This window comes from Melanaphis sacchari, unplaced genomic scaffold, assembly GCF_002803265.2.
Source record: "Melanaphis sacchari strain LSU unplaced genomic scaffold, SCAv2.0 Contig45_pilon_pilon, whole genome shotgun sequence".
NCBI lineage: Eukaryota > Metazoa > Arthropoda > Insecta > Hemiptera > Aphididae > Melanaphis > Melanaphis sacchari.
In genome coordinates this window covers 1895333-2039511 of record NW_020271303.1, presented here as the reverse complement: position 1 = coordinate 2039511, position 144179 = coordinate 1895333, and the positions used below count along the sequence as shown (strand labels likewise).

General features: G+C 25.1%; 9 protein-coding genes across 20 annotated transcripts in view; 7 read left to right on the top strand and 2 right to left on the bottom strand.

Annotated features, from left to right (window-relative positions):
* LOC112598191 (protein-tyrosine sulfotransferase) overlaps positions 1-26657 on the top strand; it is a 95385-nt gene extending 68728 nt beyond the window's left edge. For all 3 annotated transcript variants that reach the window (XM_025344587.1, XM_025344586.1, XM_025344585.1), the window contains 5 exons: positions 18620-18766; positions 21334-21464; positions 22091-22394; positions 24524-24777; positions 26312-26657. In XM_025344587.1, the coding sequence (XP_025200372.1) occupies positions 18620-18766; positions 21334-21464; positions 22091-22394; positions 24524-24777; positions 26312-26573 (1098 nt within the window). In that variant the 3' untranslated portion in view covers positions 26574-26657. The remainder of the gene's footprint in view (positions 1-18619; positions 18767-21333; positions 21465-22090; positions 22395-24523; positions 24778-26311) is intronic.
* Positions 26658-70358: 43701 nt separating this feature from the next.
* On the top strand, positions 70359-105744 carry LOC112598194 (adenylate cyclase type 2). Its single transcript, XM_025344589.1, has 19 exons — positions 70359-70484; positions 72823-73167; positions 76515-76709; positions 86682-86788; positions 88023-88134; positions 94248-94375; positions 95198-95356; positions 99999-100140; positions 101782-101967; positions 102045-102103; positions 102206-102373; positions 102697-102886; positions 102972-103103; positions 103174-103337; positions 103405-103636; positions 103696-103842; positions 103998-104105; positions 105150-105392; positions 105463-105744. The coding sequence occupies exons 1-19, from the start codon at positions 70359-70361 to the stop codon at positions 105574-105576; spliced, it is 3057 nt and encodes a 1018-aa protein (XP_025200374.1). The 3' UTR covers positions 105577-105744.
* A 2867-nt stretch (positions 105745-108611) lies between these two features.
* On the top strand, positions 108612-115182 carry LOC112598184 (trifunctional nucleotide phosphoesterase protein YfkN). 6 transcript variants are annotated; one of them, XM_025344573.1, is made up of 9 exons: positions 108612-108795; positions 110218-110384; positions 111457-111688; positions 111751-111837; positions 111905-112459; positions 113549-113812; positions 113979-114229; positions 114298-114425; positions 114510-115181. In XM_025344573.1, the coding sequence occupies exons 2-9, from the start codon at positions 110253-110255 to the stop codon at positions 114874-114876; spliced, it is 2016 nt and encodes a 671-aa protein (XP_025200358.1). In that variant the 5' UTR covers positions 108612-108795; positions 110218-110252; the 3' UTR covers positions 114877-115181. The 6 variants fall into 6 exon arrangements, with proteins under 6 accessions (XP_025200358.1, XP_025200362.1, XP_025200357.1 ...); XM_025344572.1 differs by lacking the exon at positions 108612-108795 and adding an exon at positions 108854-109266 and having other exon boundaries at positions 110222-110384; positions 114510-115182; XM_025344575.1 differs by lacking the exon at positions 108612-108795 and adding an exon at positions 108856-109266.
* Positions 115183-117362: 2180 nt separating this feature from the next.
* Positions 117363-123170, top strand: LOC112598182 (probable RNA helicase armi). Its single transcript, XM_025344569.1, has 14 exons — positions 117363-118025; positions 118125-118387; positions 118460-118622; positions 118708-118868; positions 118991-119134; positions 119208-119354; positions 119729-119849; positions 120315-120477; positions 120715-121231; positions 121504-121703; positions 121863-122030; positions 122098-122381; positions 122454-122699; positions 122767-123170. Exons 1-14 carry the CDS (start codon positions 117906-117908, stop codon positions 123106-123108), a joined length of 3039 nt encoding a protein of 1012 aa, XP_025200354.1. The 5' UTR covers positions 117363-117905; the 3' UTR covers positions 123109-123170.
* Positions 123171-123334: 164 nt separating this feature from the next.
* Positions 123335-124611, bottom strand: LOC112598164 (protein SYS1 homolog). Of its 3 annotated transcripts, none has more exons than XM_025344542.1 (5): positions 124400-124611; positions 124123-124323; positions 123849-124041; positions 123723-123787; positions 123335-123659 (listed from the first exon to the last, which is right to left on the bottom strand). In XM_025344542.1, exons 2-5 carry the CDS (start codon positions 124188-124190, stop codon positions 123416-123418), a joined length of 570 nt encoding a protein of 189 aa, XP_025200327.1. In that variant the 5' UTR covers positions 124191-124323; positions 124400-124611; the 3' UTR covers positions 123335-123415. The 3 variants fall into 3 exon arrangements, with proteins under 3 accessions (XP_025200327.1, XP_025200328.1, XP_025200326.1); XM_025344543.1 differs by having other exon boundaries at positions 124123-124310; XM_025344541.1 differs by having other exon boundaries at positions 124123-124611.
* A 421-nt stretch (positions 124612-125032) lies between these two features.
* Positions 125033-126743, top strand: LOC112598215. The gene is made up of 3 exons (XM_025344612.1): positions 125033-125092; positions 125791-126029; positions 126129-126743. The coding sequence occupies exons 2-3, from the start codon at positions 125832-125834 to the stop codon at positions 126369-126371; spliced, it is 441 nt and encodes a 146-aa protein (XP_025200397.1). The 5' UTR covers positions 125033-125092; positions 125791-125831; the 3' UTR covers positions 126372-126743.
* A 2986-nt stretch (positions 126744-129729) lies between these two features.
* LOC112598104 (peroxisomal acyl-coenzyme A oxidase 3-like) lies at positions 129730-137540 on the top strand. Of its 3 annotated transcripts, none has more exons than XM_025344456.1 (15): positions 129730-130286; positions 132085-132219; positions 132284-132442; positions 132501-132647; positions 132716-132863; positions 133282-133456; positions 133959-134074; positions 134524-134687; positions 134832-134954; positions 135013-135133; positions 136046-136285; positions 136345-136499; positions 136564-136699; positions 136765-136919; positions 137381-137540. In XM_025344456.1, exons 2-15 carry the CDS (start codon positions 132091-132093, stop codon positions 137474-137476), a joined length of 2064 nt encoding a protein of 687 aa, XP_025200241.1. In that variant the 5' UTR covers positions 129730-130286; positions 132085-132090; the 3' UTR covers positions 137477-137540. The 3 variants fall into 3 exon arrangements, with proteins under 3 accessions (XP_025200241.1, XP_025200240.1, XP_025200239.1); XM_025344455.1 differs by lacking the exon at positions 129730-130286 and adding an exon at positions 130909-130975; XM_025344454.1 differs by lacking the exon at positions 129730-130286 and adding an exon at positions 130916-130990.
* Positions 136841-140002, bottom strand: LOC112598105 (beta-1,3-glucosyltransferase). The gene is made up of 11 exons (XM_025344457.1): positions 139791-140002; positions 139605-139711; positions 139378-139460; positions 139203-139311; positions 138856-138995; positions 138622-138790; positions 138413-138554; positions 138199-138352; positions 137869-138133; positions 137667-137808; positions 136841-136924 (listed from the first exon to the last, which is right to left on the bottom strand). Exons 1-10 carry the CDS (start codon positions 139849-139851, stop codon positions 137668-137670), a joined length of 1371 nt encoding a protein of 456 aa, XP_025200242.1. The 5' UTR covers positions 139852-140002; the 3' UTR covers positions 136841-136924; position 137667.
* A 1406-nt stretch (positions 140003-141408) lies between these two features.
* LOC112598135 (isocitrate dehydrogenase [NAD] subunit gamma, mitochondrial) lies at positions 141409-143140 on the top strand. Its single transcript, XM_025344495.1, has 2 exons — positions 141409-141702; positions 141890-143140. The coding sequence occupies exons 1-2, from the start codon at positions 141566-141568 to the stop codon at positions 142911-142913; spliced, it is 1161 nt and encodes a 386-aa protein (XP_025200280.1). The 5' UTR covers positions 141409-141565; the 3' UTR covers positions 142914-143140.
* Positions 143141-144179: the final 1039 nt, after the last annotated feature.

Below are 144179 nucleotides of genomic sequence, written 5' to 3'. Positions count from 1 at the left end.
AGTTCCTATTCTCAAATTATTATAACAATAAAATACCCATAAAATCGTGTGCCAGATGGTTTTTTTTTTTTTTTTAATTGAATCATTTACAAGTATAATGATATAATAATTTTATATTATGTAATATAATATTGTGTAGGCTAATGACGTTTTATATGTTTTTTACTTGTGAGCTTTTTTTCACCGACCCCAAATAAGTGAAAATATTTTGTTGTTTGTTTCTCATTCATTCCGTGGGATAAGAATACAACTTTGTTCCGACAGCATTATACCAATTCTATATTTCATCACTATAATTATTAATTTTCTATTTATTTATTCATAGTTGAGGTTTCAACGTCATTGGTCGTTAGCCCATCCTTTACATTTTCAATTTTTTTTTTTTTTTTTATTATATTATTTATGCAAGAAAACTGTATTATTAAAGGGTGTGGAATGTTTTAAACTGTGATTGTATTTTGGTAATTATTTTAGATACAGGAATTGCATTGTTTTCGTTGTTTAATTCTCATAGAGCATCATCTATATTGTTTAGTGTGATACAGTATATACATGTTATATATATTATTTTATATTTTTATCAGTCCTCTATTGTGTGTTTAATTATGAGAGCTGTAGCCTAACATATATAACACACGGGTAGTGGATCTTTTCTGATTAGGTAATAACATGTTAAAAAAAAGTTTATAATGGTAGATATTTCCATTTATTAGTACCTACATTGCTATCTACTAGATTGTATCCGCAATATTTCAATATTAATCAAAAGTATGCCGTTATAAGAATTTCTTTTATCCAAACTCATGTACAGAATACAATGTTAAGCAATTTTTTTATAATCGATTGTTGTTGTAACATAATATTGTGGTTTGTGTTTTAGCCTTCGGGAATAAAGAATATGGGTCATAATAATATATCTACAACTAAAACAAAACTATTGACTTTGACTGAATGTTATTGATTTCTAAAACTAAGTAAATTCGTATTAATTTACTTACACTATTAGATACAAAAGAAATCTAAAAGGATATTAATACATTTAATATGTTGAAAATAATGTTCAAACTTCCAGATTCCTGACATGAAAGATGATTATTATTATTATTATTATTATTATTACTACCTACGTTATTTTTATTTGAGATTCCAACCTATATATATTTTTTTTTTATTTATATTAAGTGTAATTAAAATTCATCAGCTCTTTGTATGTCGAAGAATAATAATTATTTATATTCCTAAATCCTAATACAAGGTATGATGAAAATATTCGAACGAGTTTAGTCCATATTTGCGTTTGAACTGTATCAAAATATAATAAGTACCTATAGCCTTATTTAATATCACGTATAGTATTCGTAACAGAATAAGACGGATAAATCGAAATAAAAAATCAGAATAATTTAAGTTTTATTATAATATATAAACGTACATTGTACACATCTGCAAGCAACCATTCCTTTGATGCTTGGTATAGGTATGCCTTGAGTACAATGCGTTGTACGTGTGATACAAATACCGATTCGCCGCTGGCGATGACCAATTGTGCCAAAAATAAAATCGCTATTCAAATCACTTTGCTAATATCGTGTTTGTACGTCACTATTATGTATTTACATCCGTGGCCAATATAGGACTCATACTCTGACTAGATACAATAATCGAAATGCCTATAATCAAACTGTATAGCGGTTTATAATAACAGGCTGATGTATTTAAGGCGTGTAGTTCAAAAATCTTAAGCAAAATCGCTCCGGCCGGTCGTCGTTTTTTAACATAGAGTATAGGTGTATCATATTGTTACATGTGTAATAATATTATAAACTAGTTAATGCGTACGCGTGCAGAAGTTAATTTTATATGTAATAGATATACATACATCGTAGTTAGTATATTGTACTAATTACATTTTTAATTGCACTATCTTAAAGTTCTCGTTATGTTAAAAAAAAAATTTGTTTTCTAACGACAACGGTTTGCGTATTGTGACATTTGACACGCATTTCAATGCCGTTGAACTTTTTTTTCTCTCTTTTTCGATGTTTTATCTGTTATAAATATATAGATTTGGGTGTTATTGTTCGTAATAGATTTCCTCGTATTCACATCTCATTTTTTCGAATTTATTCGAGTGCGTTATACTTACAAACTTTTGTGTAGTGCACAAATATACATAAATACTATATAAAATTATTTTTTTGTATTGTTTATACTACAAATTACGTTAAGAACGTAAAAGAAATAATTAGTTACGTCGTTTTCATTTAACCTACAATATTTGTTGAGAATCAAAGTGTACTAATTTAGTGTATCGGTGACTGAAGGCTATATATTACATAATATATACAGAATGATTATTTCAAAGAAAAAATATTATTTATTCTATTGAAAGTATTAATGTTTGTGATTTTGAAAAAAAAATACATTTCCAAAAACGTTAATACTTTTAAAAATAATTTTAAGCGTTTGCTATTACAATAATCACATGCGTGTTCTATTTTAAAAATTCATTTTGTTGTCTTAAACTATAATATTACTTACATAATTTTTTTTCTGTAAAAGCATATAACTATGCAGTATATGAATATTACACACAAAAGAAATACGTATAGTATTTAGTACAATAATTACTAATTAGTATTTGTGCTGTAATAATTATTATTGTACGTATTTATAAGTTATAATCATGTAATACTTAACTAGTTTTTCTTTAACGATTATCCACGCAGTCTTTAGTCAGTACCATAAAAACTCTTATTGACGTTTCATATTATGTATAGGTACTACGCACAGTTAGCTTCTGATAACCCGTGTCGATTTAAAACAGCAAAAAAAAAAAACCTCTGCTTTTCTTTCAGTCGAAAATAATTAGGCCAAGATGACAAATCTATTTTCATTATAATAATATATTTCATTGTACATGCAATATATGTATGGCGTGTAAAACGCTTAATAAGATTCCTGAAACAGACGGACAACTGGAAAATGCGCACCGCACAAAATGACCGCGAATTCCAATGAATAATACGCAAAACATTGAAACAGATACGTAAAAAAATCTTTCAGGTTCACTACACACACACAAACACACATATATATTACCACCGCCGCATCCGTCAGATTAATTAAACCCTACCTAGTGATATATTTTATATATATATATATACATTATACACCCATAAAGTATGTGCGTGTGCATGTTTGTTTAATTAAAATCTGCAATTGAAAATACCATTTAGAGACTCGATTTATTATTATATTATTATCTGGAACGCCGTACGAGTATATGCGGACAAACGGTGCCAAGCCACCCAAGTAAAGTTCCTACTCGTGGTGGACGCGTAAAGAATTTGGGAAATGCAAAATATTACCTACGTTATTCCGTCGTCGACATAACGCGCTACAGGGTTACATTTTGGTGAAGATACCTACAACGGATGATGCGTTTGTCAAACTTTTGAAGCGTATGGCGGTGCCTATTAATACCACAGTTGGTGTATCGTTTAATATCTCGATGTAATATTGAGTATATAGTGTACTCAACGATATCCAGTCGGAACTCGGACCTTTGAAGATTATTCTTCAAACCGCGTAACTCTACGTTCACGTGTCGCAGCCACAGAGTGTACAGTATAATGTATAGTGCCGCATTCGGGAACGCAATTTTACGAGTATTAGGCTCAAGTGTAATAACGCTCTCCTGCAGGCGTGAACACCGCGCATAACCCGGGCAATTTATTTCGTTCGGTTGGACGTCGCGGTCGTTCGACGACCGACTACCTACTGCTGTTGCGCTGCTACCTATAATAACATTATGGCTGCTGCTCCTGCTGTTGCTTTGTAGTCGGGTTTTATAATTGTGCCCGTGTAGTGTCAGATTTAATCCCGCCGTGTGTGGCGAATACAAATTACCGAAAACGCACGCGTGGCCCGAGACCTACGGTCGTTATGCATATAATATCTAATTTATATTGTGCATATACGGCGTGATTGTTGTTTTTTTTTTTTTTTTTCCACTTTATAGACCATTCGATGTCTTAAAATTTCAAGTACAGTTACGGCTAGTATTAAATCAAATAATTTAAATGGATTGCTAAAATTATTTTGAAACCCTAAAGACTCGACTACCTAAAGAAAAAATTAAAAATTCAGCCAACGAGATTTACCCCGGATAACTAAAAAAATATAATACGGTCACCAGCCAATAGACAAACGATCACTCTGTATGCGTGGATTTCTATACAGTCTAATTAATAATAACGATGCTCTGCACCTACCACCGCAGGCCGTGACTCACACGCGCCACGTGTGTCATCACGTCGTTGTCGTAACTGCATAGGTAAAACCAGCTCTCGTCCGCGGTATGAAAAAAGAGAATGATTTTTCTATAAGAATCTTTATATACATATAGAATTCTTTTGTACTAGTGTATTTAAAAAAATATACTTAGCCTGACATCCGAGCCAAAAAGAATTTTTTTTTTTAAATTTTGCTTTTGAATGATCAAAAAAATTTGCATGGGCAACATCAGACGGGGTAACTATTATGTGAAGTTGATTTCAAAAATGTTATTTATTCAAATGCTTCACGCTAAATTTTAGTATTAAGCAACCAAATTAAACGCGGATGCATTTAATATGGGCAACAAAGTGCATGAGGCAGATAGTATTATATTATAAAATATATATTATTAATATTGAAGAATACAAAGGATATATATTACTATTATGATACGACGTATGTGTGTGCTATATATTTTGTTGACTAAGGGGAGCGTAAATGGCTAAAATTTCTACAATCTGGTAGTTATTATATTGTAATAATGGCATATAATTTGATTTATCGTTCTCGCGGGATATTGTATAAGAAGGGTGGCTTAGCGCTACTCGTGTATAATAATATTATTATAATGTATATACTTCGAACATTCAAAACAATGCCTCTGCCGCGCGTCGATAGTATTTCTCGTTTTAGGTATGTTTACAGGATATGTGATCACTATTAGTTTTATTAGTATTAGTAATTTCTGGAGACCTATAGATGAAATTTGGTAGGTATCCAAAAATGTAAATTATATGAACCATCTAGATTTTTAAATGTTTACCTACGCATATTATAAATGGATGTCCGTTTTCCAAATTATTCAACCATTCAAATATTTTATAGTAAAACTGCTGTTCACAAATAATAATTATTTTTTCGCAACACTAAAATATAGTATTTTAATGTATATATATAAATATATATTTTTTTATATTAACTATCTCAAAAATATAAGAATACGCGACGTCATGTTTTTGACTGAACCTTATTTAACTTTCGTCACCATCGCATATTTGTGTGATACTGTATATAAATTATTACAGTATTCGGTTTTTATAAGATGTGTTTTATTTTTTTTAAATTCACAGCACAATATAATATAAATGCACCATACAAAATGTTTGTAATAATGTCATAATATAAACAAGAATAGATATTTGAAAAAGGCCATCTCCGTTTTTGTGATAAGTTTGTCGTTTGGTTATGTTCTATAAATATAGCAAAATAAATAGATACAATGTTTTTATTTTACTTGACCAAGTTTATAATTAATATATTTCCCTGTAATACTATTACATATGAGATATGTAGTATAATACATAATATATACATATATAAATTTTTTTTTTATTAATATTCATTTAAATCGACTTTCTTAGTTAAACCCATTAACAAATGTTATAGATTATGTATCATATATTTAATTACACGGGTAATATCGGCATCGCAACGAAAATATAGTAATTTAAGTGCAGCCCAGTTAATTACCATATTAAATTCATTAAATTTACATAGGTATTTTATGAATAAAAAGAGACAGAAATATTTTTTATTCACTATGAATTTAAATTTTAAAGAATACATTTTAGCGTTCATTACATGACACACAATTAAGTGTGATTAAATCGAAATAAAACATTTCTGTTTAAGATTTTGACATGTTAATTAAAATTACACATGGGACATAATATGATCTGATAAAAAAAATTGCTTTTATATATTTTAACAAAATATAATAGAAAGAAACAACTAGTATTTAATTACTTCTATTTTAACCGATAGTTTAAGTAAATAATTTAATACAAATCATAACAAAATGTAATATACACATTATATAATATAAGGTGGTATTAATTATATTTATTATTTTTTTTTGTTACACATCAAAATATTTTACAATATATTTTTAGTTTGTTTTTGTATATCAAAATATGTCCAACAAAATACGCTCATATTTTGGTGTTTTGAATTATAGATTTTTCTACTGGCATTTAGTCTATGATATTATTTATTTGCTTCAGTGACTTCAATTGTCGTTTTATATGTTTATTGTATATATATATATATATATATACATTTGAGTATTATGGGTCCCGAAACTGTCTACGCTTTCACCGACATGACCGTAATTAGGTGTGATGGATGACTAAATCTTTCTATGCCATTGTTCTTGAAGATGCAATATATTGTCGCTATACCACGCGATTCAAGCATGTATTATTTAAATGTATACTTACATAAACGGTTTCAGTTCAACGGTTTATATCTAAACGCTTGCGTCTGGTATGGATGTGTTATGTACATCGATCAACTCTGAATTCGCAAAAATTAGCCATCTTTAAAATTCAATTTATTTTCACCGTTGTTGTTATTTATTGTTATTAATACAAAAATTTTGAATATTTAAATATTAAATCTATACTTCTTAAAACATTTAACAAACTTTTATTCTATGCATATTGTATACCTAAACGTTTAGTAATGTATAATAATAAACTATTTTATTTCTAGGTCATAAATATTGTATTATCTACTGTATAACTTTGATACACTCTGTATGTCGTTACATGATAATTTATGTAAATGTGTAAGACTATGTTGCCAAAATACATCACCTTAATCGTCACACTTAAGCTCGCAATATATATTTATCGTTTAGTCTATTATTCGTGAATTAAAACTAAGGATTAATTTTTATATTTACGGGTGTATATATTTTTAGAAACTATGAATTATTTATGTAAACGTATAAATTAAAATCGGATAATTTATGACATAAAACTGCATTTGTATTCTAGACGTGTTTAAATTATTATTTTCAAATAATTTATAATTATTTTAATGTCTATTTACTATTATACGATACAACATTAAACAATAGGAGTGCAGATTATAGGTATACCTATATTAATAAAGGCGTATTGAAACGTGTAATGATAACGTTAAAAATACGTAAATCATTTGTCTGTTACTACTAGCTATAGTAACTACTATATATATATATAGAGGTACCTACTTTTACAATGGTGATAATCATCTTTGTTATAGCCCTAGTTTTGTAAACCTGACTATAGTTGTTATCATTATAATTTAATATTTATATTAATCAAAAATCTACAAATATTTAAGACACGACCCGTTTATTTAACAAATCATTTCTATTTCATTGTATATGTGAAGATTTTCCCATGCGTTCGATTAATACATTTCATTTTCGTTGTATAGTATACTATATGCTTGTGTGATTAAAATTACATTTTGAGTTTAATAGATATATAAATTTGAATGTTTTTTTCTAAAGTATATAAATTTAATTTAACTTAATATTTATAAAAATAAATAGTCATTAATATCGATCATCAAATAATCTTGCAAAGAACTTATCTGATACATCATCAACACAATATTACAATATATATTATGGTGCAGTTTTTTACGTGGGTCTCATTGTCATTACACACGGCATTGTGAAATAACTTCACCTGACTTCAATACTTCAGTATGTGGTTAAGTTATGCACGTATCTATTTATTTATTATACATAATATTATGTGTGTTATGCGTACAAAATATTTTGACAGTATGTTAATAAATAATTGATATGACCATCGCATATGCATGTTATATATATATATATATATATATATATAATTTCAAAACTGACTTGTGTGGTTAATATTTTTTTAATGCAATCGGAACATAAAATTACAATAAGTACACGTGCCAACTATTTTTTAAGACGTTTATCTTATTCTCGAAATTAAAATAATACGCCACGCCGCATCGTATTGTATACGTACTTACATATGCGTATAAATTCGGAAGTGTGTTATAAGTATACAGGATCGGTAGTAGAAAAGAAGCGTAGTTTCGAGAAAATGTCCGCATTCTAGAGATCGTTCGAATATCATCCTGTCGTAAATACAAGACACGTCTAGTCATTTTATCCAACACCCTGCAGTACAAATCACGAGCTAGTGTTTTAATATTATTGTTGTGCAGTGTTCCAGAATTCGTGGTTCAATAATAATGTATAGTAACATGTTATGCATTTTTTATTTTCGCGTACATATTTTATCATATCTATTTATTATTGTAGGTACACGTCGTAATAACATATGTATATGAGCGCGTCTGGAACAATGGCGCATGGCTTTTTACTCGCTCAAAACACTTATGTAACATATATAATGTGTGATACAAAAAAGAAAGATAGTACGTTTTGTCGCAGAAGTCGATAGGGTCTAGACTTTTCAGTTGTATATATAGAGTTGTTCATCGTTTTGATCGGTTACGAAACTGAAATACCAAAAAAATATAAATAACTCGACATGCAAATCATGAGCAAGTGACCCGAGCTCAATGCAATAAAATATGATACAATGTTATATTAAATAAATTACCACTCACACCGAAGATAGCTATCTGTAGGCCGTAGCTTGTGTTCAATAGTAATAATAATAGGCACCGAATGATTTAAACACTACCTACTCGTTTATACGAAAACAAACAGTAATATAGTTATTAATTGTTATATTATCCTTAAGAGAATTACAGATGCACACATACACACACACATTCGGCATATAAACCATTTATTAATACGTGTACATGATGATGTTATTATTAGTAGTAGTAGTATTATTGCTATAATATTGTGTTGCGAGACGATATACACGCCGTCTATCGTAAAACATAGGTAAAGCGTATAAATGTATATACTGCCAGCTTGTTCCTGAACGGTTTTTTTTTTTTATGAAATACCACATTTATTTAATAATTATTTCGAGTGCTCTTAAAAATTACTAATGCGGCAATCATATATGCATAGTACCGCTCGATGTGCCAGTCATCCCATGGATAAATTACAACCACGAATAGTAACGTCTATCGAACATTTATTGTTTATTTCATTTCGCTTATTATCATAACGAACCTATGGTAGAAATAATAATGTTATCATACGATCGCACGGCGATTACATATTATTCAACAGACGTAACGATGTAATAATTAGATTAAACACAAAAAAGCTTAAAACGACATTATTATTATTATTGCCTATATATTTTTCTGTTTGCTTTAAACTGACGATGTTTGTTTTTATTTTATATTTGATAAACTTGCACGTCTAATTTCGTGTATATATAACAATATGGAAATTACGTTAAAATGTAAGAAATTTATTGATTTTATACAATATTTTATTATTTAAAAATAAATAAATAAAAAACTAAATCCTATACATGTATTTAAATTTAAAAGTCAAAGATAAATCCTTGAAAAGCAAAATACGTATTGGGTGGCTAGTTGTATATTACATTCCATAAATAACTTTGACCCTTACACGTTAAATTCAAGTACAGGGCAAGTTTTATACGCCTACGGCTAGTTCAAGCCATTATAATAACGTAGGAAATGAAGTCTATTTTTAACTTGATCTAGTCGTTTTCGAGGAAAAGGCAATTTTGGTGGATAAATCCTTTTTAGCGAATTCGTGTAAAACCGGTGAAACGGAAAACAAACTATATATAATCATCTTAAAACTTTTCCCTTGACAGAAAAAAAGATTCAAACACAACAAAGTAAAATAAATTGAAAAAACGGAAAGCTCTTTTGTACATAGCCTCCCCGGTGAAGCTCCCAGTGTTCTCATATTATAAATACATATATATTTATTATATCTTAGTTTTTGAGGACATTTCCTTTCTAACTGTGAAATTACAACGGTCAAATTAACGGTCTCCTTGACGGTTTTGTGACTCATGAGTTAGATCAATACCGTTATATATTATTATTGTTCGCTTTCTAATATATTAATAAAAGTACTGGGTAAACACTGTTTTTTTTTTTTTTTATCGAATCGCAGAAACATGTTTTTGACATACTTCAAAATTTGTTTGTATATAATATGTAATTAAACTATTGCACATGAAACAATATTGACACCAACATAAATACTGAAATATTTTTATTTTGAAATATACGTACATTCACCCATATATATCATAAATATAGGAAATATCAGTTATTATAAAAAAATTAATAAAGTTTATTTTTTATACAGGTATACTTTTTTTTATATATTATATATAGCTATATTCCTGTTAGGCAAACAAACTTTGTTCTTATTGTTTATCTACTAGTACTGTTTAATGTTTTTATAAGTAATTGAAAGCTCAAATCTTGATGTATTAAAAATATATTATTTATGAAATTGTTTATGAGAACAACAAAATTACTTTTTCAGTCCAGTTATAAATTAAATTAACTTGGATTCTATATAATACATACACGTTCATAAGTTATATACAGTCTTTACATCTTATATATCTTATATGCTCTATCCTCTAACTATATAAATATGACTTGCATACTGGTCGATCATAAAATTATTATAAAAACATTTTTAAGATACAAATTACAAGGATAAACAGATAATCATTACGCATACTATTCCTACGTTTGTGTGTGTATCATAAATTATGTATCCGACTTCTGTTTCGAACACAATAATTGGTTTTAATCGTGATAATCGTGTCAATTATACTCGTCTCAAGAATAAAATACTTGTTTTATATTATATTGTTTAACGACAAATAAATGGAATTATAATGATGATATATTCCGTGGGATAAAATGCTATTTGTGAGATTGCAGATATTGTATAAAAATGTATTACGTACTCGCATTTACAAATCTGACCGAGCTCCAGATAATGATTCGACTCGTAGATAATTATAAATATAATATATGTAAAAATCGTCTGTTTGCTGGTCGCTCGGACTGATCTCTCAGCTTAATGTTAATTCTAGGACTGCGATAATATTATAACAATAATAAGACAACCTCTTGAGATCGCGGTTGCTTCGGCGTTGACATTGATATTAAACGAAGCCTACTAGTATATAAAACAGTAATGGGTAATGGCGTTTCCCAGACTGGTGATGGCAGCAGTCATAGTATAGTTGACATTGTACTGTCTAAGTAATAATATAAGTGGCGGCCAAACCAGTATAAAACGTTCTTGAACTGTTAACGTTTTTGATCCTTTCGGGCGATTATCTTTTATCTTATTTGGATACCAGAGACTTTCGTTCGCAGCGCATTCTCTTTGTCCGCAAGTAACTACGACCTTTTAAAACGTTATTTCCCAAAATGTCAACTTTTATTTTTGTTATAATCAAAATGCATATGTCAACTATATATATATATATATATATGTGTGTGTGTGTGTATTATGTATGTCTTTATTATTGTAATATATGGCGAAGGGACGTTTTCTTTTAAAGCGTATCACATATGTATACAAATATAATAATTATATGATATCTTATGTATTCTTATTCTCTGAACTCCGGTATATGCTCATGGTATCTACTATCTAACTATCTATTTAAACATTTTAAACACATTGGTTAACATCTATCTAAAATGCCAACTCTTATATTATACTATTAAACATGCAATATGCATGTTATATATTAAATAATATTGTACCTACATAATGTACATACATAGATTAACATAAACACGTGTTCGTGGTCTAATAATTTTTTTTACCTATCGAAAATACGCCAATAGTTGCGTAGGCGATTAACTGCATTCTAAACCGTTACAGCAGCGACCAATTTACGATATTCGGTGGTCATAAAATCGTTCGCGTGCGATGGTTGTGTGAGCAATATTAATTTTAACGGGACAAATCGCGCGGAAATGATATATATATATATATATATATATAAATAACTCCTCCCATTCCGTGTATAATATAAATAATAAATATATTTAAGTACTGGTGCAAAAGTATAAATTGTATAAATCACGTTATTGTTTACGACACCGATGAGAAATGGTAAATAAAACTCAGCCGATTATTATATTTTCTTGTTTATATGTATATATGTATCGAACTTAGAAATTGGCAAACACCGTAGTGAAAACGTGCAATTCTTATATATATATATTATACACCACTTTCCACGCACCACGAAATCAGTCTGATAATAATTTATTGTATAGGCGACAGCAGTGGTGGTGGTCCATTAGAGAAATGTGACATTTTATAAATTACGTCCACAACTATGTATAGTGTATACCTATAAACGATTGTCGGTTGGTCGGTTTGTCACACCATCAACTTCTTCGTATCACTTGCATCCCACCTACAACAATTTCTAAATACGTTTTTACGGGGCCAGCCGTAATGAGGATCTTATACCTAGGATTAAATATATCACGGTGATCTGTGTAACTAGATAATCACGTAGTTCATTTATATATATATATTTAGTTTTTACAAATACCAAAAATCAGTAAACGTCCGATTTTTCCACATCCAAGCTAATAAACTTAAAGTTCAGTATAATAATATATTATACAAAGTGGTAAACCTCTTGTGAGTGAGAAATTTCAGCAAGAATATTTATTATTTCATGATAATTATAGTACATTATATTAAATAATATGTATTAAAATTTATTTGTATTAGTTTTGTAGTATTTTCCGATGGCATTACGATGTATATACTTTTTTTTTTATATTTACACTTTAAGATAGTAATAAACAATTTTAAAAGCTCGTAGCAAAACCTGATATAATTTTAGATAAATTTGAACGACGCTAACAATCTAATAATATGATTTATTTTCTTATTTTTTTTTTCAATATTTACACAACTGTAGTCAATGTTTATTCCTGCAGGAACTAAAAAAATATACGCACCGATGAATTTTGTTTGGAGCTTTAGATTTCGGAAAATAACATAGTTATTATTTGTATAAACTAAACTGCTTGTTTTTCATGTATTCAATGTTTCTATTGTTTTCCACATATAAATATTAATATTAATATATTTATCAAAGTGGTAATTTTCAAAATTTCTTGTATTAAAAATTAAAATCCCAAAATAATAAACTTATAACAATATTTAGTCCAAAGTTGTGAATAATAAGCTTTCTCATAATTTTTAACGGGTTTTTAACGAGTTTTTAATGGGCTTCTATCGTTTTTTTCTATCCCATTCTTAATAACAAACTTATCACAAAAAATACAAATGTTTTTATCTTTTTTTTTTATTTTTCTTTAATTTTTGTATTTTGTAATACGCATAGTTCAGTTGAAGTAGTTACTTGAAATTCTTCTAAAAAAATTAAACTTTATTTATAATATGTTATATTGTTCAGCTTTAATATTCAAATCATTTAAATACACTATATCATATAGTTTATGAACACATCAAAATGTATTAAATTGTTGCAAATTTTAAAACATAAACTAAACTTAAAACTAAAATCAAACGATTATTTCGCATTACTTAAATATAGGGAAATACTCGTATATTATATTACCTATCACTTAATCTAACCCAACCTTACTATGTATACATTATACGTATTATACATGCGATTAATCTATAACTGAGTTTAGGTATGCTTAAAAAAAAAAACAGTACTTAGTTTTTGATTAATTAATTGATCATTTTATTCTAAAATTTTATGACGACAATATTAAAGCTTGGTGTCGATTTTTTTATTGCGTTCCGTTCATTCTTTCGTTAAAATTTCAAGTGCACCACCGCTGAATGTTTCGTGGAGGCGTATTCCGGACATATTATTTATGATGTCGGATAAAAAGTGTGTACACACATCAGTTCTAGGGTTTTGAGCGATAAAAATATAAAAAATAAATAAATAAACAGTAAGGTTTCGATCGAAAGCCCCTCGTATCTTCGTCTTACGAGAGAATTTTTTCTCTCTTTGCGTTTTCGTTTCACTAACTCTGAAGCGTACGTATATAATATATATATATATATGAAATGAGAATATTGTTAACTTGAATTTCGGGTCAAACATTTTTACCGGGCCCAGAAATGTTCTAAGCGTGTGTGTGTTTTTTTTTTAGTACATAATCAACTTTTAGCGTGTGATTTGAACCTTTCAAATTACTTGAAATCATTGATAAAACAAATATCGTTTTTTTCTTTTTTATGTTCTAGTTGACAACTATAATTTGACTTGTCTATACCTGTTCTGACAGTACGTTTTTATTCGTATATACTATATACCAATATGCAATGTTTAAATCATTTTTTTTTCAATTCTCTAGTAGTAAATGTATAATATGTTTGTATATTGATATTTTATCAATTAGACTATACTAAACTATAAATATCGAAACTTAAAAATTTAAAAATAAAACTTTTAACTCTTTCCAAATGTTTTGGGTATTTTAAATCTGAATCTAGAAATGAGTTTTTACGAATTAAAAATATTGTTATTAATACAGATATCACGTAAGAGTGTCCTAATGAGTGGGACTAGTTGAATTTGATCGCGCCAACCTTAGATTTATCTTTTTTTGGAAAAAATTATTTTTAAGAAATACGGTTTAACAATTTTATAAATCAAGTTTTAAATATTTGTAATTTTTAGGGTATAATATTTATTATAGCAACGATTCTGCAAAAAAAAAAAAATGATTAATTTTAGGACATTGAATTCACGCAGCCTATATGTGTGCATGTTATTTCTGATATTATGATATTATTATTATTTTTTTAAAACGTTTATTTATTGTGTCCATACTTTATCAATCTTTCGATCATAGAATATACCTACCTGTATAATTGTACGCACTAAAATTTAAATTGAATCGCAATCAATTAATCGGATTGGTATACGAGTGCGACGCGCGCGTACACGCACAACATAATATTATTTCTTAGTTAATAAATTATTTTTTATAGGTTTTTCACTCCACGGACAATTATGATTTTTATACGAGTTTTATTATATGGGTACCTATATAATCGCGAAGCCCGTTTTTGAAATTTATGTTTTCCCATTAAATACGTGTTATTGATTTCTTTTTTCTCTTCTTGGTGTATCCTATTTAATTTCAATAATTGAATGTTTCTCTCCTCGACAATTACCACAATACGTATATGATAATATTATATTATAGGGGTACAAAATAATATATAATTTAAAAAAAAAATTACAATAATAAATAAATAAATATGACCGACTAAAAATTAATGCAATAATATTCGTCGATAAAACGTTTCATGTTCTATTCCGTGGTTAGGTCAGCTGGTCTGTAATGTTACAGTTACATTACATTGAAGCCGGACGCCTAACTGTGGAGACGAGAAGCAACCGAAATCTCGCACAAGTATTTTTGCGCGTATGCGTATATATTGCATATATTATAATGACGTGCAATTTATCATACTTTGCTGCGTTACGATAAATCTCCGTCCAAGTCTAAGACGCGTGTGCGCTTTATTTATTTGTTGTTAAAAGGTCACATCGATCGGTTTCGGTCCTGCGTTGCATTATTATTACACGTCTTGAAAGAACGAAAAATAATAATTTATATGACAATCGACGATGACATATTATATTGCTATGTATATTATTATTTATTATTATATCGATGGTCGTAACACCCGGCAAACTCTTCACGCATCGCGATTCGCCTATTGAAGTGTGATAAAAGCACCGGTTAACACCGATACAAATTAGCACAACTTACTATTAGACGTTTATACAGGAACGCAATTAGTATCGTACCGCCGGTGGAGGATAGAAATTTCCATATCCCCGAGTCCACAATCATAATAATTATAATACAATTTACGATATCACATAAATTACAACAGTTATCATTATTCCGATATAATTTGTACATATTATTATGAATATGAATATTATTTATGAACAATACGAATGGAAAATCATGTCATATCTGTTTTTAAGTACGTTTAATATGTTCATGATATATATCCAACTAATTATAGATTGAAATAGTTTTAAAATTGTATAAGATACAATCTTAAATACATGCATTTTCAATATTTTTTTTAAATTTAAATATCCGATTCAATTTCTTATAGTTACGTGTATACTGTCTACCTTTAATTAAATATACAAAACGACATATATATTTTTCTATATAAATTGTAGGTTATCCAATTACAGTATACCGATAATTGTTTGTTTCTCTTTTTTAATTACAGTTGTGAGTAATGTGGTTTTTAAAAAAATCGATACCTTGACAACCTACGTAACATACATTGGTCTGTTAATTTTTTGTCTTACCTACCTTTAATAATTTATTTTTTTCTGAAAAAAATAAATTATACTTTTACTGTGATACATATATCATAATATATTCTATGTATTAACGATAATTACTGATTAATAACGTGTTCAATAACAACTTAAGAAAATGTCATACACGTGAATTTACAAGTAACTCAAAATTTAAATTATGATTGATTGATAAGAACAATATCAATGTATCAGTACATAATAGAGCAGTATATTATATCATTTGTCCGTTGTGAAGATATAAAATTCATTATTTGAAACACTGGATATAGTCAAAACTCACAATTTATATTATTATAGGTAATATACTTAGACTTATAAATATGATATACTTAATATAGTATATACCTTAATAATCTGATGATCGGATGTATGTTATTTGTATGTGATGCGTCCAATTAAATCGGTTTATATTAAATGTTTTGTATTGTTTTCTGAGTGAGGTTTTTAATGATTTTGCAATTTAAACCAAAATTACAATTTATTATCTACTAGAATAAAGTTAATATTAACAATAAAACACAAAGCAAAATTTATTTTTCTATTTACATAATATTGAGTATTTTTTTTTTTAACATTATTGTACCTACTGTTGTAAATTTTTTTTTTTTACCATTGTATTGTAAAATACAACTTCAAATTTTACCTAATTATTTCAAAGCGTTTCAAAATGTTAGGGTTAAGTAACGTTTCACTCTCGCTTTTGCATCAATTACACGCATAATAAGAACGTTCATTGAAAATAATTAATTTAGTTAAATTCTGCTATAAACAAATGGCATTTATATAAATCAAACAAAACACAGATAATCTATGTAATTTTATATCTCTACTTAATTAAAATGAATAGTTAACAATAATATCAACAATGATTTAATTATCTCAAAACAATAAATATAAATAACGAGCACAAAAACTTCTCAATGTTTATACATAGTAAACCCGTATATTCTGTTGTCTGGTCATTCGTTTAGAACTTAATCAAAATAAAATATGTAGAGTTATACAATGTGCATAATATTGCATAATATACATATTACACTAATTTGACAAACGATTGACATATTAAAAAAAAAATGTACTTATCGTGTATTATAAACTATAATAAATTTATCTAATTTCTTAACAACTATTAATGTAAAATATTATAATATTATACAAGTGACAAAAGGTAAACGTTTTTATTTCTAATTGACATTGTTTGTTTTTTTTATAAAAAAAATAAAAAGTATAGTAAAAATAATAAAAATAAATAATTATGATTTCACGTGTATAAATGCCAATAGTATATAATTTATTTAAACAAACTGAAATTAAGATATTATGTATTATATATTTTTATATAAGATAGTAAAATACTTTTTTCCAATCGACCATTTTGCTTACTAATGAATTATCACTTAATACAATTACTTATTGTGATACACGTTATTCTATCTAGACTTTTGCGTTTTGGGATAAAATGGCTATTTGTATTTTTAACACAGCTGTGTAAAACAAAACGTCATCGTTTGACCTGTTAGTATACGGTTAACCGTACTATTAATGTATTATTATATCGTAGTTGCCGGCCGTGACACTAGTCTTCTCGTTCAGAAAATTCGTTTTTCGCGCAAGTGTTGGTCAGAAGCGAGCCTCCAAGTGTCCGCGGGTCCGTGTTTGTCATGACCGTCTCGGCGAGGAGGAAATTATTTTCGGTGGAATCACGGTGGTGTATCGGTTATCATAATATCTATAGACCACTCTCATAATATTGTTACTTCCGCGGACGTTACTGTTATGTATTGTTTAATATTATGCGTCCTTTCCACTACACGCGATCGCCGACAATAACCGTTGTGTAGTGACATTTTGTTAAAAAAATCAAACGAAAAAAACCTTCGTGCTAATCGTCATCGTCCGGTTCCAGTCGTTGTCGTCCGTCCATAATACAATTTATAAATAACAAATTATTTGACATGTCCGTGAATTTAAACAAAAACGGTGAATCATGAAATAGAAGGTATACTTATATTGTAATATTATTTATAAATAGTACTTGTTAAAAAGTGTACTATTATATTGTATGGTAACGGCAGTGGCATTATGTCGCGTTGTTTTGTATTATCGTTTTTTTACGGCGTCCGTTCTTCTGTTTTGTTTTTACTCAAATTAATTGTACTCACCACTTTATTTTGCAGGTGGTAAACCATGTGGGCAGAATGAGTCGGGGCCGAAGAAAATTGTTGGTGTACGGGCTGGTCGTCGGCACGTTGCTATTGCTGGCGTACAAGCTGCGCTCATGTCCCGAACCCGAACCTCAAACCATGTTCATGATGCCGAAAGACGTGAGTATACCTACGATATTATAAAACAATAAAAATAATTTAAAAAAATTTAAATTATTGTTAAATGCGTCAAACTATAAATATGTGAATTTTATAATTCCTGTTCGTAATAGCGTCGTTCCAGTATACGGTGTGTGTGCAGGTGGAAATGGGGTGTATACCGCGCCAACCATTGGAGCTTAATATATTATGGTTTTACGAAATTAGAAACGTTTTGAAAAAAAAAAAAATCGCCAACAGCTAGGTCATTTTTAATTGATATAATATTTTACTATTTATTTTTCCAGTAAGAACAAAATCGATTATTATTTTAATTTTTTATGATATAGATAGGTACGCATTATACAGTGTAAACGACAGTGGAATAATAAAAATTAAGTGCTAATAGTCTGACAGTTTTTTTTTTTTTTTAATTATTTTCTTTATTTATTAATTTACTCATATTTAATTTACGTATCTACAGAGTCTCGAAAAGAATTTCACCGTTTTTAAGTAGCTCGCATAGCCGCTAGGGTATGTCTCATATATAATATATTATGTTATTAGTCTTACAGTCTTAAAATATTAGATCCTATCGTGGATCTTTTAGTATACACCATTGATCATATTAAGTACTCAGTAATGTGATTTATAATATTATGACTCGAAAGCGTATTGAACATTTAAACGATCAAACAATGTTTTTTCTTGTATTCATACTAAAAACAGTTTTAAAATATTTATTGATTTTTTGTTAAACATATTTTTCCCAATTTATATTTACAGTAATTTCCAATTAAGTATTATTGACATTTTTTTGTCATCTGTTCATAAATTTATTATTATTAAAATCTATATTAGAGCAATTAATGTATTTTGTATTATTATTATCACACAATGTACCTATATTAGTATTAAATAATCGTATCGCTTAATTATAAATTATAATGATTTCAATGCATAGATTTCGAAAGGTCTCGCGTTTACTAACTACATGCGTAAGTTTTACATTTTTAAACGTACTGTTAAGATAATATCATGACATCTCAGACTTGTTATTATGTATAATACAATTCAATAGATTTTTTTTTTTACATACGTTGTTGTAAATTTATTTATAATATTTTTTTTTTTTTTTTTTTTTTTTTTTTTTAAGGCCTTTGAGACCATCTTGCCATAGAACAAATCAATATTAAAACAATAAAAAAAAAACAATATTAATGCATATTAATATATTTTCTATATAATAATTATATTATTATTTATCACTAAAATGTCTCTTTGTTATTATACATTTTTATACAGTTATCTACTTTTAACTTATGTACTATGTTACATTATTACCGATAATCACATGACAGATTCTATACTAGTTGACTTATTGTGTGCCATAATCAGGCTGCCAGGTTTAAAAATTGCTATATATATAAAGATAAAACATGATAAGAAGAACGTTTTGTTTCGTGTTAAGTTCATTAATATTATAATCCATATGTGTTAACTTATTTAAATTCGTCCGAATTAAATATAATAAAATATTATTATAGCCGCAGGAGCAATGAAATAATCTATAATCTTAATGTAATAAATATATATATTTATAAACCCTATACTACCTGCAAATAAATTTGTTAAGTTGCATATACCTATCTAATTAAATAATAAAAAAAAAAAATCTATACGCAAATCATAGTATATTTTTTATTTAACGATAATTTCATGTAAATCGAACTAAACTATAAACAATCGGATTCGTCGATAACTGTCAAACTACATCACGACATATTTTACGATGTCTATATATTATAATACATACCTATTTGTGTATACGTTCTCTTTGTATATCGTGAATATTAAAAAATGTTAAACGTATCATAGATTCAGCTACAGATTGTGTTAAAAAAATATTTTTAAATTAAATTTTTTTCTATACGAACTCGTATTTTTATCATTTTATTTACTACTAACGAAAACTGGATGGAACGATTCAATAATTATACCTGTAATAATAACGGCTGTTTGGAAATATTATTCATTGAAAAATAAATCGTGGTGTATTTAAAAAAAAAATACGATATAAACGCATACAAAAAGGATATACTACATGTTCGGTTAACATTTGAAGCGTACGCCGATTAATCATTTAGTTTGTTTTGTTTGTAATAAATCACATTAAAAAATTCTTTATAAAAATTGTAAAGCTCACAAAATTCGTATACTCTCGTGTAATTGTGCAATATTTCGTAAGACTATTATAAGTCGTTTTCTTAATATTCTATTATCACCGATTTATACAATAAACGAGTAGATCCTCACACCCGAATAACTCCCCTCAGGTTGTTATTAACTATTCATATTGCCAACGCTAAATTGTATCTACTAATGTTATTATTATTATTAAAATAAAATAATATTGATGGCATTTGTAGAGTTAATTAAAAGTCTATGGTAATAGACCAATTGGTCTTATTGAAAAATAATTTTGTAAAAATGGTTCCAATTAAAATTAAAACATAATATTTTTAAAAACAATGTATATTTTTTAAAATTTTGTTGAAATCTCATCAATTTTTGTTTTTTTATTTCAGAAATTTGTTACCGACGAAAACATGAAGATCTACTCTTATGATCGAAACATGCCGCTAATATTCATCGGCGGCGTGCCTAGATCCGGCACTACGCTCATGAGAGCCATGTTGGACGCCCATCCGGACGTCCGGTAAATATAAATGTTGAAATATATATATATATGATTCTGTCACAAATTTGTAATTAAAAATGTCTTAGTTTAATCTACATTGGTTGTGTAATTCAAAATTTGAGTAAACATATATTTATATATAACAATATTGTACTCGTATATACAATAATAAATAACGTATGTCATTTAAAAAAATTATGAACTTTGATATGATATATGTTAATCAAATGAGCTACATAATGATATTGATACACTTTAACTTAAGTTAATTCTAATACAATACTGGAACATAATTTCTAATAAACTGGTATATGCGTTTGGTTACAAGTAATCGAATATCAAGAGTTACCCGTATTATATACTTTTTGATATGATGACAACATTATTATTATGTAACATTGAAAGCTATTTTTTTAACTAGCATTTATAATTGAGTAAAATTTCTATCGAAAAACGTACAAAACATATTTATTGAATTCACAAAATAATGACCGATTAGACAATAATATTTAATATTTTATATTATAATTTTTAAAATTAGAAGTTATTAATTAATTCACATTAGTCTGTAGGTACATTAAATATAAAAATATTTCAATATTAAGAATTACGAAGCACGTTTTAACTCTAAATATATGCTGCAGGTGTGGCCAAGAGACTCGGGTAGTTCCTAGAATTCTACAGATGCGCAATCACTGGTACAAGTCGTCTAAAGAGTCGCTTCGGCTGAAAGAAGCCGGCGTTTCTGAAGAAGTCATAAACTCCGCGGTTGCTTCATTTATTCTTGAAGTAATCGCCCGGCACGGGGTACCGGCACCACGACTGTGTAACAAGGATCCACTAGCACTAAAATCCATGGACTATTTAAAGGTATTGTTTCCCAATGCCAAGTATATATTCATGGTGCGCGACGGCCGAGCTACCGTCCATTCCATCATATCGCGTAAAGTAAGTATAAATTGTAATATGTTATTCATTAATTTATTCTCATCCTTAAACATTTTTGAATATTTATAAAATATATACAAATTTTCTGTGCATGTGTAGATATTAAATGTTTGACTGTTTTCGTTATTTATCTTTTAAGCTTATAAATTATATAGGTAGGTACATAAAAAATATGTATATCTAAAAACAATAATGTTCAGTATAGTACTATATAATGCTTTGTAGAATGTATTAGGTATATTTGTATATTTTATATTTTATATTTTATATCTCCTTATCTATTCACTATAGATAAATCATTAATAGGCAATGGCCAATTACAAAAATATAAGTTTTTTTTAAAATTTTTTTTATTTTATTATTAAATGTTATCAATTTTCTTTTAAAGTAAGCGATATTGATGCTGTTCATATTTTATAAAAGCGATAAAAGTCATGATATCCGTAATCTAATAATAAATCATACATCAATAACCCGTATAATATTATACCATATTATGTAAATTGTCATAACGTTATATTATCATATATTATATATTATTATGTATTATGTATAGACACAAGACCATTGAGTTTTTTCTATTTAAAATGGAAATTGATGAACGCATATCGTTACTTCATATTTTATTTAGCGATTTGATCCCAACTGCTGAGTTGTGAATGAATTTTCATTCTCAGTAATATTTAACCACAGCAATGCTACATTTAACTAAAACATTTACATGTGTCAGAATTAAATCAAAAGCTATATATCATTTTTTATATTTTATTCTGTGAACGAGGTATTACTTTTCACTACAATCAACTTATATGCTTCTCCAAGTTACGATTTTCATCGTGAGTAACAAACTTATTATTTTAGAAAATATATGAGCCATTTTTTTATCGGATGAATAGTTTTCTTAGGCATATAAAAACAATATCATTAGAGTAAATCATCGTTGTTCGTTGAACGCTATAAATGTATAATAATAATAATACGATGTGCTAAGCAAAAAAATTATATCACACACAACTCCTACTTTTTTTTTTAAAGAAATATTTATTCAAAGAACTGGCTGCTAAACATCTAATGTACAAAAACCATTTCTGGATGTGAATAAACGCTACGATCTTTAAAATGAAATACGAACGTTAATGGCCTTATTAGGTACCAGAATAATTTCGAAACTTGATAAACTTTAATAATTAAACTTTGTGAATAAATCAAATAATTTAAAAGTTTATTTACGAGACTGGCTCATACAATATTTAATACGTTTACGACGCGTTAATTTTATTTACGCAAAAACGCTTTCATAATTCGTATTAGTTCATTTTCGTTTTGTCTGAAAAAGTATTTACGCGCCAGTTGGTTGTGGCTCACTGGGTTAAGTTAAATTAAAATGTACGTTTTGTATAATTATGTATATTATGTTATACTTCCTATGGTTTAATCTGACATTATTTTTGACATACAAAGGTATTTTAACAAATATTACAATGTACACGCCACTGAAGCAAGGTCACTGATGTCAAAACGAATCAGTTCTCCATCAAATCTGACACATATTTTTGAATTAAAATGGGTTGATTAATATTTTGATCACCAAATGGTTTTAGTTGAACCGACAGATGTATATAATTCGATTTGTAAACAGGCAGAATTTCTTTAATAAAAACATTATGAATACCATATTTAGAATAAGCTCTTTTAAGGCTATAATTGAACTAAAATTGTTCTTTTAGATTCTGAACGGGATGATGACTGTATTCGTTTTACGATCTAAGTGTTTTTTTTCTGTCTATAATCACCTTTTGGACTTTCTAGACCCTTAACTGTCATAAAATATTACTATACGTGAGACAATAAAAATAAAACCTTCGAAATGACAGCGATATGATGTGATTGCATTAACTAACGTATTTTATTATCTTAACATAAGTATACAAGTAATATAATTATATACATTATGTATTATACAGTTGAAAAATTTACGGTGTTGAAAGTTATAAATAATTTTTTTTTCCCTGAAATCTATACGACTTATTATTTCATCTCTTATTATTATTATGATAGAATGTATAATATTATAATATTATTACATCTTAATATGCTATATTTATTAAATCATTTTACGTGTTATATAGGTGACAATCACTGGTTTCGACTTGAACAGCTATAGACAGTGTCTGGAAAAATGGGATGACGCTATTAGCGTCATGTACAAAAACTGCAACAAAGTCGGGTCTGGGTACTGCCTGATGGTATACTACGAACAATTAGTGTTGAGGCCTCGGGCTACATTAACCGAGATACTCAACTTCCTGGATATCCCGTGGAACGAGACGGTGCTTCACCACAATGAAATGATCAACAAGCCTGGAGGGATCGCCCTATCGATGTAAGACCATACTGATCATTTTTCACTGCCCGCGTATAATATAATGTTGGATAGTTTATCTTTCGGCGATTTTCCAACGACTTAAAACAATTCTGTATTCATTTTCCTCATGATGGTTATAAATTATTAAATAGAACTTTGCGTTTAAGCTTTCCGTTTGTAGGTATCTCTATTTTGTTTTAAATTCTGAACGAAGTCATTTTTTTATGAATATTTAACAATTATTTATTAACATTTAATATTTATTTAAGTAGAGTAGATAATCAATATTTAGTTGATTTTTAATTAGACAGCCAACCAAAATTTAAATATATTTATAAGATTTACCTGATAGGTAGTATACCTATCACGTAACCTAAAAATTTGATTTCTAATTCATTTGTATCTTACATACTTCTAAACTATTTAATCTTTAGTTCTTATATTATTTAAAAATATAATTTGATCTTAATCTTTATTAGCTATTTTTCACTCATCAATTCATTCAATTCATTGTCTTATTTTATTATTGTATTCTTTATATATGACTTTTGAACTACTTACTTGCTTTATATCTATCGTTTTTTTTCGGCCACTTGATTCAATTTATTTTTTTCAGGAAACTTCCTAATTAAATTATTCCTAATAAATTTTGACCTCTAAAATACAATATTTAATTATATGTAATACACATGTATAATACATATATGTCTCAAGTGTATAATTCAAGTCATAAAATCAGTATGTATGTGCAATATAATCTTGGCTGGCTTAAATATATTTTTAAATTTCACGTAAATTCGTTAAATTCTACTGCGGTAACTGCGCTTATAGCGACAAATTATAATAATTTTATTAGTTAAGATAGTAAAAGTACGGACACGTGGTGTCTTATAACGCTCACAAAATATATACTCGACTTTGTAGTCCCTTTCTTGTGTGTGGCTGTGGTAAACTTGGGGTTCTCTTTGGCCAATCAAGGTTAGAGGGTCCCTCTTTTCCGTCTATAGTGCGCATTGACTACAAAGGAACCACGATACACTTTTACAAATATATATTTGATTATATTTATATACATTTTTATTATCATATTATAATTGCCATCATAAATCTATACTTTACAATAGCGTGTTTAGAGGTTTTCAAAAGAGTGTAGAGAAATGGCACACTAACAATTTTTTGAAGACATTTAAAATACAAAGATTCAAAAGCTAACCTATGATTTTTATTAAAATATTAGCTGTATGACTTGGTTAACAAATAATTATACAATTTTGAAATAAATTAATTCATATCGTATTCACGATCTAATTCGAATATACTATAAATGAGTGATATTTTTATAACCAAACATGAACGATTCAAACATTTGTGAGATTTGCGTTTTAACGAATAACCAGTCCCTTAGCTGTAAATGTGCGTCTCCTGTTTGGCATTGCGTTCAATTTACAAATAAGTATACTTCATCCCCGTTGTATACAATCTATTTATAATATATATATACTCATATAGCCCGCAGCAAGCAATGTCGCTTTAACTTTTGTGTTTGTTGCAGGGTGGAACGTTCGTCCGACCAAGTGGTCAGGCCGCTGTACCAAGAAGCATTGACCAAATGGGTCGGGCAAATACCCGATGACGTGGTTAACGATATGGCAAACATCGCGCCCATGCTAAACACGCTTGGCTATGACCCGGCCGCAAACCCACCCACGTACGGCATCCCGGAAGACAATGCTGGAGGATCGGAGCGTCAGTATGACACGAGTGCCAACGGAGATAACGGAGATACGAAACATACTACTACGCGAAGGAGGTAGTCAAAGGAATACAATATGTTATGCAAAATTTATTTTATTTTTTTTTTTTTTTTATATGTATAAATTGTGTTTAACACTTATTATTATTTTAATTGTTTCAATTTTGTGTACAATGTACATAGGTACCTACTTTAATGTAATAATATTTTAATTTTCTATTAATTACAGACGTTTGTCGAACGTGTGTACATAGTTAATATTAAATAAATATATGTATTATTAATTAATTATACATATTACTATACGATGATAATATTTATGTGTATGTATGTATTTGTTCTACTTATTATTACGATGATGTTGGGTATTATAAATATGTACATAGTTAATAATGTTTGTGCGTTATTATTATTATTATTATTATTATTATTATTATAAGTATCATTACTGATGTACTGTTGTTCGCGTTTTTTTTTTAAATATTTTTATATATATATATATTTACATATTATTATATTTTATTATTACTTTCCTTTTTGTACTTAGATATTATTTTCACTGATTACAAGTGAGAAAATTCTTGTCGTTATATATGATTACTATTTTTTTTTTTTTTTAATTATTATTATTATTATTATTGTTATTAAACGACAATCTCAACTTAAAAATAATACCTAAATTATTTTTCTTTATATATAGCAAGACTTGTACAAATCATAGGTTATAACGTGTTATTTCCTACTGAGGCTTGATTTCTGTGTTTATTATATAAATAATTGTAATACCCCATTATCTGTCTAAAAACATAATATTTAATATAGATGTTTATTTTAGAACCTTTTCTATTTTAAAATTATTAAAAATGACCAATTAATACCAATTTGATCTTTTTATAACAATTTGGTCAAATCATAATTATTAGGTAATGTATAAACTATAAAAATCAATTTTATTACCCAGCGTTATTATACTATCAAAATAACAAAAACTGGTCGTCATTAAACACGAAAAACGATTGTATTTATTTGAAGAAGGGAAAATACATAAATCAATTAATTCAGATAAGTTATATTACTATAAAAACATAAACGTTTGTTAAGTTAATAGGTTTCTGTTTTTACTTTATAAAAAATGCTGACACATGAATAACAAATTTTTAACGGTTTTCAATGAAAACTTTTCATTATAAATAAATAAAACAATCACATTATATAAAAATTAAAATAACTTATTTGATTTTAGTGATTTGCATTAAGTTCATGATACCTAAAAGTACCCCATGATGTAAAAAACTGAACTTATCCCTTTTGAAAGTAATATTTCGTAAACACATTATTTTTAAATTAATACTGAAAATTCGAAAAGTCCGAAAAATGCAGTGAGCTATCGTGACATTGGTTTGATTACTTAAAGTTAGTTACTCCAAATATTCTTTATGCTTATTGCTTACTACACACACGTATAAATTGTATAATTTTCTAAATAAAATATGCAACTTGTTATGTAGTTATAAGTTTATATTTAAATGCATCAACAGTTCTGTTAATTTTTTTATTGAGAATACAACACAAAGATTTTTATTTCAATCAATAGAATAATACATTTATTTACCTGTTAAGAAGAATTTTGAAACATCAAGTTAAATAAAACACAGAAAGAATACATCTGCAATAATTTAAATTTAAATTTATGTTGAGAATAATTTATTTATTCTATATAATATCAATAATAATGCGAGATTAACGATTGATATTACTATAAAATATAATAAATCTACTAAAAGTTTAATTTACGATCAATTGACCACGATAAAATGATATTTTACGTTTTTTTTTTTTTATAATATTTCGTCTCAAATATTTCAATAATAATAATTTAAAACACTCATTTTATATTTATCAATATAAAAATAATATTTAACAATATAAGCAATGAGTCACTGAAAATTTACTTATTTAGCAAAGTCTGTTTAATTAAACAAACAATAATAGTAAGCATTATTATAATGTAGATCAAGAAAAGCAAGATTTTCAATTAATTTTATAACATCCACAGGGGTTATGTTAACTAAACACTTTGATTATGTTTAATAAATGTATTGTATTTAGAGAATGAAAAAAATAAATATTTTTAATAGGTATACATAAAATTTATATTTATAAACACATTTAATTATATGTATATAACACTGGTGTACTTTAAGTACACTACAAAAAAATATTCCGTATTAATCTTAAGGCTTAATTATGTGAAATGTAACATTCATCGTTTATTCATTATATTTTTAAACAGAAAACATCGAAAGTTATTGTATGAATGTTTTTACACTTTTAAAAGTTTGGTTTTGTATTAAACTTGTATGTTGAACTTCAGCGGTTACGGTAAATGATTGATCTTTGTGACTAATAATCTTACTGTTGATATTATATTTTAGACATTATTGAGTCAATATAGATTAAATATTGTTTGTTACATAGGTACGTAGGTAAAACGTAGAATTAATAGAAATCCCTTAGCAGTTAGCAGTGCTAAAAAGTACTTTTTGAGAGGGTACTTACTTTAAATTTCGTCAATATAATATTATCTCAAATATTAATAACGAATCTGTTTATACTATATTTTTAAAATAAAATGCTTTGGTATAATCACCCAAAGGCCAAATTACTGTATAATCAAGAAGCCTGCATAAATCTAATTCTAATCTCCTATTTTCTCACACAGGTATTTTAGTCTTATGGTGTAATGTACGTATAGGTAAGAATTAACAATCAAAATTATTTCATGATAAGTCAGTTAATATTATAGACGTACAATTCTTTATTTATTGTATTTACTTAAATTTATATCATATCACATCATTTGTACTTAAAAAATTACAAATATATTGTATTAATTTTGTTGATACACTTAATTAGTATTTTATTTTAATTTCCACGCTAAAAATATATTTGAATGCAGACATTTTCAGGTTAATTAATTTATTTTATTTTTTTTTAATAAAAGTTTGACATAAGACATAACTTTTAAGATTCAACTTGGTTAAAAATACATATTTTTACATAAAAAAATACATAAAACAATTAGTAAATATTTATAAAATAGGTACACCTATATATTTTCTATTTTTTTTTTTTTTTAAGTATAGGTATTTTATATTTTAAGCAATTCACGATAATCACTGTACACAACTAAAAAATTATTGTTGTAAATTAATAAATATAGAATACAATTTTAAATATTTAATTTTAAATCAGTATATTTCATATGAGATGGAAGAACTATATTAATATTTTAGAAAAAAAACTTAGAAAAATGAATTATGTATTAAGAAATTTAAACAAAATTTTTGAGCTACCTAAATTAAGTCAAGTTTAGTTAGTATTATTAGAATCAATAATATCATATGGAGTTATAAACTGGGATAGTGCATTTTATAATGCTATATCTTAGTTAAGTATCTTTACTTAGTCTTAGTAAATCTATGTCAAAATCAAATTACTAAAATCACCCTCAATAAAGAACAAATGTACTCAACAACAAATTTAAATAAAGGACAAAACTTGTTGACTGTTAAAAAAATCTATCTAAAAATTACTGCGATATATTTAAAAACCACAATTTATTACAATCAATACAACCAATATTGCATGGAGTAAACATAAGATACACAAAAACCGATTTTATCATAAAATATATAGATCTAAAACAACCACATCTGGTAGATATTTTGAAAAAAATTGGAACCATATTACATAATATATATTATATACCATCATAGCTAACAAACCTATAATTTCAAAATATTTTGCATGAGGTTTTGAAACTTTAACATACATTATTATTTTATTATTTTGTATACTTACGCAAAGTCACAATGCCATTTTTAAAACATTTAAAATTAATTCTATGCTTCGTCTATTTATACCACGAACTTATTTACGGTAGGTAGGTATTAGTCCAAAAGTTAATAATTATATAAAATATAATATAATGAGATACTTTATAATAATAACAATTAAAAATTTATAATATAAACATTTTGTATAACTAGCAGTAAAATAAGTTAATTTAATAGTAATATAAAAATAAATATATCATAAAATATATTTGGTAATATAAGCTAACAGACTATTTTCGCTCAGAATTGTGTTACGTATATGGTTTATCATTAAATTCAAATTTAATACATCCATTAAAGTGACTTACCCAATGAAGAAGTCCACTCTCAACAACGACACCAATACCTACCATATAGCAGAGCATTTATCTACTTCCTTCCGATTTTGCTTGTTTATGTATCATAATCAATCATCATCACTAGAGTATGGATTTCTATGCAAATTAATATCTTTTTCCTTTTAATATTTTTAGATTTTTTCCAGTTCACTCCACGAATCATCATAGTTCAAAGGTAATGGTGAAATTTTTTTTAGCAATTTTCTTCATTTTTAAATGTTATTGCATATTTTTGACAAAATTAAAAATGTATTGCATATTGAAGCAAAAATTTTAAAAAAATGTATACATTTGTCAAGTAAAAAAATTAAAACTAAATTTTATAGGCATTAAATAATAATTTATTTAAAAATAAGACACAACCATATAAGATAAAAAAATATCACTCGACTACATCGTATGTCGTCCGTGCATCGTAAATATGCTGAAAATAAACTCTGTGTCAAACTATAATCTTAATAGCTCTTATAAATTGATCTTAATTGTATAGTTTTTGCACAATTTCATGATTTTTACTGCATATTTTTTGCATATTCTCATAATTTTTACTGCATATTATATGGCATATTTCGATACTTTTTAGTGCATAAAAATCCACGCTCTAAATTCATCACTTATCATCTTTTGAAGCATTTTAATTCTTCAAAAGGGATTTTTGGAAAATCAAGAGAACAAAAATCAAAAAAAAATATACTATAAGTAATATTTATTGAACACGATTTTTTTTAAAATACTTTAAATATTCAAATTAGCAGTTTATTAAGTCACTTTATAATTTTGAAAATATATTATTTTTACTGTTTACTTATAGATATTTTAAATTTTTGATTTTATTTTAGTTTTTTTTTTTTTTTTACATATATATAAACACCTACTTATGATAATTTATATGTTCTATTAAGAAGCTTGAACATTAAATAAACACAAAGTCTCTCATAAGTTATTCTTACTGTAATCAGAAATTGAGAAATTTAAATTTAAAATTCAAAAAGTATAAATTGTAGAAACATAAAATATTCTTCTAGATCAATTAATTTTGTAATTAATATCTTTACATAATAACTAATAATTAAGTATATTTAAATAATATTTAAACTCATTTTAAACTAATTTTTATGCTCGTTGAAAAAGCTTGACATTTGAATACAAAGAATCTGTTTTTTTTTTTTTTTTTAACAATAAATTAGGTATAAGTTTTTATTTTTTTAATTCCTTACGTTAAACACTTTTTTTTGGTTAAATAATATTTTAAATATATTTTAAATAATATTACAAATGATTTACATTGCATTTTAATCAAGTATGCATGATAAAAAAAAAGATTAAAAAATTAGGTAAACTTTATTTTTATTTATAATTAAAATATAATTTTTTATTGTTTTTAATTTTTAATTTTAAATTGCTTTACGAGTATAAAATGTGTAACTTCGTTCGATACAGACTGTTATTTGTCATGATTAAACGTATACTAAATTGTAAGGAACGACGAATATCGACCGTAATGTATATTTATCACCTTATCGGTGACCCGAACAGATTCTTTATAATTTGTGCTTAACTTTATTTTATAAGTATTAAAGCTACAAATGATGAATAAATTTTTCAAAATCGTGAACATTTGTAATTTATTTCGTAAATTAAATTCATAAAATAGTAAATTCAAATAGAAAGAAGTTGAAAAATTTCAGGTTAGTTTTTTTAATAGAAATTTAAAAATTTAAAAATTTTGTGTGCGTTTGAAGTTGAAATTTTTACTAAATCAAATATTTAAAGACAAAAAATGAATTAAATTAATTTTTTTGTTATTTAAAAATATTAATCATAACTCAAGCTTAAAATTAGTTGTCATTATGAATGGAATGTTAAAATATTCTAAACACAGAAAAATTATGATTAAAATTATATTATAGGCTTTAAATAATTGTAAAAATTATGTTAAAATTAAATATTCACTTCTATATAATACGATACAATACACTTAATATTACTTTTTTATTTTTTTAAACACATTACAATAAAATAGACTTTGCTCAATATCGTTTTTTGAAAAACTGTAATTAACCTAACTGTAGATTTAAATTAATAATACAAAATCTGTATACTCTTAAATAACATCCCACGAAGTGAATGGAATTTAACGAGTGTTTAATTTTTAATCTCAAAATCCTATATATACGAGTAAAATACATATTTTAATTTTAATATAATATTGTCATCAAAAAATTTTGTACTATACATTTTAAGTTATATCAACTGATAAACAAAATACCAACTAAAATACTGATAATACCATGCTATTATCCCTGTCTTACAATCTTGGATATACTTAAAATCAGAGCAAAAACATACTTCAAATACTCACATTTATAAAGATTTTATCTGAAAACACAAAATATATGTGTCTGATTGTACATTTAAATGTGATTTGAGTAATGTTAAATTTGAAAAACTTTGTTTTTTAACAAGCTTCTTCCGTCATTATCTAAAGTAAAACTTGAGATACGTAGATGATTAAGAAATATCTGTAATGCATTTCTCACTAGTCGTAATTATATCTAAATTCTTTAAGTCTTATAAATAATAATAACAAAAAAAAACCTTTTCAAGAACTATCCAAATCCATTTCCCCGATTAACTATAGTTTAATCATGGACTTACGTATTTCAAAACGATCATTTAAAATTAATTGTACTATTTATTGATTTTTATTATTCAGTAAAACTTTAAAATTTGTGAAATAAAAAAAAAAGATTAAAAGAATAATGCTAAAACGAAGCTTAACTATATTTCAAACATTCATTTCCACGTACTTAATTGAACAACACATTTTTATTTAACACAGTAGATATAAGTATTTACTTAGTTTCTTGTATTCATAATCTTCAATGCAATATATTTTTGATTAGCAAATAAAATGACCAAAAATATATACATTACATAAATATATACAAAACGTATGTATAATACATCAGTATATCACATACAATATTTACCCATGGTCTTATTATCAAATTTGATAATATTTATTTAGGTATTTGTCTATTCATTGTTTAAACTAAAATGTTTACAAAAATAATTATTTAAAAATACCTTTGTATTTATATATTTTATAAGTTATAAATTCGTAACTATGTCTTGAGAAAGTTAAGATTTATTCTGATAAATTGTATTATTTGTATTGCATTTTATGTAAAATTTAACTATTAGTACAGTAATGTTTAATTCGAAAACACTAAAGCTCATAACTCGTACTCAATTTCATCTAAAATATTTTAAAATAAACAATAATAATTTTAAAAACAACTTTTTGATAATAATAATATTGAATATTCAATTAAGATTATCTAGTTTTATTTTGCATTGTCTACTGACTGTATTAAAGCACTGTATGTTTAATTATAAATATTGTAATATATACCAAATTCCAAATTGATTAATCGCACAAAAGATTATACCCAAATGTCAGTGCTCATCAATAATCACAAATTGAAAGCTTATCAATGGCTACATTTTATTAATTATTAAGTATGAAATAGCTATTACTATTTCTAACTTAAGTGAGTTTATGAATAAACATTTTAACGTCATTCGTATTATATTCCAATATTGATCGTAGCCATTTGTAAATTTGTTTTATCCAGTCCAACCAATCAACGCATGTACTAACTTATCATGAAAGGCACAGTATAATAAATACTGTATGTTGAATGATCAAACAATAAATCAAAATAAATCATGTTCCATAAATTATTTTTATCTTGAAATATAATTTATGTGTTACATATATAGTTATGTTCATACGATCTGTAACTTGGCCTCAGTAACAATACACGTGGCTAACTATCATAATATATGTTATTAATTTGTCTACAAGACTACCTACACGTACTTACAACTTGACGTATAAAATATTTACGATTTGAAATATAATACTATTCATGAAATTCGATTTCATTGACTTTTCGTCACCTTTTATTTTAGATGATTGCTCGTTATTCATATATTCATTTTTTTTTATTTTTTTTAAATTCAACATAGAATTGTAACCTTTGACAATAAAAATTACAATTGTTCATGTTAAATTGTAGTTTATTCAAATGTTAATATGTTGAATATCAAATCTAACATATTTATATTATATTAATACTTTACGCTTAGTTAAGTATAATAAATATATCAGTGTTTAAATAAATATATTTTCAATTAATTAATATAATTTATTGGTGTAGTAAAATAAAATGTATACATTACATCGTTTTTTAAATTATAGGATAAATAAAAATCTATTTAACAAAAAATATATTGAATCATAGTTTTTGTTACATAAATTTAATTATATAAATCGAATACATCTGTGTACATTATACATTGTATTTTAAATTATTACCAATAAATTAACTATTGTAATATTTAAAAAAAAACCTAACTTAAAAGTAACGTACAAAATCTTCGCAATTTTCAATTACTGATATTTTGATTGTTTCAATTTATTAAAATATAATTTTAAAAGACAAATTTAAATATTTGGAATAATTAAAATTTTTAAAAAACGATAAAATGTTGTAAATTTTTATTTGATATTGATTATTAGATAATAGATGTTAAAAATAAAATAATTATAAATGGATAAATAAACGATAATCCAAAATTAGATAGTTTAATAATTGTTTAAATTTTTCGTAGTTTTTAAATAGAAAAACAGTAAAAATTCTTGTGAATATTTTATATGATAAAAACATTTTGAGCTTTTAATCCCTTGAGTGCATTAGTTAGATTTGTAATCTAAAAAGTATTACTCATTTTACATTTAGAACACCAATTTGATTTAAAAATAACGAAATGTTAAATTTAAATTTTTTTACTTTTTAATTTGACATAATTAATCTATACAAATAAGTTTATATGATAAGAGTAATATATAACAATTGTAACATGAAAGGTATGATTAAAGTAGTCATTAGTGAATCTTGGTTATTGATTAATTTTCAATTATTATACTTTTTAATTTAAGATCAAATTTCACTGTGATTTTTTTTTTAATAATATACACGAATGTTATTTTTATTTGTTTTAAAGGTATAGTTACTTCATATTTTATTAAAAATACTCAAATTATACAGCAAACAGTTTTTTTTTTTTTTTTTTTACATAAATATTTATGTTTTTGTTTGTTTGTTTATTATTTTTATTTTTATTTTTTTTTTTATATATATATATTAATTAAAAACTATGTTAAAATTAAATGTAATTTATTTCATTTGAAATTTAGTTATATCAGTTATTATTTTTTATCATAAAATACGAGTACATTATAAATATAAAATAATATTTGCTTTAAAACTATTGTTTGTACAGCTAATACTAATTATCAATAAACTTACGTATTTTTCTTAAAATAAATTAAATAACCACTATCTTCATAAATTAGGTTGAGGAATATTAAAATTCACTATTTTCTTTTTTTATTATTTGTAAAATATTAGATACTCAAAATGAATGCATATTAAATACGGTTTAATGGTTTACAATAAAGGTGTATTGATTTTATTTATTTTTAACAAGATCGTTTATCTTGAAGCTTGAATACTATTGAGTTGTTTTTGGCTCGTCTGTTTCAAAACTAATTAATTAAAATGCTATTAGTTGCATGTTTTTGCTAAAAATTCTTCTTTTTTAGATTTTTCAAAGATAAAAAATATAACAAAATTAACATTACTTCATCTGTAAAAATTTTAATTTAAATTAAAGAAGATTCATAATTAGCTTATGATTTCTGTACTAGAATAAATATCTATAGAATTAGATCTTTCCTACTCGAAAGTCTACAATATTATAACACTGCATTATTTGAACTACTTGAGTAATTCAAATGTAAGATACCTCTACTATTTTAATTTTCATACTTAATCACCCTATTTGACTATATATCTTTATATATTTTTTAATCGCCATTTAATTTATACTTCAAATAAAAAATATTAATCATTTTTGTAGATGTTTTATTATGCAAAATATTCAGGGAAATAAATAGGTCATACCTAGTTTTTTTTTATTTGCGTAAAATTACCATGTTTTTTTTTTTTTTTAAACATGCTTAATTAGTTTAACTGCATAAATTAAATTACCACAGTAAAAAGATTATATTTCAACATATTAAAATCTGTTCAATAAATGAAGATAATATTATTTTACAACTCTCGGAATACTTATTTACTCGGCTAGAATACATATTTGTGTTCATTACAATGATCTCCTGATGAAATCAAATGAGTCTCGGAGTAGAGAACCAGTATTATATACGCTACCAGTATACGCTCTTTTGATTTCGTGGACTTATGCTACTTATTTACTTGTTTAATACTTATTAAATGATTTAGGTAAAGTATGATTTAACAAAATAAGCTCATTTAAAATAAGTATTTTGAAGATGCTTTACTGATAAGCATTTCTTCACTATTACTATAAATACAGGTGTAGTATGTAATATTTATCTAAGTTTCCACGTTATTGATAAAGGAAGATTTAGATCAAAAGGACGTGTACTTGCTATAGGAACGTATAAATTAGTTAAATTATAGGTAAGTCGTTAATTCTATCAAAAACTTTATGTAATTTTCAGGACTAAAATATGAATATACATATTATAACGTATATGGAGTCCACATATCATATAGATAGTACCTATAATTAAATCGCAACATGATATTATTATTTGAACATTGATATTATAACGCACACCCAATATTATGCACGTGATACCTACTTCCAATAAAATCAATGCATTTTAAACACGTTCTGGTTCGAGAAGTTCAAAAGATATTCGTTGTCCAGTAAAATAAAACTAAATGAAAATATTATATTATACAGAATGATTAATTTGAAGTTTAATATTCATATTCTCAAAAAGTATTAACGGGAGTACTTACCTATAATATACAAAACAACATTTTTTATTGATTAGTAAATCCTTTATAACTTATTAATTAAAAACTTTAAAATGTTAATGACCATATAGGCAATTTGTACAATATTGATCTACTACTCCATCGATCAAGACTTTAGACGCCGAGAATTTAACAAGAGACCTATGCCTATCAACATTTTTAAAACTATTGTTTACTTCGGTGTGTATGAAATTAAAAATATATGCTGTAATTTAAATAAGTTAAAATAATACAAAATATATTTTATTATTTTTGTTGAAAATTTTATTTCAAGGGCATTTAAAAAATTTATAGAAAAAATATATTTTACAATATATTATACTTCTGGGGAAAAAAAAAGAGTGTTTACCTTAAAAAGAATCACTCTGTGCCTACCTATTATCTGTTATTAATACGCATGGGTACGCAAGCGAAAAGAAATAAAAAAACCCGATGTTTTTTATTAGTAATTATTTATAATTTTCGTTGATTAGTAATATACGAGTCTGGAAAAAATTACGCTTTCGCGCACAAACGTACACAATATATGACTCGCGCGTTACATCACTGGTCGTGGGGAATCATCTCAGCGGCCACGGCCAAGAACGGGTTGTCCTCGAGTGGCGCACTCGCACGATCTCGAGTCGGCACGTTATACAATTCACAATACAGCACAATACGACCATTCGACACGGTGCGCACACAAGTTACGTTATTAAAAACATAATATTATCTAGGTATCGCGTGTTTCGTCTAGTTATAACTACACGTGTTATCGTATTCATTCGTATCGATCGCAAAGTCGACGACGAATCGTCGTCGTCCGATGACAACAAACGACACTGTAAGTCTTACAATATTGGCAGTGATGGACTTAAAAACTGAATTGCAATCAGTAATAAAAAAAAAAAAAAAAATGCGTAGACTCAATGCTAAAACCAGACCATTTGTATACGCATATAATATACATAAATGTCAACAGAAAAAAACATGTAACACGATGTATCATCTAAATACTCAATTCCCTTATACCGTTTACTTTTTACGGTACCTATAGTAATTTGTAATGTGATTTTATTCGGATGAACGAGTGCTAGAAGTTATAGTCTATAAAGTACGTATCAGGTTCTTTACAGTTTTAGTGCATAATTATTTAGCCCGATGTTGCTAACCCGTTAGTTTAATGTTTTGGAAGTTCAAAACGGATTCTGTACCTTATTACGTTATAGTAAAACATCGTATTAAATAGAAATTTGATGCGTTATCATTAAAATATATTGAAAATGATTTTTTTGTTGTTAAAAATTAAAATTAAATTGATTTTTATTACGTTATAGTATTATACCTAACCTAAGTTAAATTTAATATTTTTGTGTACCGGCTTATTTATCTTACATGCTCCATTCATAATATTCAAAATTAATTAAGCTTATTATCATGGCTTTATTTCCTATGAATAATACAAACTTTTATGTTTATAATATACTTGCGAAGCATTAAGCATAATATAACGCTACGACGAGAGAGAACAATACCGAGAAATAGTTTGCAGGTTGAAGTTTTAACTAAAACTGTCTGGAAACTTCACCTTAGTTGTATTTTGAGGAAAATCGTAAGGGAAAAAATTCAGTTATTCAATTCGGTGTACGCTGTTTGTAATGTTTTTTTTTTCACGACCTCCTCCTCCTCCTCCTCCTTCTCCTGGCTCCTTTTCGCCACAATGATTAACACTGTAATACGGTATATAGCAGGTGTGTTATACCTACGTTTTGTATAGGCCCCGTTCGCCGAATGCAAACGATTGTTAAACCCATCGCCGCTCGTAACGGACAACCGTATAGTAATATTGTCGTGACCAATGATGTTCGCTCGCCGGTTGCACGCGGTGCGATCGTACACCTAACCTAACCATTGCACGTTCTAACCGAATTCGGCATAAAAACGACGGAGAGAAGAGTTATCGCGTGTATACGCTTACGGAAACCACGGCGACTACGGGCCGGACGGCTAAAAACAGTAAAAACGAAGCGCTTCAAAACGAAAAAATTTTCGTCGTCGGATATATTTTTACAACGAGCGCGTTGTTTTAAAATAATAATTAGTGACCGACTACTGTATAGATGCGATGCACCGATGCGTTTTACCGGCGTCGGCGGCAGTGAGTCCGCGTTTTGTTGTTGTGACAATGGGTACGTGTGTGGTGTCACGCGGTCTCGCGCCCAGTCGGTGCACTCGGCAGTCAAATCAGTCGTGCCGGTCCAGTCGGCGCACGTGCACGTCGGTCGTGCAACCGGTGAAATCGTAGTCGCGCGCGTGCGAAATCCGTTTTTATTTTATTTTCGTGACAATATTATTATACTTACCCGTACACGATGTCGTCGCGTTCGTGATACGTATTAGTTATCGTGCCTGGCCGACAGTAATGGCGTAATTGTCGATATTGTTCGTTATTATTTTATATTAGTATTTTTCGTACCAAATTAAACGGCACATCGAACCGGTGGAATATCGAGAGGTTTGAAATCGGCGTACAACCGCACGGCTAAATTATTGTTTACGAGGAGAAAACAAATTATCTAAGTAAAATCAAAAGTCCAGCATTTCTATACTAATTTATTATAATATACATTTCATATGATCATCACGTAATTGTAAGAAAAAAAACAATAACTGATAATATTGTCATCAATAGATCACTATTTTATTGAGTTATTGATATGCCAACAGTCTTAGTCAAGTGTATTGTAAAATGCTTACATTAGATAAATTAGTATTAGGTGAACTAACTATACATGGTTTTTTTTTTAAATGACGACTAAAAATGTTTAAATGTTAAATTTCAATTAGATTTTCGATATTTTTCTTTTTTATGACTATGTGCTAAAATTCACTCGTCCTATAAGAATTACACCTAAGAACATTATAAAATATTAATAATATAAGTATTTCCATCTCTAAATTATAAATATTATTTGATCGTGCGTTTTTCTTATTTTATTGGATAAAATAAATTATTTAGTGCCATAATTACATTAAGTATAGATTATTTATCGAACATTGTTTATTGTTATTAATTATTTCACGTGATCATATAAACCAAATAATTTTAATTTTTAGAAAACCGATCTGCGCTAACACCGCTAAGTAAATGTATTATTCAAACTGAAGCAAAACGAGGATTTATCTTAAGGGGGTATTTCAATTATATATTTAACTATTTAAGTATTAAATAAGGAAGGGGATTCACACATTCTTGGTCAGTGACGTAAACTGGAAGTCGCACAGGGTCGCTTTTGCGACCTCTAAAAATATCATAGGGTCGCAAGATTATCTTTTTGTGACTCCAATAAATCACAATTTCAGTTCCTTTTCAAAAAAATAAAATATCAATATAATAATTAATTAACTAATCAATTTTTAACTTTGTTTTAAAGCACTTGAATTATTATTATATTAAACCTTTCCACATTTATTTATAGTTTTGTTTTTAACCATTTTCTATTGTTATACCAATATGTATATTTATTATGATCGGTCGACTCAAGTCTCAATGGTAGCGGATCGTGAAAACGTTTTTTATAGTTTAAAATTATTATTTGTTTGTTCTTACAACTGGTGTATTTGGCCAATATTTGGTACTGGTGGTTACTTGCCATACCGTCAGATAGGTATATATGTACAATTATTTGTCACAGTACCGTTCCCGAGGATTATCGTTAAATTTGACACAAGTCAAAGGAATGGCCAGTATGCTTGTATTACTGATGCCGCGACTAGTTCGTGTAGACCAGAAAAAACAGTAGCATGCTAACATTGGTCCAGATCCAATGACGCCAAAGTTAATTAGTACTAATATTAAATAATATTTTATAATGTAATAATTTTTTTAATGTACATTGTGATAATTTTTTTTTTCCAAAAAAACACAAAAAATTAAAATATTAAATTATTATTAAAATTTTGCCTCAACCATAGACATAATACGGGATGATATGGGGTGATAGATCCCCCCCCCCCCCCCCCCCCCCCCATATATGCTGTATTTATTTATTTTTATTTTGTTATTTCTTATCTTAATTCTAAGTTTAAATACAAATTTATATATTACTACAAACTAAAAATAAAACGATAACATTTTTAAAACTTTATTAGTAAATTTTTACTATAAGTGATTTTTTAAGTAATAATATATTATCTATTGTTTTGTAGCGATCATCTATTGTAAATTATTATGTAAAATAAAATAAAATAAAATATTATGTTAATATGTGATGAATAGGGCACAATTTTCAATGCAAAATGCATCTTTTTTGGTTAATCTTAGACAATGCTTTCCAACTTAATAATTTGATTCGTGTAACAGAGACTTCAAAGGTGAAATTGTTTGCTTTTTTGCATATTTCAATATTTTTTCATTATTAGAACATGTTTAAGTATTTTTCGGTCATTTTTTTCTTTTTGATGCATATTTGTACAATATACGAGTATAATATATAATATTTATACATATTACGGCCATAGGTTAAATATGCTTAGAAAATAAAATCTATGATACGATTTATTTTTCTTACATGTTTTTTCTCACAATTTATAAATCGTTCTATATATACAATATTGTCTATCTTATCTTCATTTATTATCGCCCAATCCATCGTCGCTAGTCGCAAGTTAAATTTTTCGATTCTCAGTTTTTTTTTTTTTTAATAAAATTAAAATATTATAAATACCAATAAAATAATAATTTAACAAAAATGTATTAGTTATTTTTTAAGGGCATTTTTACCTTTTTTCTAGAGCATTTTCAATAATTTTTAGTGCATCAAAACTCGAACCCTTGTAATGAATTATCAATGTTTTATAAAGAGTGGTGTGGTGGCAAAGCCCCCACAGATCTATCTTGAAATATTTTTTGATATCCCCCCCCCCACATAAGATATTCTGAATTACGCCACTGGTCTCCACCATCAATATTTGCTATAAAGAACCAACTGTGGGAACATTGTACTTGGTAACTTGTACAAGATCTCAATTATTAGAGTATTTGGCAAGTACACCAGTCGTAAAGCACTATACTTGGCTACTTATACAAATGCTCAATTATTGGCGTACTTGGCAAGTACACCAGTTGTGTGAATGCGGCTTAGGTGTATTTAATTTTTGACCCTTGTATTTATTTCTTATCCGTGAACAATTCAAAATTAAACAAGTTTGCTAAAATGGATAGATTTCTTATAAAAATATCGAAGTCGAAAGTAAGTGTCTATTTTTACTTTAAATTCATATAATTGTTTAGTACACATATTTAGTATGCATTAAGTTTAAATTAGCCCTTAAAACATACTACTGATTTATATTATGTTAAAAATATAATTTTGACAAATAAAACAATTTATATTTAATTTGTAATTTAATTATTAAGGTAATATTATATTATTGATCAAATTAAAAATTTGGTATATGTTTTTTGTATTATTCAGTACTAATTGTTGTACCTACTTATTAGAAAAATACTAATACAAATGCTGTACAAAATATTAGCTTATCTGATGAAAACTTCCATTCCCGCAGTAAAAAATGAATTAATATTTTAAATCTATACCTAAATATATATATAGATAGATAGATAGATAGATACAAATATATATATATATATATACAGAAACAGTATATATTATAAAAAATCTTAATGCCAGATGTTATTTAAAATATAAATTTTATAAAATAAAAGAATTATTGTATTTTATGTATTCATATATTGTTTAAGAAAATTATACATATTTTATTGATGGTAAGTAATTTTATATCCTATTTATAGTGTTTATTCATAATATATAGGTACCAATTACCAATAGATACAATAATTTTTTAAGGTAAAATTTGTTGAGTTTATGCACTTATAATGTTAAATTTAGAATCAACTAAAACATTTTAAGGAAGAAGGGCTTAGCCCCCCACAAGTCTGTCTAACCTAGAACTGATTGCAACCTTAACAATTTAGCCCAATTTTTGCCACTCTTCTTGGTTGTAGTAATAAGTATTTATATATTATAAACCTAATGTAATAATAATATCAAATAAAATATAAGATAAGATAGTTTTTGAATATCTAAAACATAAATTAATTATATTTTTTACGTAAAAATGAATGACAGGGAGTTATAGTACCTAGTTAATAACTTAAAATACCTTTCTAATTACGAATAATTACGATAATAATTTAAATTATTGTTATTTTACGCAAATCAGAAGCATAGTAATAACACTATAAAATAATTAAAGAAATGCTCAAAAATCTTCACGTGTATTTATTATCTAAGTATTAGAAAGATATCTTATTTAACTTGTATGTAATAAAATTAATTTTATTTTTATTTTCGCAATATTCAAAATATAATTACGTTAGAAATATTAGATAACCGGTAATTTATTTAACCATAATTTCATAGTTTTAAATTGAAAAAATATAACTTTTATATAAGTGCTAATATAATTTAGAATTAGAAAATTTATATTTTTCCAGTATTAATTTTAAACAATTTTTATCTAAAAAACTAATATTTATTAAAATATTAATCATTTATTACGTGATTATAAACGTATTAATTATACTTGATAATATCTGGATAATTTGAAACAAACCATTAATGTTACCTAAAATATTGATTATTTTATGCTTTCATTTAAACAAAAGTAATTTTTAATTTCACTTGAAATTATATTTTGAAAGCGGTGATTTATCATTTTTTTTTTTTTTTAAATTAAAAATAACGATACAATATAATTTATAATTATACTAGCTACGATCTGCACCCAGTTAACTAAATTAAATTCCTGTTCCATCACTCTTTGCTATACATTTTCGAAAAAGTTAATTGACATAAATAATAAGCTTATACATTCAATCAAATAATATTCAAATAAATACTATAATCAAGAAAATTATAAAGGATCTCCACATAGGTTAATAAGCTATTTATAGGTATAGATAAAGGTATTCCAAATCATGACAGACTTACATATAATTTATAAACAATAAAATATACCAATCAGTAAAAAAAATATTTTTCGGAAAACAGTAATTACAATTTTCTACAACTTTTTCTAAAACTAATGGAATTTTTCTATTTCAATATTAAATTGACGATCCACGTTCGATTGGAAATTGAAATCATATAGGTTCACGATATATGTTGAGCACATTTTTTATTATTGCTTTACTCTAAGAAAGTGTTTTATCAATAAAAAAAAAAAATAACAAGCATTGTAAAACCAATAGTTTCCTTGTTTCAATCAGAATTCAAAATTGCAAAGCAAATAAGCAATTTTTTTTTATTACTCTTCCTATACATATTCTTCGAAAATATTGTTGTAGTAAGTACCTATATTTTTATAAATAATGATAAAATAATTTACTACATTTATTTTTGTGCCTGAAATCCAATCATTTTCAGTGTTAGAGCTTTTATAATTGAATGTTTTTTTAGGTATTGTAGACAATTACTACTATTCGCTTTAACAATATTGTCTTAAAAACATCGATTAAGTCATAAAGCTATAAGGTATTCTATCAGAAAAGAAAAGTTGATGTTTTAAATAATTAATAACATAGGAAACATTTTACCTTATAATATATATAATATTATTATAATTACATAAATGAAATAGCCTTATAATATGAATCCACGATTAAGTAGGTATCCCATTTTTATTTTATTAATAATTTCGAAATGAAAAAAAGTTAACTTCAACTTCAACTTGTATTTAATTATTTTAAATTATTGACAAACAGTATTTGTACCTAGGTAGTATACAAATAAAAATATTGCAAAAATCAAAAAATAATAGTATGAAATTCTATTATTTTTAAATATAAACGTATTTAAATAGTATCACGAAGTACACTAGGTGCCTATAAATACGATACCACATACCATCTAAGTATACAGTTATATACAATTTTTAATAAATTATGAGAAACACTCGTTTTAGCCATAATAATAATAATTATAATAACTTAGTCTTTAAATAAAATATGTTCGTTTATCGTATTCACCTCAAAGGTAACATTTTAACTCATTTTATATTTTAATGAAAATAAATATTCCATAGTTTATACTTCTTAAATATTTTACTTTTAAATTTTCAAATGCTTGTCAATTTTTAATAACTATTTTCAGACCCACATATAATATTTAAAATATATTAATATTGAAAACGTTTAAGCTATTAATATATTTTTTGTATAATATGTGATATATTTTTATACACTCAGCTAAAATGCTGTTTAATATTAATACAACTTTCCAATGACTTCTAGAGTACTTATTTATAAACAAGACCTATTAAACTTTTGCAATATTTTACAATTACAATTTTAAATTTTAAATAACAAAATTTACTTTTAATTTTATGTTTTGAATCTTAATGTTTTTTTAAATAATATTTATATGTTTATACGATATTAAAATATCAAATAAATTTTTAATTATTTATAAACCATCGAGTTATAGTAAAGTGAAATGGTGGGTTAGGTCAATTATAAAATTTGATATTCTTACCCTATTAATTCCATCTTAGCTTAAAATGTTTGTAATATATAAATTAATATTGATCAGCTTCAAAAATAAATAGCTCATTTCATAAAACAAAATTAAAAATAAAGCTTTTGCCTTATTATTTAAATAAACTAAAATCCTAAAACAATATTATTACACAATAAAAAAAATAAAAAATTGAAGTTTAATATAATTCCTATATAGTAGATAAAACTTCGTCAAATTTACTTAAAATAATATCGCTGACTATCAATACAATTTTTTACCGTAAATATTAAATTATAACATTACATGATATAATATTCAGCAATATTATAATATGACAAGTAATGGGTTTAGACATTGAAAGCGATTTACTATTAGTTGTTATTTATGATCAATCGTGACATAAGAGGCATATTTTAAGATTATAAATCATTTTTCATTGTATAAATGTATATTGTTCTCTGCTTATTGATCATTAATAATTTTATATGACTACTATGAAATAAATGAATACAATATATTAAATATAAATTCATATATTATTGACGTATATTAGAATGATGCTATTCTATACATATCAATTACGATAAATACTTATATCGATTTTATAATATTTTGAAAATGTACTTAATTTTCTACTTAAGTTGATTAATAACGTTTTTGTTTTCACAATAAATAAAAAAAAAAACCAATTTTATCAAATACAATTTATGAAAATGTTATATGATTAAAACCAAATTAAAATATTAATACAGTGAAACCTCACTGACCAACACCTCCCAATAGCGGACGTTTTTATGGGAATAGGGACATTTTGACCACTTTTCAATGGGAAAACTCCCAAAAATAGTGGACTCTCAGAATAACGGACATTATTTTTATCTTTATTTAAAAATAATACGTATTCACATTCGTATTTAATCTCATAATAACTTAATTACGACAATAAACTCGTTATGGGACGATAAAATTACGACAAATTCGGTTATCAGTGAAACAGCCATGGTGATGGTTTCTCTATCAAATAACAAGTTTACAGAACGCTTTGTCTGTTGTAAAAAACGTTAGTCATTTCTTCGATAGAGGTAAATAGCAATATTATTTTCACTTCTACTGTAACTTTTGCGAATAATATTACTATTGAAATTGCACAGAGATGGCGTAATTATTATAAACAGACAAAGCTCACCGATTATTTCTCTCAAAAATAATTTAAAAAACACTTGTACTTAATTAAAAAAATACATATGTAATTATTGACTGTAAAAATATAATTAAATAATAATATGTAATTTATAATAATTTGTAAAAATGTAATAATTTACAATAAATAATAACATTATACAACATATACATACATAGTATGCACATTATTTAATTTTATTTTACGCCTTATAATTTCAAAAATATATCCCCTCTGAATAACGGATACCTCCAAACAATGGACAAAATTTTGGTGACCGAGAGTGTTCATGGTTTCACTATAGATAAATATTATTCATTATTATAATTTTTCCTTTTATTGTTACGTTTCACATTATTAATAAAATTAAAAATAATATAGTTCCAAAATCGTATTATTATACATTTTTTTTAACTTAAATTTATTTAAAAGTAATTTTTATTAATATTTTCATTTTAAAATGAAAAGTTAGAGTATTTATTTTGTTGGTTAACATGATTTACTTTCTTTTGCTGACTAATGAGTATATTTTTAATTAATCTGTAATAATTCTTATCAGATTAGGTAAGATGATGAATATAACAGATAAAAAAAATTAATTATAATAATTTCATAATTTTTGAGATGATCAATCGAAAAGGATGAAAAAATTGTTTTAAAAAAAAATATATAATACAACAGATATTTATTTTATTTTCGCTCTGATCCATATAGAATTTAATTTAATTAATTTTCCAAAATTTAATTTCACTATTATATTATATTGGCCTATTGTACATAAATATTTCATTTTTATCGTTGCGATAGTTTTCCTATTTATAGTTAATAGCTATTAAATATTTTTTTTTAGTATTCAAGTATTCTAGCTCATAAAAACTATAAAATTATGGATGTTCCCTTGATCAAATTAAAAATAGAATATCATATAAATATTGAATCTATGTCCCATTATAATTAAAAAAAAATAAATTGGAATTATCACTTATTACTGTATAGTTTTAAGACTATAGAAATTATATTATAAAATGCACTTAATATGCTAGAAAAAACAATATTTCTTTTGGGATTAATTTGAAACGATAATAATGATAATAGTAATAATAATAATATTGTCATTAGGCATTGAATAAAATTATGAATAGAAAATATCAGATTATGCATATTAAAATATAAACTATTATATTTTCTTAAATTTTATAAAATTAAAAAACAATTAAGTCAATTTAGTAATTTCTAAATGCCCAAGTCGTTTTAATTTTATTCACCTTATTTTATTTAAGAATATTTCGATGAATAACAATTCGAAAACAGTACTTTCAATTAAGTGTAAAAATTTAGCAGCTTATCAAAAATTTTAATCACATTAAAAAAAATTCAATTTTGAAACATTATTTTTTTTTTTTTTTTTGATTAGATATGATACTGAATTTTAAAATTACATTTATTTTCGTTAAATTAATATGTGCGTAGAAATGTACAATAATTATTTTTTCAGTATTTTTTATGCGCTAGTAATTGTAGGATTTTGATGGGATTAATAGAAATAAATACTTTTCATAGGAAGCACATCCCAAATCACTTAACGGATATTTATTATTTGGGTCAATGAATCCTAAATATATTCACATTGTTTAAACCTTACCATCGTCATCATCAACTGTATTAAACGATAACGATGAGGATGAGATATATATTTTAATAATCAAAATAATAATCATTTAGTATTATTAAAATAATTATTGTTTACTAATTTTTCAAAGTGAACTCCTTTTGACCCGTGCGTTAAAGATAATCTTTTAAATATGTTTATTATTGTTAATGCATAAGATATTTCTAGCTACAAACTTTTATTGTTAAGTATCAATATTATGTATTTTTGTTAACGTACATTTTTGAATAATACAAAATCCATCGAAATGAGAAATTTTAGATTAACACAAAAAGCAATATAATATTCATAGTTATACGGTTTTTCTGTACACTTCCAATTATTTCGAATATGTACTTCATATGATCAAAAATGTAGAAAACTGCTTAAAAATTGGTCACAAAATGTACTTTAAAGAGGTTAATGATTTAAGTTAGTAGTAAACACCAATTTATAGACTATTGTAGTCACTAGTTTGAACACAAAATATAATTTACTTATTTCTTATACCCATTTATGATATTTAGAGATAATGAAATAAAATATTTTATTAATACCACATATAACTGTTTGCAAAGAGTTTATGGACTTATGTATTGTGGAAGTATCATAAATTTATAAATACAAATATTAGTTATGGCAATAATAAAATATAATTTATAACTTATACGCTACATGTATTTACCGTCAAAAATGAAAAATTTATAAATAATAATTCATGCGTATTTGGTAATTAAGACAGAAATGTTAATTTTTAAATCTAAAGTAATATCAAAAATTAATATTTTATTTTGTATATTATTATTAGCCTTAAATTAGGTTATTTTATGTGAAAAATGGGAATACATTGATTAGTGACTAACTGGAAACTTTGTTTGCTTATTAGTTATTACTATTCGTGGTGTATATTTTACATTGCATAATCACTAATCATTGTTACTTTACTATGTAAATTAATATCATAATAGGTGTTATGAAAAACCTAAATTGATCTTTGTAGACTTGTTCCTTGATTACATAATGATTTAATTTAAAATATTTTTGACAATTAATAATCAACAACAAATAACTATAAATTATTTAATAATGTACTCACTGTATGATTTGTGTATAATTTAAAAAATAATTATTATAATAAAAAATATATGATAATTGAAAATATAATATTTTTAATAGTTATCACTATGAAGAAACCTGAGGGTTGTTTTTTCTAAATTCCATATTATATTATATTATTAAAACATAAAAAAAAAAAAAAACTATGATTTTTAAAGACTGTTCCACACTATTATATTATTTTTGTACTAAATATACAAAATAAAATTGACTATAAACATATAGAGACATACTTATTATTGAGTTATACTAACTTGTAAATATAATAATTTTAAAGTATATTGATTGGAGTTATTCTCGTTGAAAAAGTCGCGTTAGAATGGATTAGCGTAATCTAGATTTAAGTAGACCACATGGTCACGTTATTTACTTACAACCAATGAAATGTATATCTATATATATTGTATATAGTTAATCTTTAATAAGAGTAAAGTATTATCTTTGTTTTTTTTCTCCAAAAATAATAAAAAATAAGAATTTAATTTTTTTTCATATTTTGATTTTGGTATTTTATTGCGTAAATCTAACAATGTTAAATTTTTTTATAATATAACTTTCTTAGAAATAGGTAAATCAATTATTTTAATACTATATTACTAGATGTATAGGATATATTTCAATTCTTGAACCTTACCATGTTATTTTCACAATATTTTAAACTATAATAACTATACTTGGTTACTTTTATTCAAAAATGTTACCACACTATCATCATTTAAGATTTTTTGTTTTATTTTAATTGTTTCTAATTAATTTATATTTATATCTATATTTATTATTATCTTATTTTTATAGACAAGTACTTATTTTAAATTGAACGTTAAATTAATAAACTGATATATTTTTTTAAAAGTAATAAAAAAAATAAGATGCGCAATATAATATAATAAGAATAAAGTATTATAGTAAATGTCAAGTTAAGCTACTTTACAACAGATATTTAATATCATTTGAGATTCTCTTCTTTAAAACATACTCATATTTTTGTACTATAACATTTTTTTATTTAAATAATATTGCATGTGTTTGATTATTATTACCTGAACATATTATATCTGGTAATTATATAAAAGAATTGGGAAAACTTTAAAGAATAAGAAATAAGGATACTGTATATTTATTTTTTTAAATACTTCAGTTAATTATTTTCTGATAAACAAAACAACTAAATACATTTTTGATAGCAATAAAATAATAAAAAAGTATAAATAAATAAATGAAAAATGTACCACTAAAAAATTATATTAATAAACTATTTTCATGGATAATAATACATTATATGTTTGATTAATTTATATTATGTCACATATTTAATTTTAATCACATAACGTGTTTTTAATACAAGAAGGTATCTTTCTTCAACGTTAAAGGTTTAAGCTTGTTTCTATTATTGGCTTTTTAAATTTCTTATATTAAAACTGATGAGTGGTAAAATAGAAGAATTCCAAGAAACGTTTTCAGGTTCCCTGGAGAATACCTACCCAAGCATTTACATATTTGTAAACTGCTCTCGGTTCTATACATAATTTAATTACAGTTAGTAACAGGAAGAAAGCATTTCGGATGTAACAAATTTTTCATGAGCTATCTGTCCGGTAAACATAGTTCATACAATCTTAGAATGTAGTTGAGATAACGATGAATAATAAAACGATTTCAATTTTCAAGTTGTTAAAAAGGATCAAGTTCATATTTGGTTACGTTCCGTCACGTTTTATCAGTACCAATAATATCTTAGAGACTATCGAAAATCCGTTCTTTTTCAATCGAATATTAGAATTGGCACTTGAAAATCTCATATCCTTTATAAATATTGAATATTAAAAAAGAAAATTGTCTACGTTTACATAATAAATTGGAATTACTTTTTTAGTATTTGTTATAATAACATAACAACCAAATTCGAATATTCATTTTTTGGTTGGAAACATGAATATATAATATTTTTTTAATGTCTTCTCACAGATAAAAATATATCAACCTTACAAATTAAAAATTAAAAAAAGTGATACAAATAATCTTTAAACGATATAATTTATTTTCTTTACCTGGTTTTTATATCTTTAAGTTTAACTTAAATTTTTAAATAACTGTTATTATGATTTAGAATGTGGATATTTTATTTTTTTTTAATGTTATACTTATTTTGTATTCAAACTTATTTAACTGTCTCCACAAAGTTTGTTAGTTTCTTTGCAATTTTTTTGTTGATTTGTTATTCATATTATTTTTACACCAAATAAATTACTTAATTAGCATTAAAAAGGAGTAAGTAAGTATCAAGTGTATTTCATCTTTACATAAGTCACGATAATTTATGTGTTAAATTTTGGATTCAATAATAAATCATTGTTTGTAAAAAACAATTCTAAACGGAGATAATATGCCTATAATACTATAAGTTATAGTCAATAACCAATATTTTATAATGTATTCATATGACTATTATAGTAATTTATTTTACTATTAGTAATACTACATAAAAAGCATTGCATTTATTGCATTATTTAAATTTTATCATGATGATATCATATATTTATATGGTATAATATGATTGTTATTAACTTTTGGATCAATAACCGACCTACCGTAGAGTAATATGAATAAATTAGGTACGTGTAATAAGTAAACAATAACTAAAAATTAATCTAAATATTTTGAAAATACCATCGTAACATTAGGTTTTGTAAAATAAAATTTTATTCTAATATATTATATATCCTTTCATGTATATATATATATAAATAAAGATAAAAGAACAGTCTTTTTTTATATTCTCGTTTTAAGACGACACTATTCAACATTTTTCTAATTTTTTTTTTCTGAGGTGTACCAAATACTCTTACAAGTGATCATTATATTTTTGTTTTATTTATAATTTAGCTACTCCTACTATTTAGCACTTGATAAAATTAAATAAAATACAAACTACACACCGGTGAAATCGGACAATTCAGCTAGTATATATATATATAAATGTTTCAAATTCACACAAAATATATTTTTGAATAACAACAAAATAATTAAAATTGTTATACTTTGTTTAAATGTTTAACTTCGTTCATGTTTTTAAATAACTTTGTAAATCAATAAAAAATTGTGTTTAATTTTTTTTAGATTTTAGTACGTACTACTTATAAGTTATGAAACAACTTGTACAATATTTTAAAGTTTTTTAACCGGTAATTTTTTTTTTTTTTTGTGTAAAATTTCTGTTTTCTTATATAAAATCAATAAATTTGTTGCGGTTTGTAGAGAATTTAAAATGAAACACTTTACTGAGTGTTGTTACATTTTTTAAATAGTTTTGTAAATATGAAAAAAATATATTATATAAAATAGTATATAGTTATTTGATTCATAACTTTTTGAATATTAATTTTAAGTAAAAACTCCAACTAATATTATGAAAATACAATATACTTTTAAAGTTATTACATGCAAATAAAACAAATTTTGATTATTTCCCTGATTGAAAATAAATCAAGACTGTTCATAAGAAAATGTTTTGATTCAACTAATTAATCTAACATTTAAATACAATTAATTAGACTTTTGCATCTATTGTAAAATTGTAATAATTTACCTAAGAAAATAAATGTTTGTATAATATTAAGTCATGATGGGTTTTATTTTTTTAATTTTTTTATGAAAATTAATTTTAAATTCAGAAGTCAATATTTTTTATTATTCTCTATTTAGTTACCATTTTAAGTTTAGAAATTTTGATTTACTTCATTGCTTTATTACTCAACTTTTATATTTTTTTCTAATAAATATATATATATTTTATTTATGTACCTTGTACAAATATAATAGATCTTTTGAATATAGGTACTTCAGTGTATTTTACTACATTAGTCATAAATAATGTAATTATGTAAAAAAGCGTTTTCCAAGGGACAAGTTAGGTTTGAAAAATTATATACATACTAACAACCAACTGTATAAGCTCGCGAAAGATATTAAATATATTTTTTAATTTATATTTATAAATACGTGGTTATTGGTTATCATTAACTTATTACTTAAATAAAGATATATTGGTATATAGTTATCAAGACATTTTTTAAATGAGTACATTGGAATGGTTTTTATTTTTTGACTTTCAAATTATTTATCGAGCCCCTTCCATTTTATTTATTACTATAAACAAATAATTTAGGTTCAATTTGGTGATGATATCTCACCCCATTCACGTACCGCAAAAGGATTAAAAAATTACTAATGACGGTAGATTTTCTGTTTTTTAAATGTTAACCGAAAACTATAAAATCCATATAAAAACATAAAGAATCTTAATTTTAGAACTTTATATTACCTACAAAAAATGTTCTTACAAAATGTCTTGTAAATCCTTCATTTTCTGAGCATTTGTTAAATAACCCGATTTTATGTCAATTTGGAATATTGTATTTTACTTATGGTAATTCTAATATATTTGACATATAATTGATATTACGACAAAGTTATTTATATAATAAAATGTTTAGAATATAATTTTAAAAAATAAAGTCATACGTAAAATTTACATAAGACCAATAACTTTGTTTTTATAACAGGGTTTATGAAATATTTTATTAAACAACTCTTTTCTACTACTATACAAATAACTAAACATAATATAATTATAGTACTCGTATATATATATATCGACTATATAATTTACATTTTTGTAACATTTTCAAAAATTTAATAAAACCACTAAAACTTATCAATATAATACAGTTTTGGGTTTTAAAGTGAATTATTTATTGTTTTTATAAATATAATGATGGAGTTTTTCACTTTCTGTGGGAATTTTCAAATAATAGAAAAACTACATAATATTGCTTATGTAAGCCCATTAATTGGAAATTAATATTATTGTTGCTTGCCTAAGTTAAATTTATGATTTTATAGATAGTTTTCATAGGTGTTATGGTCAATTAATGTTAATCAAAATTGAAAAATGTCAACATTCATGGTTTTGTGTTTATACTGAATTCATACTTCCTCTAAAAATTGTTCTAGCTGCACCTTTAATTTTGGCGTTAAACAAACGCTCGCTCTCATTAAATACCACACTATATAATATTTTTATAAAAACCATTTAGTTATACCTATAATTTCTGATTAAATTATAATTATTCGAAATATACAAAAACTGCATTATTCTACGATTTTAATAGTTTTTATTTTAAGATTATTATAATAAAACGGCTCTAACCTAAAATTGATATTTTAAATCTGTTACCTAATCTTTAAACACAAAACTGTAGTCAGTACTATGAGGTAGAACTGATTGACTTCAAATTTATGTAAAAATGTATATACTAGAAAACATTTTGAGTTTAAAAATCAAATATTTTTATCTATTTCTGTGAGTATCATAAAATAATTCGTATTAAAGAGTATTAAAGAGTATAGTAGTATGTTTGTATACGAATTCATAACAGATGAATTATTACGCCCTTCCCGTCTGATATCACAACGTTTGCAATTACAAGCCACAAACTATAGGTACAATATATATTTTTGTTTGTTTGTGATTCATTCCACTACCGTGGCTGACTTAGAGGTGTGGCAGTAACTCATGCGAGGTTCCTTTAAAAACTGAAAATTTCAAACAATGCGTCATATATCTATGACTAAACACCATTAATAAATAATATACGATAAAAAATATAAACACACAACACTGATTTGGTGTACCAAACATTGATTTAAAATGATACTGCGGTCTTCGGAGTAATACTTAGATAATAATCCGACAACATACCAGGTCACAAATTACGTCATTCTTTCGCACACTTATATTGCATGTTTTAAAATTTCGTACCGTAAATTATGTTTATTTTGATTTCATGTGACCAATCAGTTAAATTGTGCTTACTACTAAATCTATGATCAATAATAAATAATGAATAAAATAACAATAGTAATATAGCTATTTGAAAAAGTTATTTAATGTTTAAAATGTTTACCTATTCATGTATATTTGAATGTATTTAACTTGAATATGTTTTCATGCACGTATTCAGAACTCATATATATCCACTATTTTATATTTTTCCTCTCATTCTTGTAAGTTCCTACATTTTAGTATTTTACTATCAAAGAACATAATCAGAGCTTCCGAAATGTAATGATTTTCCGATCGTTAGTGCATAATAACTAGGTTAATAAAATAAAGTATTGTAACAAATTTAAAATATTTGTTGTATAAAATTATTTACTTATAAAAAAATGTATATTAAGTGCTGATCTAAATATATTTCCTAGTATAATACGTAATACGACAATATGTATACCATGGTGATTTTTTAAGCATACTCAACATATTTTTTTGCTTAAATCAGTGGTTCCCAAACTTTTTATCTTTACCGCCTACTTAAAAAAAAAAAAATTGACAGACACCCTCTACCCATGGGTGTAGACATGAGTTTATATGGTGGATAGATCCCTCCCCCTCAAGCTTAAAAAAGGGTTTACCCATTTATTTCCTATTTCCATATCATATAAGAAACAAAAAAGGTTATTCAATATGATGTATCGGTTTGGTAATTTCAATATATATCCCCCTCCAAAACAAAATCATAACTATGCCACTGACCCTACCTCTTAAAAGTTGGTTGATATTCGTTTTGATTTTCGTAAGAAGTATTCGTAAATCTCCAAGGACCACGATTGGTTATTTGTAACTGTTGTCTTTTTTTATGAGTGGATTGGTTACTGTATTTATTTTGAAAGTGAATGGTTTATTTGTCGTCAAACAAACAATTATTCTAAATTTAAAAATACAAAATATTCAAGTATAATAATTTTTACTACCTATAATCTACATTCTACATATTAATGTTATTGAAAAAAATTTAAATAATTACCGCCTTCTTTTCATGATCCAATTCCATCCAATTGAGATTGTAACTTCCATTGCCCCCCTCCTGCACAACTCTAGCGCCCTCAGGGGGTGGGGGGGGGGGGGGTTGATATTCCCCATTTTAGGAAACACTGGCTTAAATTATGAATTTATTCAAACTTTTATTTTTAGATTTTAAGTATACTTAGATAATATATGTTCTAATACAATAACATGCGGATAATATACATAAATTACTGTTTCGCGTCATACCTTGGTACATCACCTTTGAAAAAGTCCTTGGAAAAATATGAAATAGACCGGAAGTGAAGACGCTTGTATTTTCAATTCGTGTAGAAATTTATAGAATCGTTTTCTCGAGATTTAGTCACACTACACAATGGCACTATGAAAATGGTTTGATTGATTATCGGAAACTTCTCAGTGACATGCAGAAGAAAGTTATGTTATATCTGTATTCCCCATGCACTGACTAAACTTCTATATGAAAATTATCGTCGTTACCGATTCACTAGTATGAAATATATTATATTTTCAATTGATCATCATCAAATGCATCATATTGTGAAATTTTAATAGAACAACTCGTCAAACGTGGTGGAAAAAGGTCAGCAGCCTCTTCTGTTTTCTTTTTAAGGCCATTAACGGCATTAACCAACGAAGAATATAGTGATTACCCATTGGTAAGTTACGTTTACTATAATAAAGATCCCCAACAATAGTATATATACGTTAATTTTAGTTCACATTATAAACACAATAAAATTAGTATATTTGATATACTTGGTTATGATATATACACACACACCTATATATATATATATATATATATATATTAGCCTGGTATAGAAAATAAATTGTAAAAACAATTAAATGAAACGAGATTGCAAGAAAGTGAGTGCAACGAAATGCTTCTATAAAATTAATGATGACTAAAAAGTAGGATTTACTGTACCTTGAAATTAGTAATAAAAGAATAAATATTAATAGATTTGTAAAAAAAAATTATAAATAATGGTCGATTATGATGTATGCAAAACAAACAATAAATAGTATTTTAAGAAACATAATAAGTATGGTCCATCTTAATTCGTAACGAACAGTATTTAATCAAATCGTATATTATAGTCAACGCGTTTTATTTACCTCACATTTAGTCGTTTTTAACGTATATTATTGATATCATGATACAAATGAGTAAGTATCAATCTGTTAGGGACTTCTTTTCATCATATTCCATCTTATCCTTGTTGCACTGTTTTCGCATATTCTACTGCAGGTAGTAAGTGTTGAGTGGGTTGAATAAAGTCCTTAAGTTATACCTAATTTAGTTTTCCACCTTTGAAATCTACGAAACTTGTATTCTTAAAGGACTATAATTACTCATACAAAAAATGTCTTATATTTTTGAATATATAATGATGAATTTATTAGTGGTCTAAGAACATTGACAATTAATACATAGAAGCATAAAGAAACAAATTCTGATTACAATAGAAAATTAAAGCGCCATCGCCATGTTTCTTTTAAATTTCATTGATACTCGGTGATATGAACAAATAACTAAAAAAATATAATTTATCTATCATTTTTTTTTTTTTATCCTAAATATATTGATTTAGTATTTTCTATATTTATAATGGAAGTAAAATATACACTTACACTAACAATTATTCAATTGTTTTATATTTATCTTATCGATTAACATATCAAGCTTTTTCGAATAATTTAAACAAAAATATTTAAATGAATTATTAGCCAGTATAATATCTGTTTAATACATTTTTTCGCTATAAACTGGAATTAAAAATTTATTTCAAAAACTTTTTAATTAGATATAATAAGTTTTGAAAAATGTGTTATTAATACAAACTTTAATCACAAAATATTAATTTTTGTAATTAGAGTAGTTTTTCTATATTTTACATTTTGTAGCAATCGGGATAAAATCTAGCAACATGTTTTTCTCGCATATATACGTTTCGCTCTTCTATTATCACGTATTCTCTTTAAGTTGACATTAAATACAATACGTGACTTACGTCTTACACAACTAATAGTATAATACTTTTCCCGTTGTGGCTATACTGTTCATATTTTAACTTAAACTGTTTATTTCATCTATAAATTATTCTCAAGTCTTCAATAAATATTAATCTATTTTCCTTGTGCTACACTGTTATACAATACTATTCAAATCAATTTTGTGATTATAACTATTCATTTATTTTTAAGTTATGTCTTACGTAAAATGAATTATTTTTTATAAAATATTCATAACCTTGTATGATTATTAGCTTATATCTTACATGAAAATCACAAATAAATGTTATAATTACTGTATTTATTTAGTTTATAAAAGATAGATTGACTTTTGAATCTTTACACGAAATAAAAATTTTAAAAATTCCAAACTTAACCAATAATACCTAATAATAACTTAACATAGAGATTTTTTTTTAATTATTCAATTTCTGTAATATTTCTACAATACTAGAATAAATAATCGAATCATTATATTTATTACTATTTTAATACCTACCATAATACATTATTATGATTTTATGACTTTATAATTGTAAATACTTTGAGATTTATCCATAAGAATGATGAACTTAAATAATTTATAAAAATAAAATATTACAATAAATGTTTGTCTTAAGTTAATTATTAGTATTGAACTTGGTAGCTTATAAATTTATAAAAACAATAATTACAATTTCCCGATTTATTTTTATAGTTTAAGCTTTTCATTTAAAAATGAATTATGTATGAACGATATATTGTATTCATCTATCTTTTAAAATAATTATCATGTTTATTTTTATTATTTAGTTTAATTTATTTTAATTATTGCTGTGTATTTAATTGAAGCGGCGTTGATTTAATTATGTAACACATCTATCTTATACAAAGATGATTTTAGTTTGAATGCCTTGTTTAATACGTATATGCCGAACTTTACGTCTTTATACAATTTTCTAGATACTCTATATCTTCATCGTTCTATTCTATTTTATAAAGTACATGACGTGTGTATGATTGTGCGTGGATATAAATAATGAATCAAAATGATGGAATCACAACAGGATATCTAACTGTATTGATTATTCAATCATGTGTATACTTACACAAAAATACTTGTATTGCGAAATATGAAAATTATTAAATTAATTATCTACTCATTCAATTTAATACCTGTAATGTTTGTACAGAATAATTGAATATGTTTGTATATTGATTAGGTATACTACAGATTTTAGAGCCAAGAGTGTTTTTATTTCATTTAGTAAATCGATATTTTATGACAAGTTTTATTCTTTAAACAATATAGATAAAATATACTAAATTCTAAAATTTAAATAACCAAATTCGAAAATATTTTGATAGTTATAGTTACTATGGTAATAATAAATAAAGCATAATGCTTTTTAGTTTTTAATACCTTAAATACAGAAATAAATATTTATTTTTAATATATATATATATATTTTTTTTTTAATTTAAAATAAAATTAATAATTGAATACATTATTTGAAATCAAAAGCGTAAGCTAGTAATATTAACATTGATTAATTATACAAAATTTATTCATACGTAACTTTGATATTTGACTTAAGTAAAATAAAATATACATTAAATAATAAATAAAATCTTCAAAATCTTAAATATGTAAATAAATAGAAAAAAAATTCGAAATACATTCTACAAGTTAATAAAACAGTGAAATATTGTTTTTTAAGCTCCAAATACCAATAAAAAAACAAAATAAATCATTTAATACTTTATAGTAGCATTATTTATGATATACTGATTTTTAATTTAAGATTCAATTAAGAATGTTGATTTAATTTTATTTCTAGCTACTCTATCATTGGTTTTTACTGAAAAAATAAATGTAGATATTTTATTAATTTTTTAATAATTTTTTGAAAATTAATTATCTTATTTTTAAGTGGATATTTTTTTTGGTAAAATAACTCTTCATTATTCCAATCTTTTATTAGTTATAAATCTAGGGAAAGCTCTTTTTATTTCGTTTGAAATTTTCCTAAGCTTGAGGATAAACTAATGACAAACGACTATTATTTTTTTTATAAAAATGCTAGACTGCACTGTTCAATATCAATTAAAATCCAAAAACAACGAATTGCCATTGATTTCGTATTATTAAACTAATCTGGTTCGATTATTTTAGTATAGTTAAAATAAATAACATTTTTATTTATAGTAATATTTATTTATTTTTATCTATTATTAACTAGATTATCGGTTAAATTGCCATTCATAATATCTACAGGTAATGTTTAATTATATCTAATAGAAAATATTAGTTAATTTTTTTTTTGACAGTTTAGATTTAATTTATTATTAACAAGAAAAATTAAAATTTGATTTACTTTAAGTTAATCAAAACGACTGAATCATACAAAGCGTTGTTAATTAATATTTCTCGTTGGTATATGTACTGATGGTATATTTCGCCTTTACAATAATTAATATTGTACGTGAATATTGTGCATATTGTGGGATTTTCTTTTGACATAATAAGATAAATGTATGATCTTAACTATTGTACATAATATATCTTATTTTATAAGACAAATGTTCTTTGTGTAAATTCACGTGAATAAATTGTAGTTCTATTTTGTTTTATTCGATATTTTAGTTTGGTTACTAGGTTTTAAATTTGTGATAGTTAAATTTTGTTTTATATTTGTTGTAAAATCTTAAACCATTGAATTCAGTATTGTTTTAGTTTCTTGTAATTAGATAATCTTAGACCAATAAATTACTAATTTATGTAATTAATGTTATTCTAATCACTGATAAATATACACAAATAACTCTACGTCCAAGTACAATTTATGCATGATTAATTTTTTTAGTATTTTAATTGAATCTATTTCAAAATTATTATTTTCTTGGTTGTAAAACAACATAATTGTTTTAATTTTATAGATTAAACAGTTAACTTTGTCTTAAGATTAATTAATCACAAGGTATACATGACAGCTGATATTATTTTATTTTTATAATCTTGTAGGAACTTTTTCGAATTGTAATATGTGTGTAGAATAAACATAGAACATAATATATTTTGTTTTAGATTTTAGGAAACGTGTATTATTATTTATTAAAACTAGAAGGCCATAACTTTGATTAGTTAAGTTTGGATTTTTATAGTTTCGGTGTTTATTATTAGACCATAGATATAAATACAACAGGTAATACTGTACCCGATTCACTATAGTTATATACAGTATAGATGAATATCAAAATAATTTATAGTACCTACGCAATGTAAATAAGGTTTTAAGAATGAATATTACCATGAATATAATAATACAATTTTGCCCTGGAGTATGAATTCCCTTATTTCCTGAAAATTTACGCATCTTCTAAATCTTTTCAATTTTATTATTTTTTTTTTTTTTGTTTGATTGACATTATCTTGTTATTTTACAGAATCTTTACATATCTAAGAGCTAATACTTTTAGAGTAACTGTATAAATAATATTGTGCCCATTTATGTGAAATTATTTTAAAAGATAAAATTCCTTATTTTGTTTACTGTAGTTCACTTTTTGCTGTTAAGACATGTAACAGCTTAAGGATATGATAAATGTACAATACAGTAAACAGGTAGGTACTTTACATAAAATTTCAAGAAGTTGACATATCTCTTTTAAATTCTTTTTTATACATCACATAATATAATATAAATTAGTAAAGAAATATTAAAACAATATTACAAACCAAATTTATATGTTGTTTAAATAAATAAATAATAGTATATAATGTGGACATAAGGTATATCTAATATGTTAACTATGAATAACTTTTAAGATTGACCATGACAATGTAATATAGTTTTTTTCATCATTATATTCACGTAAATCGATTATATAATATTATAAAAAAATATAATAATTATTGCTTCAATTCACGGTCAGCCATAGCCATTTATAGTCATCATAGAACCATTAACAAATTCTTTGTACCAATATTGCAATTAACAACGTATTTTAACTACTTGATTGACAATAAAGTTCATTACTAATAACTGTTTTTTATTTTTTCATTATTGTGGCTTTAAATATGAGTTTTTATATCATTTATACAATATATTATGTAGGTATCTACTATACAGATACAAACCCTACTTTGTCAAATTATTTGCAAATATTTTGTGATCTAAAAATTCCTTTTAAAAAATATATTATTAATTTACATTTAATATAAAATATGTACATAAATAAACTTTTCATTCGATGTACAATTCATTAATATGTATTCCTATATATATTTCATTATTTAATTCCCTATACAAATATATTATTTGTATTTGAATATCAAAAAAAAATTCTTTTTAAGTATATAATTATGCATTTTGTTTATTTTCATAATTTAACCACGTATAATTTAATATTTTTTGAAGGTTTTATATTTTTACTACTTTCATACATTTAAAAAAAACTAACAATCTTAACTTTCGATTGATATTCAACTTTTGTACTTTTTTTAAGGAATTAAATTCCCAGCCCTAATCATAACTAATGTTTCTTCATACTATTAAATGATTTATCACATTGATATTAAAAGTTCAAATTTCTATAGTCAATAAAATAGTCATACTAAGAAAAGACTTTCAAAAACCCACTAAAACTTTGTAATCAAAACCTACAATCTATCTCTGTTTTCGAAAATCTACTTTAGAAAGTTGAATCTGTAACATAACAAAACATTATTATTTAGGTAATTAATTAAACACATACAATAACGTTTTAAGCTAAGTTCACAATGAATTGTGGTCACTAAATAATTCACCACACTAACAGACTTTTTTTTTTAAATTGTACTACACATTTATAGATTATACATTTTTTTTTTTTTAAATTAAAAATGTTCCAATTTAAAAGAAAAATAAATGTTGAAACTCTTTTAACAAAATGTAAGTGATTACAAATATAATGATAGTAAAAAAAATAGCGGGAAGTCGCTATGCTGTTTAGTAAGTTTTAAGTGTACTTTGACATTGAATTGGTAGATACAATTGGTAACTATATTAAATGTTTTAAATTTTAATTCATTAAGATAAAACATTACACATATAAAACGATTCTGAGCGGAGATGTGATCAGCCTCTAATTCTAAGAAAGTGGTATGGTCTATTTTTATAACTAAAATATTGCATTGTCAGCATTATATACAACAATTATATGTCATTTTTCGTGTAATAGTCATAGTTTAATCATTATTATTATCAACTAACATAATTTTAGAAGTTACAAATACAAACTAAATTATGATTTTTAGGTATTTATATTATTTTTTAAACTGAGATTCTTTTATATTTTATGTAATTATAGTGGTTTTTATGATCATGGTGATTTTCTAATTTTGATGTTGAGATGAAGGATGTCGCAGGTGGTATTCGTCGTTTGAAACGACTAATTTTTCATTATCATGTAAAGGTTTAAATTCTTTGTTCCTTAAACGGTTAGAGGGACAAATTCACTAAAATTAATTCAAGATATATGTATTACCTATAGGATCCTGGTATACAACTATCATTATTCACTGTCATCATTATAATATTGTTTCTGATCGTTTCACATGGGTCTAACCACAAATATATACCTAAGCATTTTTTATACATAGAGAATTTCAATTATAGTTTTTAAACTAATACTACTTTTCATAGTTTTGTGATCAATTTTACATTATAATAACGCTATAATTTTGCGCTTCAATACTAAAGTTACCCATAACAACCAATAAATAACACAATACGTTATCATGACAACCAAAAAAATGTACCATAAAATCTTTAAACAACTTTATCTTTTTAAACCAAATTTTCGTTACTCCTAGCAACTGATACATAATATAATACAATACCATAGCAACTTTGTTTTTACATTTTAATTCATCATAAAAATTGTCATTTGAAAACTATGCTATGATCAATGTTCTTCTGCAGTATAGTGAAAAAATATCAAATACGTTTAATTTCAATTATTATTTATTTATTTTTTTTTTTTTTTTTTTACTTAGATAAGATTCCGAGAATGAGAAATTAGTATAAATTTTTTTGAAACTGTAGATTTTCATTATCTGCATTAATTGGACAAACTCATAAGTAGGGTTAGGGGTGATTTATGTATACTGTATTCAGAAATAGTGAGAATATTATCTGAAGTGTTTTTGATCTACAATTTACTAATGGATAGATGTCAGGCTCTTGTTATGCAACCCTTCACAAGTGTGGGTGTTTTGTTTGTATTAGTTTTCCTAGTTAGTTTATGGTCGTAAATACTAATTAACGGTTTAAAATATCTTTATACGCGTAAATTATTAACTAATGTTATTATATTATTTGAACACATATTATATATTACATTAATATACAATACGTGCTTCGTCCATGTCAAGATAATTTATATACGAGTAAGCGAACTCTACTTGGTTAATTTGTGTTCTTGATAACGTTGTTAACTATTTATTGTTTTTATAAAATAGCAAACGAAGCAAGGATTAAGTATATTTTACACGAATTAGCCAAAAGTCTTGGCCAAAAGCTTGGGAAAAGTTTCGACAAATAACAAATGCTCATGTCACACTGTCAACATCTATAAATTGCACTTTAATAAGCCGCGGCAGCAACTTTATTATACTCGCAATATTGCTGTGCGTAAATTACGTAAGGTACCCAAAGTAGCCGACTAAAGTTGTAGATAGGTATCGTAAATAAAACGTGGCACCGACGGCAATATTGGTTTTCGCACATTATATTGGATTTCGTTCGTGTCGACGAAAATCCGTTATTTCAGGACCCGTGTAAATGGTTTTTCCAGAGAGGTGCACACACGATAAATGTCCATGTATAATAATATAATATATGATATATATTTTATAACAACATTGACACCGTGTTAAACGGCGTGAAATCCTACGAATGAGTTTGACGTAGGCCAAATTAAAAGCGTGTCCTATAAAATACAATATAATATTAGTACGCCTAAATAGTAGGTACCACGGATAAGACCTATACTATTATTTAATTTAGTTATGTGCATTAAATACTTATGTATTTTCATGATTATATAGTTTCTAATAAAATACTACACACATGGTAAATAACATAAAATAAAAAAAAAAATGTTATTAAATAGTGGTTATGAAAAATTTTCAAAATACATAGGTGGTACTCGGGTATAAAAATGTTGAGAACCACTGGGGATAAGTGTAATACGAAATAATTATGATAAAAATAAAAACGTATCTGATAAGTATTTTTTTCTGAAATTGACTACAGCAACATCGTAATAAATGATTCTATTCTGTAATAATATTATATTATTATCATCTATTGTGTTACAGAAATGTAAACAAATTTGAGAATAATAATAATATCAATGTTGGAAATTTTAAATGCACGCTGTCATAGTTGCAGAGTCAACTCGCATAATATAACATCATATTATTATTATTGTGTGTATAGGTACGAGTAAAATAACTCATGTGTAATGTACATATATATATATTATATTCACCTACTTGTAGTTGTCAATACGACTTCCTGACATTGAACGTCATGCCACAATAGACGTTACATGCGTGAATAATATTACTTATTTATCCTACAATAACCACACAATAATAATAATAATATAATCATCGTATAATTTCATCGATAATATTCCACATGCATATGATAATAATCTATGCTACTGTAGTTTTTGTACAAAATAATAAAACAGCGTTGAGCTCGCGTAATGAATAATAATATGATTATTATTATCAACGTTAGCGTGCCTATAATGTATCTAAATATCTTATAAATAGAATGCAATTATCAAAATTACTTAATTAATAAATTAAATTTATAATAGACGTGGAATATTTTAGTACATTCAATACAATAATTAATGTAAGTTAATTCTTTCAATATTTATTTTTACTTCACCATTTACGAGCTGTTAAGTCTTAAATTAATTTAAATGTATCATATTTATGCTGTAATATGATATGATCACTTTTATTTGTGTATCTCAAACATTTTTTTTTTATTCTTAATTGAAATTCTACTAAACAAGACATTTTTTTGCATTATGCGTACTTACTTAAATAATACTCGTAGATCTAAGAAAAAATAAATTCTAACACCGAAATCGATAGATTTTAATTTAATTCTAAAACAAATAGCTAGCCATTATTTTCACTTCGGTATAAATATTTTTAATTTTCCATTTTAATCAAAGGATTAGGTTCACTTATGTAAAAAAAATAAATCATTTTTAATCAATTCGATACGAATGGATTAGTGTCTCGATTTTAAGACATAATATATTTATTCGAAAAATGTATTTATCAACAATCATCAATAAAACAATAATAAACAGTTTAAGTATGGGTTTTTTAAACAGAAAATAAATAAACAAAAATATCTATAAACTAATAACTTATAGTAATAACTTAGTGAACGATTTAATTATACATTGATTCATCAAGTACCTATGCACAATTACACAACCTAAAGTTTAATAACAATTCGAAAAATATGCTTTAGAATTTCAATTAAGATACGTCAACATATTAAAATAAAACCATCTCTTTATAAAAATACATATTATAAAGGGTTGTTTCTCATTTGAAAAATAATAATTTTGTATCGTCACAATTTACTTATTAAATGATATGAAAAATAAAATAATTTATATACGGTCTTCTAGTACCTATGTTTAAAAATTGCGATGACCAAAAGTCGGAAAAATGCACAATTAAAAGATACAAAAAAAAAGAGATGAGCATACTTTTATAATAACGACGAAATGTCTACGTATCATTCAACAATAACCAACAACAACGTATACATAAAGTCATAACAATTAATGCACTCACAAGATTTCTAAAGAAAAAACTGTGAACGAGGATTTTAATGTACCTATTTAATGAAGGGGCTGGCGTAGTTTTATGAACGTATTTTATTGGCACACAAAACTGTATCTAATCATTACGTGTGATTTACCCTTGAAATCTACATCATTTTATAAATACCAGAACATCTAATAAAAAATATAATTATGTACAGACTATAAAAGTTTGAAAAAATAGTAAGTAGTAACGTTAAACATATTTTACTTCTCTAACCGTTCCACGATTATACTCTCAAATTGTTGTAATTATGAACGTTATTAAAACCGGCTCTATGTCGTACGATAATAATATAATATTATAGCCAACGTTTCGTATTTTAATCGTCCGAAACACGGATATGAGTAATCACCTGCAATTCCGCATGTTTGTATTTATTATTGTTTTTTATTTCAGTCCACTTGTTTCATTTATTGTGATCCATTATTATTTAAATCATTATTATTTTTATATATATATATAATTTAATTTATATTATTTAATATTTCAGTACAGTTCAAATTGAGTAATAATACTCATATCACTCCTTTCATAGGAATAGTTTGTTTTAAAAATACACACAATTCATTAGCACAGTAGTCTAAACTCCTAAAGTTGTTAACAAAATGTTCGACTAAATACATACATATTATAATATTAGTGATATGCATAAATACATGTGTATACATAAGTTCAATATAACAATATGATATATGTATACATCATAACCTGTCATATTAAACAGTGTACTGTATTAAAGAATTTATTATAAAACAATAACTAGAAAAAAACCACAACGATTTTATCATAATTTATACATAGATAAATAAATAAAAAACGTTAATGTGTATGGTTGGAAATATTATATTTAAAAGTAATAATTATAGTCATATAAGTTGCTATTTTAGGAAAATTATGCTTCTACGACCTTGTAATTATGAATAATAAATTAATAACTATCGCCAATAAATATTTAATGATTCATATAATACTGCTATACGTTAAATTATTTAATTAAAATGTACTATAATGAATGTGATATTATTATCTATCTATTGAGTTGAATAAAAATAAAATATATGGTAGAAAATTCGAATAAAATGAAATAAAGGAAAATAGAAATAAATACAATGTAAAATTTAATTTATTTTAGTGTTAAAAAAATGCTAAACTAATTTAAAATAATAAAGATACTACACCGCAGTGTTCAATATTTTTTTTTATTATCATCAAAAGCCAAAAAATTATAATCAAAAGAATCTCACAATTTTTATTATAAATGTGATAGATAATCTATTAATTTTAATACTATTTTACAAATCAAATATTAACGCCAAATAATTTATAACACTTGTAAATTTTTAACAATGATAAGACTTAAAATTCTGACTAGTTCTTAATTACTTAAAAATCTTTTTAAATGTATACTAAGTTTTAATATTTTATTTATATTCTATATTAAATTTCAAACAAAAATAATTTTTTAGCATTTTTTTCCTTAAAGTAAATTTCGTTAAATCATACTTTCGTTTTGTACTAATTATACATTGTTAAACAATAATGGACTTTGTTAATGTATTAGTAACAATATCAATACGATATTAAAATTTATTGAAAATTGTGTTGACCATTTTTTTTAAATATTCAGTCAATTAATTTTCCAAGGATATTTTACTTACTTGATTTTTGTTTGTATATACATTTTTATGAGTATTATCTTATTGAATTTAGATTTTAGACATTTATATTTAAAATTGTTTGAAACCATGTTGTGTTATTATATTTTGAAAATATTTATATTAATTTAATGAAATTAATAATAGTTGAAAGTTACTACACAATATAATGTTAAACTAATCATATTTTATAATAACCTGAAAATAAATATATTTTATAAATTTATTGATCAGACAAAAAATATAAAGAAAAGTTAAATAAAAAATTTGATAAAAGGGATATACCAATATAATATATATTTTACAGCTAGTTAAATTCGAAGTAACATATGATCTCGTTCGTGTATTTATATATAAAAAAATCTTTAAAAAATTTACATCGTTAAATTTATTTATAATAAAAATCATTAGTTTTATAATATCAAATTTAATCACTACCAGGTATATAGAAGAAATAAATGCAATTTTGTAAATTCTACATCTTTTAACTTTTAAGCTATAATCAAAAAATGTAATCGAGTTTGCAAAAACTTACAACTTTAATAAATGAAACATTTATATACTTTTTATTCTAATATCATTATACGAATTACGACTATATAAAAAATAAACTGTCCTAAAATGTTTTATTTACTTATGTTATACATGTATAAACATCAGAGATAATAATTAATTAATAATTAGCATAATTTCATAAAAATATTATTTTTTAAAGTAAATTATAACTTTTTCACAGGAATATGGATTTAGAAGAGCTTTACCACAAGTATCGTATTCGATTAAAGCAATCACTTTTTACAACGTTTGCTTCTATTGGATTGGTTGTATGTACTATCACATTGATCGTGTTAACTTTATTTTATAATGTGAGTATTAAAATATACGTATAATTTATCTAAATATAGTGCGCGTATTAATTTAACCTAAAAATAACCTAAGATGCTTAAAGAAAAACAAAAAAAAAACATAAACATAAACATTATTACACTATATTGTATGCAATTTAAAATAGGTACAATATTAGTCTGCAAATTGAACTTTTCCTAAATTTTCAGCGTCAAATAATTATAAATTAAATTAAATATGTGAACAGAACCAATGTATCTATATCTCAAAATAGTCAAGACGTTATAAAAAAAAACTGAAAACTGTTTTTTTATTTATAGTGTTTATTTGTTGGACATAAATAAATCACAGTATAACTCACAATATAATTTGTACAAGCAAACAAAGTAGACAGTGGTGCAATAAATTATAATGGCGCCTAAGAATATCGTGAAAAATGTTGAACGATTTAAGCATATATCATAATAATTTTTTATTAGAATACGTTTGAGATGGATTATTATTGTGCGGTCGTTAAATTAAGTGGAAACCAAAATATTGTGCATTTTTTTTTTTTAAACCCGGTCTTTTTATGCAATTTTCTTATTACAACTATCACGCTGAACTTAAATATTATTGCCAAACACGATTCCGCCACAATATCGCTGTAACGGTTTTCAGAAACGTAGAAAATCATATATATAATTGATCCTGTTAGAGCCGACTGGCTGAGCGTAAGTCGTACAGAAAATTGGTCAAATCTGTGAAATTGTATTGTTATTTTTTATATTCAAGAGGTTTACTTATGTAAGCGGGTGTACACTGTAGGTTAGGAATTACGTTCGCAAAACAAAACATTGTCGGTAGAACGTAAAAAAAAAAAAGGTTCTATGTAACTACCTAATCTCGTTAAAAAAATCACACGTACAATGTTTTTGAAAATAAAAACAAACCTGTTACAATTAAATCTCATTGATCATGATGACCCGAAACCTCTCCGATATTACGATGTCTTAACGAAATGGATGTAATGTAACAATACAAATTGTAATATCGAAATCGTCTGACGCCTACACGTCATAATATACTGACATCGTATTACTGAAAAAATACTGTTCTTTATTGTGTCGTCAGTGTATTTATTTGAACAAGACGAAAGAAGTCGCAGTGGCGGGTAGGGACGTCAAACGAGATTCTCGCTAAGACTGTAGATTACTGCTAAGTGGTGGGTTAGTAGAGCAAAAGCTGTTTAAGTGTTTGATTGTGCTCGAAGTGATAGAAGCGAATGAAATACGTTAAATCGAAGATACAACATTGATGTGAGCAGTATTATTATATATTCTTTTAAATTATACTTTCGACTCTTAAACGAATAAATCTATATATTACTATATCAATATAACTAACACTTTTAGTGATTGACCTATTTTTTAGTTTTTTTCCATATGATTCTAGTGAAAAAAAAAATTAAACTAACAAGTTTTTATTTTTCTGCGCCACTAAGATGGTTTATTTTTAGAACTCTGATTTATAGTTTATCAAATATTATTATTTGAAATAAATAAATAACAAAAATTTAATTATGTCAATAAATATTTATTATTAAATTATTAACTATACAACTTTAAAATTAAGTTTAAAAATAATAAAATATGTTTACGCAATATAATAATTATACTAACGAGTTTGACCCTATCCCATGGTCATGCCCCGTTAATCCCAATTCATAACCTTTTGGCTCACTGATTAATATTAAAAAAAAAAAAAGAATGGAAAACGAAAAATGCCTAAATATTTTCACCTCGTTTTTTTTTTTTTTTTATAAATTTATTATTTTAATAATGCAGTTTTTATTCAACGATCGTTGTTAATAAGACTGTGTTAATGTTATGGTTGACCTCAAATCAAAAAATAAAATAATAATTCGGAACATCTTTGAATCAATCATAGTTATTATAGGACCACGGTGAATGCACGTCATCATTTATTTTGATAAATTTTGAACGTTATCATTTATCCAACGCGTATCAATAAAATAAAAGCGATGGTAAATAACTTTTGGAAAAGCAGACTGATCGGCAGTCGTGCGTGCGCAGATATTACGTCGAGTACAATATTTATGTTGGCTTCGACTCGTTATACATAGACGGGACGTGCATCGACTCTATCCGTATAAGTTGATTCAAATTGTTAGGCTAGGCTGCTCAACAGTCGCAGTAATAATAATATATTATTGACGAACAAAAGTACATAAAAAAATTACTACTGAATCCCATTTTGGCTTGCGCGTAAACATGATAGCCGTCAGGCACTACAATACGATAATAATGATTTTTTAACGGATATGTTATTATTTTTTTTTTTTTTTCTACTTTCCAGGCCGAATCGGCTGTACAGCCTCCGTTTCTATCAGTGTCCGTCGCGTGGCTGACGTTCGCCTTCACTTTCTGCGTCACGCAGGCCGCTCCGATTGCGTTGAACTCCAGGCCTGCCATGGCTGCGTTGTCCGCGGCCACCGTGGCCGCGTCAGCCGCCGCCGTGCTGTCCGGCAGCGGCGTCGCGCACGCCGCCTACGCACTTGTGCCCATTATGGTGGCCACGCACTCGATGGTGCCAACGCACGCGGCCGTCGCGTCTTTGGCCACGGCCGCCATGGTGGCCGTGCACGTCACGTCTCTGCTTGCCGAGGTCCAGTGGACGCCAAACGCGCAACACGTCAAACAGGTAATATCAGTTTATTCTCAGACCTACGGCCCTTCTCCCGACAACCGTCCCGCGGATGTGATCAAATCTGTGCCTACCCCGTTGTCCCCTTTTAAATCTCCCATCGGTCCCATTCAATGTTCAAAATATTTTCTCCCTAGCCCCCTGTGATGTATACCCTGTTTTATACATACGCTTAATCATTGAATTGTCGTACGTCCATATTTTTCGAATTTTTCTGTGATTAACTCTTCGTTTTTTGAGAACAGGTTCGACGTCAAATTTGTATACCAACAAAACAAGACTTGTGCTTGACTGCTTATATGCCATCCGCTTATAGCGATCTCGTCGTATAACTATTATAACTAATAACTTTACTATATGAAAATAAAAGAGAATATCAACTAGTCATGTGAACGTGTACACCATAATATTCATCATTGGAATTAGGAGAAAGCAAAATTAACGGACTTACCAGCTTACGGAATAATATTGCTCGATAATGTTAATTGTTCGAGCATTTTCCGCAAGTGATTTTTGAAATAGATACTTTTTCTGAAATTCGATAATGATATTCCGCGAATACTTTAAGCTGTGTGTAAACTAAGTATCCGACTTGTGCACCTATTTTTATGGGCAAATTGACACGACACAGCTGCTATAAATAATAACACACATTATTATCCTAATCAGTATATAATAGAAACACGAATGAGACGAAATAATTTAATCGAGATCCACCGCATGCACCCGTTGGCGCTAACGATACCTATGTCCTATATTAATGCTTTTTTTAAATGATGTTTCAATTGTCCACAATAGAAGTGATTCCGTCATTGCATCGTATTTCTATTATCAACTAGTATAGGTATTATTATATTCTGAACGGAGAATTGAATTTATCGGTTTCAAAATGATTGATCGAAAATAAAATAAGTAGCAACAAATTTTTTTTTTTTTTTTTGGACAATTGAAAATCTAACTTATACGAAATTGGATGCTAAAACGAAGTATTACAATTTTATTTATCATGTTGTAAGTTGTAATTAAAAAAATATAAATCGAAGAGACTTGAGTAAATTGTTCACCATTCCTTATTTTATTATTGTCTATAAACAATGAAATTAAAAAATGTACTCAAACTAATTTTAATATATGTGTTTATATTCCATACCTTTTAAAGTTGGACTATATATTCAAATAAATATAAATATAACTAATTAAATAATATAATATGTTAATAACTGTGATATAATTAATAATATTAATAACACGCATTATAAATTATAATACATCCGACGTTATTGGCATAAATTAGTTCAACGTGCCATATTACTAATATAAAAATAAATTACTTATAGTTGTATAATACATAAATAGTATAATAAAATATCCTTTGAAATAGAGACCTGAAGGTTAGATAATAATTATTTTAAAAATGCAACTATTTAACACAATATCTATTACTGTAACCTACCCTCAATATCTACTAGACAGCAGACCATTTTCACTAATTTTTATTTTGCTTTTTTAATAATATATATGGAAGTTATAATACGTACACATCTTATGATTTCAGGAATACTTTATGACATTTTAAAACAAGTTAAAATATAAATTGTAAATTCATTTTAATGTATATTGTTTTCTTACAAAACTACATAACGTGGCACGTTATTATAATATGTTGACTTACGTGTACGGTTTTCGATATACTGGTATTTTGATCATATTCTAGTGAAAAATAAGAACGTGAAAAATAGACTCCGAATGGTATCAACTAAAATCCTCTCGATATTATCGATTTAGCACTATATACACATATCGGTACTTGAGTGCTCCTGAAATCAATACCATTTTTAATATTTTGCTTAAAATTTTAGCTTTTTTTATTAAGTTCGGTTTGGTTATACTGTTTCTAAACAAATATTATATAGCGTATATCCATTACATTGCAGGATAGTCTTCGGATAATGTGAAAAACATGTCATGTCGATTTAGGTACAATTGCTTTAATATGACAGCCATAGAAATTTCATTTTAGATTATATCTATACTATTTCTAAACTTCCTCGTAGTGTAATCATTTATCAAATTTTCAATCATCAATAGATACGATGTATGAATGTTATGATATATATATTTTTATATCACTTAACTAAAATCCAAATTATGAAATATTTTAGCACCTTACAAAATTCTCTCTTGAGCACATTATTGTATAGATTACCGTCTTCCTCAAATTAAACTATATTCTATATAAATAATAGAGTTATTTAATCCAAATCTGTATTATTTTTCCACCTATAACTATAAGTAAATGAAAAATATTATTTTTACAATAATACTACATGCAAAACCTTTTCATCGTAATACACAAATCAATTTGTTCATTTAATTATTTTAATTAATGAATTCTATTGTAAAAAATTAAAAAACCAATAGAAAATTAAATAATATTGCAATAAGCCTATTGCCAAATTGCTTAAAACAGCTCAAGCAATCCTTCTTAAGTTTCTTATTTATTATGAGTTTTGAATATTTTAATCAAGCCATATTCTGAACTCTGAAGTTTACTCCTCTTGTAATGTTTGTATTACCATTAAAATTTCCTATATTTACACTCTTTTGAAAAGCCCTGAGCCTTGAGCAATTCGAAATAACTAAACCGGAGAAACTGGAAATGAAGATTAAACGTTCTAGTTATATTACAATACATACAGAAATACTTAAGATCATTTAAATAACGATGAATGGGATCTTTACACATGTTTAAACTGTGTTTGTATTAAAAATAATGTTTATTTAAAGATATTTTTATATTTTCTACATTTATTTTAGAAAACTAAGCTTTTGTAATAATTTCAAACTTAACAAAACTCAAGCCTTTTAAGCTAATAAATATTATTTAATATTTTAGTTTAAAATTTTGAACACACATATTTAAAATGATCAATACTTATATGTATTATTTTTATATTACATTAAAACTGTGCAATAATAAACGTATTTGTGTATAGTCAAGGTTTAGTAAATACTCCTATAATATATTCTAATAAAAAAAATTATTTTATTGCAAACTTTTGTACACAACAAACCTTGATTTAAAATATTCAATTTACATTATTTGACATAATTTATAAACATTTTTTATCATGATTATACATAACATAAATAGTATATTTTTATTATATATTGACAATTAATTATTAATAATATAAAATAACGAATACTTAAAATATTACCATACCATAAAAAACTGTCGTTCTATCAATATAATTGTGTATACAATAGTTATTTAAAAACATAACTTATAATTTATTTTTGTTTTATTATTATGACAACCTTAAACTGCTTTTTTTATACAGATGATCGCTGAAATTATACTTCTGTTCTCAGCCAGCTCTACTGGTTGGTATTATAAGTTTATGACACATAAAGCCAACAGAATCATGTTTTCGGGTACCAGGACGTGTATCGAATCCAGAATAAAACTGGAGTGTGAAAAAGAGCAACAAGAACAATTACTGCTTAGCGTCATACCAGCGTACATTGCGGCTGAGGTATTTATTAAATATAATGTCTTATAATATTATATGATAGTTAATAAGAAAACAAATACTATAAAATTAACTTAGATGAAATATCCACGTATTAGAAAATTAAAATTACAAATTAAGTAAAATTATTTTTTTAACATATATATTTGCAAAAGCATAACAAAATGAAATGCATAATATTTTAATTCAAAAACTATATTATAAAACGTATGTAGAAAGTTAAGCAAATAATATAGTAATAGTATTTTTTTTACTATGATTTTATAATGTATAAGAACCTATTCTTTGTAAAAGTTATTACAATAATTACTATAGAGATCAAACTATAATACTATAATGTAAAAAAATCAAATTGTTTCATTATTTTCAATTCTTAAGAAGATAACATAACATAATTTGAACTACAAACTTGTATTATAGTAGAATTCATTCTAAAACTTTAGAACAATATGTTTAAACCATAAATGTATCATGATTAGATGAAACTTTTGATATTCTGTTACGCCTTATCTCGTAGTACCTTTATGAACTTGATGTAAATCATTTAGTATTATTTTAAGAGTGACACTTAACATTATAAACTCAATTTTAATATTTTGTGATAATACTTTTCCCTTAATTTTTATTTTATTTTTATTTTTAAATAGGTATAGATTAAGTTAACTTAAATATATATTGAATAAATGCGATAGTTACAAATTTCATATAAAATATGTTAAGCAGTAAATGGAGTTTTAAATAGTTTGTTATATTATACTATTTTATTAATCTAAAACGAATTTCCAAAATTTTTATAACAATCAAATAAAATGTCAACTGAATAATTTAACAATATAAACTCAAAAATATATCCGTGAGTTATAAAAATACCAACTTTTTAAAAGTTTGAGTTACTCCAAATATAATTATCCAAATAATTTACTGATGTAATAAACATTAGACGTGGTAAAAATTTAATATTATAAATGCCTTACAGTGAAAATAATCTAAATAATATTTTTACAATTTGACATGTACTCATGTAACACATTTTTTTGTGTACGTTATATCAGTTATTCGAATTCAATTGTGTTTAATTTTTAATAAAATTGAGCATTTTTCAATAGTCTGGATTCGATAGTATTTTATTATATTTTAATCCAACAACAGCATTCGAGTATAATTTAATCGAGTCTAGAAATGAAAAAAACAAATGACAATACTATTTTTTCTATTATATTGGGTACCCAAGTGAATATTATGTGACTATGTATATAAAAACACTGATTGTTATTAATAACAATATACTTTGAAATTGTTTCAATTGAATACTGTTGTGTGTTATGGAAAAAAATAACATTTTTTTTTTTTTTTTTTTTGATTTTATATAATATGTATTATATTTAGTACTTACCATAAGTATGTGAACTATTGTCTTTATACTTTATCAAAGTTTTTAATATTATAGTCCACAAAAAAAGTATAAAATTAAAATACTTCAATTTTAATTTTTGTTGCAAAACAATATTTTCTAATAAAGTAAATGTATTATTGATTAATTTTTTTTGCTATATAATATCTTACACAATATATTTACTTACTACTTATACTACACTTATTGTCATATTCATATCATAAGCATAACAAAATTTATATTTACACAATTTGAATGATCGAATGTAAAATAACAAACAGCAATACTTATTTACATAAGTGTTAGCAATTTTCATTATTAACAAGAATATAGTGCTTAGTATTTGTATTCCAAAGTAAATATATTTTATTATTAATTTCACGAAAATAGTCTGTAATATCATAGTGTATTTAACCACTATGACAATATTACAATAATAATTAATATACCAAATCTTCAATTTTATAAGAATTATTTTTATATTACATTGAATTTATCCGCTATCATCTAAATGTATACACATATGCATATGCAATTATTAGAATCACATAAAGCTACATTTCTTATTAAGTTAAAAAATATTAAATTATTAAATTTAATAATACTCTTATTCTTTGTATATTTCTTTCATTAGAAAGTTATGAAATTAAATTTACAAAATCTTAGTAATAATAAATCAAAATCAATATTAACAAAGATATATTTTATCATTAGATACTAAACTTTTTTTTAACCATGATAGATATTTTATAACATTATAATTTCTCATTATAATACTTAGATTGTTCCTTAGTTTACACATGTCTATAAATGTATTAACTTTACTTATATTATCTAAAATAAAAAATGTCTAATGAATAGACACCAATTAAAATAAAAAGTCTTAAAAAATTTAACATATTAAGAAGCTTAAAAATATTTTGTTCACCAATTTTATATACACTAAACTATTTTAAATACGTGCTATAGATTTAACTACAAAATAAAAAAATTAATTTAATATATAGATAATGCCTAGAATCCTTATGTAACAGTATTCAAATGAATAATTAATATTTTATTCATTTATAATAAGTTGATTTTGAATTATAGGTCTAAAGTCCTTTATACAAAATTTTCATTCGGGAAATAGTTTCAACCTTCTTCAGAATCCACGTATGAGAATGTATATTCTGAGCAAATTAAACCAGTCAAATTTTAAATAACTTTTAATAAATTACATCATAAATATGTTAGGGTTTTTTTTTTTGTCTATAATATGAACTTAAGATTAATAAATCTTTTTAAAATTACCATTATTATTACTATTATATTATTATTATCATCAAACGTTATCTTTTAAAATAAAAACCATTGACTTTATAGAATATTATATTTCACATAATTATACTTAACATTAAATAATGATAATAACAAAACTCATAACTACTTCAATTATTATATTTGTTTGTGTCAATAATGGTTTTCATCATTTCGATACTTTTAAGAAATTATATGATGTTTTCTGGATTAACAATAAATTATGTTCAGTTATTTTGCACAGGTTCTCTGGCTTGTTGTGCTCTTTTCTTTTTTTTTCATTTATGAAAAATGATTTTACTGTATTGTCATTTTTTTGGTAATTGATGTAGAATAGGGTAGTAGATAATCACGTTAGACGGGTTTTGATTACTTTGCTAAATATAACCTGATATATGGGCTCATTTATTTTAATTAAAATACCTATGTTTAGTAACATAATTTGTTATATAATTTTTGTTTAATATTAAAATTTTGTGCATTTCCTAAGATAGCTTCAAATTGTAAAACTTAAATTTAAATATCAGATTTATCAGTGAATATTTAATTTTGTGGTTATAATAAATCATTTAAAGTTATTCAAAAATAATTTGTGAGTTTAATCTAGATATAACTTTAACTTTTTTTGTATTTATCTTTGTGTTTTAATATTAATTATGCTGTGAATATCTAATTTAATCTACTTGGTAAACTGTAATGATATGTGGGAGGAAAAACCAGTTTTTTATATTATTGTTGATTGTTTTCAAATCAATTTCTATGCCATTACTAATGTTTTTGTTGTTGTTTTAATTGGATTATAATATATAATATTCTATTTAGTTCTCATTAGAGCTGGAAAAGTGTGGTTGGCTTTTTTACATTTGAAGCAAATTAATGAGTCACCAGAGAAAAAATACCTGTGATTTATATCTTCTACTAATATATAACTAGGGAGTAAAGTAATGGCTTATAAGTTAGATAATTATAATAAGGGTAATTTGATTAATGGAGTTTATACCGTTATTATTTAAATATTTAATTCATTATGAATTGTTTTATCTTTTAATTTAATTGATTATTTTGATAGTTATTGGTTATTTACTACGTGATCAAAAAACTTATCGAAAATAAGAACACGCAAAATATATTCTTTATTAGCGTACTTATATTGAGTAAGAATATTTAAAACATATTTCAAACTAGATTTTATTGTATCATTATGTATTTAAATATTAGTAAGTTCTGGCTAAAATATTAATCCGTCGATAGGAAATAAAAAATATAAATTGACATTTTTATATTACATATATATTTGATGTACACTATAGTGTATTAATTTAATTACTTTTAAGGATTAAATAAAGAATAAAAATGTATTTATGAACAATTTTATTATTTATAACAAATTATAAATATTTTTAATCCATAATTATTCTTACTAGAAATTTTTTTATAACATAAAAAGCAATTTTCTATTAATTCACCTATATACCAATAACAGTTTTAATTAGTATTGAATGTGTTCACAAAATTCAGAGTCATCAAAAAATTATATTTTTGAAAATAACTACTAACAGATAATAGAATCCATTTATCAATATAACTTCTTTGTAGTTTGTTTACTTTGTATATTTAAAGTACTATACAAAATATATCAAAATCTTGACCTTAATGCTTTTGTTCCCAATCTTTATCTATTGCTTTTCGAACTTTACAAGAACCTTAAAATCCTTGCATTATATTTACTATCAAGTTCCTTCTATATTCAAAATAATTATCTCTTAAATTCCTCGATGGATTATATACATATAGTATAAGTATTAAATTTTAAAAATAACCCTAAAATAATTAATAGTACTTCAAACATAAGATAATAATAGGTTCATTAAGTTTTAATAGACCTATCAATGCTTTATAAACATAGCATATAAGCTACATAAGATAAAATTTAAAAATATACTCATTACAAGCTAATGCATGTAGTAGGTATATATATTATTTTTAGTACAGCTTCATTAACATTAATTCTATATTATAAGAATTATTAAACCTATGCATTTAACATAGATATAGCATAAACACTAAATTGAGTTATGCATATCAATATATTTAAAAAGTAATATCATTAAACTATTTAAAAATGATCATATTTATTTTCAAAAATAACCAGTTTTTAAATTAATCATATCAATTCAAGCATAATAATTCATCAGTGTCATAAAATTATTATTATTTATTAAAGGTTTACTAAAAGATTATTTTTTTAAATTTTAGTTTAAATAGTACCTATTGGTTATTATCAGTGATCAATAATGATAACCTTATAATTACAATATGTTAACAAGTAAAATAGTATTGATATAAGAATAAAAATATTATAATTTATAATACTGTGTAATAAAAATAAATTAAATAAAACGAAGCATGCTACTTAAAATTCTCTCCGCTGCACAGAAAAATGATTTGGTCATATTTAATTTGATCCAAAAGAAAGTTTAGTGTGTCGTTTAAAATAATATGAATTCATATTACAATGTTAACATTTAATAACATGATATGAATTATAAGTAGTAAAGGTTTAATATTCTTTTAACATTTTCAAAGACTCAAGGTACATTTAATAAAAAAAATACGATAAAATAATATATAATACATCAATATCATAATATTTTTATCAAACACTTAATACTTATTACTATATTGTTAAAACTATTTATAAATTAATCAAAATGCTTCTTTATGAAAAATTCATAAACGCATAGTGGTGTCATTATATATAAAATCTTATTTAAAATATACTTTTCGTATAAATCAGTTTAGGTGTTCAGAGAACACTTTTAACTCAACTTATCCATTTAACTGTACCAGTGCGTAGCGGAAATACTACAATTATTATTTATCTGAAATTCATATCGTAAATGTATATAATTAAATGTATCAACAATTTAATTATTATTACACGGCGTTTTGAATAGGCATTTTAGGCACACCACTGTGAGGAATCCATTTTACTGGTATCCTAAAGGTGTATTGTACTTTTAATAATTTATTCTGTGAACATAACTATTCACTACCAATACTATTACTACTCTCACAACAAGACATAGGATTGTTCCAGTATAGATTCTATTCCGTCAAAAAGTAAACATAAATGGAAAAACATACCGTCATATCTAAAATAAAAATCAGTAACAAGATATATTAAATAAATAAATACAAAATATAGTATAGAATAACTATATTATTTTTCACTATTTGACTCAAAGCCTCAGACTAAAAATAAATGAATAATAACTGTTGAAGTTGACAACTATTATAGTTCACTTTAAAACTTAAAATACCTATTGTACAAGCTACAAAAAACATTGTTAAATGCTTTTAAAATTATTAAGAATTGTTAATTTAATTCAAAAAAATTGTTCTCATAATTTTTAAAAGAAAGTAGATACAAAAAATAAGACATAAATAAACAAATTAAAAACTGCTGAATATTTATTTATTAACGTCTAAGATAAAACAATAAACATTAAATGAATCACAGACAAGATAAATTGTAATGTAATAGATGATGACATTTATCCTAAAAATGGTAAAAATATATCTAATTTTGAATGTAAAAACAAAGTTAATAATTGATTATACAAAACATAAGAAACTATTTGGCTCATCAATCACTTCAAATAATATATTTAATTAGTTTTGTTAGTTACAGTTTTTAGCAACTAAAAAAAAAAAAGAAGTTTTAATTGATGTATCAAAACAACAATGTAGTTACCATTTATAATATGTACTTATATATTAATCGATTGATTCTTAAATATAATTATTTAACAGCATCTTAAGTTTAAAAATTTACAATATATATCTAGTGTGTTTTTTTCTTTTATTAATAAACATTTCTCAAGTAAAAAAAAAAAAAAATCATAACTGAGTTTCTTTTGTAAGTTTTATAGTATTAAAAGTTTTGTATTTTAAGACTTAAGGTAAGTTTTCAAAATAGTTAATGAATAAAAATTAAATATTAAATATTTTTAATGTGCAATAATTACAGTTATAACACATTAAATATTTTAAATAATTGGCATGAGTTACAATATGCCATATTTATATATCAAGACATAATATCTATCTCTATGAATTTAATTCAAAAGATATCTCAAAACACAACATTATCATTTAATTTTAAATATAAATCGCTTAAGATGATATCCTTAAAAAAAATTTACAAGTGTACAAGATATTACGAATTAAAAATGCGTAGGTATAGCTTATTTTAAAATTTAATCATATTAAAAAATCTAAGTTGTAACACAGATAATGTTCGTACTTAAAAGTTTCATAATAGGTATGTCTCTAATATCAAAGTTAACAACAAAAAATTAGTTAAAATAGACAAAATTTTGCCAAATTATACATTTGTTACCTGGTGAAAAAACTTCATACAAGTAAAGTATCCTTTTAAAACTGTATTATTTTAACTGTTTAAAGTATTCTTGATTATATTTTGAATGTAAAATAAAAATGGATCTAAATTATTTTGTCCATATAGATTGGAAAAAACTGTTTTAACTTTCTATGATTTTAATACTTAAAAATTATTTAAATTTAAAATAAAATACGAAACATACTAAATTGAACATCCAGAATTGCTATTTACATTCATGAATGTTGACGTTAAAACACCTTGATCTATACATAAATTTATATAAAATACAATTAAATACAATTTTAAATATATTATACTTAACTTTGAAGTTATGAACTCAAAACCTTATATAATTTTAACTTTTAAATATTATTTATTGATATAATTTATATTTTTTATCTTACCTTACTTAGATAAATAATTAATTAATGATTTTCATTTTCTATTATTTATTTTAAAATAATTTAAAGCTAATATAATAATTATCTATATAATTAATATAATAAATAAAAATCAATAATCCTATAATCCTGTATTATAATTAATAAAAAAAAATAATTTATTATTATCAATAAATAAATCAGGTTGTTGAGATTACCGTTGCCAACTTATAAATGCTTAATAATATTTAATTTATAAAATCTATATATTATAAGATAGTAATAGATCAAAAAATTTCACATATTTAATCCGTTTATACTTAGCGGTGTAGATAAATAGTTATTTATGTTCTACTAAGATAAAACTATTTTTCTGGTCAACTTTTCACTATATTTTCAATATTGTGTTTTATAAGATATACTACCTGAAATATTACATTTTTCTAAGTAAAGTTACTATTGTTAACTTAAGTTATTGTTAAAATCTAAAAAAAAATCACAAAACCATAAAACTTATATTACATAATAGTTTTGTTGAGAGTTGATCATCTTAAGTTTTAAAACACGGTATATTTTATTTCATTTATATATTATAGGTACAGATGATATGGACTAATAAAACAGTATTTGTCCGATACACAAAGTTTTTTTTTTTTTTTTAATTTGGACGAAGAATATTTTGCAACTGATTAATTTATTCCTGTACTGTAAAATTCTAGTTATTAATTTAGTTGATTACAATTCAACGATATAAGTACCATCTGTTTTGTTAGTAGGCTGATGATTGTTCTATCTACTATATTATTTAACTAATAAATATAATTAAATTTTCATGTATCATGTTATTGGTATATAATACTCAACTGTAATTTTTATCTAAGATAAAATTATTAGATTATTAAAACTATATGCATAATTTAATATATAGTATTTGAGAATTTAAAAAACCTACATTATTACGTTTTTACGATGAAATATTTTTTTTTTTTTTTATCACATGCTATAATATTTTATTTTTTTTAAATAGGGTTTTTTGTTAATAAAAAATTTGATTATTATGACACACGTAACTGACACTCACTATAATTACATTCTAATCAGTAATCGTCAATCACGAATTTTTATAGATCGATTATCGATAATAAACATAAATCACTCACTTTCAAAAAGCATTGAAAATTATATCATTAAATTAATTATTAAAAATACACTCATGTTTATATTAATTTTGCAAAAAAATTGTTTTCTTTAAATATCTACTATTTAATATTTTTAAATTTAAATTGTAATATATTTAGACAAATACTATTATAAACGTCAAAAAAACTTAAAATTTCTTCTAACTTTATTTTTACACGTTTATCAACTTATTAACTATATAAATTTTTGAATTGAGTCTTACCTACTTTCACTTTTTTTTTTTTTTAAATAAACAAAAGTACCCAATTATACATATTTTTAAATAATATATTACATTAACTTCATCAATATTTTAATCTATGAAAAAATGTCATTACTTTGAAGGTTTACCGAGTGTTCGTGGTTGACAATAAAAATATAAAATATCCATATTGTTTGTTTTTTTTTACAAAATGAAATGTTTTTATTTATGACAAAAAATCGTGTTCTAATTAAATAATAATATATATTAGTATATTAATATAACGTCACATGATTTTTTTAATATTGCGATTTTGTGTATTTTCAATTTAATTGGTTAATTTTCATGATTTATACATTCCAGTTTTAATCAGTTTTTAATAATTTGAGCAAACTTTTTATATTTATTATCTCTATCAATTCACATAGTTTAAATTTTCTATTGAACATAATATCATCTTAATCTTAATTAAATAACAAACTGCAAAAAAAATATACAAATGTAAATTTGATTTAATTTTTACCTACCATTTAAGAACATAAAATGCGAAATAAAATAATGTAATAAATTTAATTACAATGTTGTACATTATCATAAGAACATTTCAAATATTTTAATTTCATAGAATTTGAAATTTAAATTTAATAAGAATACTTCATTGTTTTATTTACTGCAACAAAGTTTCACTTACTTTTTTAGTGTCTTAAGAGTATAAAATATAAAACTTTATAAACGATATACTAATTGTTTCTTTTTATAAAAACTCAGAATACTTTTTTTTATTTAATTCATCAAAACAAAATAAATTAAAAATTTTAATTTAAAATGTGTTAAGTGTTCATACAGTATCCGTATGATTTATACAATTTATAAATAAATAACACTAAAACTAATAATGATAAACAAAAACGTAAAAAAATATATTACTTTATTTGGGTTTAACAAACTTAATTATAATCGAGTATCTATTTGAATAAGTATAAATTATGTATATTATTTACTGTTAAAAATAATAAAACACAAGGAATTACATAAAATTGATCACTAGGTATGCTTGTAATTGATATGATAATTTTACTGATAACTGAGTTTATATTTAAATTTTTCATTTTAGGTAAAGAGAAGTATAATGCTTAAAATGGCTGATGCGTGTCAAGACGATGTTGCAAATAAGCAAACACGATTTCACGAAATGTATGTGCAGCGCCACAATAATGTTAGGTAAGATACACATTTTTTTTTAAATACTTATTGCACATAAGTAACTTCAAATTTTTTTTTTAGTATTATATAAGTTTTTACAATTTGTTACAAAAATTAGCCAATATGAAATAATACATTTTATTCTAAAATACTCAACTCAAAAACTAGAAATTTAAAGTTCTATTATTGGAAAAATGTCAACTTGTATGAATAAATTAAAAATATTAATTTTAATCAAAATTTAAATATACAATAATATTATAGATACTCATAACATTTATTTCATTTAAAATACATCTAACGTCAGAGTCATCGATATTAATTTGTTTAAAATAATATGATTATTTTTCCTTCTTCAGACAAAACATCTAATATTATTTATTCAATAGTAATTTTCACCATTAATTGTTGTTATATATATTTATATACTCATAACCTATACCAAATATTATATTTTAACAAAAGTATATTATAAATTAAACAAAAAAATGAAAAATAAAAAATATAGATTTCATGCTTAAATATAAATAATCTCCTATTTTAACATAATTATACACTCTAGTCATTAATTTTCATTATAAAAACATTTTATGATAATTAAATTGAATATTATCACAGACTTTTTTCATTACAACGCTTGTTTCTTACATTTGTGTAATAAAATATTTCATAACAAATTTATCATAAAATATAAGATTAATTTATGTGTTGATAAAACAATATTTAAATTTAAAATAAATATTTTTTTCTGGGATTTTATAATTTTTTTTTTTAAATACCTATTAAAACTCTATAAAAATTATACATTTTATAATAAACTAAATATTATTATTTAGATCAAAGTAAAGTGATAGTGAATTTTTAATTGTTAATTTCCACATTTATTATCTTATTTTAAAACGCCCGTGTATAACAGTTCATTATTTTTAAAATCATGATTTTATTTTTAACATGTTATTTAATTAACTTTAATATACTAATGTAATAGAATAGAGATACTTAACTAATTTCATATTATGTATTCTTACCTACAGGTTTTTATGTTTAAGCTAAAATAAAAAATATTTCATTTACACTTACTTCATCAATCCCTTAACATTTTTTAAATCGAATTTATATTATCTATAATAATATATAAGTAATTTAATCCATATTAATACACCTAATTTATGCTTACCACTTATCACTTTTATATCACCTATATTTTATCGTATATATTTGAAATTAATCAAATTGTTTTTTTTGTTTAAAGTATTTTATATGCTGATATAGTAAATTTCACTCCATTATCTGAACAACTTTCGGCGTCTGATCTTGTGAAAACTTTAAACGAACTATTCGGACGCTTCGATCAAATAGCTCAAGTAAGTAAATTTGTGTTAAAAACGTTGTTGGAATCCTTTTTAAACGTTTTCACTGTTTATTATTAAAATTTGAATTTAAATACAAAAAGCTTGTAAGATTTTATTTCTTCCAATTGTATTTATTAAAAAAAAAATAATAACCAATACAGTAGATATACCTTACAAATGATAAAGGTAAATTTAATTTTTACATAATAATTTTAATTAGTAAGCATATTGTATCATATATCAATATAAATTTAAGATAGAGAATAAATCGATAAATTATAGATGTATTAAAGGATTAAGAAGTAAATAATAGATTAATAGATAAAAAAATTTAATTTTGAGGCATTAATTATTCAATAATAAGAGTAGATTGGAGATATCGTCAATTCACTAATAATAATATTACTTTAACGAGCATATCGTTAATCTTATTTGTGTTTTTACTTATTTAAAAAAATATATTTTAATAGTTTCTCATCACTTTAAAGTTCACTAATCATATACTGCCATATTAAGAGTAGTATTTATATTTTTATTCAACTTTCAATTTTTATCTTTTTCTATTTTTTTGTTTTTCCCACAATTTTATATTAGTGCAGAAATTTGTGGAAAAATATTAGTTTTTTCAAATTTAATTAAATTTCCTAACTATCTAAATATTTTTAAAGCTTTTAACATAGTCGTTAGCTAACATTGGTCTTGTAAAAGTCATTGGAGAGTAGTTTTTACGGCTCAATGGCTCATTGGAAGATGTTAGAAACAGAACAACTCTGAAGATGACAAACATGGAAACAAAAATAATAAATTCGAATATATAATAGTATATAATAAAATTATTTTTTTTATAATAAAACAATCGAAATAAACTTAACTGTTAATATTTTCAATTAATTTGAAATAGTTTGTTTCTTATTGCATATCACACGATACAAGTGTATAGATTTGGGGATGAGAAAATATAAATAGTATATATTAAATAATAATAAAAATATATAGGTATATATATAATTAAATTTACAACATTTTAGAAAAATGAGTATGCATTTTATTTAATAGTTTAATACCAAAAATCAATACTTTACTCGGATATTAAGTATAGTATCCAAATCAGAGCTTACATCTATTTATTCGACGACAATTTTTTTCAGATGTTCTACAACGATATGCTAAATTTAACAAATATTACTATTGTATTTCTTCAATTTGTATACTCCATAAGCTCTCTATTACATTTGAACATTTAAAAATCAATATATTGTGTGCATTTTAAGCCATTTACATCCGACATATAAATAAAATATGTAATTGTTTTAAGTCAATTGGTCACAGTGAGAAGAAACTTCACGCATGTATTTTTATTATTCTTTAACCACTTTGACGTCTTCAACATTAAAGTCCAATATAATAGTTTTATTATCATTTATAATTATTAGCAACCAATCAAAATTTCTAACAGAGAATAAAGTTTATTTATGCCAGGAAATTATATACTTTTTAAGAAATTTTCACAAACAAAATTCTTTAGGTTTAAATTCAGTTAACGGATTAATTTAAGACGTACATGTATACTTTACTGTCAGAAAACAAATTATTTGGTCAATAAAAAAGAACAATTTTGTACTTTTGAAATATTCAGCAGTGATTTGGATATTTTATTTTCGACATAATTTGTTATTTACAAATTACATTTGTTTTCAAAACTTTAAAATTTGAAAAATACCAGTCAACAAATAATAAACTTTGCTATGAATTAAACCATTTGTATTATAAAATTATATTTTATAGCAAAAAACGTTTATGGTAATAACTTTTTTTTTTTTGATTTCTCTGAGTTTAATCAGTTGTTTCAACCAGTGCGTACGCCATTTTATTTGGGTTGAGTTTTTAATGTTTATTAATCCCAGAACATTTTAAAATATCTAAAAACTGTATATAATTATTTAGTTGTGCAACTTCTTTTGCTACTTTATCGGCCATTTCGTTCACTTCTATATTTATGTGTTCCGATATTCAAATGAAGATAATATTGATACCTCTATGATTTTATGCATAAACTCCGTGGTTTTTTCTTGGACGAGTTTAGTTAACTTTACAATAAATTCACATTTATATGTGAATGGATTGTTTATTTTGTATAGCTAGTCAACCAAATATTATATACTACGATGTAAAACCAAAAACTAATAACCTTTATTGATGATGTTTTTTTTTTTTAATAATAATATGATCATAGAACAATTATAGACTTCCTTAATCATAATTATTATATTTATAAATGATATCCTAATTATTTAATGTGTTAAATACAGTTTAGATTGATTTATATTTTAATACAATTTGTGCATTATAAATTTTATAAAATGTATCATGACAATGGCTAGAAGAGCTTATATTAATATTAATTTATAATTAATTATTATCAATTATAATAATTGTATATTGTGTTGTAGTGAAAAATTGAAAAGCAGTGGCCTATTCCACGTGCATGTAATATAATACCATATTATGCTATTAATTTAGTTGAATAATAATAATTACCCTGGCGCGTTAGCTGTGAGATAGTAGTTTTTCAGATGAGGGGATGCTTCGTTGTGTTTTAGAAAAACACAAATAACGCCAAATGGTACTTGAAAAACGATGATGACTAGATGACCGCAATGATTCAAAATTTGAATAATTAAAATTTAACATTTTGAATAAAATATATTATATCATTAGATACATTGAGTGTAGTAATAGATCTAAAGCAAGAAAAACCACTTTTTAATCGATTGCCGTACTTTCAACATTGTAATATTATAATAATATTTGTGTATAAGTTATACAGTTCCTTTACAACAAATCAAAGGGCATCTATAAAATATGTTTTGCAAGTATAAACTATAATATGCAACCTACTTCCCCGCACATGAATACTGGTCACGCACTCACACCTGTGTCCTACCGCGTATGTCTTCTATCCTATACCCACCCATCGTTTATACATTTACACGACAAATATGTTCAATGATATCGTAAATAATGTATAAATTATTTATACTGTACTACCTGCAACTGTTTGCTTAACTTCAAAACTCGCAAAACTTATTATTCAAATTCCCTGTAGAAACAACTACCTAGATAATTTAACTTATAAAATATTGACATACCTAAATTAGAGCTCTACAAATCAATCATCTTAATAAACCAAAAATACATTATGGATTAATATTTCAATAATTTCGGCTTTTTATTGCGCGACATTATTTTTGGATATATAATTACAAACACATTAATTATAAAAAAAAAAAATTATTGACGAAAGCCATTGTAATGAAATATGCTCGCTCTATGTAAGTTACACTTTTGAACATCCGTAAACAATGGGTTGTGCGTTAAAATGTTGTATCATCGCATCATTATTCATGGCCCTGAGGCCCCCGCGAAATAAGTTTTCCTTACCACATAAGTATACCAAGTAAGCTTTGTGAGTTGTGTGTAAGACCCCCCGAGCAATATTCTATATAGATTAGAATTACATAATTAATATTATCATAGTATACATACTAACAGCAATTCGAAATGCAAAAACGTAAGACTTACACTCCCCGGGTAATGATATTATATTATTTTTAAAGTACCTATAATAACACCATATTGGGTTTACTCTGTTTAATGAACGAGAAAATACTTTGAATTTTTTTGTTTAAATTTATAAATTATTAAATGTATATAGCTTATGTAATCTTGTAATGGCGCATTTTTTTTTTACGCACTTATTGTAATTTATATTTAGAAATTCCATTGAACAAATAATTATTATTTAAGTCCTAAAACAGAAATATTTTTATCAAAATCAATTTTAGTTATTATGATTAAGAAAATAATATTACCCTATATAGTTATTTGATATTATTATAAACTATTTATTTAATACTACCTATTTAACTTTCAAACCAATTTTTGACTAAGTATAAAATTTACGAAGTTAATGTTCTTTGATTGCAATTTTAATCCCAAAAAATAATCTAATTATTAAAATATTTGGTGTAATTTTCTTTGAAGTTCAAACTTTATGAAATTGAATATTTACCCATAAAATAATTATTTATCCTCAAAAACTTTTGATATTTTATTGTATTTCAAAAATAATAAGTGTAGAAACTTGAAATTCACAAAATGTTTATAATATTATTTTCATTATATAATAAAATTTTTGAAACATTTTCAAAAACAATTATTGATCTACTTTTTAAAGATAAAATAAATGATTTTAATATCTTTTTTTCTTTTATTAAAATATATTTAAAATCTGTTATTTAAAACAATAATTAATAGTTTATAAAAAATGTTTATCATAATAAGCATTTAGCACATGAATATTTTTTGGAGGAAGTTGTTCATTAACAACACCTCAAAATGTTTTTTTTTTAGTTAAGTTGAATTTTTTTTACTTTAATATCTATATCAAAAAATATAACATGAAATATATCAAGTAATAAAGATTGTTTGGCTATTTCCGCTCAAAATCGTTTTTCGTGTATAATTATGTATCATTGTATTCAAATTTAACACATTCATAACAGTGACCCACTCGACACCTAATGTACAAAAGAACGGTATCCACTTGCCTATCCCATATGTAAATATTATGTTTTCTTTCTTACTACTTTTAAAATCTTAAAATATTGTAATATAAGTTTACTGAAGATTGATTTCTGATATATATATACCGTTTCTGTACCATACTGAAACTCGTGTGGTATTTTGTTACATAATATTATATTTTTTTACAATTATAAAATTCAATATATTTTTATTTTATTTAAATTATTCATTTAAAATCCATGACTCATTTAAACATATTATTACATAGAAATATTTTATGTAAACTACTCGGTCGATTGTAAAAAGAATATGTAGAAAAACAAGAAATATGTATAGAAAAATATGATTCATCGACATTTCTCAAATTTGTCTTGATTTTTTTCTACTATTTAAATGTTTACACCATTTATTAATTAATTTATAGCTATAATTATTAATACACTTATAATTTATATTATTATATAAGCGCAATAAATTTTACTTAAAAACTTATACACAATAGGTATACACGTATATAATTTAAGCACATTAATTTTCATATTATTATTCACTAAATCAGTAATAATAAAACAAAATAAAATATAAACTTAACTTATAATATAAGCTAATATTTTATTACATGCGAATACTTTTTCAAATGATATAAAAAAAAAACAATCAAAAAGTATATTATTAGCTACATTATTCGTACTTAAAAGTTTAAACATATTTCGTGAATTAATAAGTCTTTATTATTTATCGTATTATCATATTATTTACATATAATCTAATATAAGAAATATTTAACCTAACGAAACGTATTCGTTTATTGCACGAAAACAAAATTAAAAAATAAAAGCACATAATTAAAAAATTATTATTCGAGTCACACAATTTGTATTAAAGAACTTTAGATTACTTGGTATACGTTTAAAACTATATGTTTCTTAATCTAATTATTTCATAAATATCGAAAATTATACAAAACACATGGAAACTATTGATTTATATATCATAGAATTTATTATGAAGCCAAGTTAATTTATGCATTAATTAATTTTGTTATTATATACCTGGAATATGATTAGAGGTTAATATTACATAATTCAGTTGCTACATTAAGATCGGATTTTAGTTATTAACTAAAAATCAAATTTTATGTAATATAAACTTATTCATTGTCTGTAGATATTTTAATTTTAATCCTTTATAATATGTGTATAAAACAAATTTACAATTTAAATAAAGTTGTTTAATATTCTCATCTACATCTGAACACAATTCTACGATTTTAATACTGTGCATTTGGCTGTATTGACTAATATTACTTTATTACATATTTATTTAAGAACAATTACTTGATTAACTGTATGTATGTTATGTATGTAAACTCAAAATGTTAATAGTACAAGGTTATATATTATTAGATACTTAGAAAGAAACCTAAATAAAACTATTAAATAGTAAAACATATTAAACGTATTAAATTAATTTTTCTTGATCGATGAATTATGTTTAAAATTTTGTAATTAAAATATAATATACTATTGTGTTACCAGGATAACCAGTGTATGCGGATAAAAATCTTAGGGGACTGTTACTACTGTGTTTCTGGACTTCCCGTATCCAGACCAAATCATGCTTACAACTGCGTCAAAATGGGGTTGCAGATGATAGATGCAATCAGGTGAGGAAGATAGATTAAACGAATATTATGGTCACTTGTTACAGTAATATTTGGTTGCATTAATTTTATCTATGTGACAAGTTATGCCTCAATGATATATTATATTACATAGTTTACTCAAAGACATATACTTAAGTCAGACTAAAATTGATATTACCACGAAAAGTGTTGAAAAATTTTAAAATTAAATTATCGCGTTTAAATAATAAATATGAGAACAATTAGTTTAGTGAAATTAAAACAATGTCGTTTACTAATAAACATTATTTCTTTCTAGCAAATAAATTTAATTTTCCATTTTAAATGTAGACATACGACATGAGATATACTAAATAAAGCTGTATAAAAAATAACAATAGTGATATACGAGTACGTGATAGAGAAAAGAAACTTCCTGATTTTATTTGAATCTTTAGTTAAATTAATTTTTGACGAATTGTTAAACAATTAGATAACCCCACAAAATTTTGTCTGTAGAATTGAATTAATAACAGAATTGATATACGTATTGTATACGTAAACTTTGTTTTCTTTTAATTTCCTAGTAATTAATTTTTAATAAGACAAATAAACTTAAATTGATTAATCTCCAAATTATATTATATTTGATACAATTACAAGTACAGCACTTATAGAATCCGTGATGATAAAAAATATATTTATACCTGGTACAGAATTTTTGAGTTTAAATTTAAATTCACTTATAATAGGTGTATTCTATATTTTCTTATAATAATGTATATATTATATTATAATGTTTAGTATTTTTAAGTTTTATATTGAATTTTCTTGACTTCTTTTTTAACGATTTTTTGCCTAAAGATTCGTCAGAGAAGCAGCTGGATTCAATGTAGATATGCGGATCGGTATTCACACCGGAAATGTGTTGTGTGGCGTGCTAGGTTTAAGGAAATGGCAATTCGATGTGTGGAGCGACGACGTGACATTAGCCAACCACATGGAGTCAGGCGGCGTGCCCGGGTAATATATTATTAAACCATTTTTTACTAAGCACACTGCACACATTGAGTATATTTCTACATAGAATAAATATTTATCTTAATTCTTATTAGATATGATTTTCTTTGATAGAGATTTTCGTCTGTTTACTGTTGAGTGTGCATGAAAAAAAAACAGTTTACTAAGTTTGGACTTTGCTTTTAAAGTCTCGAATAAATATTGGGTATATATTTTTTCGTTAAGTACAATATTATTTTTAATCTGTGACTTATATAAGCATTGACGTGTTAGAAATAGGAAAAAAAAACGAGAGGTACATAATCACTATCATCTTGGACAATATTTAATTTTCTACTTGATAGAAAAATCAACAAAAAACAATTTTATCTTTAAATTATGACAACGCCACAAGCTTTTCAATGGCACTAATTTTTTTTTTTTTTTAAACAATAATATTTTAATATGATAATTTTAATAATTTATTGTCAATACTACGTGTTCGTAAATGCTATTAGCTATTTATATGCATGACTGTACCTAATATAAAATATAACCAGTCCTTATACATGAGAAGAATTAAAATGTTCATAAAACCGACCATGTTATGAGATAGATTAACTGATAATAAGATTAATAATAATGATATTTTAAAATCGTTGACTTCTAAATACTGGTATTTATAATTACTAATTATAAAATAAGTTAATTTAAGGATAAAAAATATGTATTTGTTTTAATGCTTATATTTTATTTTTGACAACGCGAGACTCTATAGCTTATTTTGAACTTTGATTTTCAAGAACTCTATATTGTTCTAACTCCCAATGTCCCAATACTAATAAATTATAATTATGTCGATGATATACGGTATATTTAACTCATTTTAGCCAAAAAACCGCTTATATATACTTATATATAATATTACTTATACTTATTATATAATAATTTAGGCAATACTTTCGTTTCTTATAACAGTATGAATAATATCATGGAATAAATAAATTAAAATGATTGTAAATATTTTAAAAATTTCTATGTCTATCTAAAATAATAGTAAATTAGTAATGACTTATAATATAAAAAATTGAAAAATTACAACAAAATAACTAGAATCGTTAGAAAATGAATCAATATAATATACTTTGAGTATCCTAATTTTATCGAAGTATGAACTTCTTAAGTTTATAAAAAATTGTGTTACTATATACTTTGGATATTTTTTAAATCCTATATAAGAAAAATCATATAACGTTTAAATGTTTTGACTTAGATTTAGTCCGTAACCAGAAACCATCCTCAAAATTAAAGATTAAAGCATTTTTTATGCTCCAAAACGTGATTTTGAACAATGATTACTTACACCATTATAAAACCAATATATCGCTCTACTTGAAATATAAGAATTCAAAGAAATTTAAAACTAATAAATAGCTTTACTATTATATACATCACATATTTATAAATTATAATTAAAAAAGAAATATTAAATATTTTGATAAATTATAAAACATCAAAAAATTAAAATTAAAACATATCAATTAGTTAAAAAGAAAAAAGATATTTTATATAGGTATGCATTAATCATATACAAACATTATATATAAATATCGAAAATAAAAAAACATGTAAGCATTTGCAAAAATACAACCATTTGATTCATTACATAACATATAATTGGATAAGACATTTGATGCGGCATTAAATCTTGGATACATTTTTTGAATTTTTATGGATGTTTTATAGATACTTTTTGTACGCCAAAAAAATATGTACCAATACTAAAAATAAATATATAAGTAGGTATTCGAATAAGATTTTATATACCAAATACACATTTTACACATAATTTTACATTATTATAATATACAGATAGATCGTCAATTTTAATAAATATTTTTCTGTAAACCACAAAACATAATGAACATAATCTAATTTAACCCTAGTAATAATATTGACATAGATGCTATCAAATCGTTAAAAATTGGTTTACTGTAATATTTTATTTTCATTATAATTTATTATATTATATACGGCAGATGCGTTTTTATGAGTGTAGTAAAATATTGGATTATACAATGTTATTTTAGAGAATATTTCAATATGGGTACCCAGTACATACATTTGATTAAAAAAAAATGTACGTGCATTGTGCATACTATTTTTCACCACAATTGTATTAACTCATCCTCGATCATTTAAACATAATATCTATAATTAATTTCAGTCATATTCATTGCTGTTACAGACTACATTGGTAATTATAATACAATATTAACATTTAAAATACAAATTCCACATTTCAAACAAATTGTTAAATACTTTAATGAATATCACGTAATCAAGAAATTCAATAGCTACACATTCATATTTTTTTATTATCTTTTTCTGAGAACTATTATTCTGATAAAAGTACAGCTCAAAAAGTTTTATACGTCGAAAATTACTCTACATTAAAAAATTAATTTTATAGTTATATAACATATAAAAAATTAATTTCTATAATACATTTAATAATATCTTTATATTTGTTACTTTCTATTCTTTTAACTGCAATTTTTTACATCCCAAAGCGTAGTAATTACTTTTCAAATTAAAATGGAGGCACAATATTTTTAAACGAAAATATAAATGCTTTTTGTCAATAAAAATACCCTTGATTATACGTATTATCAAATACGACAGCTTTAAATTATAAATATGATTAGAGGATCAGCAAGAATGCATTTGACATATTAATCATATTATCAAATTTTACCTATTTTAAAATATGCATTTAATTTTTGACAATCAAATTACAGATGTTTATTCATAGCCTTAATATATTTAATTTTAATAATTTGTCTGAAAATGTGCATTAATACTTTGTAAGATAAACACAATGATATGAACAATAAAAATTAACATAAATACACCCGTCATTCAAACTATCAATCGTTTCACAACACTTGACAGCATTAACAATAGAAATACTGTATATCAATACAGATAGTTAAATAATTGACAGTTTCATAAAATTTTATATTCAAAATCATTTTGTCAACACATTATTTTCACGCATTCCATTAAAATAAAGACTAAATTATACTACTATTAAATCAATATTATTATTATCTCAATTATCTAATCTTAAAATGTATTTAAATATACCTGTATAATTAACTATAGTAACTAAGTAATTTATCAGGTTACAATTTATATTTAATTAGTGTAGAATCGCTAATTTTAATATTATATAATCAATAGATATTTATTATGCATGTTCTCAAACATTACAACAACTAATTATTATTAAAATTACATGGTAATAATATATAAATAACATAAAACATTCAGTGACTCTTTTCTCAAAGAACACTCATTATTTCAAAAACTATCAACTGTCAACTATCAAAAATATTTAATTCATACAAAATGACACTAAAATATAAAAACTATATTTTACGTAATCCTTACAACATTATAATGTTAAAGTTTTTTGGTGTACATCGGTGTATAAAAATTCAGGCTGACTTAAGATATTATTAATGCGAGTGACAGTACATCGCGTTAAAATTAGAATTTGATCAGATAATTTTTGCACTAGGCGCTGAAAGAGTTAAAACCAGCCCAATGAAAATCAAATGTTAGATAAGTAGGTGGCTTATGAGTTTTAAGTATTTAAAAATTGCATGACTGAAGTGAAGTGGTATTCAAGGGTGTCACGCAAAATGTTTGTCAAGTACTCCACTCATCAATACTTTAAATAACATATTTAATAGTAGTTATTACTAACTAATCATTCATGTAAAATTTGATTTTTATAAGGAAAATCTCAAATGTGGAATAAATAATAATATAATAATGGAATATAAAAATAAAATGTGTGTTATCATAAAAAAATTAAAACTTAAATTTTTTTTTTTTTATAAAATACTTTAAAAAATATTTTTTTTTCAAAAATAGTGTCTTGTAATGACTTCAAAATATGTAAAAAATAAGTATTAGAAGTAGCTAAGTAATCACTCTGCTGAAGCGTATGTGTCGAATGTATCTAATCATCATTCATGGTATAATTAGTTAAAAGCATAAAATTAATATATATACATTATATGCTATACCTATTTCTATTTTTGTTAAATTTTTAATTTCAAGAGCTCAATAAAATTATTTATAAAATTAAACTCATTTTTTTTTTTCTTTTTTTAACTTCGACATAACATGAAGAATAATGAAAAATTAACTAATAAACAATTCCTGATTTTTCCTTCTTTTTTTTTTTTTTTGTTTTTCTTAGTAATTTTAAAAATTACTCAACATTTTTAAATTTTACCTCCTAAAAATACCAACTAGAATCATTTTTCTACCAGAAAATATAAAAAATCTATTAAAGTTGAAAATCAAAGCATTTCATTTTTCTAATCATCGTGTTCACGTATACAAAAGAATACATCATTGTAAAATCAATACCACTCAGAAAGTCAGAACCTAAATTATTTATTGGTTAATACATTTTTAAATAATGATTAATAAACACAATAACATTAAATGTAGATATAAAATACATAATATATGATATCACACATTAAATCCACTGAAAGTAGACAGATAAGTAATTTAACAAAACACTGAAAATCAATTTTAATCTATGTATAAAAAACTAATAGGTGATTACATTATGTTTTAGTCGTGTTCACGTCACTAGAGCTACTATGGAACAACTGAATGGTAGATTTTCCGTTGAACCAGGCAATGGTGGTTCCAGAGAAGGTTACTTGGCAGATCACAAAGTAGAAACATTTCTTATTGTACACCCATCGGAAAAAAACGTAAGTAATCTTTTCAGCTCACCATTAATATAAATTATATTAATATCACTGTTTAATTATTATGTATAAACTAATCTCATTAATCATAAAAAAAAACTGCAAGGAGATCTCAAGTATATCGATCATTAATTTATAAAATGAACACCGTCACCATACATGTTGATTGTTGACTATCACAGTCATTAGTGTTCACGAACAAAAAGATTATTCAAAGAAGCCATTCTGATAGTGTCTTATTTACAATCATATAAATCTTAGGTAATTTCAAATGAATAATAAAATTATTGTTCGATCTGTTAGTAAATTCTAACGTGATAGATAGTAACAGATAATACCGTATTTAAAGAAAAATACAAAAGTTTCCGGTAGAAACATAACCAAAAAGGATTTTATTGATTTTTACTATATGCCAAAAGAAAAATTATCATAAATTAAAGGTCAGTCGATACCTGATCACATAATGTGAGAACATTTTGATCGACGTCTACTATCCATTAAACCAAATTCTACTACCGCCGGATGTATTTTTTTTTTTATACGAACCTTTTACAAAGCCGAAAAACCTAGTTTGGTTCTTTTTTTCCTATAGCTATTTGTCTTTTGGCCATTATTCTGTGGTTTAAAGCCAAGATAAATAATCTTATTTCAATTTTTTTGAAGAGTAAATCGAATGTAGTAATAATAAATATTAATAGCATTTGCTATTAAGCCTGCAAAGGTTGCCAAAATTCAAAATTTATTTACAATATTTATACATTATACACATAAATAATATTATACTTCTAAGAGAGCGATTTTAAAATTCATGAATCATCGCATTTTGTTTAAAAAAAACCAACTTCATTATACTCATTGTTGATTTCATCAGTTTTCTCGCATTATTCTATCCTCAATCATCACTGACTGTCTTCATTTTTTAAACTTAACGCTTTTGATTTGTGCGGAATCTTATTGTTAGATATTTATGTGCGTTATGGAAATTGTTCTATCTAAAATGAAACACATAGTGACACCTTTAGAACATAAACAATTTTTTAATTTACTTTTCTATTTTTCTACTTATAGTTTTCAACGTATTTTTTGTAATTTATAGAGCATTTTATATTTTTATCAAGTAGTCATTATTTATATAAGACATATAAAAATAATGTTTTATTTTTTTGATAAAGAAATTCATTTTTCACACTATGTCGCTTTATTTATTTCTTCTTCTTGAATGTATACTATATCTTAAATTTAAATTGTTTTGAATTCGTTTTTCATTTTTATTTGACATTAACATTTAATCTATATTTTAAGTCTTGATTGATTTGTTTTAATATAAAATTGTAATAAAATATAATTTAGTAAGTACCTAAACTATATAATATAACTCATAAATACAGAAGTTAATATTAACTACCTACTCAATGAATTTCCAGAACTCAGTAATAATGAGGGTAGTTTAAAGTTTAATTATGTTTAAAATGTTAGTGCTTAATGTTAGCAGGTTAGTTATATTTAAATGAAACTATACAAATACCTATAACACCTTTCAGATTAGTCACATTGCATCGGATAAAAACGTTTAATTAAATATATTTTTAACAAACGTAGTAAATGAATAATTTAATTAGTTATTATATTGTATTGCTGAAATAGCAATCGGAGAACGCTTTAAAAAATAATGGAAATAAGCTGTCAAATAACGTTGGATTTCATTATGAAGAAGGTATAAACAGAAATAGATCGCCCAGTAAAATGACTAAATATATTGAATGTTGGGGCGCTGACAAACCTTTCGCAAACATAACTGAAAGTACTATGGCAAAAAATATTGGTTTGGCTGTAAGTATATAGACAGATTCATATTGATAAACTTATTTTACCGTTTTAAATTACACTTTAATCATACTATTTTCTAGAGTCTAGCAATGATTGAATCTAACTTACTTCCATCGAAAAACACTTGTTTAGATTGCAAGTAAGTATTAAAAATTTTTCAACACGAACGATTCAAATACTCCATAAATGTCGCTATGATTATTATTAAAACTATTTATTTTGAACAATCAATTATTTATAGGAAATGGTATAGCTCAGAAGATTTTAATCCGGTGTGCTTATGGTTCAAGAACAACGTACAAGAATCACAATACAGAAACCAAATGGACCCTTTTTACAAGTACTACAGTGTCACAGCTTTGTTGTTATTTGTGTGTATGGTTTCTATACAATTGCTGTTAGTTCCTAAGTGAGTGAAATCAAAATTATTATTATTTATGTAAGTGACATTTACATAAGAAGTGAAAAAAATGTTTATTAATTATTATTATTTGTAAATATAAAACGTGTATAATGTTGTTTAACAACATTCTAATCATGATTCATAAATTGAAATAATATCACTAGTGTTATTTAATCTATGTTATAATATTTATATAATCTACAGATAAATATAAATTAATGTACGTATATATTATTTATTATTTAAAAATAAAACTTAACTTTTATTTTAAAGTGAAAATAAGTAGATTTAAAAAAATGTTTAAATTGAACTGTAATTTTGTTTTAAAGATCGTTAACAATGTTGGGATCACAATGCGCTTCATTTATAGCATTATTTGTGTTCGCATATGTCAGTTGGGTGTCAGAATACGATTGCGGGGCTCAAGAAAATGTTTCCGTAGGCTCATCTAGGTGGCTTCGGATGACTATATTTCTATTAAGTTCCACATTGGTGGGAACGTGCGCCATTATTTCTTTGGTTAGTGTTTTGAAAATATATTATTATTATTATTTCAGCCTGATTGTAATATATCTTAATTATTTTACGTTTAATTGTGTTTTAGCAAGATTTCATGGACATTAATTATACCGAAAGTTTTAAATTGAATAATACAAATGAGTTGTTTTCAAACACCACAAATATATTAAGCCCAACAGAAGACCAAATACATTCGTATTCTTTCTCCGTGGTTTTTGTAAGCTATCTTATAAATTATGCTCAAAAACACTAGAACACTTTGTATTTTACCTTTTTATTACTTTTAGGCATTTTTGTGTAGTACTATTCTCACATTATCATTGATATCGGCATTTCTTCGAATTGGCATCACCCTGAAACTTTTCATTATGGTTATTTGTTGTTCTCTTCATTTGTCTATATACCAAACATTACCGTTATTTCAATATCATTTCATAAACTATACTGACAAGTAAGCAATAATACAATAATTTTAAATACATATTTATTCTTATAAATAACCATTTTTATTTTTAAAGTAAAATACCATGGCAGATAAAAATGTGGGCTCCAGTTATTGTCTTAGTCATTGTATTTCACATGTTAGACCGAAAAAACGAATTAGCTGCACGAACAGATTTTTTATGGAGAGCTAAATTAAAGGTTGAACAAGAAGAAGTAGAAACCATGAGAGGTATCAACAAAATTTTATTGGAAAATATTTTACCAGCTCATGTTGCAGAACACTTTCTTCGAGAACAAGCTCTACAAGTCAGTAAGAAAAAAAAAATCAATTTATTTAAAATTTAATTTATTTTTTTGGACTTTAGGACTTATATCATGAACGTTATAGTTGCATAGCAGTAATGTTTGCGTCGATTCCTAATTATAAGGAGTTTTATGACGAAAATGATGTCAATAAACAAGGATTGGAATGTTTACGATTGTTAAACGAAATCATCTGTGATTTTGATAAAGTAATTATAAATCTATTTGGAGTATTCTGCAATGTTCTACATTTATTTAAGTGCAGGGTAATGAATTTTTTTAAATCACTACCACTTAAAAACTTATAGTACATTGCAGTAAGATAAATAAGTAAAAAAAGATAATAATGTTTGTTTGGTTTTAGCTACTTTTAAAACCTAAATTTAGTTCAATTGAGAAGATTAAAACTATAGGCAGTACTTATATGTTGGCTTCTGGCCTTAGGCCTGGAAAAGAAGATAACACATCCAAAGTTAGTATTTTTTTTAATTGTACTTATTTCAATTTGATTTTTACAACTTAAATAATTTTATAAAAATGTAAGTTAAAAAAATATGTAATTAATTAAAATCATACCTGTGAGATAAGCTTTTAATCACTATGTTTTTATATTTTTGTTCCATATGTTAATAAATGTTACATCATACATTTTTAAACATCAGTAATCCACACTTATTTTTTTTTAATTTGATTTGCATTTTTAATTTCTTTTATTATTACAGAATATTTTTTCTAAGATAAATAAACCAAATTTTGTTTTTTTCATAATTGATTTATTAAGACATATGTAAAAATTTTCTTTGAAACACGTATTGTATTTCATGCATTAGCATTTAATTACAAACATAATTAAATTTCAACTTACACTATACTCACATCTCACACATTTATTAAAATAAATAGGCATAATTTAATAATGAATTATTTAATATTGGTCAATAAACATCAACCGTTAAGATATTGTCAAATAAGATTACCATAAGCAAATTAATTCAGATAATTATACGTATTATATATTTGTCGTTATTATTATTATAAGTTAAAAGTTCATCTAACTTTATACTTTTTCATGCCGTAAAACAGGCACCATAAGTAATTGCATAAATTTTTTTTTATCTATCCATCGATTGCTAAATAATAAAATAGTCAGTATACGAAAGAAACTATAATTTTAAATACCAAGTACCTATCTACTTTATTCGAGTAGTATGGCTAAAATACAGATTATCCAAATAATTTGCACATTAATCTTTGCTACATTTTGAATTAAGCCATAATTTACCTGTACATATTTTATCATATAACGTAAATATCTATATTATGATTAAATAAACGTTTAATTTTATTTTTATTTTGATATGTTAATTCATTGTAAATCATTATTTTAATATGAGTGTAGAAACTTTACCTTTATTATACTGACAATATTTATTCCAAACTTGATTATAGATAATAATTCATAATCATTGTTATCACTTATAACTTGTAAGTACCATAACTAAAACTTTATTTTTAGGCATTGGACAAGCAGCATGAACATAATGTGGTGATTCTGGTTGAATTCGCCATTGCATTGATGACCATTTTAGAACAAATTAATCGAGAGTCTTTTCAGCGATTTAAACTAAGAATAGGATTAAACCATGGTCCAGTCATTGCTGGCGTTGTAGGTGCACAAAAACCACAATATGACATCTGGGGAAATACCGTGAACGTTGCCTCTCGGATGGACAGTTGTGGAATTATGGGCAGAATTCAGGTATCCGTCAATGTCATTTTCGCATATTAATGTGAAAAGCTAACAATATATTTATGGTTTTCTTATTTAGGTCACTGAAGATACAGCGAAAATTCTAATGGCAGCTGGTTATGACTGTGAATGTCGGGGACCGACTTACGTAAAAGGAAAAGGCACATTAACAACGTATTTCGTAAAAACATAATACGACCAGAAATCGAAATAATGATAAATTGTCTTGTAATTTTATGTATACGAGAAGAATTTAAATACTAAAATTGTATAATAGAATCTTCGTCCACATTTTCCTAGTTCATAGACAAACGATTTGAGTCAATTAGAATATAATATGTTCATTATATTAATGATTAAAATATAATTAAAATTATATAATATAATATATATATGGTACATGTATTATTAATAATATAATTCTATATTATAATAGTACCTATTTTATTACATTATACAACAATGTATATCTGTAATCTAGTTATATGGTAATATGTTAATATTATACAATATAATTAATATTTAACCATTAAAAATTTTGTTTACAAGTAAAATTGTTATTTTAGTTTTAAATTTGTATTACCTTTGAACTGTTGAAGACTTATTCAAAATGTATTAACATTATAGTACATAAAGTACATAATATAGCCCATATAAATGTCTACTGTTTATTATAAAGTGTTAAACTATTATAATAATTATTAGAAAATATTTAAAGAACAAAGAATAACACTGGTAAAAAATTATAATATTATAGAACTATTATTTTTTAGTACAATTCTTCTAGATATTGTTATTACATCATTTTAAAGTTTATTTACCTAAAAAAAAATTAAAAATATTAATTTAAATCTATTATTCAACATATTATATGTTATCAGACCTTTCTAATTGATAGTGTTGGAATCAGTTTAAATTATTATTTTTTATACCTAAGTTGATCTAATCTAAATTATTTATATGTATTACAATTGTATCTAAAAACAAAAATAGAAATTTAATTAAATGATTAAATTAATAGCCGCTCACAGCATACACCATATATTTTTATAGTCAATAACTATTAATTTATTTGAATGTTAATTATCTGAGTATCTATAATATTTTATAAATAGACTACTAATGAAATTTCAAATTCTGAACAGAGCGATGAATGTATTGATTTTATCATGATATGTTTTTTTTTTTTTTATGTATATATGAATATACTCGTATTTTGTCGATAAAAACCTCCGATACCCCTGATAGAGTATATAGGAAAATATATATATATAACTATATATTTATAAGAAAAATATAAAACTTACTATGTCAACTAACAATAAAATAAAATAAATATTATGATAGAGGTTATAGGTTGTATTGGCGACCATTACTCATTAATTAAGACCACTTTTTATGTGAACAAAAACTATAAAAATGATTGTATTCTATGCAATTTAGATTTATTTTTACTTCCCTCCATTATTTGATCTTATCTTATTGTATCTAAATTTACGATACCTCCCCCAGATAGAAAATCTGAAACTCTAAAATAAACACTGATAGTGACCCGCTTGACACCTAACGAACAGCAGAACCGGTACTCACCTATCTTTTTTTATATTAAATATGTAAAAAATACATATATATTATAATATATAAATACAGATAATGTTTTTAACACAATGTTAACTCAATTAATTGTAGTAAAATTTTTTACATATTGAATACAGTAATACCTATACCAATTCGCAATTTAAAAAAAATTATGATTTAATAGCTCATTATATTGGAATGGATGAATCTTGAATTACTAAATTATTTTTTTAAGGACCATTAGTTCACCATTTATTCATCAAATATTTAATTATTGTTTATATAGCTCACTAAAGTATTTTAAATGAAATATAAATAATATAATCAAATTTATATAGGTAAATTTAATTTATTATAGTAGGTACCCGATGTATTTTCATTTACAAAAGATAATACTAAAGATATATTATTATACACCAGCTATAATCCTCTCGTTTATTTGTACCTAAGTACCAACTACAAGAAGCTTAAGATGTATATTATTATATATAATCATATGTCTTATTTCGAAACATAATTCACTAAAATTCACTTTTCACCAAAATTTAAACTTTAAACTTTCAATTTTAAATATACGTTATGAACGCGTTAAGCAATCTAATGTAGCATTTTAAAATTGTAATTCACATATAAATATAATATATGAAGATAATTATTAAATTAGCATAATACCAATAATACCATCTATCGATTTTACATTATTTTATCATTTTGAATTCATTCGATTAATTATAATAATATTTCAATAACAATCAATAAATCGTAACTTATATATTGTATTAAACAAATTTAAATAATAGAACTTTAGCATATTACTATAAATGAACTATTTGAAATGAAAAAATGTTAAAGTTTATAAACCAAATCTTTTACCGTGTTATGTAAAAGATTAAATAAATTCCAAGATAAATACGGCGATAACAAGCACAGAATAAACGTTTAACATTTTAAAATCAGACTAATAACATAAATAAAATATCCAGGATCATGTAAAAATATTGAGTTCAAACAATTTTCCTAACTGGCATGAGAACAGGCATAAAAAAATCATGTTCCAATTGTTCGTGCGTTCGTTAGTTCTATACGAATGTCCATAGTGAATACTGAATACTATAGCATCAAAAATATGTCGTTCAACCGTTCAATACCAATTGATGCGTTATTTTAACTTCCAATAAGATAAATATATTTTTTTAATTAATTTATAAATGTTTATTACTGAATTTTACTTACCATACAAATATTCCCTAATGAACGCAAAAAATGCATTTTTATGTTGGTAATTTTTAAGAGCATAATATTTAAAAATTATTTTAATAAAAGAAATTTTAGACAACTTTAAAGGCCATTAAAGTTCAGACTTTAGAAAATTTACCACTTGTAATCTATTTGTTTTTTGTTTTTTCAATAACATAACCTATGGATGAGATTTTAAATAGATATTGAATGTATGCCGATTAAAATATTATAAAGACATTGTGTTTGCGTTCAATTTTGAAAAATGGCGGCAATTTCTCATCGCTACTCTACTGCAGCTATGGAGGTAAAAAACGTATTACGAATCATATTATGGCATTTCTGTCGTCGAGATGTGTAGAAACATTTTCGAATGAATGTGATAACGACAAAGGTAAACATTGATACAACGATTGATAGTGCGATTGAAACATACGTTCAAAACATCGTATCTCTCTCTATTCTGCCTTCAATCGCGGCTTAGACGCCTCCTTGGTATGTCAGGCCGTCAGGGTTTTCGATCAGTCTCCTCCCCGGATCCCACTCGTGATCCGTCGCATTAGTCTATCACTCGCAAACGATCAACCACACGAAAAAGGTAAGACATTATGATTTAATAATATGTGTTTTGTTTTCAGTACACAGAATGTGTACGCGCGCGCGCTCTCCGTTTTTCCACAATTCAAATGTCATAGTAGCGGTGATACGCGTGACAAGCGGGAAAATGGTGGGAATCAAAAATCAATACCGCTCGAAAACAAACTGTGAAAACAGAAACACCCTGACCTACTTGTCCAGAGACGTCGCTCTTGTTTACCGCAATACCTTCTTTTGTTATTTAATTTTTATTTTAGTTTTCGCCATTCGTTTCGGATTTTTTTTTTTCTTAACACAAGTGCGGAAAATATCCATTTGATAATAATATATATTTTTATTATAATTGTCATCAATTACATGGTGTTACATGCGTAAAAATGAACACATAGACAAAACAATTTTTTTATTTTTTGGTCATTAGAAAGGGTAAAATGATCAGTGTTGTCTATCGGAGTCGCGTATTTGTCACAAGGCAGGTGTTTGTCAGGTTTATTTACAACTGTACTAAGGTAGTCTGACATTTTGAATTTAATTTTTACTCCTAACTTACATCGTTTGAAACGTTACTGTTTTCACGGTTTTTTGAATACTAATTTTAGAATAAACCTCGACTAACTTGACATTGACCAATTTAATATATTATTATGTATGCTCAGTGTCTAAAATTAGACGTGAGATAATTAGTTACCTACATTCAATTTAATGTAATGTTATTAATTAAATATTAAATTTATACAAAGTTGTATATTTTGTTATTTTTTTTAGAATTTTTACTAGAGTAGTACTTATTATAAATTTCATAAATTATACTAATTATACTATTAATAGACTATAATTATAATTTATTAGGCTACTAAATTCTTGAATAAAAATATGATATGTTATTCAATTTTTTTAGCATTTTGTTAGCTTTTTATTTTTATATTACTCTAACTGATATTTTAATTTAAATTATTCTTTCTTTGTTTTAAAATATACCTATAAAATTAACTATTTTATTGAAATTTTAACAACTTTTTTAATATGACTTGTTCTTATTCTGTTCTTATTGAACAATTTCAATGATATTTAAATTTAATGTGTAACTATCTATTATCTCAAAACTATAAAATAATGTTTAAAATGTCATTCTAGAATTGTCCTATATTCCTATAAACTATTTTAAATCCTAGTCTATTCTCAGTAACTCTTGATAACAAAATTATCAAGAAAAAAATGTTTAACTTAAATCCAATAACAACTTTCCAATTATTATATTTATTCTATTATCGATATGTTGTGTTCAATAATTCAAGCTTATATAAATTCTTTGAAGCTTTAATTTTCAAAAAAAAAAAAAATGACTGAACCAACATAATATGGGTGACCCTATTTTATCCCTATTAATAGTTTAAATTGATTGCCTAACACCATAATTTTGTAGTTAGTCTAACCAAAGGAGTTGACTTATCTAACAGCATGGCTACCAAATCTAGTCTAAGATCAAAGTGGGACGAGTTTGTGGACTCTTCTACAGCTACTGCTGTTGAACTTTCTAGTTCAAACCAAATGTCAACTGGGGTTCGAAATGTTGTTGGTTGGCTTAAACAGGTATATTTTATTTACTTAAACAAAATGATGAGTATAACTGAACAATTTTAAATTTGCATTTATACTAACTAATTAACTTTATAATTTATTAAAAACTATATGCTATCTGATAATATGTAAACTATAATTCATAGAATGTACAAGAATAACTTTTTAAACAAAGAGTAATAATATTGTTAAATTTTTTTTTTATAATACTTTTTTGTCTAAAACGAGTGCTCTTGCAGATCCATAAACTCTTTAAAGGTTAGGCTATATGACACAAAAAGATCTTTTAACATTTAAAAATGCTGTAATTTTTTAATATTTATCTTATAAAATTAGCAATTTTAATCATCTGATAATTTAAAATTAAATTATGTAAATCATTTTTGTATCATATTTTTTTTTTTTTTATGAGTAGTGTGAGCAAATATTTAAATCTCGTTAATAATTAATAAGTAATTTAATCTGTTAATTTTAATAAAATAACCATATTTTTATAGGTAATTTAAAATTTTTGAAATTGTATCAATATAAAAATGTTAAATAAATTTTTTTATATAATTTGAATAACAAATTGTTCAGACTTAAAAAATTAATTTAATGATAATTAAAATGTTTTATAAAACTATAAATTTCTTAAAAAATATGACAAATTAATTTTGAATGGGTGTTAAAAATAGAAAAACCCTCTTTATAACTATCTATTTAGGCACTAATAAATCAAATTCTATTCTAAATAATTTTTTAATAAAATAAATAACAATACAACAATGAATTTTTATTACCTTTTATGTCAATATTTTTATTTATTGTTTTTCACTACCCTGTATATATTTTATCATTATTTGTAGATACTCAAATCCAATTTAATTTATCTTTTAATAGTTCTGTTTTACTTAATTATAATCTGTTTATAATAAGCAGATAAGAAGTAAAATTATAATAATACTATTATGATGCATTATCATAATTTGTTAAAAAAGCTAGTTATCACATTTCAAAATACATTATATTTTAAACTAGTCAAGTTGCTGTATGATTTTTTTTGTAATTTAATTAAATTATTTTGTATTTTTATCATATTTAGGCATCATTAGAAGTACAGCACGCTAGTCTACGAACTCTAAGTACAATGACTGATCATATATCTGGTACAACTCCGCCTCTAATAATTCTTCACTTTAATGATGTTTATAATGTTGAACCAAGAGACCAAGAACCATGTGGAGGTGCTTCCAGGTTTTCAACAATGATCAAATCATTTGCTCAACAACGACCTATGATATTATTTAGCGGAGATGTGTTCTCCCCCAGTATATGTTAGAATAATCATTTTATTTTAAATTTATAATTTGTATAAACAAATGTTTAATATTTTCAGTAAGCACATTTACTAAAGGTGAACAAATGTCTAAAGTATTAAATGAACTTGGTACACAGTGTGCTGTTTTTGGTAACCACGAATTTGGTAAGTAATTAAAAATTAATAATGAATAATGACTATCATTAGTACCTACCTACCTTTTGTTTTTTAGATTTTGGCCTTGAAGTATTATCAGAACGTGTTTCTGAAACTAATTTTCCATGGTTGATGTCCAATGTAGTTGACAACGAAACTGGTAGACCTTTAGGAGACGGTAAAATAACACATCTTTTAGATTGGCATAATAAACGAATAGGACTAGTAGGCTTAGTTGAACGAGAGTGGTTAGACACTTTAGCTACTATCGATCCAGAAGAAGTAACATTCATAGATTTTGTGCAAGCTGGTCGGTCTTTAGGAAAACAACTTAAAGAAGATGGCTGTGATTATGTAATTGCTCTTACACATATGCGAATGCCAAATGATATTAAATTAGCAGAAAATGTTGATGAGATAGATTTAATTCTTGGTGGTCATGATCACAATTATGATGTACAAAAAGTCAATGGTAGGTATATTATTAAAAGCGGAACTGACTTTAGAGAATTTTCTAAAATTACTATCAACCTTGATGAGCCTAATAATCCAATTGAGGTGAATAGAATAGAAATCACCAAAGATATTGAAGAAGATATTGCTATGAAAGAAATTTTGGATTCTTACCTAGGTTTGTAATACATAATTTATCACACAAACATTTTTTTTTTTTTTTTTTATTGTTTCTAATATATTTAATTATACATAAATCAAAAATATCTGCTATATATTTATTTTATTTGTAAGTCAAATTATTTAGAAGAGGACCGATATGTACTATTTTCAAACAACTTTTACATTTTTTATGGCACATTTTTATAATACTTTACACATAAATAAGAAAAGTAATGATTTTATAGTCTAGTTATATAGTGTATAAGTAATAAATAATACTACATCAACACACACATATATTAGTATTCATTAGATTAAGATTAATTGGTTGTATTCCATTCATTATCAAAAATAGTCTTAATAAGCATAAGTCATTCTTAGAATTATGGAGTTAATCAATTAGTAAATTTTCCTATTTGTTAGTGTAAAACTGCAAGTAAAGCAAATATTTTAGATTGTTTCATAAAAGAATTAATATATCAGAAATTGTAAAATTCATCTACTCAATTCCATAGCATAATCTTGAATGAAAAAAAAAATAGAATTACTTAAACCACAGTCACATTACCAAGTTTACTTAAATCGTAATTTATTGTTTAAATTCTAGTATTATATTTACCTTAAAAATTCTATTGTATCAATTTTGTATGTTATTTATAATTTATTAAATATTTTTTTAATTGTAAAGTAGATTTTTCAAAAAAAAAACTTATTTTTTATACTCATTTATAAAGTCTATGATGATAAATTTTTTTATTATTTTACAAATTAAACTTTATGAGTAATAAATATAGCTCTCTATTTTAAAAAATAGTTCTACAAATATTTTTTTTTTAATTTAATTTAATTATTATCTATTTAGTTATCTAACCAAAAGTCATTCAAGATATTTGGGAGTATTCAATTTTATTATTTTTATATTATTAATATGTAAAAATATCTTTCCAATTATTTATCTAGTTTTTCACTTGATTTTTATACTTCATTCAGTGTTTACTTTTTTAGTGTTAAAATGAAAAAATAACAAATGTTTGTGTGACATTTTAAACATAATAATAATAAAATACTATAAAAAATTAATAAAAATTAATGTATAATTTTTTAGGTACAATAGAAGGAAAAATGTCTGAAGTATTAGGTACGTTTACTATTGAACTAGATGGCCGTTTTAGTCAAATTAGAACTGCTGAAACAAATCTTGGAAATTGGGTGTGCGATGTTTTATTAGCAGCCACAGGAGCAGACTTAGTAATTTTAAATTCAGGAACTTTCCGGTCAGATCGTATTCATCCTCCGGGAGATTTCACTTTGGGTGATCTTGTTAATATTGTACCAATGCAAGATCCTACTATTGTCATATTAGTAACTGGTAAATAAACTATGTTACAAACAAAATATATATTTTTTAAATTAATAATTATATATAATTTAATATAATAGAATGTATATGATTTATTCTTTTTTATTTTATATTTAATGTTAATGATATCAATTAAACAAAAAAAAAAATTAATCTATTTAAATTGTGTGTTTAGGACAGCAAATTTTGGAAGCATTGGAAAACAGTGTTTGTAAATACCCTAAAACAGAAGGACGATTTCCTCAAGTGTCTGGAATTAGTTTTGGTTTTAATCCAGAAGCAGAACCTGGCAACAGAATTGAACCTGATTTAGTTAGAATTGGAGACGAATATCTTGTTCGTGATCAAACTTACAAGTTAGCTACTAAATGTTATTTACATAATGGATGTGATGGATACATTATGTTAAAGAACTCTCCTGTTATTGTATGCTTTTTTTTTTCTCTAGTACTGATATTAAATATTTTATTGTCACTTTTAATTTTTGTATTTAGGTAAATGAAGAAGAATGTCCTGAGCTAGGGTTAGCTATCCAAAATCATTTTTCTGCTATTCAAATGCGGCAAGGTAAATCGCGTCGATTATCCAAACACAGGCAAAGCTTAGTCACACTTTCTCGAAGGTTGGTTTACTAATACTTCTGGTCATTATATATATAAATTTATTTAATTTATAATATTAATTAAATTAACTAATTCTTGTATAGACATAGTTTGGTAAAGTCAATGGAAGGAAATGAATGGGAAGGTGGGCCATCACCACTTAGAAGAGGTTCCTTAACGTCACCAAGTTTATCAATCCATCATCATGGTTACTCACATTCTCCATCACCGCCATCTTCTACCCATCATTTTCACCATTATCATCACAAAATAAATAGACGTGCTAGTTTTGATGATCTAGAACAGCAAACTTGTCAACTATCACCAAAAGTTCAAAACAGAATTGTTAAACTTACTCCACAACTCAGACAAGAGATGTTAATCGATCGACAACGTTTGGAAGATGAATCTGTTATACAGGAGGTTGATGAATTAAACAATTCTCCTTTAGGCAGTTTTGACCATTCTTAAACTCTACAAAAATGATCCTGGCAGTAATTATGTTCTTAAATTATTTCTTGTTCCTTTTCCAGTCAAATCATCAATAAGACAATTTGTCATTTCCATTTTATTAATCCATTCTATACTATTCTAATATTTTTCATTCTTTTTATTTCTGACTGATAATTCATCTACTATTTAATCAAAACTATTTTCAATTAAATTAATATATTATAAAACTAGTTACTAGGTTATTAAGCTTAACATGTCCGGCCTTTAACAATGTCCATTTATTACATACAATATTTTGGAAATATTCTAGTCATAAAGATTTATAATGATTTTATTTTTTTATAATATTATAGTTAATTCATATTTAATGAGATTACATATTTGTATTAAAATTAAAATTTTATGTTATTACTGTTATTAAATATAATTAATATTTAAAACTTACATTGTAATTAATGTATTAAAATTGTTGACTAGGAATTAATTATGTTATTACTTATTATTACTATTATTAAATATGTTGAGAATTTGTTCATTATTTTTTAAACTTGCGTGTTAAAAAAGGTATTTATTTGCTCATTAAAAAAAAATTCATTATTAAATATAAATGTTTACAGAATTAAGAATAGTTTAATTAATCGATCTAGTATGCATTGACACAATGGCACTAATTATTCTAAATAGGAATTATGTTCATAGAAGTTGTGAGTATTGTAACTCAACCCGACCACCCCATTTAACTGATAAAAATCACCGACAGGCAATGACTCCCAATTTTTTAGTAAGCCCTTAAAAAATCGTGAAGTCTAAAAATTGGAAATATGCAATCCCAAGTTGCAAAATACGTGGTATGAACTAGTAACTAAGTGTCTTATCAAAAATTAGAAATAATAAGGCCAGTGTTGGGGTTTCAAATTCAACCAATGGGTTGTGTAACACTTATAAAATGTGACTAAAATAAACGTTACTAAAATTCAATTATTGTCTTTTACCGCAGCGGTAAATAAATGTGCCCGATTACATATTTTTAACACCTCCGCTGTAGTACATATACGCCGCGTGTGAGCTTTAAAATAGTAAACATTTGTAGTATTAATTATTGCATAAGAAAACATTTATGATAGGTAACAATTGCCCACGTGAATAGGTTACAGAGAATAAGTGTAAAGAAATGTATGTAATACAAAATGTGCTGCAATATTAAATTTTTATTTATTTATTTTAACGGTGTACACACGTACACGGTCAACGAATCTCATAACTGTCTGTATTCATACTTGTATATGTATGGCAAGGCGGAAATGGGGAGCTCAGCCCCCTCCCCTCAAAAATAAAAAAAATTATTGAACATTTTTCAAAGCATTAAATAAATATCTATTTTGCAACAATGCAAAGAATGATTTAAACTCCCCTAAAATTTAATCAAATATCCGCCCATATGTATAGGTATGTTTAGGTATTGACTCATAGACGTGCCACACGGGGCGAGCTGGTCGAACCGTGGCTCAACCGGAATCTTTTTAGGAGCATAACATTTCAACCATGCACTAATACCACAGATTAAGTAGTTTTATTTAATCTATGCTAATACCATGTAATAATGAATCAATACATTCGTAGCTAGATCGTATGAAAGCAAATACCTAATTACATAAAATCATTTAATGGATTTTTCACTGTAATGAAATATTTAATATAACACCAGTTAGGTACATGTTATTCCTGCGAACGGGTATTTTCTAAATTAACAGTAGGAAAAAATAAATTAAATAGTACAAATGTACTGTACATTAAGATCCACTTAATAGTTTATTATTGATGGTTACTGAATCAAAAGTATAGGAAATAGGAGTTTATTTATAATTCATTAATTAAATTCATATAATATAATATTAAGTATATACAATTTTATTTTCGTTAAACCAAGTTTTTTTTTTTTTAATGTTGACTATTTATTTTCTTCTTTTTATGCATATCTAATTGTAATTATATCATTTTATTTTTAACTTCCAATATATATGTCTAAAAATTAGCTCATTAATGTCGTGTGCACACACGACTTAATTCTATTTACACAGTTTTTAATTTACAATTAAAATATACGTTAATGTGTTTAAAAAAAGAAATTAGGGACACTGTTCAAGTATTGGAGCATTAATTGTTCCAGACTCGACCGGAAATTGAAGTCTGCGGACGCCTATGGGTATCGTAAACAACCGCTTCTGCAATAATAAAAAAAAAAAAAATATATACATAATAAGCAGTTTTAACTGACCACAGAATATCTCATGCGACCGTACTCAATTATAGCGTGTGCTATCTCACATATATTAATAAAATAGTAATTTATACAGAGAGCCCTGTTCAATTTCAACAGTTATAACTCGAAACGAAAAGCTACGGTCGTAAAAAGAAAGATACTCCCCACCCCTCCCGTTCATAAGTGATAGAGTATACCTTATCTAACCGCGTTAACAATAACCATTGACCATTGTACCCATGATAGTGCAAAGTAGTGTTCTGTGGTTATACCGTCATTTTAAACTGTTTTATGTGCCGACAGTCGACACATGGCACATGACTTATTCTCCAGTATTGAGTGTTGAGTATGTCACAACTCACATTATTCCACAGGTAAATACAATAGGTACATGTATTGTATATATCTGTGCGTTCATTATTGTTTATTATCGTAATAGTGTCCGTAAGTCCGTTTTCTTTTCATATTATGAACAGTGAATTGAATAATCGTAGGAATTCCGGTTATTGGTTTCGGCAATCAATGGATTTTAAGATTGAAGTATTGACGATATTAATATTATGAAGTAACACTGTTTGGTTTTTTCCCAGCCCCTTCTATTCTGTGATGTAGTTCTGTTCACTGTCCAATTATTACCAATAGTATTGTGCGCCTGACTTTGTCTTAAATCAAGGTTCTTGATCTGCGAAGATCGTTTAAATTTTTCACCAGATTACTTAAATGAAGATTTCGTGCGCACTGGTTGACCAAAACTGCGTTTAAAATTGACAACGCTTCGTATTTTCGCATGATCATAATGTCCGTGTTCAAAAACGTTTGGAATTGGGTGACTGGTAAAATTGATATGCCCGAGCTGCCAGACAATATTCTTTTTGAAAAAGATGTAACGCCAGATAATGATTTTTGGGTAAGATCCGTCGTTGCCCGTCGGACAAATTTACTTATTGGTATAATACCCATGTATGTAATTTACACCCCTGATATCATGTTGCGGTTTTATGTTTAGATATCATGTATTTTGAACCCATCGTTGGAAATCAGGTATGTGAACGGTATAGTGACAAAAATATTGGACACTGACAAGTGTCTCATTGACAACAAATATCATTATCAGCCAAAAACCGAAAAGGAAATTCGAAACTTCCCATACATAGAGCTCAACAGTCCTGTCAGGATATCTCTCTTTAGAGAAAAGAACTCTAACAATGCAGAGTGGAGAGTCGCAAGTTGTTTCCTATCTAAAGACGGCCCTCGTCATCAGGCCAATATGTATGTTCTATAACCATGTATTTAAATAATTAAATTACCTATAATAAATAGTAATTGATATAATATCCCTAGAATAAGATCAAACGAGTCTGTCCGTGTTCTTCTCGATGATAATGGACCGACTTCCCAATCTAATGATATTGTTGAAAATGATGATTTCAATAATCAAATGACTATTGAAGTGTTAGGTGACATGCCTAAAGTAATTGGTTTTGAACACCAAACTATTATACAGGTATTAATATTTAAATTCTTTTCCATAAAGTTATATGTTAAACTATGATAAATTATTAAAATATTAATTCCACTTTATATACTAGATATTATTTAGAAATAACAGCTGTGTTGAGGATAAAACTTTAATTGATTATCAAACCATGCAAGGAAACAAAGTACAATTGTCAATTGTTAATAAAAATAAGTTGCCTATAATAATTAAAGCGCAGTCAGAATATATTTTTGACATTACTCTTAAAGGAAAGTATGTTATTATTTTTGTGCATCATTATATTGTAATAATCATTAACCAAAAATAATACTAAACAATTATTAATACGATATTTGATCCTCATGATACTAACAGTTTATTTTTATTTTTTTAAGGTATTTAGGAAAATCTACTGAAAAGGTTGAATTTATTTTTGAAGATATTACTTACAAAGTAGGCATAAACATTGATGTTAATGATTCAAGATTAATTCTTCCATGTAATCTAAGTGTTTATTCTAGAAAAGAAATCGATATGCAGTAAATATTAATGTTTAAAAAAAAAAATCAATTTATCTCAAGCTTGTAATTTATTATATTTTAACTATTACAGGAGATTATTTGAATTGCAAAATGATCCAATAGTTCCTGGTATTCGAAAAGGCTCTAGAGTACAGTTTCCATCAGTCCGATTAGCACAGTGGAATATTCCATCTCAATTGACAAAATGTTACTGGTTAGAAAATGGAAAATTCAATAAGTAATACAGTTTTATTTACATTTATATTTTAAAATAACTGTACTCTTTAATAATTTTGAGCATTTAAAATATTTTCTCATTAAATTGAGTTATAAGTGTAACTCATACACTATACATTTACTCGTACAGCATACATTATTTTATATATTTTAATAAATATTACTTACTGAAGGTTTTTCTAAGAGAGTATAAGAATACTAAGGAATTAACTTACAATGTAGATCTGTATTAATTAATAAATCTGATAGTTATCATTTATTTATTCATGAACAAGTGAATATAGTCAAAAATAGTTACAGCTTAGAAGACTCCAATAATCTAAAAATAATAAAACTATTGTTTACAAATTATAATTATTTTCTTTTTTAAATTAGAAATGTATTATCTGAAGTTAAAAGTAACATTCAAAAGTTTTATCCAGCTGCTTTTGAAAATCTTACCTACGAGAATTATAAAGCAAAATATCATACTCTTTTATTTATGGAAGAAATAGAAGTAATTATACTTACCAATTTATTATTAATATTAAAATATGATGTAATTAATAATTAATGATACTATCATTATACATGTTGTCATACTTTAAAATATTAAATCAATCTTTTAAAGTAATGTATTGTAAATATCAAATTTTAAATTATTTTAATATATGCTTAATTACTATTATAATTTGCATTGATATTTTAAATATTATTTTCAATTAGTCCAAAAAATAAAAACAAGTATTGATAAATACTTTTTAAATTAAAAAAAAAAAATAAAATAAATTATTTATCAATTTAAAACAATAATATAAGTAATATCTTATTACCAATTATTTCATGGGAAACTTACACTTTATATTTGACACTGCTATGCTTTGATCTATTGCTACATAATCTAGATTGCTCGTAAAACTAAATTATGATAAAACATATTTAAGTTTAAATCATGTTTACTATATTTTTTTATCAATTTTAGATTACAGCAGCTCTTCAAAAATATGCACAAGAAAGAATACATTTTGAGAATGCGGGTGAATATTTAGTTCTAAAAATACCTGATCTTTCTGAACAACGACCTTCATTAATTTCTGGTGATAGAATAGCAGTTACAGATCCACCAAACTGTGTTAAAAGATTAGGTAAATATTTTTCTAAACAGATTAATATCTATTCTATTGGTTTAATTTATATTTTAAAGTAGCAATTATAAATAGAATATTATGAATCTTATGTATTCTAGACTAAGTAACTTAACTACTCTAAATTAATAATTTTTTTATTATACTATTTATGAAGTTTTTGATTCAGTATTAGTGATTGTATTTTATTTAAAATTTTACATTTTATAGACATTAAGGTGAATAATTTGTAACTAGGTGAAAATGGATGTTATGAAGGCATAATCCATAAGGTTTTAGCAAATGAAATATGGTTGAAGTTTGATCCAGAATTTCATAGTATATGTGGCCATTGGGATTATAGTGTGAATTTTTTCAATGCCAGAATGATGTATCGAAAACAACATGAAGTAATCAATGAAATGTGGAAAAAGAACAGATTAGGTGAATCATTCTTGTTTCCATACAAAGATTCTTTGGAATATCAGCCTTCAAAATTAAAGATCCTAAGCGATGATGAAATAAAAACAGATAACACCTATGAGGATAATTTAAAAAAAGATAGCAATACTTTGTTACCAAAACCAAAGATTGTGCAAAAAATCAGATGGTTTAATAATAAATTAAACTTAGAACAAAGAAGTGCAGTCATTAATATTCTGAAAGGTGAAGGGAGACCAATGCCTTATATTATTTATGGACCTCCTGGTACCGGTAAAACAGTGACTATGACAGAAAGCATCATTCAAGTGTACAAAGAATTCTCTAAAAGCAAGTTAGTATTTTAAAAATTTTTTTTAACTTTTTGCTAACAACTATATTTAGGTAAATACTGCTGGACAGTTATCCAACCATAGTAAAGTTATATTAAAAACCCAGAGAACTATATTTGATAATTTATAATTTATATCAAATAAAAGTATGTTTATGGACTATCAGGAAATTTTTGGTTTCATTACTGCCGCTTAACTAACATTTATAACACAACTTTCTTTTGAAATACTTGTCAGTAAACTTTTCATGTTTCTCTTATTTAACTGTTTTTAGATTGTTGATTTGTGCTCCAACTAATTCTGCTGTTGATATATTACTATCTAAACTTGTAAATTCTGGTTTATTTGATAACACTATTATGAAGCGTTTAGTTGGCTATAATTATTTTATTGGTTCGTCGTATAACATGGAATATGATGAATATTGTGGTTTACCTGAACTTGAGAGTTCATATTATGGTGATAGCGAAATAGGTAACAGAAATTAATAGCATATTTGATAATGTATTGCAATAATTATATTAGTGATAGCTTTTATTTTTTAAATCAAAAGTGTCACATTAATCATTCTAGAGTTGAAATTTATCTATATTATAAAAATAATTACTATAATTTAAACGCATACATTTTTAGATCCTAGGTTAATCAAAAAACAGGATATTCTCAAGTTACGAATAGTTCTTACCACTGAAGGAACAGCTGGATTATTGTATATGATGGGCTTAAAGAGTGGAACCTTCACACATATATTTATAGATGAAGCTGGACAATCAACAGAACCAGAAATGTTATTACCACTTTGTAAGAGTCTAGTAATTTAGATTTTTTTTTTTTTTTAATATTTTTACTATTGAAACTGGTTTCATAGCATTTTTGGATCCTTACCGAGATGGACAAGTTGTATTGGCTGGAGATCCCAAACAGTTAGGACCTGTTGTTATGTCAAATTTAGCAAGCAAATCTGGTCTGGGATTGTCCATGTTATCTCGTTTTATTAATTACCCATCATACTTGAGAGATACTGATATTTTTCCAGAACACAATGGTTATAACCCAAAACTTATTACATACTTAATTCAGAATTATCGAGCTTTGCCAGAAATTGTATTGAATTATAATACTTTATTTTATAAATCATTATTAGTGCCAACTGTAAGTAGTAATAACAAATTTATAAGATACAATAATAATCATATAATGTTCTTTAAATACTGTTTATTATAGATATTGAATGATAACGCACAGGAAAGAATATTATTAAACAATTTGAATGAAAATGCTCACTGGGATATAGATTGTAAAGGACCAGTAATTGTGCATGGTATAGTTGGTGAAGACAGCCAAGATCCCAATAGTCCTTCATGGTTTAATCCCCATGAAGCTTTTCAAGTATTATTGTACTTTACAAGATTGATGAAGTCTGGAATATCTGCTGATGACATTGGAATTATTACTCCATACTCTTCTCAAGTAAATAATAACAATATTAAATTTCATAGAAACTTTATATTGTATTTTATTATTTTGTGTGATGTAGGTTTCCAAAATTAATGAATTACTAAAAATGTACCATTCAGATATAAAATTACCGAAAACCGGCACAGTAGAAATGTTTCAAGGTCAAGAAAAAATGGTTATTATCATATCAATGGTTAGGAGCAAATCCACAACAGGAAGTGAAAAGGATAAGAAATTTAGTGTCGGTTTTCTTGTTGCTAAAGAACGCACCAATGTTGCAATATCTAGGGCAAAAGCATTACTTATAATAATTGGAAATCCATCAACAATGCAAATGAATTACTATTGGAAATTTATATTATCAGAAGCAATCAAAAATAATAACTATATTGGATGTAATGTTCCTGAATACCAGAAATAATCTGAATACTATATCCAAAATTAAATCATTATCAATTTTTCAGTTTAAATTGTATTATTAAAACAATAGTTAAAATTAAGTTTATTTTATCAATAATATATATATTGTTATTTCACAGCCAATATAAATAATATATTATATTTCATTTTTACAATTTTATATTTTTAATTTAAGTATGTTCTGTTAATATTTATGGATAAAAATATATCAAACTATGAATGACTGTAATAAATAACTTATTAATATTTTTAAAATTAATCCTAAGCGTTTTTAGTTAATTTAAAAATCAATATTTTTACAGTGTTATTTACAAATCAACTTTTGGTGTTTGCCCACTATTTACAGGTATTGTGTTTAACTCTGTCCGCATACACAGAAATTCAGCACATATACATGTAATTGCTGCACATGAAGCATTTAATAACCACCAAAACGGAGTGGGCAGTGCATTGTTATACCACATACAAGCTGCCAAGTGTATGGTGTGTATTGTACAAGAAAAATCTAAACACAATCGATATCGTTCGACAACACGCCAAATGAATGTAGCCCTAAAACAGTAACAAATTTAAAGATTTATTGTTTTGTTAAATTATTATAAATCTTAGACTCACCCGCTAAGTGCATTCAATGCAAACACAGCAATAACAAATTTTTCACTGTTTACCTTACTCAATTCCTGAAATAGTAGGCAGATTATAGCAGGTATATAAAATAATACTTTATTGTTAGTGGGTTACTTTAAATTCAAATATAATATCCAATGATCTTGAAGTTCCAATAACATAGCTGATAACAGTGATCCAAACACACATGGTGAAGTAGTAAAGACATTGAATAGACACTATTTGAGCAATAATCAACACTGGATCCCAAACAGTGATACGAAAGTGTCCAGTGCCAGTTGACAGGCGGCTGTACGATGCAGATTTACTAAGGACAAAATTTCAAATATTGACACTATTAAATGCTGAACAGTTGATAGCTGGCATCTCAAAATTGTATTTTACTCACTCGGTGTTGAATCTATTCAGTATCGACCACAACGATATGGACATGGTTGGAAAATGAAATGTCCTCATAAATACAATTGTCTGTATAACTGGTACCAAGTGATAGGTTAAACACTGATTTTGGTGGGCCGTCACTTGTCTCAGTTATTCAAGGCGTTGAAGTCAACCAGACCGAAGAAACAGTAGAGACTAGAATAGTGAGCTTTAAAGTGTTAACGATTGATTTAAAAAGTTGTTTTGTTACTGACTGCGTCTTGTTAAACCTCATAAAAACTTACAGACATTTGAAGCACAGAAAAAATTACCGTTACGTTTATAGGTAATAGACATAGTATGATTTTTTCTGTTCTGTAACTTAGATGTCCGAACTCCAATCACTAAAACCCGTAATAATAATAAAGATTAATTTAACATTTTTTTTTTTTTTATTAATAATATTTTAAAACTTAATAACTACAACTTGTGGACTGTAGGACAATATTAGTGTAGATATTCCTTATCACATTTATTTGGAATGACGTTATCATATTATTTGAACTTATACTATATTATTATAGTTATCTTTCGAAATACATATTTTACACGAGAAAAATGAAGTATAGTATATTTTATTATTGTATAGTGCCATAGATTATATTATAGTCATAGGCGGAACTACGAACTGGGCCTTGGTCCAGGTAAATCTCGCCTCGTACTAATATTTCAAAAGTAATCGAAAATGTTTAAAAAATAGTACCATATTATTATCGTTGTTTAGTTTTATAAATATTTTCTGATATTTTTAAAGTATTTTCTTGATTTAAATAATATTAAAAATATTTATTAATTATATCACTAAAAAAGTATATTTTGTTGTTTGAATTTTAGTAATTATAATGTATAAAAATACTATACAAAATAACAGCACATAGGTAACATGTTGAATCAAATAAATTCGAATTTCGACTTGAAACAGAAAAAAATATTGAACTGTAAGTACCCATATATATATGTATATATATATATATATATATAAATATATATACATTATTACTTTTATTTTTAAATAAAAATTCATAGATATTTAATACAAATATACAAAAGTGTGTACAAATACAACAAATTAATTTAAAAAAATATATATAATAATATTAAGAATTTTTCACTTCCACCCCAACAGTTTATAAATACGTATCTGAATTGATCAAGAAAAGTGGCCCAATCTAATAAAAATCTCTAGTTCTGCCTATGATAATAGTCTATTATCCTAATCCTATATATATATCCTAATCGTATACATATGTATATTTTATTATCAACGGTAGTACCATATAACAGAATAAATTCAATTTTTTAACAATAAATTGTAGTTAAATCAACTGAAATTTAACTCTGGATAAAAAACGACGTGCAAATATATATTAAATTAACACCTTAGTGTGTTAAAACGACTACATTTTTCTATGTGTAATCCATATAATATGATTTTTTAAATTTACAAATAGATTGTATAAATAAACATACATTGTCGTGGTGACATATTTTAATTAAATAAGACAAAATTGTCATAATTACAAATAATTTTTTTCTTAAGAACAATAGTATATTCTATAACAAGGACTGGTCAGATTTGCAGAATATAGTGTCTCGTGACGTGTTCATGAAGTTACCGAAATTCATAATATTTCAGCATATTGAATAGAAATACATCAGCAGGACACACCACATATTATGGAAAAAAACGTCATCAAGAAAACCGTGGATACCACAGACGACGATTGCCAAGCGACCTATTCACCGCTGATCGGCATAATTCGTGACATATTTCAGTCGATTAGAATATTCATGACCGGACTGATATCCTGGAGACGTCGTCCCGACAAGTCATCATTCGACATAATAAAGCGTTGTGCCTTGCAAACTTTGCAAGTAAAGTTAACATATTTTGCAATATTATATATTTTGGTAAACGTACCTGCATTGATGAAAAAAGTTAATTTAATCATATTTATTTATTTTTGGTAAAAGGCAATCAGAAATTTTAAAATCGTTTACTACTCATTTCCCCAATGCGTAAAGCCATTATTCTTCCTAATTAATGGTAAGATAGATACCACATGCTGGAAGGCTAAACCGGTGTACTATCGTCATTGCACTGAGTGGCTGCAAACGGGCACCACGGTCGGCAGATTGATGGAAAACCGGCCTGGTCATTATGATGTTCATGACGTTCACGTCACTGAACGCGTTGATCAGCCAATCAATAGATAAATTCGAAGTGGGCATCAGACGGTCGTCGAGATGTCGAGTAATATAATGTATCTGTACATTATAAACTATGACGATGTCTATATGGGTAATGATGGTAATAATATTATTACCTACATTTAATTTGTAATGTATTTATAGGTATTTAATATATGAACTGCAGAAGAAACGGAGTAACGAGACACTGTTATACTGACAAGTGACAACATTATACTGCTACCCTAAGTATAGATAACAGAATTTATCTACGGAGCTTATACACAACCATTGTACAAAATTGTGAGAAATTGATAAGAAATTAAGAGAAATTATGAGAAAAATTATGAGAAATTGATCCAACAGTTTCAACTTCATTATTGAAAACATTGTACAATAATGAAATTATCAGCTAGTATTCAAGTTTATATGTATATTCTTGGTTATTATTTTTTATTTTTTAGAATTAGTTCTACTTGTAAACAGGGCTCGAAAGTTGTAGCACTAAAAATGTTATATTTTTTAGCTATTAAATATGTACTTAAAAGCTCCAAAATATGCACTATAAATAGCTCAAAAAAATCAAAAAAATATGCATTAACTTGAAAAAATTATAATTTTATTAGAAAAAAAATGAAATGTAATTTTAAAATTTTATAATTTATAATTAAAAAGTAAAAAAATGTTTAAGAATTCAAATATTTTTAAATATATAACCAAGTAAATCATTATTTTCAACAAAATACGAATGTGTATTTCATATAATGTAAAAATATTAGGTACTCAAAATAGAATTAAAATACGACGTACCTCCTTACCGGCTGAATAATAGAATTGAATAAAATTAAAATTATAAATTATACTCCTACAGTCCGTGATATGGAAATAATTGGCCTCTGACCGTCACGAACCTAGCGCGGCCGTTTCGCCTCAGTGGTCCACAACGTAATTAAATTAATTGCTGTATTTATTTGAATTACAACTTCATTTACTGAAAATACTTTAGTATTTAAAAGTATTTTATAAACCAATAATTTGTTTATTCAAATCAAATATAAAACATTAAAGACTTAAACCAAATAATACAAATATCAAAAATAATTAACGGTATAGGTTGAAAACTCATGGCTGTTGCGGTTATGGTAAGCAATACGGATCGCCGGTACTCGGGGGTTAGTTTTCGTGACATTTTCAAACGAGACACTTTGTCGCCGGTTATACTTGTGTACCTGAAAAGAATCGCATGACTAAGATACCATTGTTATAAAATATAAATAAACGCATACATACGAGACACAGACACGGAGTGTGTGTCGCGCCACCGAATTTGCGTATCCCTGTTCCCTCGAGTCGCTAGAAAGTGTCTCGTCTAGTCGTCTGAAATCGCTCTAAATCATAATAATATAATATTCAATAAGTCCAAATCGCCAAAATCATAGAGTAATATAGAGATGGCATTGTATAATTTGGTGGAAGCCCAAATTGCTTCCCAACAGTGTGTCATCGTGGCCGTATGACCATTTTTAATGTCGTTACTTATTGTACCGTGATAAATGCACTCCGAAGAGGTTAAATACATAATATTAAATAATAATAATAGCTACTCTATAGTCTATAATCTGTAGTAGTCTGTGACACAAAGTACAAACGTTCGAACCACGTGTTGATTTTGTATTTGTATTTATAATTTACATTTACAGTAAAAGCCGCTTATTAGAAACACTTTGGGATCAAGGTGAATTGTGTCAATTAACCGGTTGTTTCTAATAAGCGATTGAAAAAAAAAAAAAATGAATAATGGGTACGCGAAAAAATATGTATATATGTATGTATGTACCTATATTGTATAATTTAAAAAAGTATGCACAAATGTATATATTTTACGATATTATTTAAAATATTTATCAATCGTAATTTGTTTTTTTGCGTCGAGTAACTTCATGACCATATTTTCATACGAGTAATATTGCCCCTTTGGCTTTGTCACTTATTTTGAGTGCATATGTGTGTTCAGGTAGAGCTCTAAAATAAAGCCCAGTCTCGTCCGCATTGAAAATATCAGAGGGTGTGTATTGGGCTAGCAATTCGGTCTAATGAGTTTCAAACCACGATTGGTCGCATGAAAATTGGCTAAAATTTTAGCGTTTAGACATTTTTAGATTTTTAGAAAAAGGAAACACTAATAATCTTTACATACGCACGCTGAAGCTAAATTACAAACGGTACGACCGGTACGAGCAGAAAGAGCATTATCACGATAAATTACATTAAAAATAAACGTAACGACAGCAAAGATAAGATTGAGGTGCATTAGTTATCGCCGGATAATCGGTGTATATTATGTCAACTGACCTCCTCCCAATTGTTTCAAATAACCGATGTGATGTTTCAATAATCCGATTTATTTCCAATGTTCTTATATACGTCCGATCCGTCCCGAGACATTTTGTTTCAATAACACAATTGTATCGATTATCCGTGTTTCTAGTAAGCGGCTTCTACTGTATATTTTACTTTTAAGTTTTATTGTATGATACTTGTAACAACTAACAGTCATAACTACGCATTTTGTAATTTTATGAATATGTAGTTTTTAAATTTATTTTGTGCCCTATGATTTCTATTAAATAATCAACTAGATTATATTGTTGAGATAAATACTTTGATATTAGAGCACATCAATACCAAGTTGTTTGATATGTAGTAGATCGAGAAACTATGTAGCAAAGTCAATTAAACATTACATTTCATAAGTAAGTATAATTCATTAAATCATAAGGTACCTATCGGCAGGCGCTGGTAGAAGGGCAGGGTAGAAAGAGCAACTGTAACTTCTAAAGGCCATAACTTCAAAACTAAGTCTGAACGACAAATTCTGATTGTACCATTGTTCTTCAATAGCTACATAAGTAATTTAAATTAAAAAAAAAAAAAAAAATCGAAAAATTTGCATAGGTTACCACAATTCAATACGTCTCTTAAGTACTAATAAATGACAGAAGAGGTGTTTTTTTTGTTTTTAAAAATAATATATAATACAATTTTTTAGCATAATTTATTGAAAAGAGAATATTTTGCAAAAAACAATATATTTTTGCACATTATCTAAAATTTATGAGCATATCAAGTTTTTTGGTGCATGAATGTATAGTATTTTGAGCCTTTTAACTTTTAAGTGCATACAAATCCGGATTTAAGTTATTAAAATCTCCGGTATGAATGTATGATACAATATAATATGTACATTATAACCATTCTGGAGCACATTTGTCTCAGTACAATAAATTATGTTACTAAAAGTGGTCACATTGCTAGAAAGAAATTTGTGCTTCATTATTTAATATTTTGTACAATCTCAATAAAATAATACTTGATAGGGAAGTCCGAAGTAGGGACTAGGGAATGGCGTCTCTACTCTCTAATCTTTATATTACTTTGTGGGTTATAAGTCATAAAAATACTATATACGATTATAATATAAGATCGTATTTAGTATTTGGCTATAACTTCTACGAGTAGTAAATACTAAATAGTAATGTATATAGTAGTGTACTAGTGTAGTACACGCTATAGTGCTATACGTCTTGTGAGTTGTTTGTCGAGCATATATGTGTATATTTAATTATTAGTATAAGAATACAAATTTACTCGTTTAAACTATTTGTTGTTACTTCTCATTCAATGAAACCGCTGGTGTATGTCTCAGACGTAGTCCGGAATTAACAGCCGACTGTGAACTGTTTAAATCGTTAATGATTATATTATTACAGAGTGAAAGTCTTTATCGTGTTCCCATCAATCGTTTTTTTTTAGTATTTTTTCTCTTTTCTAATAATTCATGTGATTTATATTTTTAAGTAATTAGGTGTTTATTTGTTTGAGTAATCGTATTCGGAACAATCTTTGATATAACAAACAAATATTGTAGTTTAAATAAAAAAGGTATGTATACATTATTAGGTGATTTTATTACAAAGTCTTCGAGCCCCATTTGTAGGTAATAGGTCGTGCCTCAGTATGTTAAAAAATATTAAAATCAAAAATCGTGCAATAAACACATTTGGAATTTTAAAAATTATAGGTACTCATTTTCAATTTTCAAGTTAAATAATAAAATTCTAAAGCCATTCATTTGATGCATTTGTGTGTAAAATTAAATTAATGGTATACCTTGATAGTAGATTTCTCACTAAATATAAAAATATAGAAAGAACACTTATGTTTTTATTTTAAATTATCTTTTTTCCATCTAACTATGTTAATACAATTTAGGATTACTATTATTCAAATTGTAGTATAGGTAGTTCATCAAAATCTGTAATATAATAATTATCATATGATTAAATTGAAGTATAAATTAGTTATTTAGGTCAATATCTTCAGGTTCCTTTCACTTATGAAAATTATATATTTTTTTCAATATTAATACAATATACTTAAATACCTTTACAAAAAATAAGTTTTTGTGTTGAAATCTTGATAAATACAAAAAAAAATTGATTTGTATTTTTTAAGACTTATTGGATTTTCATTTAGATCTTTAAAGATGTATATTTGTTTGTAGTATTAAAATGTTTTTAATGAGACACAGAATAAAACTAAATTACCTATCAAAATTTAAGTGTTCAAGTGTGAGTAATTGCAAGGTAATTTCATAATATTTTTTTACATTAATAATCATTGCAAATTAATATTTAATATCATTTAGTTTTGTGTAATATTAAAAACAGTATTAAAACCTAATCCAAATAACATAATGAAAAAATTTCTCTATTTAATTATAAATCTTTTAAATCAGTAAAACATTTTATATAACCGTTATTCAGTAGCGTACTGAACTATTTCCAAACCTGAAACAAACTACTAATTGACCACCCATGCACTCACAGCGTTCAATTTACTTTTTTTCTTTCTTTTTTTACTAAATACTTTAAATATTATTATTAAAAACTTTATTGTTCTAAATCCATTGTCTGGTACCCAAATATTTATAAAATTACTTCAGAAAAGCTTACTTCTTCAGCATGCCACTGACCTCATTTATCATATGTGCTGGTAATATGCTACTCATACATATTTATTCAAAAATAGACTCGATTATAAATGTAGTCATCTCCAACTAAAACATTTAACATGTCATGTAGACGAATTGAATTATTCTAACCTTAGTAACCTCTACCTACATTAACATTTTGCAGTTGGACTTAGCATAATGAGACTCTTTTATGATGTACAATTTACCTGTATTATTCATAATATAGATAAATAAAAATTATATTCTCATGATATTATTATAAATTTAAGTTTTGTGTTTTAGTTTTTAGATCAATGGTTAAAAATATTTTTTTGAATAGATATTATAAATTCAATATTATTAGGTGTATGTTAAAGTATAAAAAATAAAAAAATATGTCCAATAAAAATATGACATTGCTTATTTGTAATCTTACTTAATGCACTTATAATCAATAATACCTTCTTTTACCTATTATCTAGTTCTAATATTTTCGTTTTTGCTTAACTGTCATATTACTATTTATTTTTACCTATAATATTGTGATAAACTCTATTTCATATTTTATTGAAAAAATTGCAAATTGGTGTTAATTCATATAATAAATAAGTAATTAATGAAACTCATAAAACAATATGTATAAATACTGTCAAATTATTAATAATAGCAGTAATAATAATACAAAATTTAACACATTTCTATTTAAAAGTAATTAAAAAATTATAGATCAAAATGAACACGTGCTGTGATATACTAAAGGACTTTGAATCTGGACCACTAGATTTTTATAGAAAAAATGCTACAATCAACTGGAAAAAAATGCGGGTTTTCATTGAATCTGAAGAGGCTTTACGATATAAGGTATTTTATTTAATAAACAAATTTTAATATATTTTATAAATCTGTAATATTATATTCATTTTAGATGAGAGCTTGGAAAACATTTGAATCTGATCCATTATTCCGTCATTCTAATGAAACATTACCATTAGATGAACAGCGAAGATTAGCATTATTGAGAATGTATAAAATTGTAGAATCAAAAGTATTTCCATTTGAAGAAATAATGTCTAGTCCCAGACTGGTGAATATAGCTAAAAATATTATATTTACTTCATATTAAATTTAATTAAATGTTATAGTCATTGGCAAAAGTAGTAGCAATGTTTCAATATTGTCCATCTGTTGCAATAAAAGTCGGATTGACCTTTGATATGTTTTCTAACGTTATATTTAATATGGACAATGGAAGGAATTTTAGTCTATATGAAAAAGCTCAGGAAGGAAAAGTAATTTTTCAATAAACAATTATGTTATTATATATCAATTTTCTAAAGCTATTGACCGGGTATTTCAGATTCCTGGTTGTTTTGCGCTTACAGAAATTTCACATGGTACTAATACTAAAGAAATGCGAACTACAGCTTTTTATGACCACAATTCAAAACAATTTATTTTACATACTCCTGATTTTGAAGCAGCAAAATGTTGGGTTGGTAGTTTAGGTATGTTATGTAAACATGCTTTCAATAAAATTGTACTCATTTTAAAGTATCCATTTAAAATGGTTTTATTTTGACATTTTAATAGGACTTGATGCAACCTATTTTTGTTCACTCTTTTTTAAATATGTATAATATATATTTAAATTTATGTTGAACATAAAAATAATAATTCAGTTGTTATTTTCAATGCAAAAGTTCATTAACAGTTAAAAAACTATAAAACTTGAAAATAGAAACTTTATTTATGTTATCTCATTAATTCTTTTTAGTTTTTTTCTGTTTAATCTATAATTATATAAAATATAAAAATATAAAAACTCTTTTATCTCATGTTTAAAAAAAAAAATCAAAAAACATAAATTAAAGAACATTAAAATTTAATGATAAGAAAATATCTAAGATTGAAAATTAAATTTAGGAAAAACATGTATATACGCAATAATATGGGCCAAATTAACTATGAGTAATGGTGATGATCATGGATTACATGCATTTATAGTTAATATACGAGATCCAAAAACAATGTTACCTTATCCTGGAGTCATAGTTGGTGATCTAGGAGAAAAAGCCAGTTTGAATGGTGTTGATAATGGGTAATTGTTATTTTATATGATCATACATTATTACAGGGATTCCTAATCATAATATTTACTAGAGAATATATTTTTTATTTAGATTTTTGTTGCACACACATAGAATTAAATATATACTTTATTAGAAATGTATTAAAAGGTAACATTTGTATAAACAATTTCAATAAAATAAATAATCAAAATACAAAATAAAATATAATAATACATTTTAATAATTGTAATAACTAAAAATTTAATGAGACTTATTAAAATTACAACTTTTATGTAGATAATTACAATAAACATAAATAAATTAATACCCTAAATGTTCAAGTTATGATTAAATTAAGAATGATACTATTTAAGAAATACATTTGTTAATTAACATATAATAAGATAAAAATTACACCGCAGACTTTTATTGTAAAATTCTTGTGAATTGAGAATCCCTGCATTAACTAGAATATGATAATACAGTTTTTTAAAGTAATTTTTGTAATGATTATTATATTTTTTGTATTAGATTTATAATGTTTAACAAGTTTTGTATACCAAAAGAAAGTTTATTGAGCAAAACTGGAGACATAAATGATAATGGAGAATATATTTCACCGTTTAAAGATAAATCCAAACGATTAGGTAATATATTTATAATATGTTATACATTTCAATAATTATTTATTTATTTAAAAAATAATTTATAGTTTTATTAATTATAATCTATAACTATTAAACATTAAGGCATATATAGCTTTTATACATTAATGTTATCAAATAACTATTACCTATATTAATTAATATATTCAAGTGTTTCACATACAATTTTCAATTTTAAGTTTGTGATGAAAATATTTTAAATGATCGAAATCAAATTTTACTTACAAGTTACAACTCTCATTTTTATCTGATCATTAATTTTTCTTAATTTTTTGGTCAATTTCCCAGTAAATTTTATATAGTATTGTAAAAAAGCTGTATAATCTTGTTTATATATGAAATAGTTTTATTAAAATATCAAAGTTTAAAAAAAATATAAGCTGGGTTATATTTATAATGCTGTTACTGAAGTTATCTAATTATATTTATAGGAGCTTCTTTAGGCAGTTTATCAGTTGGACGATTAAGTATTGTTAATATATGTGTAGCATACATCACAAAAGCTGTTCCAATAGCTATAAGATATACAGGTGTTAGAAAACAGTTTGGACCTCCTAATGGTGATGAGTTGCCAGTCTTGGAGTATCAATTAGTAGTAAGTGAATGTAAAACTTAAATAATTAATTGATTGTTTTCACATTAAAGTGTCTATTTTATTATCTTATGCCTTATGAATACTGATGTAAATTAAAATGTATTGTTTTAAAATATACAAATTAATTAAATCATTTATTTTCAGCAATGTAGATTAATCCCAAATTTGGCTGCTGCGTATGCATTAAAAATCTATGGTGATTATTTGGCTGTTGTATATGAATCATTTTTAATTGAGATGTTTACCAATAGTGGTTCAGAAAGACTCGTAATAAAAAATATTTTTAAATAATTTTAAGTGTAATTTATATGTTGTTTATTTTTAGAGATTGTTTGGCATTGAAATACATGCAATATCTAGTTGTAGCAAACCTATTGCAGCATGGTTATGTCGAGATGCAATACAAGAGTGTAGAGAAGCATGTGGTGGTCATGGTTATTTAAAAGGTTAGTCCTGCACTTTGTCTCTGCACGTGTTGTTACTCTTTTGCCAGTGAATAACTAACAAAATTAATGAGATACAAATTTTGTTAGTTTTAATATTCTGTAAATTAACCTATTATTAAACTAAAAAGCAAAATCATTTTTTTTTTTTATATATATATATTTGAGTTTTATGAGTTATGAGCATTTTTATTTTTATTTATTTTTTAAATAGTAACATTTATAACTGATTTTAAAATTAATATATTAAAAATAAACTCCCACAATAGAAGTTAGTACAGTAGAGTTCTTACCCTTTAATAATAGGTAATAGGTTTAAGGTAGATTAAAACTAACAAAGTTAAATGTGAACTGCTAAACTTAAATTTGGTATTATGTGATATACATTTATAAGATAGAAATAACATGTGTAGGTGATACATGCTCTTTAGGTCTCTTAGGAGGACATCATATCTGCATATTATTATGTTGTCTCTGTCTGACATGCAACACAGAAAATTTTTGTCGAACAGAATCCTTTCATGTTGTAAGCTTAATATTAGAGTAAATCTACCCGTTATTAAACTCAAAAATAAGTATAGAATTTTAGGCATCTTATATAATTTTATTAGTATTAAAATTTTAAATCAAGTTATGATCATTTAAAAGTTGTAATACTTTACATAGGTTTAACTCAATTTAAAATTAAAATATTAATAAAAGTCTATGATAAGCTCTAGATTATATTTTTATATTTATGTTTGATGGTAGGTAAATTAATTCAAACATTAAAGCTAATATCATAAAATGGATTTTTCTGAATGCAAATTTACTGATATACAATAGTAAGACAAAGACACCACACCTGTGTACAACATACTCTTAAACATTAAATTAAATTTTCTTTTTATAACTTTTTTGTAATTTTATTATTAGCTGCTGGTCTTAATGAACTGCGTAATGCAAATGATGCTAATTGCACATATGAAGGCGATAATAATGTATTAATACAACAAACAAGTAATTGGCTGTTAAATATCTGGACAAGTTTGCTAAATGGAAATAAAAGTTGTTGTGATACTCCACTGGGTACTATAGAGTTTCTTAAAGATGCTGAAACAATATTAAATGAAAAGTTTAAATTATCTAGAGCAGATGAAGTATTTACTCATACACGTGAGTTTATTTTTAAAATAATCTATTAATTATTAAAATTATTATTTTGATTCACTTAGATTTACTATCTTGTTTTCAATGGATGATTTGTTATCTTTTACGTCAGACTCATGCACAATTGGAGCTACTAAAAAATCAAAAAAAAGATTTATTTACAGCAAAAAATGATTCCCAGATGTTCTTTGCTAAGGATCTGGCAATTGTATTTGCTGAAGTAAATTTATAATATAAAAATCTTAAGTTATGTATTTAATAAATATTTATTATTTTTTTTACAGTATTTAATTTTGAAAAAGTTTATTGAAACAACATCATCTCCAAATTTAGATGACGCCCATAGACTTGTTTTAAATAAACTTGCTTCACTTTATGGATTTTGGCTAATTGAAAAACATTTATCAATTTTATATGAAGGTATACATGATTGAGAATATTAAATATTTTTAATATTAATAATTATTACATGTTTATATTAATAGGTGGCTATGCTAATGGGCCATTGCCATCTATAATAGTTAAAGGATTCATAATAGATTTATGTTCAAGTCTTAAAAATGAAGCAGTAACACTTGCTGATGCTATAGTGCCTCCAGATTTTATACTTAATTCAGTGCTGGCTGCTTCAAATGGACGGGTAAACTAAAAATTACAAAATTAATATGAATATTGAAATTTGTACAATATTAAGATTTTAATACTTTTATATAATTTTTCTGAACTCTATCCTATTAAGTTTAGTCTTATGCTTTTTATGTATCCTATAATAGTTCTTGTATTTATATGTATATATATATTAATGATAATCAGAGGAATAGAAATTGTGATAGGAGTTGCATAATGTGTTATAAGCTAAAAACAGCTGTATAATATAATGTATAACTTCTATTGTTATTTAACTATTCTTTTCATTGCTTTTGATGTGGAAAAGTGTTAGATATTTAAAACAGAATTTGTAATCACAACTCTTGAGGTAGTTATTTTCTTTGATCTCTTTGGTTAGATATCAGTATAGAATTTTTCTTTGTATTTTTTTTTTTTTGTTAATTTAGTTTCAGGTTCTCTAAAATCATATTAATTAATTACTGTATTATTTAGGTGTATGAAAATTTGAAGAATTTATTATTTGAAGATAAATCGACATTTGAAAGACCTACTTGGTGGACAGAAATAGCAGTACGATCAAAATTATAAACTAAACAATATTTTGATACGTTTATTTTTACTGCTGGATTTGTGAAACTGATTTTAGTTTTATTCAAAGGAATGTTTGTCAAATGTTTTTTTTGTTATAAATTATTATTATTGTTTTTATTTAAAAAAAATAAAATTAAAAAAGATTTTATAATTTTATATTAATTTGTATATAATATAAATACATTACCTTAAAGCTCATCATGTCCAAAAGAAGAGTCTTGATAAAGCCAATGACGATACACTTCAATAGGATCAATCATCCAATGTTTATGAAAAGACACCATTGGATAAGATTCTAAATATTCATCAGCATAATCTTGTGGTCTAGCCTATAAATAAGTTAATGGTATTAGAACAAGCATTGTTCATATAGTTGATTATAACTGAACTTGATGGAAAACTGGAGAATGGACCACTGTGGCATTCAAAGCTTTCAAACACATGCCTAATACCATATCATCAGGTGCATCAAGTGCATAACATTTGCAAGTGGTCAATTTATGGACCAATCCCACATTAAATATAATACCTCCACCACCCGTTAGATAATTGTATCCTAAAGACTGATCTCCTCGAATATTGTAACCATATCTTTGACCAAGTGCAATTTGCTGACCATTCCAACAGCTCAATATCGATGCTAACCGAGGAACGCTAAATATTTGAATAGAAATGTAGGGTAAATGTTAAGTACATAATCTATTGTGCATTTGTATCACCTCAAAAGAGTATCATCGTCTGTCAATGCAATCCATTTCACAGCTTTATTTGACAAAAGTTTTTTGGATAAGTATTTGAAAATTGTAATAGTCTTTTGACAGTGTCCTCTTTCAGTATTAGGTACATCTAATACAGTTGTTGGTATTGCATTGTCTAAAAAAAAAAAATATTAAAACAAATGTATAACTAACGAAAAAGAAGCTTATTAATTACCAAATTTATCGCTAAAATATTCAATATATACAGCATCTCGACCCCAAGTAGATTGTAATACTGGTATTCTATCTGAATGGAATTTACTGCAAGTTTTCACAGCAAAATATATTGAATCTTTTGTCACCTTTCCATATTGTGTCTTAAAACAAAAATAAATACATTTTTAATGAAATTCTAATACATACACATTTCACACGCAGACTTACACAGTCACTTCTTTCAGACAAAGGATGAACAATACAGTCTGGTGAAAGTTTCAAACAAAATTTTAAAGGAAGATGTTTGATTTTTTTATTGATTACTAATGCTAATTCATAAGATGCATCAATTGAAAAATCTGAATCCAACTGATTTTCAACTTTTAGATTGGCAATACTATAAAAATGTCATGAAAAGTAAATTTTACATTAAAAAGTTGTATAAAGTAAATATAAACTAACTTTTTTAAAAGCTCAGCAGATATAACAAATCCTGCAGCAAACAAAGGGTAAGTAACTCTTTCATTTTCATTTTCTTCAAATGCATAATGATGAATTATTGTAGGGTGTTTATCTTTTACACCATATCCCATCCATAAAGACTATTACATGTCATATAAACAAATAATTAACAGTTAAAAAACTAAAAACTTTGTAGGCACCTAAAATTTAACAATGATTATGTTTACCCAAAAGCAATTTTCTGGATTAGAAGTCAAAAAATACATTTAAAAATGTTTATAAACATAAAACAACTGTCAAAAATAAGTATTTTATTGTTTTTAAGTCAATAAGTTATTCATACTTACTTCACTGGAGTTCTTTTCTTTCAAAAATAATTGTAAATTGTCATAATTCACATAAGCGTTTTCTTCACAAAACAGAAACCACTTTGCATTTTTATTATTTTTATACAATCTAAAAATTAAAACAACAGATAAAAATAAATTAATGGAGATAATTTGGTACAAACATGCTTCTTACAGTTTTATAATTGGAATAATAGTCCAACTTCCAGGTTCTGGAAATTGTTCATGAAGCATATATACTCCACTTAGCCGTGGCTCCTAAATGATTAAAATGTCACACAATTTCATAAAAATTTGAGTACAAAGATTTAATTATACAGATATTTCATTAAGTAGTTTAAATAATTTATTAGGTATATAATTAATACTAGTCTCTCAATAAGTTATGCATATTATACTGACTTTAATTGATTTTGTTTGTTTCAATATATTATTTTTTAATCTGAGTGCTTGTTCTACATTATAGTCATTTAGTTGACTCAAAATTGTTATGACTATCTCCGAGCTTTCTGTAAAAAAATGTTGTAGCTGAATAAAAGATATCTTTTAAAGTAATTATGAATTTTTTCCTAAGAAAAATAAACCAACCCAGCTTATGCGAGATCGACAATAGGTATAGACAAATAAAATAAATGCCATTAATAAACATAATGTTTGTGTATATTATAAATTAAAGTAACACAAAAGTTACCGACTTAACAAAAAGGAACATATTTAAATTTTAAAGTTTAAGCTATGATAACTGTTAAGTGAATTTTAAGATATGAAGTAGTAGATAACCAGAAAGTATTAAATTTAAATATACACATTATACATATTAAATCAAAAATTACATTAAATTAATTTGAATTCATTTTCGAATTTATTAAGAAATTCTGGTTCAACAGAGTACCGAATACATAATTATAATTAATTATAAAACATAATCTGACAGTGTATAATGTAAAATAATATGCTATTCATAATTGGTCATGCTACTCAACTATAGACTACCTACTATCACAATATTATTGATAAGAATTTAAATGAAAATATAATTTTTTAACTGTAAATAATATTTAACGACATGTTTACACCTACCTACACTTAGACATAAAATACATAACTTATATTGTTATACATTTTAAATACAACGTTATAAACTTATAAAGCAGTCCAGCTCACAATAGAATGAATGCAGTAGATAATCAATTAAATTAACTATAATAGATCTAATAGGTACGTATTAAAGTGGTGCCCATGTAACTATAATATAAAAATTGTACTTATTGAAATAAAATTTTAAAAATTTAACCGATTACATACATAACATAGTAATTTGATATTTTGTTTACTTCACGCTTTTATGGCAATAGTCACCCCTTAGTACAAACATTAGGTAAGTTAGAAGACAAAATTAAATCACTGTCGTTACTACAGGTCTTATCCAAATACATGGATTTCCTCAGTAAAAAACCATTAGGTAAAAACAAGATCCAAGATTGATACGCAAAAAACTAAGTTTTTTTTATCTCGTCGAACAGACCCTGTTTATTGTAAAATATTTGTCAATAGGTACATCGAAAATGATCATTAGGTATGCGTTGATCAGTAACTTTAAATCTAACAATTTGGTAAATAGGTATTACCTATGAATCATTAATTATCAAACTATTCTGTATTCATTTTTTTTGGTAGCAAATTTTACAAAACTGGATTTTTACTCATTTTGTTGCAAATGATTTGCAGTAGATATCTACAAAACTGTCTGCGATAATCTTTCGCATTTCTAGGATGTGTCAAACACTGTTAATGCTCAATTCTTTATCTCGCTAAATTTAAATTTAAAATCTATCGATAATAATAAACATAATAATTCGTATTGAAACTTGACGGATTGTAAAATATATTGGCTTATTTATTGGATAGTATTGCTATACTTAGTGCATAACCTACTAATGTATGGAGATTGGTATTTTTCAAGTTTATCGAGTCCAATTTTGGTTTTTTTCAGTTTACGTTTCTTATGTATTTTTCCTGTTGTTTTTATTCCCAAGTCCTAACTAGTTGATAGTTACTACGACATTCACACATTCACTTTCTATTGGCTATTGGTTGTTGTCAGTTACGAGTTGTTGATCTATGCGTGACGGAGTGATGGCTTGTTTATTCTTTTATCACGAGATACAAACGTTGATCACTGTTATCATCAAAAAATTAGAAAAACACTAAACAGCTGGATTCTTGTACAGAAGTGCGAACGTATTTTAAACCTCTAAGTTTCATTTTACTTTATTTTTTTGAGTGTTCAAAGACGAATTATTGTAGCTGTATATTATCACATTTTTTTTTTTTTAAGTCGAGCATCTACGGTTATACCCAATATGTTGACAATTTTTTCGAAGTGTAGCTTGCCTAAAAAAGCAAGTTCACATACTATTCGTCAGCTATCGTCGGTCAATTTTGATATTCAACATAAGCATCCCCAGGCCCGAAAACAAGTCGGATTGCCCAGAGCCAGGTAATTTCCTAGCCAAGTCATGTATTACTTAATGTTTATGATTGTAGTATGAACACTTCTGTTTAAAAGTCATTATTTTTGAACGACATTGTGGAATGGGGCCACAGGGGGTACATCTAAAACTGTTGAATTAAAATTCAACTCTTAGGGTTGTTGCTTTTGGTAATATATTTATTTTTAATTATAGATATGGAGGAAGAAATGCAGTCACTATGTTGCCAGGTGGAGGTATTGGACCAGAGTTGATGAGTTATGTAAAAGAAGTCTTTTTACATGGTGGTGTACCAGTCGATTTCGAGACAATTCAGATCGATCCGCAAAGTGATAATAATGATGATTTGCAATACGCCATTATGTCCATTCGTAGAAATGGTGTGTGCATTAAAGGTAACATTGAAACACGCAGTCTCGATACTGCTATCATTTCACGTAATGTTGCCATTCGTAACGAACTCGATTTATTTGTGAATGTTATAAATGTACAATCATACAATAACGTACCAAGTCGTCACAAGAATGTTAATGTAATTGTTATACGGCAGAATACTGAAGGTGAATATGCAATGTTAGAACATGAAAGTGTCGAAGGTGTAGTTGAATCCATGAAAGTCATTACTGAAGAAAATTCTACAAGGTTAGCTCGTTACGCATTCGAGTTAGCCAAAAACAATGGTCGCTCTAAAGTCACAGCAATCCACAAAGCTAACATTATGAAATTATCAGATGGATTATTTTTGGAAACTTGCAAAAATATGTCCTTAAATTACCCAGATATTAAATTTGAACACATGATTATTGACAACTGTTGCATGCAGCTGGTATCTAATCCACATCAGTTTGACGTGATGGTTATGCCTAACTTGTATGGTTCGATTGTGTCAAATGTAATTTGTGGTCTTGTTGGTGGTGCTGGCCTAATATCCGGAAGAAACTATGGTGATCATTATGCAGTTTTTGAGCCAGGCACCAGAAACACTGGTTCATCTATTGCAGGTACCAATACTGCGAATCCAGTTGCAATGTTAAGTGCGTCTGCTGATATGTTAGAACACTTAGGTCACAAAGTGCATTGTGATATTATCAGAACAGCTATATCTAAGACTCTCAATGAAGACATGGTACATACAGCTGATTTAAATGGCACTGCTAAAAGTACTGATGTTGTACATAATGTTATTAAACATGTAAAAAGTCTTGCGGGTAGAATTTAATAATTATTTTTATTATACTATTATGCAAGAAATTTAAAATTATTATTGTTTTTGAAGATAAATACTGAGAAAATACTTTTTTTATCCAACATCCTATGCACAAATTTTCTCTAACCTAACCCATGAGTCATTAAATAATATGTTATTCATAATTCATTGATGTGTTTTTATTATTTAATTTAACTAAATCTATCAAACAATAGATTTATATTAGTGTAGATGCATACATGAGTGTTATGAGCATTTTATTATGTATATTGTATATTATATTGTCTATGATGTTATAGTACAATATTTATTTTTGATTTTAATAAATCAATGATGATATACTTGTAAATGTAATGATTTTTTTTGTTTTTAATATTATTAATAATTAATTAGTACACAAAAACTGTAGTTTATTAATTACAGTATCATTATTATTTAATTAAATGTGATATGTTTATTAAAATTATAATCAAATAACATTGAAATGTTATAAAAAGCTGAAGGTGTTTTAAAAATGTAAATAATAAAAAATATAACTAGTAAAAGCTGAACGTCGATGTGATATTGTATAAGCCACAATAATTGTATACCTTACTTATAAGCTATAAAGTGTAAAAATAATCATTTTTCATAATGTTGTAATTATTTAAATCTTATTGTATTGTTTTTATGTTTAAATTTTGAATATTTTTCTAGTCACTGACCATATGCAAAACTAGAATATATTTGTAGGAAACATATTTTTTCATAATCAGTAATTTAGTTAGAGGTCAAAAACAAATGCATCCTAGATCTGGATTTATTCAAGTCTTAATAATATTGATTACTATCCTGGAATTAAAGTTCTTTAGATTTTGCATATTTTATACATGTTTCCAGCGATTGCTAAATAAGTGACATCTGTATAATCTCAATAATTAATTAATTGAATAGTTATAAATTTTTTTTAAAAATCAGAATTGACTGCAGTTTCCGGCTATCACCACCTACAACAGTATAACCTATGATTGTTTATAAAACGTATAATTATTTCTGGTTAAATATATTGTAAATATTTTTCAAAAATAACGAAGGTAATAATTATGAATATTTTCTATTATACCTATAACCATATTGCCTCTTGGTATCAATATAATCCACAGGTTAAGCCGGTTGAAGAAGTAACTGATGCGAGCAGAGCACTACACCTTGTGTCTTTTTGAAATTTTTTAGAAATGGAATTCGTCTATTAATGCCACACACTTCTTTTAGTTATACAGTGTTAGCCACAGTGCCGGA

Coding starts and splice junctions, on each gene's coding strand:
- LOC112598164 (XM_025344541.1), bottom strand. CDS start 124,190: ATGAGGACATTTCATTTTCCAACCATGTCCATATCGTTGTGGTCGATA. Junction 124,042..124,122: donor CTGAATAGATTCAACACCGA/GTGAGTAAAATA, acceptor TTTTGTCCTTAG/TAAATCTGCATCGTACAGCC. Junction 123,660..123,722: donor GCATTGAATGCACTTAGCGG/GTGAGTCTAAGA, acceptor TTACTGTTTTAG/GGCTACATTCATTTGGCGTG.
- LOC112598135 (XM_025344495.1), top strand. CDS start 141,566: ATGTTGACAATTTTTTCGAAGTGTAGCTTGCCTAAAAAAGCAAGTTCA. Junction 141,703..141,889: donor GTCGGATTGCCCAGAGCCAG/GTAATTTCCTAG, acceptor TTTTAATTATAG/ATATGGAGGAAGAAATGCAG.
- LOC112598215 (XM_025344612.1), top strand. CDS start 125,832: ATGGAAAAAAACGTCATCAAGAAAACCGTGGATACCACAGACGACGAT. Junction 126,030..126,128: donor GTGCCTTGCAAACTTTGCAA/GTAAAGTTAACA, acceptor TTTTGGTAAAAG/GCAATCAGAAATTTTAAAAT.
- LOC112598194 (XM_025344589.1), top strand. CDS start 70,359: ATGGATTTAGAAGAGCTTTACCACAAGTATCGTATTCGATTAAAGCAA. Junction 86,789..88,022: donor CAGCGCCACAATAATGTTAG/GTAAGATACACA, acceptor TTTTGTTTAAAG/TATTTTATATGCTGATATAG. Junction 101,968..102,044: donor CAAAAAATATTGGTTTGGCT/GTAAGTATATAG, acceptor ACTATTTTCTAG/AGTCTAGCAATGATTGAATC.
- LOC112598105 (XM_025344457.1), bottom strand. CDS start 139,851: ATGTTTATTAATGGCATTTATTTTATTTGTCTATACCTATTGTCGATC. Junction 139,712..139,790: donor GTCGATCTCGCATAAGCTGG/GTTGGTTTATTT, acceptor ATTTTTTTACAG/AAAGCTCGGAGATAGTCATA. Junction 138,555..138,621: donor TGTCTGAAAGAAGTGACTGT/GTAAGTCTGCGT, acceptor TTTTGTTTTAAG/ACACAATATGGAAAGGTGAC.
- LOC112598104 (XM_025344454.1), top strand. CDS start 130,916: ATGTTTTTAATGAGACACAGAATAAAACTAAATTACCTATCAAAATTT. Junction 135,134..136,045: donor TGGTCATGGTTATTTAAAAG/GTTAGTCCTGCA, acceptor TTTTATTATTAG/CTGCTGGTCTTAATGAACTG. Junction 136,286..136,344: donor TGAAGTATTTACTCATACAC/GTGAGTTTATTT, acceptor TGATTCACTTAG/ATTTACTATCTTGTTTTCAA.
- LOC112598182 (XM_025344569.1), top strand. CDS start 117,906: ATGATCATAATGTCCGTGTTCAAAAACGTTTGGAATTGGGTGACTGGT. Junction 121,232..121,503: donor AAAGAATTCTCTAAAAGCAA/GTTAGTATTTTA, acceptor AACTGTTTTTAG/ATTGTTGATTTGTGCTCCAA. Junction 122,031..122,097: donor AGAAATGTTATTACCACTTT/GTAAGAGTCTAG, acceptor CTGGTTTCATAG/CATTTTTGGATCCTTACCGA.
- LOC112598184 (XM_025344572.1), top strand. CDS start 109,226: ATGATCAGTGTTGTCTATCGGAGTCGCGTATTTGTCACAAG. Junction 112,460..113,548: donor AATTTTGGATTCTTACCTAG/GTTTGTAATACA, acceptor ATAATTTTTTAG/GTACAATAGAAGGAAAAATG. Junction 114,230..114,297: donor TAAAGAACTCTCCTGTTATT/GTATGCTTTTTT, acceptor TTTTGTATTTAG/GTAAATGAAGAAGAATGTCC.